General features: G+C 40.7%; 1 protein-coding gene across 1 annotated transcript; it reads right to left on the bottom strand.

The window, feature by feature from the left end:
- Positions 1-5272: 5272 nt before the first annotated feature.
- On the bottom strand, positions 5273-114577 carry DGKK (diacylglycerol kinase kappa). The gene is made up of 28 exons (XM_050776836.1): positions 113858-114577; positions 67695-67805; positions 65898-65978; positions 63859-63963; positions 47763-47898; positions 47213-47319; positions 46782-46904; positions 44770-44872; positions 36844-37027; positions 36037-36145; positions 35129-35268; positions 34016-34097; positions 32221-32312; positions 31241-31340; positions 30036-30264; positions 28383-28487; positions 27831-27927; positions 26156-26263; positions 20260-20356; positions 19905-20012; positions 18857-18970; positions 18377-18511; positions 17041-17201; positions 16308-16449; positions 15248-15334; positions 11666-11776; positions 10347-10470; positions 5273-8906 (listed from the first exon to the last, which is right to left on the bottom strand). Exons 1-28 carry the CDS (start codon positions 114482-114484, stop codon positions 8827-8829), a joined length of 3798 nt encoding a protein of 1265 aa, XP_050632793.1. The 5' UTR covers positions 114485-114577; the 3' UTR covers positions 5273-8826.
- Positions 114578-144179: the final 29602 nt, after the last annotated feature.

Here is a 144179-nt window from a genome sequence, read left to right on the forward strand (position 1 = left end):
TTTTGGCACTCTCTAGCCTCTTGGTTTCTGGGCCATTAGATTTTTCTAGTTCTCTCATCTTTCTGACCTTCCTTTTCTATCTTCTTTGTAGGCTGTTTTTGTACCATCTGCCCTCAAAATTTGGTGTTCTGTTGGTTTCCAGCTTTGGCTCTCTGATTTATCTCCTTGAGTGATCTCAGCTACTCCCATAGTTTCAAGTGCCACCAAGCCATTAACTTTTGAGGCTTAGTCTTCAGCTCAAACCTGTGGTCCTAGGTTCAGGCTTATATTTGTCTTCTGTTGGCCATGTCTACCGGAACGTCACACAGTTACCTCAAACTGAACATGTCCAAAAGTGAATTTTTTCTTTCTGCTAACATGGTTCTATTATATTCTGTATCTTGATCACCATCCACTTAGTCACCCAAACCAGACACTCAGGAGTTCATCTGGGCTCTCTTTTCCCTCCCTAATAATCTCTTATTCAATCATACTGATTTTTTACCTTCAATTCCTAACTTAAAGCCTGACCACTCATGTCTTAGACTTCCATGTTTCAATTATGGCCTTATAAGAGGGTGCCATCATTAAGTCTTGCTGATTTTACCTCCCAAATATTTCTTGGATTGGCATTCTCATCATAGAGAATCTCTCCTACTGCTACCCAGGTTTGAGATCTCATTCTACTGCCTGGATTACTGTGGTAGTTTCCTACGTGATCTCCCTATCTTCAATCTTGTTCCTTTCAAATTCACCTTCCATACAAGCACCAGAAAGATTTATTTAAAATTCAATTTTAGGATTACAGTTCTGGGTAAGATATTTAAGCATCTGTTACCCTTTGTTTCCCACTGAACACTATCATAAAACCCAGAAAGAATGCATGGCACAGCTATTTGAGAATTCTGAAAAGTAAATAGCAGCAAGCAGATTGGAAAACAGCAGAATGTGAAGAAGCAACAAACTCATGGCGAGTTTCCCACGTTTTTTTCTCTGGCAACTTAATCCAGTCAGAAACCTTGAAGGGAGCACTATGGTACAGACAGAAAGCTCCAGAAGAAGCTTTCTAGTTCTGGCTTGAGAAGTGAGAGAAGGAATTCCTAAAGCTTGCGGTTGGGGAGGTGGAAATCCCCATCTTTTTATTTCTCTCTTCCTTCACATCCCAACCCTCAGGCAATCATACAGCAACAGCAACAATGATAGCAATGGGAGCCTTCGACAACCAATACTCTCAGGGAATGGACCCATGATCTCTATTTGAGGTAGAGATGGACCCCAAGAGAGCAAAGCACATTCTGTTGATTTTTTTTCTCTTTCTGTTCTCCCAATGCTTATCTCCAGACGTGGCACAATTGCAGACATGAACAGTTTCTGACTAGTGGACTGAAAGGGAAGTACTAGGAACTGGGGAGTACTGGGGAGAATGTGGAGAAGTAGGAGCTTGGGAAAGTAACCCCATAAAGTTTTTTTTAATGTGCTCTTTGGTGTGTATCCTCAACCTGTACGTGTGTTGATCCAGATCCTAATTAGTATACTAAATAATTTGAGAACTGAGCTGACACCCATCTGGGTTCTAGACTGACCATTTCATGACATACACAGCAGACAGATCCAGATAGCACTGCAAAGGCTTAGAAAACTGAGGTTGAACCCTCAGCCCACGGAAGGCAGATGGAAACCTGTGTCCTGAACCTAATCAAATTGACTGCAAAAGCAAACATACATTTTCCATAAAATTTAAACCAGATCTACAATTTTATAATGTCCATCCAGGATATACTCCAGAATTACTAGGCATACGAAGAACCATTGACATCTCAACTTGCATGGCAAAAGACAACAGCCAAGGACAAAAAGATATAGGTGTTGGAATTATCCAACAAAGTCTTTAAGTCTGCTACCATAAAAACTCAAATGAACAATTGCAAACACTTTTGGAACAAATGTTAAAATATAAATGTTAAGCTATAGAGTCTCATCAAATAGGAATTAGAAGAGCCAAATGGACATTTTAGGATTGAAAAATACAGTAACTGAAATTTAAGAACTCACTGGGTGGACTCAACAGAAGAGAGGGGACAAAGGAAAGAGTAAAGTTGAAGGTAGATAAATAGAAATTATGCAGTGTGACAGAAAAAAGATTGAAAAAAAATGAACAGTGCCTCAGGGATTTGTAGGACAATAACAAAAGGTCTATCAGTCATGCTATTAGAGCCCTAGTAGGAGAGGAGAAAGAGAACAGTGCAGAAAAAATATTTGAAGAAACAATGGCTGAAAAGTTCTCAAGTTTGGTTAAAGACACCAACCTGTAGGTTTAAGAAAACAAGTGAACCTCAAGCAGGATAAATAGATAAATCATAGTCAAACTGCTGGAAAAGACTAAGAAAAACAGAGAAATGATGCATTATGTACTGCATAGGGGAACAACAATTTGAATGACTATAGATTTACCATCAGAAACTCTGTAGACCAGAAGGAAGAAACAAAATTTTTCAAGTGTTGAAAGAATGATCAATCCAGAATTCAGTATCTAGCAAAATATAACTTTAAGGAATGAAGGTAAAACTTAAAACACAATTTCAGATGAAGGAAAACTAAGAAAATTCACAGCAAGCATATCTGCTGTAAAATAATTGCTAAAGAAATTTATTCATATAGAAATGAAATGGACATAGAAAGTGGAATGATAGATAGTGGAGACTCGGAAGGGTGGGTGATGAAAAAATACTTGGGTACAATGTACATTATTTGGTCGATGGATATACTAAAAGCCCCAACTTGACCACTGCACTATCTATGCTTGTAATAAAATTGCACTTGCACCCCATAAATTAATACAAATTAAAAAAAGAAATACCAGAAGGGAAATTGGAACATCCAGAATGAAGGAAGAGCAATAGAACTGGTAAGTATCTGGCTAAATATAATAGACTACTCTTAAGTTTTGTAAAACATATTTGTTGATTGAAAGCAAAAATTACATTTTGATGGGATTTTTGATGTATGTAAATGTAATACATAAGACAGTAATAGCATAAAGTGGAGAGAACAAAGGGCTCAATATGCTGGTAGGGTTTTTACATTGCAATTGAAGTGGTAAAATGTTGATTTTAAGTAGACTGTGAAAAGTATATATTTTGTTATCCCTGGAGCAACTACTAAAAAAATTATACAGAGAGATATCAAAGCCACAATAGATAAATTAAAATGTAATACCAAAAGTTCAAATAATCTAAAAAAAGCAGGAAAAGGGAAACAGAGAAGAAAAAAAAAAACAGATACCAAACAAAATTTTAAAATGGCAAACCCCAATCCGGTCTTATCAGTAATTACATTAAATGGTCTAAACATACAAATGAAAAGACATATTGTCAGGATGGATTAAAAAAGCATGACCCCATGCTGCCTACAAAAACTCATGTCAAATATGATGATATAGGTAAGTTAAAAGTAAAAGCCTGAAAACAAATGCCATTTGAAAACCAAAAGAAGGCTGGAGTGGCTATATTAACATCAGATAAACTTGACTTCACTGCAAAGTGTCAGGAATAAAGAGTGATGTTATATATTGATAGTGTCAATTCACCAAGAAGGCGGCAATCCTAAATGTGTCGTAATAACAGTTTCAAAATACTAGAAGCAAAAACTGATGGAATTGAAACAAGAAATGAACAAATCCATAATTATAGTTTCAGTGATTGATGGAAGCTAGCAGACAGAAAATCAGAAAGGATATTGAAGAAATGAACACCATTAGACAACTGAATCCAACTGATGTTTATAGAACACTTCACCAAACAAACGGCAGAATACACATTCTTCTCAAGTGCACATGGGACATTCTCCAAGATAGACCATATCCTAGGTCATAAAACAAGTTTTAACCAATTAAAAACAATAGAAAACACAGAGTATGTTCTTTGGCCACAATTGAATTAAATTAGAAATCAGTAACAGATGAATAATAGTAAAATCTCCAAACACTTGGAAATAACATACCTTTAATCCATGGGTCAAAGAAACGAAATCACCCAAAGGACCTCCAGTGGATGAATGGATAAACTGGTGGATCCATGTAATTGAATTCTATTCAGCAATTAAAAGGAACAAACTGTTGATTCACATGACATCTTGAAAGAATATGAAAGGCATTTCGCTGAATTAAAGAAGTCTGTCTCAAAAGGTTACATATTCTATGACATTCTTGAAAGCCCAAAACCATAGTGATGTAAAATTGATCAGTGGTTAGAAATAGGGTTAAGGTGTGATTATAAAGAAATAATATAAAGGAGATTTCTGGGGCAGTGGAAACTGTTCTGTATCCTGATAGTGGTGGTGGTTACATGAATGTCTACATGTGTTAAAATTCATGGAACTCTACACCAAAAGAAAAGGGCAATTGTATGATCATTTGAAAAATAGACTTAAAATTTAATTCTGATGGTCCTTCACTAGCCTACAGGGTGCAGTACAGACTTCTTAATGTGGATTACAGGGCCCACCCTGATGGTAGCGCCTCAACAACAAGGCTGTTTCCCCTCATAAAGCCTAAAAATGTAGTTTTTATGGGGGTAGACTGAAATGTGGTCCCGAAGGTCACAGATGTTTTGTCTCTAAGTAAGACACTTTTCAGTTTGGAAAATCAAGGATTTAGAAGACTCAAGTTCTCACTCCAGTGTAGCATGTTGTGGAATCCTGGCCTAGTACAGCCTCAGTTCCCTACGTATTAAACATGACTAAGAACTGGCTCCCCTGGGGTCACTATTAGTGTGACAGAAATTAAACTGTATTTAATGCTGAGCCCAACTGATTTTGCATTTGAACAGAATATGCCTTCCCACCTCAAACCCCTCTGGAGAGGAGAGGAGTATGTGATGTATGCATTGGGGGGAATAGATTATATTGTCAGATTTCAAGGTGCCTTATGCATTTTTTTAACAGTCTGGGCTACACTCTATCCCACTTTGCCTCCCCAGTAACTAATGCATTCCACTGAGATTTGTATCCTGCAGAGAATTAGCTCCTGAAACAATTACAGTGGCATGTATTTCCCCACAGAATCATCCAGAGTCGCAGCTAAGTTTTAGAATTCTTCTTGGCAACCCCTTTAGTATCATGATCATCCCTGATGGAGATTCTTGGTTTGTGCTGCCGCTGTCCTCCCTCACCTGCCATCGTGCCCCGCATGTGGCTTGTTTAGAGCTTGGATGACCACCCAAGCCCACCTGCCCCCCATTTCCACCACCATCCAACTCCCCTTATGCTGAGGTAAATGATGAGGCACTGGCACTGATTATGTTTATCCATTTATTAAAATATTTCAAGAAGCAATACTTTATTAACTTTGAGGACTGGTGTTCCATTTGGCGGGGGGAGAGGAATAGGCACACTTTGTGGACCTTTTTTGTTTTCCTGCTTTTTCCTGTTACCCTGTAACTACCCCAGCTTCCTCCCCCAACCAGCCCCTGGCCCTGCTGCTTATTTGCAGGGGCCTCTGAGGAAATAAAAAGCACAGAGCAGAAAACAACAATGGATTACAGATTAGCTGACAAATAGACAAATGCAATTCCATAAACCATATACCCAAGCAAGGTCTCATATAGGATGGAATGGTGCTAATGGGTTTGGTTGCTTTGGTATTATTTTCCACCTCTCGTGAAACAAAAATTCTTCCATTTGTGTCCTGAGGGAAGATGACGTTGACCCTGACTGTTTCTTCTGGCCCAGTTTTATTAAGGTAAAAAGTCTCTTTCTTATTCTTACCCTGCCCTTATGCACACAGCACAGGGCCTTTCTGGAGAACGGGACCCATAACTGTTTACCTCCTATAGTAATGACACCAGAAGCAGTTGGTGGTAGTTCAAATATATTGGCCTTTTCTTCCCCACTATCCTTCTGGCCAGGAATTGCCTACCCAATCAATTCATCAGAAAGTGCTACCAAAGATACAACCAAACCCTGGAGCTTTGGGTCTTAATGATGTCTAACATAATTGAGATGAATATTTGGTGTTTGGTCCCACCACCCAAGCAACTGTATTAATTACTGCAAGCAGTTAACAAAGTCCTTAAAGGAGCTCAGACTCCCAGGGCTAAGACAACTCCCTTGAGAGAGGGATCACTTCTTGCTTTGTTTCCAAGTGAGCATATGCAATAACAGGTGCTTGGCAAGCTATCTTCCTTTTTGGGAAACTACTGGTAACTTAGCAATTTAGGAGGTAACTGAGGGATTGAGCAAGCCACACCTGCTCCTGGGCCTTGTCATCTATCAACTCTGCTCCATGAGCTGACTCTAGCCCCAAATACGTTTCATTCAATATCATTCTGACTCAGAGTGGGAGGACAGGGTGGGTGAAAGGGAATCCACATGGTACAACAGAGCAACAGCAGCATCACTGTGCACAAAGACCTAACTATTGCAGCAAAGTAAGCACAAGAGATGGAGTCTTATTACAGTTTACTATCATCAGTGATAAAAATAATTACAAGACACTGCCTTGCTTAGTCACTGCCAAGATAAAGCTACCTTCTCCCAGGACTTCCTTCTGTTGTCCTAAATTTTGCTCATTTGGAAATTTTCCCCTTCAGCAAAAGCTCTTCTGAAGAAAATGCAACTTGGTTCCCACTCTGTGAGTGTGTGTGCAGGTGTTAACACATGCAGCCATGGAGGAGCCAAGTCGGGCTACAATGGTGAGTTTGCTGATTTCATCTAATACCTCCTCCTGGGAAGAAAGACTAATAACAGAGAAAGCCAAAGACACAGCAACAGCACACTCACTACTCAAATATGTACAATAAGCTAACACATTCTGATGCTTAAATAAGTTTTAAATGTTTTCTGTCATCTTTTTCCATTGACTTTCTTCTCTAGTTGTAGAGCTAGGACTTAGTTTGGCACAGCAATCAGACATTTGGGGACTATCCCCTTGTTAATATTTTTCTCCTCACCCCTGCGGAGGTGGAGCACAGGTGGCTGGTTTAAGTGGGTTAGGCTGGTGGAGTTCCAGAGTTGAGAACCAGTGCTTGGAATCTGGATTGTGCACCTCAATGAACCAGCCGTTGGACTGAATCAGGTAATTGAGCACACTAAGTTTGAGAAGTAGGGAGAGGCCAGTTTTCTCTTGATAAGTGGGAAGGGACGCTTAACTAAAGGTATGAGTCAAGGGTGGGGTGAAGATGCAAGGCTGACCAGAGAGAACCTCTCTGGGCATTGGGGTTTGATTAGATTTGCCTGACTGGGAGAAGGCTTTTTGAAAAATGTGAATTAGAATTTGGAGCGATTTAGGAATAGTTTGTTTTCGTGAGAAATTTGCAAGAGGAACCACAGGAAAGCAGAGGCTTCTAGCCTTCATTTCTCCAGGCCCATGTTTTTTCTCATCACTTCAATGCCCCTCTGTACTCAAGGGAAAAGGGCAAGATGGGAGATTTGAAGGTGACTTGAGGACTGACCCAACAGCCTGTCCAGAAGATGAGGCCAAGATGGAGCTTGTGGGGAAGGGCCTAGGCTGTGACTTAATTGTCAGGCAGTCCCTAGTTCAGGCATCTAAGTCACAGAGCTCAAGGCCTGGTTGCTCCATACAGTCTTTTTATTGGGGAAGGGCACAGTTGCTGATGAAGAGTCTAGGACAAATAGAGCAAAAAAAGGCAGCATGCCAGCTTAAACCCCTTCTTTAGGGCATTGGTGTTTTTGTTCCCCTTTCCATGGCCTGGCTCAGAATTTTAAGGGGGCATCAGAATCAGCTGGGCCATAGATCCCAGCCACCTCTAAGACGCTGAAAATGCACCAAAAGATTTAGAAGCTCCACCAAGAAGTAGGGCAGTTGGTAGAGGTGTATGTGTTATGTAGAGTAAGGGGGAGTGGGAAGGGATTCCTGGATTAGCACAATAAATTATAGGGTCACTTAGAGGTCGAGTTGTATTTTCAGTTCTTAAAAATATATGTGTGTGTGTGTATATATATATACATCTTTATGTCTCTATACATAATCTATACTGCAGCACAGCGGCAAAACATTTAGTTAAAAATTCCAGCAAGAATGCAGGCAAACACTCCATGGAGGCATGCAGGCTAGGATCAAGGCAGCAGGAAGGGAGCCTGTATGGTTGCCATGAAGGGTGAGTTCCAACCAATGAGCCCACCCAGCCACCAGAGCACCACCTGGACATATGCAGACATAGAAGCACACATGGAAAAACACAAAGGGTTTGCAGAAAGAGAGAGAGAGAGAGAGAGAGAGAGAGAGAGAAGTTACCACATCTACAAGAAGAGATTTCACATGGTCATCTTAACAGGAAAGTGGACAAGCCCCCAGGATCTAGTTCTCATTTTAATGAGCCAGCTAGAAGAGATCTGAAGGTGCAAGTTGCAGTTGGCAGGGATTCGGAGAGACACACAACCAAGCCTGGCTGTCCTGCCTGCCCCCTTCTCTTCATCTCCCTGGGAGTCTGTGTGTCTTTTCATTCATTCCTTAGCATTGATAGTTTCTCTGCTGGTCAGAGAAAACTATTCTAAAACTCCCTGAAGAGGTGAACTCCCTTGAATCCTTTATAGATCCCAGGCCATTCATAAAGCGCTTATCCCAATAAACATTATAGTTGCTCAAGATGCACAAAGAGAAGAAGAACTGAACAAGACAACTCAGAACAAGAACCTTTGGCCAATGAGGAAATGTAAACCTCTAAGGAGACCAGATTAAGTCCAGGAAAATGCATTAGTGAAAAGAATTGGAGGGTCTTTCTTGGTGGTGCTCATGTTTGTTCTGAAATGATTTAGTCTAGCCTGTATTGAGGTTTTGAGAGTTTTTTAAGTAGAATTCTCAATGTTGTGAGTTCTTCCAGCTTTCAAGGGCTACAGTTGAGATCTTGATGGTGTTAGAGGATCATCGCCCTTTGCTTCATCTTCACAATGTCTGCGATGCCACAGACTTCCTTCAGAGGAAAAAAATGGTATAGAAATAATGAGGTTAGCACACTGCCAGATGCCTAAGTATGTGGACCCAAAAGAGAGCAAAAAGTCTGTTAGAAGATAGACTGGTTTGTTCCCATTTTACTAACCATCTCTGAATCATCAGAGAAAACCAGCTAAAACCATGTGAGCTAAAGACAAATGGGATGAATTTTCAGAACCTGATAATCTATGGAACTGATATCGACTCCATCAGCGTCTTTAGAAATATTTGCAAACACCAGTCTCCCAATTGACAGACTCTTAAGGAATCAACCAGTTGGACCATACCTGAGAAAATACAGCTTGATTCAAGAGATTCTCTCTCTTAGCATTCATGCAAACTCTTAGTTCCTTGAAAACAAACTGCTACCCTCTGTCCCTTTCTTTTTTTCTTTTCTTTTTTCTTTCTTTCCTTCTTTCTTTCGTTTCTCTCCCTTTCTTTCTCCTTCCTTCCTTTCCTTATTCTTTCTCTCTTATTCCCCTTCCTTCCTTCCTTCCTTCCGTCCTTCCTTCCTTCCTTCCTTCCTCCCTCCCTCCCTCCCTCCCTCCTTCCTCCCTCCCTCCCTCCCTCCCTCCCTCCTTCCTCTTTCTTTCAAGATGAGGTCTCACTTTGTTGCCCAGGCTGAAGAGCAGCAGCACGATGACAGCTCACTGCAGCCTCAGCCTCCCAGGCTCAAGCAATCCTCCCACCTCAGCCTCCCAAGTAGCTAGGACTACAAACGCACACCACCATGCCCTATTATTTTTTTATTTTTTGTAGAGACGGGGTCCCACCATGTTGCCCAGGCTGGTCTTGAACTCCTGGGCTCAAACGGTCGGCCTGCCTCGGCCTTCCAAAGTGTTGGGATTACAGGCGTGAGCCTGTTCCTTTTTTTCCATGTCCACTATTACTACATCTCTCAAGCTTCCGGGTTGTCTAGGACCAAAATTTAGGAGGGGCCACCATGGACATCAGAATTGGCACAACTGAAAACTCTAAGAGAACCTTTTGAATCCCACTGATATGTCAATAGTCTTTAAGGCCAATTCTGAAGAAAGAAGAAATGGAACCAAAATTCAAACAATAAAACATACAGATATGTTGCTTTTCTACCACTTACTATAACAGGAACAAAAGTGTTTAGATAGGTCACGGAACCTGTTCCTGACTCTTAAGAGTGAATCAGGCAGAAAAATCACTGCCTGTTAGCATTTTTGTTTTCTGTATATGTCATGGAGAGCACACAGGTTCTTCCCTTACCACTTTCTCTCACCTTGTCCAAGATATGGCTTGGTATCACTTACTGCTGACTCCCAGATGGCCTCCCCCTTCATCATCACCATTCCCACAAACATTTCTAATGGGGGCTTTAAGTTCCTGGGAGGTAGCCAGGCTGTTGGGGGAAGTCTTTATGATCCCTCTGCCTGTAGGGGAGACTTACCAATAAAACTCTGGGCACCCTGGCCTGATTTAGGCTTGTGTTCCTCTTCTAGCTTTTTCTTTCCCAATTTGGGGAACTTAATTTTCAGCCTGAGACTTCTACTGTCAGTGTCCGAAGATTTTTCCTGAGAAACCACAAGAGGAAGGTCAAAATGTTAGTTGCCTAATATTCAAAGATAATTGCTAGAGTCCTGGAAAAGTGGTAAACAAGAATGGCTGCAGAAAACAGGGAGATCTGCTCTCTATCCAGGTATGAGAAACACCCCCATCACCGGTCGCATGCCCTAGGAAAGCAATTGATCCTTACTAAGAGGCTACTTGATGCCAGGTGCCTTGCTAGCATTAATAAATGCTCTCATACAACTCTCAAAGCAACCTCGCAAAGTGGTTATTAACATCCCTGTATCAGAGATGAGGAAGCAGAAGCTTGGAGAGGTTAAATATTTCACCTGAGCTCATGTGGCTAGGGATTAGAAGGATGAGATTGCTAGCACCACTGCTAGCTCACATGGAATCTCTGCATGAATTAGGAAAAAACACCTCTTCCTTCAGGCATATAGTTTGGTGAGCCCTTACTTGCCCTTGGCCAAATACCTTCTTATAGGGAAGACCCTTGCCTGCCAGCCCAGCTGCTTCCCTGTCTGGAATGCAAAGAGGGTTCTCTAAACATAACTCTTAATTATGAATGTGGGCTCTCTGCTGTGCACATCATGCAGGCTCCGTAATTCCAGCTCAGGCCTGCTAAAGTGTGCTTGTTTTACTACTGGTCTCAGTAAATTACAATTTTGAGATTAACTTTGTTGCCAGAAAACCCAGAGTGGGAGGGATGGGGGATGGAAAGCAGCAGGGAGAGGTAATATTTGGAAGATTTAACCACCAGTATGGCCTGGGCACCAACCATTTAGAACAGATATTGGCTGTGAACAACTGGCATGGCCATACTAGTATGAACTAGATGAAGTTCAGTCCTGGCAGCAGGTGCTGAGCAGGGAGGGGGAATTTGCAGCCAGGAAAACAACACATGAAAAAACCTATCTTGCTTATTCTTTCTTGATCATCTCTTATTACAGAATGAGTCTTCTTTCTGGTTATTTTTCCACAGCTGCCTAATCTTTCTACATGTTTTCTGCCTTACCCTATCTATTTATGATGAAGAGATTAGGGGGAGGTGGGCAGGGAGGACACTCCAGTAACCTTCAGTTGAAAGCCAGCACTGGACACACTGTACTACAGTCACCATGTCCTGGCCCACACTGGAAGGGAGGGCACTAAGGAAGAATCCCTCTTTCCCTTTATTTCTCAATTTCCAAGATTACGCACCTCTGGAACAAAGATTGAATTCATCCAGTCAATCTCAGATAGTTTTTTGAACTCCTTATTCATGGCATCCAGGGCGCTTTGTAGTGCCGTCTCATCCTCAGCACTTCTCAGCTGGTACAGACAGGAAAAAGAGTGAGTGTCCAATGCCTAGCACTTTTGTAGACTCTTACACTCTCCCCTACTCCCAGTCCCTGCTAGTGACCAAGAGACCACAAGGTGCCAACTTGCATCCCTTTGGCCCATAGCCAGCTCTCTTCTTTCTCAACAGGAATATCCAGAAAACAACCAAATGATGGGGCTTTCCTTGGGGCGGGGCATGCTTACAGTTTTGCAAGCAGAGAGGCCTTTTGATTAGTATCAATTAACAATGAGCTTCACCCCTACAGCTTAGGGTCCAGGACAAGGGTCCTACTGTTGACCTGAAGTCCCTGGAGACATCCCAGTGTTCCCCTAAGTAAAAGCTACCTAGTTTTGAGCATATACTGTGTGCCAAGCACTGTACATACACAATTTTGTCCCATCTTCCTGGTAGCCTTACAATACCTTACAAGGTACTATTGTTCTCATTCCACGGGTGAGAAAACAGATTCCAAGAAGTCTGGTGCTCAAGATCACACAGCTAGACAGAATCCAGGTCTGTTTAACTATATAACCTACCCTCTATACAACACTGTCTTAGCAAAGACATATGGGGAGGCCAGATGCTGAGGGAATCTTTATTACATGCTTACTGTAATTTAAAGGTTGTTTTGTGAAGCAAGGAGAGAGCTACAGAGAGGCTAGCTCAACTTTCTCCTCCTGGAAAAGAGGGTCTGTCTCCCTTGGCCGTGCTTTAGCCCCCAGCTATCACTCTTACTAATTAAGAAATGAGTTCTAGAAGGTTTAGAAAGCAAATTTAAGTGCTCCCTAGTAACCCCCAGTGCCCACAAGATGAACTCTGTACAGTCCATGAAAGACTTAAAATGGATTCTTTTGGGACCACCTTCGACTCAGAAGAATGAAGTTCTAGAACATCAACACAGGTGAGATAGTTCACAATCCAGTAAGTAGTGAGCTGGGAAAACAGGTGGGCACAGATATCTCCAGCCCTCACATGCTTACAGCCCACCTAACCTGGCCTCACCTCTACTCCCTGGCATGCACTTTACTTTCAATCTAGCACTTATGTGGCTTTTTGCTGTGCATGGGCCACTTGCTGCTCCAGCCATAGGTCGAGCCTTGCTGGCTGTCACAAATGGGTGGCATGTGAATGAGAGGAGTACAGGGTAGGAGGTTATGGTCAGTGACGATGGGATACTGAGGGAGGAACAAGTCAGTGCAGACAAATAATGATTTTTGCTTTTCAACTAGTAACTTAAGAAAACAATTTCCAAGATTATGCACCTCTGGAACAAAGATTGCCCTAGATGGACGGGACATGTGTGTGCCAAGTAAGGGAAGTGGGAATTACTGGGAGGGATTCACTTCGTCATCAATTTACTTCCCTTTGCTAACTCTGAGCTCCTTACTGCCCTCCTTCTTCAAGGGGAGGAATAACACCCAAATGAAACAAGCTGTATCTCCATCTCACCTCTAGGACAGCCTTTCTGGAGATACATGGTCATTCTTTTTTTTTTTTTTGAGGCGGAGTCTCGCTCTGCCGCCCAGGCTGGAGTGCAGTGGCCCGATCTCAGCTCACTGCAAGCTCCGCCTCCCGGGTTCACGCCATTCTCCTGCCTCAGCCTCCGGAGTAGTTGGGACTACAGACGCCCGCCACGGCGCCCAGCTAGTTTTTTGTATTTTTTAGTAGAGACGGGGTTTCACCGTGTTAGCCAGGATGGTCTCGATCTCTTGACCTCGTGATCCGCCCGTCTCGGCCTCCCAAAGTGGTGGGATTACAGGCTTGAGTCACCGCGCCCGGCCAATACATGGTCATTCTTAGCTGCTGCCTGCTTCTTGGCCACATTTGGATGTGTGGATGTGTATGTGTGTTGAAGTTCTCACCAGGCCCTATGAGGTGGGAGACTTCTCAAGTGTGGTATGTGCTCAAGTTGGGTTGTTGGTTGGTATGAACCAATTTTCAGGTCATGAGTCTCAGGAAAGTCTGAATGGTGACAAGAGACCAAACTCACCCATTTCCTGCTGCCCAAACAGGCAAGGCCATTGAGCTCTGCCTATATATAGAAGGTACTTCTGTTGATGTTGTCTGAGGCTGAAAGACTAGCTTGGGGCTCAGATGTTGGGACAGCCTGACCTGATTGCCTTAGCCACTCTGCCTCCTGTGCAGTGTGCCAGTTAGATGAGCAAATGAAACGAGGAAATAGATACACTTCTTGCAATATCAACTCAGAAGCCCCTCTTCAAATAAACCTTAATTAGATGAGAGGCAAGCACAGCACCTGCCTCAGGGCCTTACCAGCCAACCCTAAAGTGGGATGATCATAATTAGTCACCTCATCAGAGCACACTCACCAAGTATGCCTATGGGTTTTGCATTCTGAGAAACATGCAACTAGCCTTGTAGCTCAAAAATGGAGCCTCAGTCTGTTCTCCCTGGCAGTAATAAAATGTACCATCTATGAAGCTGCTAGTATGTGCTAGGCGCTGATAGGTACCAATATACAACACCCTGGAGAGGTAAGGATTGTAATTCCTATCTTGTAGATATGGAAACTAGGACCCAGAGAGGTGAAGTCGCACAGCTAGTGTTATAGGTTGAATTGTGTCCCTCCAGGAATGATACGTTGAAGACCTAATCCCCAGTACATCAGAATGTGACCTTGTTTGGAAATAGGGTCATTGCAGATGCAATTAGTTGTTGAGATCATATTGGATAGGGTAGGCCCCAATCCAATGTGACCGTGTCCTTATAAGAAGATGGCCTTGTGAAGACAGAGAAACACAGAGAGAACATCATGTGAAGATAGAGGATTGAAGTGATGCATCTACAATCCAAGGAACACCAAAGCTTGTCAGAAAACCACTGGAAGCTAGAAAGAGGCAAAGGACCCCTTACAGGTTTTAGAGAGAGGATGGCCCTGCTGACACCTTGATTTTGGACTTCTTAGCTTCCAGAATTGTGAGAAATACATTTCTGTTGTTTGAGGACACCTAGTTCTTGATACTTTGTTATGGCAGCCTTAGGAAACTAATATATTAATAGCTAGTAAGTGACAGATTTGAGATTTGAACCCAGGAATCTCCCAATTTTCCCACTATTCCACACCACCTTCTCATAGGGTGAAAGAGGCATATAGAAACTTACGAGGCACAGAGCAGTTCAAAAGAGCTCACTTTTTTCTACTGGAGCTGTATCAAGTATGATAACACTCTACTTTTTATTGGCCTGGTCTGAACCCACAAGACATTTACCAAAGGAGAGGTTGAGGCTTTCTCTCAAGAGTATGGTAGTCCCTATGGATTAGCATAACCCATGAAGTCATATAATCAACAACAATCCTAGGTGACACAGTAGGGAATTCCAGGCAAGCACCTGGCCAAAATGCTCCCACGGGTCTCCAGTGCCCTTGGACCAAGCACAAGACCATGATCATGTTCAGATAGAATACTTTGCCCTCCCATGCTCCAACCCCCTGCACTCACCAGCTTTTCATCCAGGAAAGCTGTGGTGTCATCGTAGAGCCCTTTAAGACTAAATGTAACATCTACAGCATCATTTCTGCTTAGAGTCTGAGAGAAGAACAGAAAAGGAGAGAAAAAGACAAAGACAGGGGAGTTGTTGGTTAGTAAGCATGCAGCTGGCTTCTCCTGGCTTCTCCGTGGGAATGTAGAAGCAAGCTAGTAGGATGTGGCTATAGGTGAAAAAGCATTATTCAAAATATAGCACAACTAGTACAGCATGAGCACCAACCAATCAGAACCAGTGCCAGTTGACAACTGCTGGTACAGTAGTTGTGTAGTACTATGTGAAGTGGCAGAGCATGGTTTGGCTTTGGCATCACTGATTGATTGCAGTGGGTATAGGAAAATAGGAAATATGCAAACCAGAGGGTAAATTTAAGGCCACTTGTTGTCCCTAGGCCAAAACCATCATTCCAGGGCAGGTGGAATTAGGGCCTACCATCTCTCTTCTTGCAACTTCAGGACTTGAGTTGCAGGCCTCCTGCAACTGTAATCAGGCCCTGACACAATTATATCTTTTGCCTAGCACTAAAGTTACTTTTTAAAAGCATCAGTTAACAATTCTGGCAGTGGACAAAGCCATGGGGTGACACATTTAACATTAAGTGTCCTGCCTTATATGGACCTTTCCCTCAAGAGGAAAACCAAGGCACCCAGAAGTTCTAGTTCCAAAAACAGGTATCCCCTTATCAGATTATGCAGAGATCTACTTGGGATAAGGAAGGCCCAAGTACAAGTTTCTCGTCATTCATTGTCCATTTCTCCCTTGAGGCTGGTGGGATGGATGGCAATCAGGGAAGAGGGCTAGCTCTCAGGCTGATGAAATCTGCTGTGGTTTTCAGCAGCCACCTTGGATCTATAACAAGTCAAGGAATGCCTGCCTTCCCGTCCACTCTATCCATCAGTTTCCTGCCATATTTGCCCAGTTTCTCCATCCAGCCTCTGGCTCCGCTTCCTTCCCTTTCATCCTCTTTCCTATCTGGTTTGACGTCTTTCCTTAATTCACTCCTTTTCCACTTACTTCAATGGGAATACAGGAAGCTGCACCCATCTCATTGCCACTGTCTTGGCCATAAAATATATCATTCAGGATGTCAGCGCTGGCATTCACAGAATCCATGAGGACAGACACATGCTGGTGGACCTTGCTCAGGTCATTAAGTCTGTAATAAAGCAAGGACAAATAGATGAGCCGGGATTTCTGAAGGACTTCTGGCCTGGGGCACTGGTGAGGGTTTGGGTAAGGGTAGAAGTAAAAGCCCTGGGTACCTGACTTGGACTCATGACTCCCTCCTGTTATTTCTGCTCTTCTGTAGGTAACCACCTATGCTAGCAAATGTTTCTACTCTTCTCTAGGTATTTACCTTTACCCATCCTTGTCTCACCTGAATTTAGATACTGGGAACTTGGAGAAGGTAGAAGGCTAGAACAGAGGAGGGCAGCCGACTCTAGGAACTCCAAGGCCCTCCTGATATTTAAGGGCAAGGGTAAACAGTCTTAGTTCTGTTGGGTTTGGAGCAGCATCAAAAGATCCAAATTCATCCCTGGTTTAATGACAGATGTCTAAACTGGCTTATTGCTGAGCACAAAGAATATTTCCTGCCTGGATTGTGAGGGTCCTACTCAATTTTTAGAGCTCTAAGCTAAATTCCTCTCCAAGGCCAGGCTCCCTAGTAGCCAACAGACACAAACTGGCTTCTTCTCCCTATACCTTCTCAGGATTCTCAGCCCTGTATCTAGGCCAGTCCACTTACTTGCTGATGAGGTTTTCTGCAAGCCGAGCTAAGTGCTGCATCTGGGCATACTCCTCATCAGAGAGGTTCTCTTGAGAGTCCTGGGAATCCAGTTGGGGTTGAGGGGCAGCTTGAATTTCAGTATGCTTGTACTCCCACATTTTCATTGAGTTCTCAAAGTCCTGGAGATGAATACAGTGGCATATCCTAATGATTGCTGTAGCTACTAGGGCACATGACGGATCTGTCTGTGAGCCTGAAATTTGTGGGCAATGGGTATGTGGGTGCAGTGGGTAAAGGGGAAGGAGGGTCCCCTGTCCATTCCCTCTGTCATACCCATCTATATACCTATACAAGTATCCATCATTTTATTCCATCTCTTCTGGACTATGCCCTTTTAGTTTTTGTTGTTCTGAGTATGCTGGGTTTTGGGACACCAGGCTTGGATCAGACACATGTCTGCTTCCTAGAAGCTCCCATATGAAGGCATCACGACTGACAAGAGAGTGGAGCACCTTTCCTGCTCCCTTCTTTGCCAAATGTAGGCAATATGTGGTGATGCAGTTTAGAGCCAGACATATTTAATTGAATTTTGAATCGTGTTTCTGTCATTTACTGGTTTTGTGACCATTAGCAAATTATTTAACCTCTCTGGTTCTCATTTTCCTCATCTGTAAAATGTGAGTAAGTGTATCCACCTCATAGGATTGTGGAGAGAACCTACGTGAGAGAAACGTAAATGCTTAGCACAGAATAATCAGTTTATAAACTGGACTTCTCTTCCCTTCTCTATTGCTGTTTCTATGGACTTTTCACAGGTTAGAGTGCAAGATAATCTCCAAGCATTGAATATGTGATCAATAATAGCTCCTTTAAAAGCTTTAGAAAGTTTAGCTGAAGTGGATGACATTTATGAATGCAGCATTTTAAGGAACCTTAGAGATACCTAAAGACCATATTCAATGCAGAATCTGTTGCTGAAGGAGATTTTTCCATAATCATCTGACGCCTTTAGCTCTCTTTGCAGTGGAGAGAGGAGGATAACCTTGTCCAAAACCAGAGGAGGAAGCTCCTTGTCTCACTCTCTTGGACAGTGTTTGTAAATGTCGGTATATATCAGAATGTCTTGAGGAGCTTGTTGGCAAATTTGGGTTCCTGGAAACTAGGCACCCCTATGTGGTTCAGTGGGTCTGGTGTGGAGCCCAAGAATGCATTTATAACCAGCACCTCAAGTGACTCTGATGCCAGAGGCACACAGACCTCCCTTTGAGGAATTCTGCTTGAGTGGAAATATTCAGTACTCAAGTGACTATGGATGAGGCAGTATAGGAGCCCAAGACAAGTTTTTCCCCCTTACCCGATCTCTTGTCAGCATCTGAGCAGAATTCTTGTATCTAATCTTGATAAGGCCTGGTCTCTGAATCCAGGCCTCCCCATCCACCTGCACTGGGATACCTTCTTCACCATCAATGGTTATCATCACCTCATGGCACTGCCAGAGAAAATGAGGAAGAATGGGAGATAAAAATGAAGCAACTGCTATAACTCTATCTGATAATCTCATAGTTATGGCCTTGAATGTGTATCTGAAGCAGGACTGGAAAGGATGTGAATCAGATCATCCCAGGAAGAAACACCTGTTTCTTATGGGCTTTTTGCTCCATTGGCTTCTGCCACCTCTGCCTCCAACCTCAGTCAGCACTTTACTGCCCACCAGATAACCTGCTCACTCCACCCTGGCATTCTTATACCCAGTTAATTCCTGGGACTATCTCACATCCTGGGTAGCAGCCAAAAAACTCAGTGCCTTCGTGGTGCCCACCCAGCTCCTGCCTACCTGGGCAATGCGATGATGATGCAGGTTGACGATACGGGACATTGCCATCTGCACAGAGCCAAATATTGCTACCACCTCCAGCTTCCCATCATCGATTGCAGGAGCCTCATATTCCTGAAGTGGAAGAACTGTGTCACATCTCCCACCCTTGGGAAATCCCACCCTGTCTATAACAAGAAGGCATGTTTAAAGGCTCCTGGTGAGAATTTTTCTAGCTCATGAAGAGAGGAAACACTTCATTATTAAAAGGGAAAAATATGAGGTCAGGAAGCCAATCTGGGAAAAGGATACTGAACTCTTAGCCAGTTCCCTCCTTGTCCAATCCAGCATCATAAACCCCCGAGGCCAGTCTTATTGGCCTTATGACCTTCTTGGGTAAACTCAGAGTAAAGTGGTCATGGTCAGCTTCCCAGGAGATTTTACTGACAGAATTCCTTGGAGAAAAGAGCATGGCCTTGGCCGGGTGCAGTGGCTCACACCTGTAATCCTAGCACTTTGGGAGGCCGAGGCAGGTGGATCACCTGAGGCCAAAAGTTCAAGGTCGACCAGCCTGGCCACCATGGCGAAACCCTGTCTCTACTAAAAATACAAAAGTTAGCTGGGCATGGTGGCTGGTGCCGGTAATCCCAGCTACTTGGGAAGCTGAGGCAGGAGAATCACTTGAACCTGGGAGGTGGAGGTTGCAATGAGCTGAGATCATGCCACTCCAGCCTGGATGACAGAGCGAGGCTCCGTGTAAAAAAAAAAAAAAAAAAAAAAAAAAAAGCATGGTCTAGAGAGCCTTTAAAGGATCTGTCAGACCTGAGGAATGGAAAATCCAAAGCTCAGGCAACACCTAAGAGTTGACCTTATCCTGAGGTCTTCAGTTGAATTTTCTGCTCTTGGATGGTAATTGCCTAAAAAACTGATCATACAGCTGCTGCTAATAAAGGTTTTCAGCCTCTTCTCCCATTGTCCATTTTTCACTTCAGTTAGCACAATGCTTCCTTCTGAGAGACCTTAGTGGGATCATGCCTTTCTCCCTCCCAATTCCTTGTTCCATACTAACCGTGGTTGCTGTGTTGCTTCCCCAGAAGTTGATACCTCCGGCATAGCTGGTAATGTTGAGCACTACGATGCCTTGCAGGTTTGGCAAGGAGATGGTTTCTCCATCACACTGAAAGAAAAGAGTAGCTCTCATTAGCTGGATCTTTAGATAGCAACATGAAGGAACATTTATAGAGATGGGGAAAGGGCTCTGTCTTCTCTTCCATTACATGGAAATCTATCTTTATGCACTCCTCCCATGAGCTGTGAGGATCACAGAGTTAAAGCTCAGGAAGAACCAGCATATAGGGTATTCCCAAGGCCGTGAGATTTCCTTTCTCCATACCCAGGAAAGACTACCCCCCTTTTCCACTAACCTCCAAATGCACTCGTTCTTCCAGTTTCCTGTAAGAGCGCTGCAAAAGTTCCTTGGTTCCCAGAAGGCCATACCACATCTTGTTCTTAAGGCGGCTACTACAGAGAGGTAAGCATTAAGAAAGCAGAGGGTGAATGATATATAGATAAAAGGTGGAGAAAGACAGGAAGGAAAACTATCTTATTTCTCAAATGCCTTCTTAGAGAGAGGAGTCATGCTAAATGGTAACTGGACAGCAGTTAATGTAACTGGTATCCCATGCAAACACAGAAATGTGTTCCTGGGCCCCTTTGAAGCCTCAGTATCCTATCAACAGATAAATTTTCCATTTCTCCTTGCTACCAATATTGGTCCAGACTTGGAAGAAACAGGCTATATTCAGACATCAATGCTCATAAAAAGCTATGAGCATAACTGGCTGCTACACACCAGCTACCATAGTTGTGCTACTCCAGGAGATTTCAGCTGCTTGGAAACAATTTCATTTGAAACATGTGACTTTTAGAGTGCAATGTTTTTGAAGTAGCAACTTTTCTGGCAAAGTGAAGTACTTTTCCAAACACCAGATCCATGTACCAAATGCTTAATTCAATGCCATGGAACAGATCTAAGCTTAGTAGGGAGATTTTAGAGGAACAGCCAGTGGAGAAAAATAAGAGACAGGAAAGGATATCAGGTGACTCGAGGTGGAGGTAGGGAGGACAGGATCTTGCTGACTGTGGGATCTCTGATAGAAATAGGTGGGGTGCTTACGATCACTAGAAAGGCTGGATATAGTTTACTTTGAGTTTGTAAAGTAGAGCCACAGAAATGAGCCATCATCACATGGAATGAGTTTTGAAATATCAGAAGGCTAGCACAAAATTATTGAGACACTGTTTAAACCATTCGTTCTCTGGGCACTTTGATGTTCTCATCTACAAAAATAGGAGTTTAGGTATATGAAAATGCACAATACCTAGAACAAACCAACTCTGAAAAAAAGAATAAAGTCGGGGACTTTCATCTCCCAATTTCAAAAATTACTGTAAAGCTACAGTTACCAAGATAGTGTGGTACTTGCAAAGGATAGACACATAAATAAATAGAACAGAAGTGAGAGTCCAAAAATAAACCCTTGCATTTGTGGTCAACTGATTTTTGACAAAGGTGCCAACACGATTCATTGGGGAAAGGAAAGCTGTTTTAAAACATGGTGCTAGGAATGTAAAAGAACAGAAATTATAACAAACTGTCTCTTAGACCACAGTGCAATCAAACTAGAACTCAGGATTAAGAAACTCACTCAAAACCGCTCAACTAAATGGAAACTGAACAACCTGCTCCTGAATGACTACCAGGTACATAACGAAATGAAGGCAGAAATAAAGATGTTGTTTGAAACCAATGAGAACAAAGACACAACATACCACAATCTCTGGGACATATTTACAGCAGTGTGTAGAGGGAAATTTACAGCACTAAACGCCCACAAGAGAAAGCAGGAAAGATCTAAAATTGACACCCTAACATCACAATTAAAAGAACTGGAGAAGCAAGAGCAAACACATTCAAAAGCTAGCAGAAGGCAAGAAATAACTAAGATGAGAGTAGAACTGAAGGAGATAGAGACACAAAAAACCCTTCAAGAAATCAATGAATCCAGGAGCTAGTTTTTTGAAATGATCAACAAAATTGATAGACTGCTAGCAAAACTAATAAAGAAGAAAAGAGAGAAGAATCAAACAGATGCAATACAAAATGATAAAGGGGATATCACCACCGATCCCACAGAAATACAAACTACCATCAGAGAATACTATAAACACCTCTATGCAAATAAACTAGAAAATCTAGAAGAAATGGATAAATTCCTGGACACATACACCCTCCCAAGACTAAACCAGGAAGAAGTTGAATCCCTGAATAGACCAATAACAGGCTCTGAAATTGAGGCAATAATTAATAGTCTAGCAACCAAAAAAAGTCCAGGACCAGACAGATTCACAGCCAAATTCTATGAGAGGTACAAGGAAGAGCTGGTACCATTCCTTCTGAAATCATTCCAATCAATAGAAAAAGAGGAAATCCTCCGTAACTCATTTTATGAGGCCAGCATCATCCTGATACCAAAGCCTGGCAGAGACACAACATAAAAAGATAATTTTAGACCAATATCCCTGATGAACATCGATGCAAAAATCCTCAATAAAATACTGGCAAACCGAATCCAGCAGCACAACAAAAAGCTTATCCACCATGATCAAGTGGGTTTCATCTTTGGGATGCAAGGCTGGTTCAACATACGCAAATCAATAAACGTAATCCAGCATATAAACAGAACCAAAGACAAAACCACATGATCATCTCAATAGATGCAGGAAAGGCCTTTGACAAAATTCAACAGACCTTCATGCTAAAAACTCTCAATAAATTCGGTATTGATGGGACATATCTCAAAATAATAAGAGCTATTTATGACAAAGCCACAGCCAATATCATAGTGAATGCACAAAAACTGGAAGCATTCCCTTTGAAAACTGGCACAAGACAGGGATGCCCTCTCTCACCACTCCTATTCAACATAGTCCTGGAATTTCTGGCCAGGGAAGTCAAGCAGGAGAAAGAAATAAAGAGTATTCGATTAGGAAAAGAGGAAGTCAAATTGTCCCTGTTTGCAGATGACATGATTGTATATTTAGAAAACCCCATCGTCTCAGCCCCAAATCTCCTTAAGTGGATAAGCAACTTCAGCAAAGTCTCAGGATACAAAATCAATGTGCAAAAATCACAAGCATTCTTATACACCAATAACAGACAAACAGAGAGCCAAATCATGAGTGAACTCCCATTCACAACTGCTTCAAAGAGAATAAAATACCTAGGAATCCAACTTACAAAGGATGTAAGGACCTCTTCAGGGAGAACTACAAACCACTGCTCAACAAAATAAAAGAGGACACAAACAAATGGAAGAACATTCCATGCTCATGGATAGGAAGAATCAATATCATGAAAATGACCATACTGCCCAAGGTAATTTATAGATTCAATGCCATCCCCATCAAGCTACCAATGATTTTCTTTACAGAATTGGAAAAACTACCTTAAAGTTCATATGGAACCAAAAAAGAGCCCACATTGCCAAGACAATCCTAAGCCAAAAGAACAAAGCTGGAGGCATCACGCTACCTGACTTCAAACTATACTACAAGGCCACAGTAACCAAAACAGCATGGTACTGGTACCAAAACAGAGATATAGACTAATGGAACAGAACAGAGCCCTCAGAAATAATACCACACATCTACAACCATCTGATCTTTGACAAACCTGACAAAAACAAGAAATGGGGAAAGGATTCCCTATTTAATAAATGGTGCTGGGAAAACTGGCTAGCCATATGTAGAAAGCTGAAACTGGATCCCTTCCTTACACCTTATACAAAAATTAATTCAAGATGGATTAAAGACTTAAATGGTAGACCTAAAACCATAAAAACCCTAGAAGAAAACCTAGGCAATACCATTCAGGACATAGGCATGGGCAAGGACTTCATGTCTAAAACACCAAAAGCAATGGCAACAAAAGCCAAAATTTACTAATGGGATCTAATTAAACTAAAGAGCTTCTGCACAGCAAAAGAAACTACCATCAGAGTGAACAGGCAACCTACAGAATGGGAGAAATTTTTTTCAATCTACTCGTCTGACAAAGGGCTAATATCCAGAATCTACAAAGAACTCAAACAAATTTACAAGAAAAAAGCAACCCCATCAAAAAGTGGGTGAAGGATATGAACAGACACTTCTCAAAAGAAGACATTTATGCAGCCAACAGACACATGAAAAAATGCTCATCATCACTGGCCATCAGAGAAATGCAAATCAAAACCACAATGAGATACCACCTCACACCAGTTAGAATGGCGATCATTAAAAAGTCTGGAAACAACAGGTGCTGGAGAGGATGTAGAGAAATAGGAACACTTTTACACTGTTGGTGGGACTGTAAACTAGTTCAACCATCATGGAAGACAGTGTGGCGATTCCTCAAGGATCTAGAAATAGAAATACCATTTGACCTAGCCATCCCATTACTGGGTATATACCCAGAGGATTATAAATTATGCTGCTATAAAGACACATGCACATGTATGTTTATTGCGGCACTATTCACAATAGCAAAGACTTGGAACCAACCCAAATGTCCATCAATGATAGACTGGATTAAGAAAATGTGGCACATATACACCATGGAATACTATGCAGCCATAAAAAAGGATGAGTTTGTGTCCTTTGTAGGGACATGGATGAAGCCGGAAACCATCATTCTCAGCAAACTATCGCAAGGACAAAAAACCAAACACTGCATATTCTCACTCATAGGTGGGAATTGAACAATGTGAACACTTGGACGCAGGAAGGGGAACATCACACACCAGAGTCTGTCGTGGGCTGAGGGGAGGAAAAAGGGATAACATTAGGAGATACACCTAATGTAAATGACGAGTTAATGGGTGCAGCACACCAGCATGGCACATGTATACATATGTAACAAACCTGCACATTGTGCACATGTACCCTAGAACTTAAAGTATTTTTTTAAAAATGGTGCTAGGTCCGGGTGCGGTGACTCACACCTGTAATCCTAGCACTTTGGGAAGCCGAGGTGGGTGGATTGCCTGACCTCAGGAGTTTGAGACCAGCCTGGACAAAATGGTGAAATCCCCGTCTCTACTAAATTACAAAAACTTAGTCAGGCATGGTATCATGCACCTGTAATCCCAGCTACCTGGGAGGCTGAGGCAGGAGAATTGCTTGAACCCAGGAGGCAGAGGTTGCAGTGAGCCGAGATCATGCCACTGCACTCCAGCCTGGGCGACAGAGCGAGACTCCGTCTCCAGAAAAATAAAAAGATAAAAATAAATAAATAAAAATGGTGGTGAGATAATTAGATATCCACAGGCAAAAAGATAAACTTAGACTCATACCTTAGACCCTCACACTATACATAAAAATGAACTCCAAGTAGATCATACACTTAAATGTATTAATAAGAGTTAAAACAATCCAAACTTTAGAAGAAAACTTTGGAGCAAATTTTTAAGATCTTGGGTTAGGCAAAGATTTCTTACAGATGGCACCAAAAGCATGGTCCATAAAGAAAAAACTGATCAATTGGACTGCCTTAGAATTCAATACTTTTGTACTTCAAAGATACCACTAAGAAAATGAAAAGACCAGCAACAGACTGGGAAAAAATATTTGCAGATCACATATCTGACAAAGTTCTTGTTTCTCAGCCCAGGCCTGCTTTGAGAAAGAGGCTCTAGTGTCAGTGGCAAGGGTGGGGTGGGGTATCATGCTTTTTACTTATAGCTTCAATGTACCACAAGAACTCTGAGACTGACTTAGGTCTTGTCTGAAGTATGAAAGTGCGAGAAGGTGCCATGCAGGCCAACACTGGATAGGGTACAATTAACGGGTCCAGGGGAACCAGGTTAGGAACACCAATAACAAATAGAGGGATATTTGATACTTTGCAACTTTGTCTAGTGAAAACAGATCTGAAGCCACTACTGAAACCTGGTTAAACTCTCACAGACAGAACAAAGATGGGCAATTTGCTAAATTGAGTCAACATAATCTATTCTCAGTAACAGTAACACAGGTAGCTGTGTTTACACAGAAATCCACAGGTCTGGATTTGAAGGCAGCTCCAAGCTTAGGATGCCAGTGCAGTTATCCAACATTTGGCACACACTGTTCTGCTAGACTAGTCTTGGGACAAATGCATTTTACTTCCAATGGGTCCCTTTCTTTCTGTTGCTTGTCTGAGAGGTAGAGAATGTAGGAATACGTATGTATATTGTGATAGTGTGTTTGCATGTAGGGATGGGAGTTTCTTTTCCTTACTTGTATTGCCCCGGGTGTTCATCTCTTCTGGTGTTGAAGTCCAGAGAAATTTTAGCATCCAGTCCAATTCCGAAGTAGTTGTTCATGACACATTTTTCTTTGAAGCGTCTAAAATTAATCAAAGAAGAGGACAGACATTGGTGCAAGAAAGAAGTGCCGCTATCATTGGGCATGAAGATGAATCTGCATGATGGAAAACCATTGAGGGAAGGCCCCCTCCACACTGGGCACTAACTATAACATTTTTGAGAGGCACATGTAGATATCCTTTTGTGTGAACAACTAGCTGATTAGCTGTAAGAGGGAGTGCCTAGCCAGTTGGGAAGCTTCAGTGGGATTGGAACTCATAATAAAGAAGCAGCATTCATGATTTTAGTCATCTTTGGAGGCCTCATATATGAGTGGTCCCTATTTTCTTCATATGCAGTATTAAGGGAAATACAGTCATTGGCTTATTCCTATAAAGAACTTTTGAATATCCTAGACACAAGCATGCCATGACAGTTAAGTCTGCACAACTGCTCTCAGTGATGTCTGACATCAAAGGGCAAAGTGACCACACATTTGGGAGGAAAGACTGATAAAAGAGGGTAGATATGTCCATAACAAAAAGCCAATTGTCAAGTTTCCTGTGTCCATCTAGGGTGCCAACATCAAAACCAGTGGTGTGCCATAGCCAGTTGGCACCAGCTCATGTAAACTGATTATGCATAGCTCTTTCCAACTCCGGATTCAATGGCATTGTATCAGTAATTTAAATAGGCCATGGTGGAAGGGTTTACACCATAAATGAATCAGGGCTTTCTCCCGCAAGAGAGCAGGTTGTTAAACACTTGCCAGTGCACTATTGATCAAAATTCATTAGGTAGATCCATGAGAGCTCAGACATAAATTGGAGCCAATGGTGAAGTGTGGGGGCAAGAATGCGGGTTGGAGACAGGAATAAAAATTGTTTTCTTAAATAAATTATTTAAGAAGACATAAATAATTGCTAACTGTGTCCTTTTGAGAAATTAAAATGGATACAGTTGAGCTGTTTAATCTTAGATTACTTTTTTATTCATTACTATACTGACCCTACATCTCTCACATGAGATTTGCCTCCCTCAGCCACAGTCCAGAGATTGGAGATTCTCTAACTAATGTCCAAGCTGATCTTCTTAATGGAACTCAGAATGAGTAAATGTGGCAGAACTTGGCTGCTGGGGATATTCTAAAGAGGGAGAACTGGTGAGACAGATGTCCTTAGATTTGTTGCCTAGTCCCCTAACTAATGACCATTTAGTTTTTAGTATCTTCAACCTTTTACTGTTAAGGGCAACAGTGAAAAACAGCAAGTCCTCTGTAATAACAACAACTAACATTTATTAATTGTTTATAATAATACCAATAATAACTGCAAATGCATATAACACTTAATTATGGGTGCCAAGCACTACTCAGTGCAAGTACTTTTCACATATAAATGTAATAAATACGGCAAACCCATGATGCAAGTTCTACAATGGTCTTCATTTTACATATGAGAAAACTGAGGCTCACACTGGTTTAGTCACTTGTGTAGGTGACACAGCTAGTAAGTAAGAGAAAGGATTTGATTATGGATATCCTGAGATTGTGCTCTTAACAAGAGAAAGAAAGAAGCCATTAAACAGGGATAGAGTTAAATACTTACATAGATTCAGGTGTAAAATATAAGTGATCCAAGTTAAGGTTGTCTAGGTCCTCACTTTTGAGAGAAGATATAGCAGACAAAGTGCCACGACGAGAACCTAGACACAACAGACATCACTTGGGTGTCGGATACAAACAAAAAAGCCCTTCCCCTCACTTGTATTTCACCCCATTTTCTCTGTGGAGGCAAGGTCAAGCTCAATGACTTTCTCCTAGATAATATTAAGGGTTCTCATTCCAAAGAGGGATCCTCTTGGATGGATAGGGACTTCCACTGAGAAGAGAATAAAGCTGGGCTGCTTGCTTGCTGGCAGTGAAAACAGCTTCAAATCTTGGATTTCATCAGGCCAACCTCTTCAGTGTTCCTAATGAGGTCATTACTCTGGACATTGGCATGGGATCTTATAGTGTGAGTTTCTGGGAAAGAGGGAGGGGTAACTGCTGCAGGAGTATGGCTAAAAGAGGACGCATAAAAAAATACATACTTATTCTTTGGGAACTAAACAACAGTGACGAAGGCTAGAATAAGGGAAGAAGACAGAAAGATCCTTACGGCGTCGTGGGCTTGTCTGGTTAATATCTTCTGGGTCATCTTCCAGGAAGAAAGTTGAACTAAAGTTCTTAACAGATATTGTCTGTCTGCTTTCCTCATCCAGAACTATAGAGAAAAGTGGGAGGAAGGAAAGCAAAAAAGAAAGGAGGAAGGGAGGGAGGAAGGAGGGAGGAAAGAAAGAGGGAGAGAAGATGGAAGGAAAGAAAGATTAATTACACTTATTGAACATTTATTGAGCATCTATTTTGTTTAGTTAATGGGTAGATGATGGAGACTCCCATTTGACCATCACGTCTCCTCCATGATACTGTTTGTAGTCTCAGCTTACTTACAGTGTTGCTGTTTTTTCATATTCATGCCTGAGCTTTCTTTGTTTTACTGGTTACTCCTTTTTTTCTGTCACCCAATACATGTGGTTGTGACTAGAAGTTTGTGGCTGTGGATTGGGGTATCAGCATGGGAAACCCTCTGCTCTTCTACCTCCATTCTATTAGTTGATTCACTTACATGGCTTCTGTCTATAATTGAGCCTCTAGGACTGTGCCACTCTTTCACTCGAATGTCTCACTCCACATCTGGAACATTTGGGAAGTCTCTTTCCTTTCACCAGCCTATATGTTATATAGCTGAGATGCTTAGTCTCAGCCTGTGTCAAAGCTCATAGGCTCAATCTCTACCCCTACCAGGGAGGTCTTTTATTATCTCATAGCCACAAGCTACACCTCTAAATCTAACATATATGCCGATGGAGCAGACTGAGGGTTGGTTGTGACAGTTATGGCTACATCAGTTTAATCTGATCCCCACTGCTTGGAAACTAATTATAGAAATAGAGGCAAATTGACTGTTTAATCCTTCCACTGTGCAGAAGGGAGATTTTCTTTCTTTCTAGGAAACTTGGCTGAGGTTGTACCTGAAGGTACCAAGGCAGGGCAAGGCACCATGACTAAAAGTCAAGGGCCAGCCAAACGGACTTCCTTGCTGCATAGGATTTCTGCTCAGTTCCAATAGCTTAGTTAGAACACACTCAGTCTTATACCACCTTCTGATCTGTTTCTCAAAGTATTGTGGGAAAGAAGTGGTCAGCAAAACATTCAATGAAGAAACTGAGGGAGTTGAAGAGTTTTCATTCTGAGTTGGGAAATTTGCAGACTGTTGTGAGCTCTGGCAATGGCAATTATGCCAGAACTGTCAGGACCACTCTCAGGGCCCTTGTGCCTGATTAATACTGTACAACACATACAGAGATGAACACCATTTTCTTTCTAAAATAGTCATAGGCTCAGTGGTTGGAAAGAAACAGGAGCAGGAGGAAAAAAGTCTTATGGCTGGTGGTGGAAGCTGATAGAGCTTTGAACCAGGCCACTTAGCATCTATTAATATAATTGTATAGGATGAGTGTTGGTTTCCAAAAATGAGTAGCAGGAGTTGACTGTCTGGGAGATAGGAGGAGGCAAAGGGGCAGCTTAGCAGGACTGAGGTTTTTCAAATCAGTAGTCTGAATATTGACTTCGTATGCAATATGAATGCAGAATCTAGACAACTTTTTGTAGCAGAGTCAGATAGCAAACCTGGAGTCAGTGAGACCAGTAAGTCATCCTCTGGAACTTTTTCTTTCCCCTACCTCAGTCACTACAACCCTGGCCACCTTACCTTGTTCAACTTGGAATATGATGAGTTTCAAGGATTTCTGGAGATTCTGGGCCTTTGTGGCCAGCTCCAACTTGCACTTGGCTATGTGGTCTATTTGAAGAACGAAGGGCTTCCTATCTGCCTTGCTGCTGTCTGCATATACTGTAGCACTTTTCTCAGCAGAAGTAGCTGCTGCATCCTCAGCCAGGACATCGATCAGGACACTGAGCTTATCATACATTAAGTCACTCTAGATAGAAAGGAAGGAGACAGGTCTTTGTTATGATGGACCCATGCTTGAGAGGACAGAACGAGGAGTGGTGGTGATATGGGGAAGGGTAGGGAGGGGTAAGAGTTGTCCATAAATGCTGAGCATAGAAAACCACATTTGGGAAGATGAAGTACTTAGAGAAAGAAGTAGGTGGGTAGATGTGATGAGATAACCAAAGTGTGTTAGGAGATCAAACCCATATCATTTGTTTCAGAGTGGCCCCATGCATCAGTGTATATAGCTGAGTCTTTCTTGTGTCAAACTGGCCTATAAAACAATGTGTAACATGCAAACTTGAGGAAAGACAAACATTTCTGGATTTTTATGGGCATGCTCCTCTGGATATGCATGTGCCCCTGCTTAGGTGCTTGGTGGGTGTGTGTCTTTGTATGTGTGTAGGTTTGGGGACCCACATCTGCTGCATGATTTAAGGCCTTGATTCTTAGCTCCATCACTTAATAGTTTGTGATCTGAGGCAAGTTTCTTAACTGCTTTGTGCCTCCATATTCTAGGGTAGTTGTGAGGATTGAATACATTAATACATTAAAAACAGAACAGTCCTCGACACAGAGTAAGTGTTATATATATACATGTTGGCTATTGTTGTTAGAGGGGTGAATGTGAATGTATTTGTAGTGTGTATTCGTATGTACATACTTTCAAGCACGTTCTGGTGTACAGCCATGCACATACCTGCTTGATGTACACTTGTGTCTAGTTGTGGGCAGATGTTTGGCATGTACATGGTATGTGTGTATGCATGTAGAGGGCCATCCTTCATTTAGCAAAAGACGGAAGTTCAATGAGGTTGGACCTTCCTCATCAGGGAGGCTTAATAGCTGCTCCTCCTTTCCTTTCTTTTACTATTCCCAGTGAGAGGCATGTTTGTTTTTTATTAAAAAGGGGCCCCTGGCTGCTCCACAAAGAGGGTAAGACAAAAGGAATGGAAACTTACTTTCAAAATCACAGACACTATTGCTGTATTGTTCTGTTTTATCTGACCCCAGGCCTTTACAATATCAATCACAAAATCTTCCACGGCTGAACACAGGAATCTAGAAAGATAAGATAGATGGCACAATGTTACGTGAACCATGAGGCCTAGAGCCCTTCTCTCTTACGTCATCAGTCCCCATCTTCCTCCTGCTCCTCTCTCTCTCTTTCCTGATCTGTCCTCTCTCTCTCACCCTCTCCTCCCAGCCTTTTTCTCTCTGCTTTTTTTTCTGTACATATTGTGAAATATGTTCCATCCCTACTTTAGTCCAGTTTCATACCACTTCCCAAGTCAAGTACCTAAGAAAGCTTGACCAGCATTTCTTAGTACTAAATTCTGAATTTCCAGAAAAGAGAATTCACTTGGTCCAACTTGGGTCAGGTTTTCACCCAGGGTCAATCAGCTATGTTTCAAGGGCCCAGCTAATTTAGTACAAATGATTATATTGGGAGGACTCTCCCTGTGGGAAGTTTTTCTCAAAGGAGAGTGTAGTCGACTGGGCAGGAGCCCCCTAAGAAGTCCCAGGAAGAACAAATGACCCATATATTTAGAAGGGGGAATGTGTTCCTCAGGTTATGAGAAAGCAGCTATTGGTAGATATTACAGAGACCTTTCTTGATGTAAAAGATGGAAAGCAAGGTGTCTATACTATAGGAAGCTATGCTATGCTCTTAAATGGTCCATAATGTTGTGTTTCCCTACTATAATCCTCTTTCCAAATCTCTGGCTTGCAATTTTGACTTTTTGGAACAGCAGACGACTTTACCTCAATGCCATCTTTCTTTCCTAAACTTTTCATTCAGGGTGCTTGAGTTGGGAGAAATCTGATTTGGGAATATAAACATATATTTTCCTTGGCCTCAACACCCTCAGCTATCAAAATGAGCCCCATGTCTGACCTGGGAACAGCCCCAAACGATGAGAGCCAAAGGAAGACTGACCTGGTTGCGATGATCATCTCTGTGGGGTACTTGGCCTTCAGGATTTTGTTCAACTCGGTGGCTGCAGATTCTAAGTGTTGGATGGCAGCAGCCTAGGGGTAAAAGGAGTTCTTACGCCCTGGAATCTTAGTACAGTAACACAGTGTGCTGCCGATCCTCATCCCCCGCAGCCTCATTGTTGCTTACTGACTCTACCAGCAACTCAACTGCCTCTCTAGAGATGATAATGATCAAATAATTCTTGTTGAAGGTCAACAGAGATGATCTTAGATCTATGGTCATTCGAAAAATTTAGATGTATTTCATTTTCTCTTAATAATCACAACCTCCTATGAAGGAGGTACTATTTCTTTCATGTTTCAAATGAACAAACAATCTCATATTACATAGCTAGTAAGGAATAAAGATGGATTCAAATCTACATCTTTCCAATTCCAGAATGTAACGTCTTTAATAATATTACTACCAATAACAACAGCACCCACTTATATAGTACTGACTATGTGCCAGGCTCTGTTCTAAGCTACATGTATATTTCTTCATATAATCCTCATAACAACCTTATGAGATAAAGACTATTATTATCTCCATTTCACAGGCTGAGGCCCAGAGAAGGGAAAGACGATAAGTTTAGAGTCAGGATTCAATTCCAGGTAGTCTGGCTCTTGAGTCTGTGTTCTTAATTACAACTTCTACTCCTTCCTCTCTGTCACCCTTGACATTCAAACATCTACCAAGACCTGATAATTCTATTTTTTCAGTATGTCTCAAATGTATCCACTGCTATGCATCCCTGCTACCACTTTACCAGTCCAAATCATCATCATCTCTTGCCTAGACAATTACAAAATCTCCTAGCTTTTCTCTTTGCCTTTAGTCTTTTATTCCTTCAATTGTTTCTCCACATTCCATGGCACTCCTCTGCTTAAACCCCTTCTCTTAGATAGCAGACTGGATAGATGACTGGATATGTGATAAAGCATGCATAGGAAAATGTTAGTAGTAGACCTACCATTTCAACTTTCATCAATGTAGAAATATTCATAATAAGATAAGAAAAAAAATCCTTCTATAATTCTTATTGCTCTTGGGATAAAATCCAAACTTCCTACTGTGGTTTATCAGGCCCTTCCTGGCCTGGCCCCTGATTACTTCTCTAGCCTCATCTTTAGTCAGTCTCCCTGAATGCCCCCTCCCTGGCCCCTATGCATCAGCCATTATGAATGTACTTCAGTTTCGTGAATATTCCATGCTCTCTCTTGCCTTTGGAACAATACACGCTGTTCCATCTGTGTGGAAAAACCCTCCCCTTTCTTATTCTCCTGGTTAACTCTCTCTGGATCTCAAGTCTCTTCTGAAATGGCACTCCTCCTGAGAAGCTTTCCCTGAGTTCCCCAGACTCAGATAGATCTTCCTGCTATGTGTTCCCAACCCCCTCTACTTCCTTATGTACTAACACTCATACTACTTGACTAAAACAATTTATTTTTCCATCTCTTCAAGTAGACTATGTCATTCTTCTTTACCCACTAGCATATAAGAACATCTCCTAGAATAATATCTCACATAAAGTAGTTACTCTGTAAATATTTTGAGTGAATAATAAATGGGTGAATGAATTATATCCCCAATGCCTAACATAGTTCTTGGTAAACAGCTGCTGACTGACATGTCACCAACCCTCAATGATCTCATCCTCATCCATGGACAATGCAAACGCTTCTCTCTGGGTTTTGCCAATTATTTCACTGTGTAATAAAGATATCGGTTTGAATTACAGCTGGACAGTAGTTACCTCAAATCGTGGTACATCCATTTCAACCTGTCCTTTTAGCAGTGGGGTTTGTCTGGGAGTCTCACGAATCATCACACTCCATCTGAAATGAATTTCAAAGATGGGTATTTAAGGGTCTGTTTCATCACTGGTAAAAATTAATGCTTCAAAGGTGAAGATAGAAGTAAAAATGTTTATGTGGTGGGGGGAAGTGGGTTGTAGGGGGTGCCCAAGAAATCTCTGGTCACCTGATCTCAAGGTATACCATAAGAGGAACCTCTGTCTCATGACTTCTATAGGCCAGTGTGATGGAAGGAATTCCCTTCCCTTTACAGGGTTCTCAGAGAGCAGTGCTTCTTAACCAGAGGTAACCATCAAGATCATCTGAGGTTCTTTTGTACAATACACATTCCAGGGCCCTGCCATGACCTACTGAATCTTTGTGGTGGGGCCCAGGTTGATGTTTCTAAAAGGCTCCCCAGGAGATCCTTATGGGCAGCAATAAATCAAATGTTCATATATGCACCAGCATAGAAAGTCTTTTTATCCTCAGGAAATAGGATGGTAGTACTCGCTCTTCTCTAGAGCAGTGACAATGTAAGCAAGTTATTTCTAAACTCAACCTTCATCCCTTTTTTAGTTTCTTTGAAAATCTGATGAAATGATAGACTTTTCCCCAAGAGAGAATATGCTTAAACAGATCATTGGCTCTGCAATTTGAAGAAGGTTCACAGAACACTTGAACTTTATCCATGGGGCCCTGCTCTAGAATCCTTTAGTTTTTTTTGGCGTTTTTGTTTTTGTTGTTGTTGCTTTGTTTTGTTTTGTTTTTTTGAGGCGGGGTCTCACTGTGTTGCCCAGGCTGGAATGCAGTGGCGTGATCATGGCCCACTGCAGCCTTGACTTCCCAGTAGGATCCTTTAGTTTTGAAGAGGGGCTTCAATAATGTTTGAAGGATACATGGTAGACCCTGGCTTCCCAAGAGACAAGCCCAACCCAACCCACAAATGGCTCTGCACTGAAGCCAGAAAGGAAATGAGGCTCTATCAGAGAAGTTAAAGTATTCCTGATTGAGGTGATGTAACTGATGTGGGACAGGAAGAGGCACAAGGGCCTGGTCTTTCGGCCACTTACCTGTCTAGGATCCTCACACTAGCCTGCTCCACTCTGTTGAGGATGTCCAGAGGTGACTTGCTTTTGTTCCAGAATGCACCCCAGCCCAGGACACGAGCCAGATCATTGCCGGTTCCAAGTGGGATGACTGCCAGCTGACACTGCAAGAACAAAAGGAGACACCCTTTTCAGACAGTCTTTCTACCAAGCTTCACCCGTGGAAGAACCTAGAGGGTACTCTTTGGGAAGAATTATGGTCTTAAAGTCAGTGGATTTATGGGACTTCAGATTCTGGGGAAGGTAATGAGAAGATGTTTGCAATTGGGTGAAATTTTCCCTAAGGAGTTGGACCCCAGTGTTAACAACACAGAATCTACTAAGTAAAGGGAAAACTTGCTGGAATATGACAATATTCATGGCCATGCTTATAAAAGAGGAATATAGCTGTGAATTTCTATCTGGGCTGGGCCAAGGAGGTGAAGTACGTCAGGAGACAAAGCTATTGGAGTGAGAAGAGCAAGGGGCTGCCTAGGGACAGCAAGGAGACATAGAGGAAAGTTTCTGCCACTCTTGAGACTCAAGGAAGAAAATCAGTGGGCTCAGGAGGGGAAGGAAATTCAGGACTGAGTTCTGTCTAAGACCACTTCTGTTTTGTTTGCTCTCCTCTACTTCAACTCAACTCTTCACTTTGAAGCCTAGGAAACAGAGCACTGCTCATTCTTTCTGTCAATGTCACACAGATAGACAACCAGAAAATAGTCTAGATGAGCAGGCTTAGATTGGGAATCTACCAGTCAGGCTGAATATGAAACCTGGGGGAAACATATTTTACAGACAGGGAGGGCAAAGACTTGGGACTTCTTGGGATGGGCAGTTACACACCCCTACTCTTTCTAGCAATGGCTAAACTGAGTCACCCAGGGACTTACCTTGTCATGTAATCCAAAGGCATCAATCAGAGATAAGACCCAGCTCACGCTGCCATCTCCACCACAAACCAGAATGCGAAAGCGAGCAAAGTTCTTGAACATAGACAGCCTAGAAGGACAAAAAGGAAAGGGGGTCATTTCATGAACAGCTGAGTTTTGTAACTTTTCCCACAATATAAGATTGCTGCTTTGGCACTCTGCTAACAGACTACCTGCCTTCTTTCCCTTAACCCTTATCTCTCTGTGTATCTAAGACCATAGACAATCCCAGAGATCAGGCTTTGCCTCAACTCATTTTCTTTCTGTGCCCAGCTTTGCTCTGGAAAACACTAGTAACCTAACCAGACCCATTTGCTGAGGCCCAGGAAGATGCCTTGCATGGTGGCCAGTGGGCTCACAGGAACCAGGACCGAGCAGCCAGATGATCCCAAAATAAAACAGGTCTGTAGAGGAGATATATCTATTTGGTCCTGGGAAAGAGAGTGGCAGGAAAAGTAGACAGCAGTGTCCATTTGTCTCTTTCTCTGAGGTTAGGAGGCGTAGTTTTACGTTTTCCAACCAAAAAAGATAAAGCAAATCTGAGAGGGGCTTGGACCTGGGCTTGAAGGGATTTCTGGGAGAGGGCTAAGAGCCTTCCTACCAGCCAACCCAAAAGGCTCTGGAGTTATGCATTTGTGTCCTGACTTGAGAAAATAGATCTTTCCTGCCCAAATACAGAACTGATTCCAAGAAACCTATCCTAGTTTAGAATGTATAGAGGGAAGACTCCCTTACGTACCCAATCATACTCATGGGGTACATGCTTACCCTGCTTCAGGTCCACCCTTCAATAGGTCGAACACTTGAGATGGGTTAAGGTATTGCTTGAATTTTCGGAGGAAGATGATCCCCTGATGATCGCCACTTTTGGAGTTGATGAAGATGAGCAAGGGACATGAACAGGCTGATGACCAATCAAGATTCCAGAAGTCCGAAGATACTACTAATTGGCCTGACACAACGAAAAGAAAAAGAAGAAAAAAAAGAACAGACCCGTTGAGATGGAAACGAGACATAACTTAACATCACATTTTGCAATAACTTTTTGAGTATGAGTCTCAGTTTTTTGCGAATGAGGAGCAGAGTCAAGATACCACCCAGAAGGGCTTAAAAGTATTTGTCCAGCTGTTGTCAGACAAATGACATTTGCTGAGCCACTACTACATGCCAAGCATCATGCCAGATACTGCTAGGGGTATAGTCCCTGCCTTCAAGCTCAGGAGAGAAACTCATACACAACAGTATGTTGGAACATAAGGAATAAAGAAATTGGTGCCACAACCAAGGATTAGTAAAACTGTGAGGAAACTGAGGAAGGAGAGGATTGAGAACCCAGGAAGAAGACCAGCACACAACTAGTCCTTTTTCTGCCCAGGATACCTCAGTTCTTATAGTGAGAAGATACTAGGTCAGGAGAAGGGAGAAGGAAAGGCTGTCATTTAGCCAGGAGCTAAATAACAGAACATATCGATGTGGGATGAAGCAAAGAACTGTAATCACTTCTCTAAGGCTGTTGCAGAGCAATCTGTATTATCTCATCAACTTCCCCGGGGTAAACAAGACTATAGGAAAATTATCTGAACAAGAGAGAGGCTTTTAATAATCCCCAATATTTTAGTTACCCATGGAGAAGTGAGGTTATAGCAGTCTAAATAACCAAGGCCTGCCAACTCATGCTGAGTCTCAGAGCCTGTTGGCAGGGAGACAGGCAGTGTGCAATGGCCCCCTAAGAGATGCTAGACAAATAGTGAGCCCCTAGACCTCGGAGCTGTGGCTTGACAGGGATGCCTCCGCAAAAATAAATACACAGGGCAAAAAGCATGTGGCTCACTCCTCAGCAGGGGTGGGAGGAGGTGGGTTGAGAAGACCCATTTGTTTTAGCTTGGGTGGAAGGGAACCTGAAGGAAATCTACTTGAGTAGATTTCATGACTGGTTTGCCTGGAAAAATCAAAGGCAGGTTTCCTCTATGGGCCAATTCCCACTCACTGGCCGGTGGAGCTTGAAGGCATCCTAAGCCAGCTAGCCAGTCATGCACCAAATTTTTAGGACTTGACAGGCCTGACAGCTACAAGGGAGTCTTACAGAAGCTGGGTCCCCTCATTAGCATAGCTCAGAAGTAGTTACTTTCCCTGAACACGTTATCCAAAAGTAGTACCCCTTCCAACTTATTTTTACTAAAGTAATATGTTGACACAATGGTAGTTAAGACGCATTAATCCCTTCATTCAATAAATATGTATGGAGGGCATTCTCTGTGCCTGCTTTATGTCCTGAGAATATAGTGGTGGACAAGATAGAAATAGTCCCTACCCTTGTGGAACTTATATTTTAATGGAGGAGACAGACCATAACAAATAATTATAAAAAAGAATTTGTCATGAAGAAAAATAAAGTAGGGAAAGTGGGTAGAGATTGTGTTATTTTAGACAGAGTGGTCAGGGATGGCTTCTCTCAGGAGGTGACATTTGAGATGAAACTTGAATGAATGCAGGAGTGAGCAATGCAGATATCTGGGGGAAGAGTTTTTTGGGGGGTAGGAAGAAGAATAAGTGCCAGGACCCTGAAAAGGGAGACTGTCTAGACTGTCTGAGGATCAGTGAAGAGAATAGTATGGTTGTTGTGAAGTGAGTGAGGGGGGAGTGGCAGAAGATGAGGTCAGAGAGGTGACATGGGACAGATTCAATGGCAACAAGATGTTAGAGGAAGTAGTGCAAAAATAAGCGGAAGACTGTTCAGCATGGACTTGAAACATTACGAGTCAGGTCTTAAGATATTTAAATAAAATAGTCAAAAGGTGTTAACTTTTTATGTGCTTGCTCCCCTACCAACCAACAATGCAGGCCCCAATTCATGGCCTAGCCCAAAGCTTACCTCTCCCTTGTTTTAGAACCTGTCTGTGCTCTGTGCTTCCCTTCCTCACTCTGCAACCCTCTATCAACACCCTCTAGGTGAGCATGTGACTTTGGGTATGCACCCTAATTAAAGGACTCATGGAAGCAACTTCTTGCCAACATCTAGTGGCTCTCTGAGGTGTGCTTGGAAGCAAGCACTTTCCCTGCCAGAGGTCCTGGAATAAACCTATCTATGCCCCCAGTGTTTTTGTTTTGTTTAGTGTCAAAGGCCCTTTGGGGGCAGTTCCTTTCTAACGGTGAGACAGCAGTGGCAGTGAGACCAACCACTGTGTACTATTTGGGCCTCAGTTTCCTTATCTTCAAAATGAATCATTCAAAAACTTAGTTTCCCAGTGTTTAGATGAAAATGAACCTTTAAAAGCCAATCATCATGCTCATGAGAAATAGAAATATAACTTGGCTCCTAAAGATGAGAAGATGGTCAAACTTACTCATAACAAGAAATATGCAAATTAAAACTAGACCACGTTACCATTTTTTTTTCTTGTCTAGAACATTGGCAAAAAAAAAATACAAAAACAAACTAACAAACACACTTGATTGGGGAGGCCATGGGGGAATAGGCACTCTCATAGACTAAGAATGGAAGTGCTGAGTGACACAAGCCCTATGGAGGTGAATTTGACAGTATCTATGAAAACTACAGAGGCATATGCATTTTGACCTAGTAATTCTATTTCTCGGAATTTTTCATATAGACGTGTATGTAAAAGGATATGTATGAGGTTATTCATTGTGGCATTATTTGTAATAGCAAAAGACTGAAAACTACTAAATTATTCATCATAGTGGACTGGTTAAATACATTATGGTATATCCATATAGTGGAATATCTTGCAACTGTAAAAAAGAGCAAGGAAGCAATTTGTTGATATGGAAAAAATCTCCAAAATATACTGTGAAGGAGAAAAAGAGCAAGGTGCAGAACAATATGCATAGTATTAAAAGGGGTTGATAAGAATATCTATTTATATTTACTAGTATATACATGAAGAACTACTGGAAGGTATTTAAGAAAGTAATGGCAGTATTGAACTGTGAGTGAGGATATGGGGGCTGTAGGAGATTGAGAAGATCAGAGAAAAGATAAAAGATAGCAGCAAGAGTTTTCATTAAGTATTATGTGTATATATATATTTCTTTTTTAAAAAACTGAACCATGTGAATATATTAACTAGACAAGAATTAAATTAAGAAGTAGGAAAAAAGAATTACACTAACGCTGTCCATAAATGAAATAGCCATGAGGGTATAAACTAGAGTGAGCATAGGAAGCTTAGAGAGAAAATTCTGTAATTAAGGCGATTTGAACTTTAGCATCAAACCTCATTTGGTCACAGGTGGGAAGACAGTGGGAAGTAGCCCCGGCAGGAAGGCAGTCCCAGGAGACTACAGGGGCAGCCCCATCTAGCATTTCCCCCTGAGGCAGAGAATATCTGAATTTGAGCAAGGCCAAGTTTGTCAAGAGAATCTTGTGAACCAGGTGACAAAGATGGGTGCCACTGAGGGCAGGAATATAATAATGTTAAGAAGATTTATAACCAGTAAACAATCCTTTCCACAAGGTTGCTTTTGAATAGAATGATGTTAATCATAAGGGAGTGTCCAGTATTATTCCACAATTTTAACTGACAATTCACATGGAAACATAGAAGGCTGACTTATGAACTTTGAAGTACTCAAAGCTGGAGGAAGAGATACTGCATGACAGAATCAAGATTGAAAAATGACCTTGACAGGCTGACAGGTCAAAGTCCAGGGATGAAATGTAAAGGGAATAAATGTGAAGCTTGCCCTTTAGGCTCAAGGACATAAATTGTACCAGAACAGGACAATATGAACTTGACTTGGCAGCATCAAGTGTGAAAAGAGCTTAGGGGATTTAGTTGACTTTAAGCTCCTGATGAGTCAACGGCCTGAAAGAACCTTTCGAAAAAAGCTCATGTTTCTTTGAGCTGCATTAATACAACCACAGCACCCTAAACAGGGAGCCAACTGTCCCACTCAAATTTATTCTGTTCACTCCACAGAAAGACGCGAAATTGGCATAGGTTGGCTTACCATTCTCTTCCTGTACTTTAAAAATCCTCCTTTACTAATGTCAACTAATTTAACCTTCATGACACACCTGAGTACAATTATTATTCCTTATTGGCAGAAAACAAATGACAGATTAATCACAGAGAGGTTAAGTAACTTGTCCAGGGGCATACAGTAAATGATAGAATGTGTTTCTAGGACTAGTAGTATCAGCAGCATCTGGGACTTGTTAGAGATGCAAAATCCTGGGCCCCACCCAGATCTACTGAATCAAATGCTCTGGGGGTAGTGTTTCAAACTGTCTGAAACACAGAAATCTGTGTTTTAACACGCCTTTCAGATGCTTCTGATACAACAACCACTGCACTTCACTATTTTTTCTCCATATGAGCCAGTGCTGCTATGTTAGTCATCGCTCAGCACTGAGCCTTACATACAGTAATACATTCATTCAGTAAATGTAAATTTATTAATGGATTCATGTAACAAATCTTGGCTGTGCGTATACCACATACCCAGGTCTGAGTCAAGTGCTAAGGATACAGAGAGTTCACAGGCTGGGGTGGAAGATGGACACCATTATAACGTCATGTGTTAGGTGCTTTGAGATATGTGTTCTTGGTTTATAGTCAAAGAAGTAATTGATTTGTTTGGGAGAGTGGGAAGAGGCCATTACAGAAGCTGTTAAACAGAGAAGACAATGTTTGATTTTGAGCTGGACCCTAAAAGATAAGAGAAGGAATTTACCAAGCAGACTGAATAGGAAAAAGGGATAATTTGAAGGAATTCTCAGAAATTAGAGTCTATTGACTGAATAAATACATGTGCGAACAGATGGGTGTGACTCAACGCTAGCAAGGCCTTTCTCAGAAAGTCATGAGCTAGATGCCTTCATGACTTCAGCTGGGTGCTGAAGAAAGGATTCTCTAGCTCAGCCAGGGGGCATTGAACCAGACCATCTTTAAGGACCTTACATCGCTAAGATTCTATGACTGGAAGATGCAAAAGATTCCTCTGGGAAGGGACCTTCCAGTAGGAAACTTACCCATTAAAGGGCACAAGGCCACAGCCAAGAAGCCAGAAAGAAAGAGTCAAGAAGATAGGGAAGCCTTGAAAGACACTTCTAAGAAGTTCCAGGACAAGTAGCGCATGACAGAAAGAAGTGTTGGCAGAGAGGGAGATTCAATTGGATCAGGAATGCAGATCACTAGGAGGAAAAGTTAAAAGCTAACTCATGGGATGTTAAATAAGACACCAAACAAAAAGAATAGATTAGCCCAGGTGCTCCTAAGCAATAATATCGTACTACTGGTGGAAAGAAAAAGAAAGTAACAGTGCCATCATTTGAGAAGCTACAACAAGCATAAGAAGTGATATAGGATAGAAAGAAATAAATTTTAAAAACACCAATGCAAAGACAGGAAACACAGAACACGTTTGGCCCAGTTACAAAGGAGAGGCGGCAACCCTCTTAACAAGTATTTAGGGTCATTTGTGGCATGCTGAGGTGGGCCATCTGCTTAAAGACATCTTTGTCAGGTCCCTGTGGGGGTGGACAAAATGTCTCAGATTCAAAACTAGGTTGATTTCACTACCAGCCTGATTTTGCTTAGCTGACCAGTTTGCTACTTTTCCTCTTGTATCAATTGCATCTTCCCTAGTCCCTCATTCTCCTATCTAGGCAAGTATCTCTTATTTACTAAGTCATGAATCTCATCACCTCTTTGGTCAACTACCTGGTGGGTGACTCCATGTGGATAACTATTTGAGTAGATCTGATAATAATATATGCATGTATACCTGAGTGAATTCAGTTTTGTGTCTTTACATGTTATTATGGGGACATATGAGTATACTTGCCTTCAGAAACCTGTATGAATGGCTCATTCCATGTACTAAGGTCTAGCTATATCTGTGTTAGGGTTGGAAAAATAACTGGAAGGATCTAGAGTGGCTGTGTGTGTGTGCATGAGCATATATATGAGCATGCACATACACATGTGGTATGTCTAGTTCTAAAACTATGTTGTAACGGCTACAGGAATCTTTGCCCCCTTCTGTTCTCTAAGGAAACCATCTACTCTTCTTTCTTTTCCTTTCTCTGCTTCCAGCTAATGCTGGCTCTTCCCTGGCAATGAAGTGAGCAACTAGCATCGATATGGGGATAATTTTTAAGTCAGTGAAATGAGGATTCACTAATCACTCTTGGATCAGTGGATATCCCATATGTCAGAGGTGGACAAATTAGCAAATTAGAGAAATATAGATTAAAACATTCCAGGAAGAATTTGAACTTTCCTCCAGTAAGTGAAATTGACCATATATAGGGTGAAACTAACCATACACAAACTGAAATTTATGAGCAGTGTATCTCTTCTCTGGCTTAGTGAAATAGTAGCATGTCAGTGGTAAGTATATTAGATTTCTAAATTTCTTAGTGTTAGTAAAATAGGTTAGGTCTTTTAAGCTGTGATATGTGATTTTGATCTTGACAGCTCCCACTCTTTAATAATGAGTAATGGGAGAAGCAAATGAACAAGTCAATGGCAAAAAGGAGAGTCTCTCAGAAAAAGCGAAGAAAAAGTAGGCAAGGAGAGGTGAATTCAAAAGGCAAGTGCCAAAGAGTGAATCATCCCTGTGGGGCCTGCACTTTTTATTAGGCTAGGAGACTAGGTATTTAGTTGCCCAAGAAGTCAAGGGATTTAATTTTGTGGTCCATTGAGGTTATGTTTTTAGATACTTAGGCCCTTCACATATTATCATCTATCCTCACAATAGATAGCTTCATTCCCATTTACAGTTGGGGAAAGCAAAGCTCAGAGAATGTAAGTGACTAACCCAACATCACATATCTAGTAAGTAACTAAAGCTCATAATTGCCTGGCTCTTGTTTTTTTCCTTACATCATGATACCTCCATGTATTACTTATTCTTAAACAAACACAAAAACTGTACAAAATACCCTTCCTCTTGGCTCCCGCTTTTTTTGTTCTAACATTGCTAGACCTCTTGATAGAAGACTTTATACAAAGTTTATTCTTGCTGCATTGATTTCATTACTACCTCCTTTCTGCTCAACCTCCTCTAAATGGTTAACATTCCTAAGGTTTTCTCATTTCCAAATGTCTCTACCATTCCCTTGGCACTTAGCATATGACACATTAAATTGTTAATTGTTGTATTATATCAATAGCCCGAATCCACAATAATCAATAGCTCTGGCAATGCCCATGTCTTAGATCTTTCTGTAGCCTTCAGACACCTTGAGAATAGAGTTCTTAATAAATTACTAGTGTCCAGGAATTGACAAAGCATCAATGAAGAGTGTTGGGGTAATGATCATGTTAGTTTCATATTTAGGAACAACATTGGTGTTAGTTTCCATTTTAAAAGTAAAATAACCTGGCCTTCATGAAGTTCTTCCTTGACCACCTGGACACGAACTTATTTCATGACTTATCCAGTGTTTGGAAATCATGAAAAAGCTGAATCAATTCTGATCAGAAACAATTGTGACCGAGCTACAGAGAACGTGCCCACATACATATACATCAGAAAGAACAACATTCACAACCCCAAAGGTAAGAGAATCAGGAGCTATCTATATACACAAGCACATTCCTACTTCCCAAAAATGTTTGACGGTTTGAGGAGAATAATTTAATTGCAGTCCTTCTTCCCAGCCTTTGCACCTTCCCTCCATCCCCAATGTGCTTCTGAGGCTAAGATTTAACTACTCACCATCGCCTTTGGGGTCGCTTAGAGCCGTGGGAGGAATGACTGATGAGCGATGGCTTCCGAAGCAACATTCCTTGGAAAACCGTCTCCTACAGTCATCATGCACCTGAAACGACAAGAGAAGAGCAGAGAAAAAAAAGGAGGGGGAGAGAAAGGATACCATTGATCAGTCTTGAGTTCCAATACCAAGATTTAGATCCTTAGTATTTAATCTCCCTTACTGAGATTTGGTGCCATACATATATCCCTAACTCACCTGAACACCCCCATTCTACTCTGAGCCTACACTGTCCCTCAGTGTGGCCTCAGAACTCTGATCCTTTCAAAGGTAGCTTTCAGAAGATACCCACCTACAGGCACTGAGAAATCACCAGTCCTAAGGTACAACCTTAGTGGCCTACAGAATGGGGAATTTACATGCAGTATAAAAGAGTTAACACTAATAATCTAATATTACACTTCAATCCTTATAACAACAGGTGTGTGAGGTAGAAAAGACATTATTGAATTCATTTTAAAAATGAGGATACCAAAGCTCAGAGAGGTCAAGGGTTTTGCCTAAGGTCAAACAGCTGGGAAGTGACAGCTGAGACTTTGCTGTCTTTTCCACAAGTGGCCATTCTTTCCAGATTTCTGACATCTTCAAGTGCCACTTCCTGGAAAATTACACAGTTTCTAGGGGGCATGAACCTGGCCTGGTTATTCAAAAGCCATTGAAAAAAAAAAAAAAAAAAAAAAAAAAAAAAACAGAGGACAACCGGAGTCTTCTAAGAAGAAGCTCATACTTCAATTTCTTCTTGTCTAGAAAACTCAGTTTTAGAGAAGCATCTAAAATGCTAGAAATCGAGATCAGTGTCTCTCAACTTCAGCATTACTGATATTTTGAGCCAGGTAGTTCTTTGTTATGAGAGGCTGACCTGTGCACTGTAGGAGGTTCAGCAGAATCCCACGCCTCTACCCACTACATGTCAGTAGCACTTCCCTCCACCCTGAGTTGCAAAAATAAAAAATGTCTCCACGCATTGACAAATGTCTCCTGGGGAGCTAAATTACCCCCAGTTGAGGACAGGACCACTGGTTTAGAGGCATGGTAGTGTTGTAGTTAAGAGTGTGGTCAGCTGGGAATGGTGGCTTATGCTTGTAAGCCCAGCACTTTGGGAGGCAAAGGTGGGAGGATCGCTTGAGTCCAGGAGTTTGAGACCAGCCTGGGCAACATAGCAAGACTTAAAAATTAAAAATTTAGCTGGGCATGGTGGCATGTGCCTGTAGTACCGGCTACTCTGAGGAGGCTGAGGTGAGAGGAGCCCACCTCACATGAGCCCAGGAGTTTGAGGCTGCAGTGAACTGTGATTGTGCTACTGCACTCCAGCCTGGGCAACATAGTGAGACCCTGCCTCAAAAACAAAAAACAAAACAAAACAAAAACAGCATAGTCTTTGCAGCATTATGTATGAATCAAGACTCTTGCTTACTGGCTGAATGACCTTGGACAAATCACTTCACGTTTCTGACCCTCACTTTCCTCATCTGTAAAATGGGAACAAATGAGGCCCGGTTTAGGCTTATTGGAAGGACTAAATGAGATCATGTATATTAAGCACTCAGTATATAGTGGCAATAATAATGTGTTAATATTATCAACTATTTTTAATTAATAAAGGTTACAAGTTCCTAGGAAATAGTGAATGAGAAAGGGAGAAGGTTTCTCAAAGGCAGACTCAGAACTTATTTTTTAATTGCCCATACTGCCATTAGAGAGTTCAGCTTTTCCCATTTGTTAGTAGGCCTCACCAACTAAGAAGCAACAAAGATGATCTTAAATCTTTCTCCCAAAGGCTCCATAGCCAGATCTGGAAAGGCAGGATACTAAGCTTTATACTATGGAATCTGTTTAACCTGTTTTGAGATAAGGGTTTCTTAGGTTTCTATCTATGTGTATACATGGTCGAGCTCTAATCCACCCCTTCGCCAGGAGTTAAGTTCTCTAAATATCAAGAAGATGAGAAGAGTCTTACCGTAGAATTACACCACAGGCAGCGGAAGTCTTGAAGTCTTTGATAACTGCCACAGCTCTCATGACATACTGCACACTGAGAGCTAACAGGCATGTTTCCTTCTACCCACTGATGGGGCATGTTCTGCAGAAAGGTAAAAAGACACAGGAGGTAGAAGTTAGAGATATAAGGAGAGGAAGGGCCAATTGGAATAATTGTACTACTCCATGGAGGACATTAGGTAAATGACCCAGGCTCTTCATAGTCCTGCCCTCCCTACTCCAATGCTAGTGAACAATGACAAGAGGGAAGTTCATTCTTCCAGATAAGTTGGATTGTGAGCCTGGGACTTTGCTTATCTGGAGTTAGGAAGAAGTCTTCCTTCCCCTGTGTATCCTGGTTGAAGGGGAGATGGGAGAGGCAGACTGTGGGAAGACATGGCTGGTACTTACTACTTCATCTGCAGGCAGGAGGAGGTCATCAGTGATAGACAATGTATTCCACTTGCAGTCTTTGCTTGCTCTCAAAGCACATAATCTGTGAGATTTCACTTTGCACACTGTGAGAAGAAGAAGAAAAAAGATGGGTGTGAATCTGGTAACAGTGAGGACTCTAATTCCCTTCCCTAAGCTGCTGTGAAAGTTAGAACACAGATGCATTCTATATAGTTCTAACGTACCTCCAAAAACCTATTTCCAATAGAATCCAGTTCCTTTTTATTCTTACTGGCTAATCTTTTTACTATCTAGCTTGAATGAAAATTGATGGTAAGAATGAGGTGATTTCTGTCTTTTTAACACTTGTGATAATATAGTCCTATTCCCCCATACTCATCCCTCTATTTTCATCCCCCTCATGATAGTTTCCTCCCTTTTTCTTTCCTCAGTCAGGGTTAACCTCACACCAGAGTCAGTGACCTAATGTGAGTTAATGATACTAAAGCCACATGAGTTCCTATATCTACCCACTGAGCTTCACTTCCTAAAGGAATCAGAAAGGTACCTTCACAGATGATGGCATCTCTGGATAAGGCAGGAATGCTCTCTCGACAAACATTGCAGTGCTGAGTCCGGTGGCTGTAGCTGGAGTACCAATAGTGCATTCCAACAAGAAAAGGGTTATTTTCTGCTGCAGGTATCTAAAATAAACAAAAGAGAAGAGAGAATAGAGGATGAATCACAGAGAAGGATTAAAGAGGGCCTGAAAATCTGCTGCTAAGTCTAAAATGGCCTACTGTATAGGTGTCAGAGCGTGTGAAGAGGAAGACTGAAAGCTGGAGCCAATACCAGGGACCTGGGATTTTTTGTGTGTGTTTTTGTTTGTTTTGCCAGTCATTTTCAAAAAGAAAATAATAGAGGGGCAGATCCTGGAATAGAAGCTGAAGTGCAGTGGCTCACTGCAACTTCTGCCTCCTGGATTCAAGTGATTCTCCTGCCTCAGCCTCCCGAGTAGCTGGGACTACAGGCGTGCACCACCATGCCCAGCTAATTTTTGTATTTTTGGTAGAGACAGGGTTTCACCATATTGGCCAGGATGGTCTCCATCTCTTGACCTCATGATCCGCCTGCCTCGGCCTCCCAAAGTGCTGGGATTACAAGCGCAAGCCACCGTGCCCGGCCAGGAGTAATGATCTTTATATTGCTTGGCCATTCACTCTATTGGCTTAGTTCAAGCAAAAATGTGTTCTGTTAGCCTTGGCCTTGGTTCTCTTTAAGTAGTAAGCAAAAGGAGGCATTAAGTTGGAAATTCAGTGATATCCAAATGTTCTAGCCAGGGAATAAAGACAGGAGATAAGGCTCTGACTCTGGGCTAAGGAATATTCTATAAGGCTTTAACTACCTTCTGGAGGTATACACTTCCCTTCCTGGCTGCCAGGTGAGCAGAGCATTGCTTTACCTGGACAACAGTTTCATCTCAGGGGATTCTTTTAGGAATCCCTTGAGTATTCTTTTAGGAATACCACGCTCTGACTGCCTATAGCAGTTTCCTGATTAATCAGCTTAATTCATTCAATAATCCATTAAACAAATATTTACTGAGTAAATACTTTGTGTTCGGCACTTTTCAAAGCATTTGAGATATAGTGAACAAGACACAACCCCTGCCCACATGGAGTGGCATCCTTTTTGGTGTCCTCTTTCATGGTACTGAGTTTGACATTTTTTGTTAACATGCCTTAACATTTTTTGTTAAATGCTGCATTTGTATATCACAGTCTGACTTTCATGACTGTAGGGAAGGCACAGGGTATACCAGCAACAGTTCTGAGATTGAAAGAAGGGAAGGGTGAGCACCAAAAAAAAAAAAAAACAAAAAAAAAAAACTCCAAGGACTCTTACACCTTTTCACTAATTCCTGTTAATGTCTGATTTTCTCCTTCTCTGCCTTCCCCTGAAGTTTAGACATAGGCGTACAAAGAGCTTTTCATTCTTGACATTATAATGAGTTGGGTGTATAAAGGCATGACAAGACTTTAAAAAGAACTATATTTTCTTCCTGACATCAGTTGACAGTGGGGAGAGAGAGAGAGAGAGAGAGAGAGAGAGAGAAAGCTATTGAGGGCTCTAGCACATTAAGTATTCATTCTTGATCAATTTATAGGAATTAGTTATCCAAGACATAGCCTACACATAGCCCTCTCTGATCACTCCTTCCCACTTCTGGCATGCTGGTTATGTGCTAAGCTACTGTTGATTTGACCTGGAACCTTCTGGAAGGGAAAGCTATTTTGATGAACTAAAGGCTCACATGTTCTGGGATTGCTTTGTGATTCTAATGTTTATTGTATATTAAGGCACTGGAAAGCTCTAGGGTGATTAGAATAGAAGATGGAGAGTCCTGAGGAAGTGACATACTCTTGGCTTTGGCACTTTGAGCTCCTAGAACCTTTCTACTCCCCAAGTCACTAGATTGTAATTCTACAAGCATCTTCTTTTTTTTTCTCCCAGTCTCCTCTCCTTCAATAATTACTAAGAACCTATTATGTATCATCTACCATGGTAGGCACTGGAGATGCAGAGATGAATAAACCGTAGCTGTTTCCATCAAGGAATTTATAGTCTACTGGAGGAAACAAATTCTAAAATCATTCCTGTCTAGAGTGACAAGTGAGCTCTTCCAGAATGTGCAAGCTTTCACAGGACTGCGTGGAAGAAATTCAGAGCTCTGCCTGGGTATAATATTAAATTTCATGGTCCGAATTGCCTACAGAATACATAGGAATATGTAAAATGGACATTGCTTAGGTTCAGCAATTGAGGTAATGGAATTCATATTCCTTGTGTACATCCTATTCTGTAAGGAAACGTTGATGCTTCCCACCCTGGATGAGTATGTGCGGTGATTGAACTGTGTCCCCTCAGAAATGTGTTCAATTCCTAACCCTTGGCATCTATGAATGTGACCTTACTTGGAAATAGAGGTTTAACAGATATAATCAAGTTAAGATGAGGCCATATTGGATTAGAATGGGCCCTAATCCAATGACTGGTATCCTTATAAAAAAAAGAGGAATTTGGACACAGACACACACACACAAAGAGGAGAACACCTTGTGAAGATACAGAGCACACAGACACAGGGGAGAACACCAGGTGACAATGAAGGCAGAGATTGGAGTGATGCATCTGCAAGCCAAAAAATGCCAAAGTTTGCCTGCTATCACCAGAAGCTAGGAGGAGGCAAAGAAGGATCCTCCCCTAGGGTCACTGGAAAAAGCATGGCTCTGCAGATACCTTAATTTGGGACTTCTAGACTCTAAAACTGTGAGACAGTAAATTACTGTTAGTTTTAAGTCATCCAGTTTGTAGTTATTTTATTATGGCAGCCCTAGGAAACTAATACAGATTTTGGTACTGGGAAGTGGGGTGCTGCTGTAACAAATACCTAAAAATGTGCAAGTGGCTTTGGAACTGGGTAATGGGTAAAGCCTAGAAGAATTTTGAGACACATGCTAGAAAAAGCCTAGATTGCCTTGAACCAAGTGTTTCTAAAAATATGAACATTAAAGGTGTTTCTGGTGAGGCCTTATGTGAATATGTGGAATGTATTGGAAACTAAAGGAAAGGTAATACTTTTATAAGGTAGCAGAGAACATGACTGATTTTGTCCTACTGTTGGGTGGAAAGTAGACTTTATGAGCAATAAACTTGAATATTTGACTGAGGAGATTTCCAAGCAAAGTATAAGAGGTGCATCTTGGTTTCTCTTTGCTGTTTATAGTAGTATGTGACAGGGAAGTGATGCATTGAGGAAAGAAATTGTGTTAGTCTACTCAGGCTGTCATAAAAAAATACCATAGACTGAATGGCTTAAAAACAGAAATCTATTTTCTCACAGTTTACAGCTGGAAAGTCCAAGATCAAGGTATCAATCAGTTCAGTTTTTGGTGAGGGCTTCCTTTCTGGCTTGTAGAAGGCCACCTTCTCACTGTGTACTCTTGTGGTTTTTCCTCAATGTGTGCATGTAGGGAAAGAGAGAGAGAGAAGAAAGAGAGAGAGAGAAAGAGAGAGAGAATATCTATTTCTTTTCCTCTTATTATAAGGCCACCAATCCTATCAGATTAGGTCTCCACCCTATGGCCACATTTAACCTTATTTGCCTCCTAAATGTCCTATCTCCAAAGTCACATTAGGGGTTAGGGCATCAACATGTTAATTCGGGTGGAGGGCACACAATGGAGTCCATAACAGAACTATCAAGCAAAAAGTCACCAGAACTAGAAGATTTAGAAAATTCTCAGCTTATCTATATTGCAAAACACAAGAAAGTGTGCCCTGCAGAGAACACCAAGGGTGTGTCTGGACAAACTTTTGCTGGAGAGATGAGATGTGGGACACCTGGCTCTGATTAACCATTTCAGCAGAACACTGTCAGATTGGACTGAACTTGGACTGAAGGGGACAGATATGGGATAAAATGAAGGAAGGTTGTCAGACTTTATAGGCATGAAACACACTGATAAAGCGACTCAGCTGTAAACATGTGTTATCCTTCAAGAAAATGGAAGAATGACTTCCAGGGGTAGCTCAGAGGCCAGCAAGGTTGCCGAGAGAGGCTCAGAGGCCAGAGACGCTGCTATTGCCCTTATAGGCCCAAAGCATGTGGGCCCAAGGGGCAGGGGCACTGTCTCCTCAGTTCCAGAGGGTGGAGTTGTCTCCTGGGTTCCAGAAGGTGGGGCTACCTCCTTGGTTATGCAGGGGATTGTGGGGGGATTGACACTCCAGTGAGCTAAGTGGGTAGGGTCAAAGAACAGAACACCTAGCCACAGAGAATTATTCTCAGGCCTGGAAAACCTGATGGAATTTGCCCTGGTGAGTTGCCAATTTTTTTAGACCTGCAACCATTTTATTCCTTCCATTTTATCCCTTTCAAAATGGGAATATCTGTCCTACGCCTGCCCCAACATTGTATTTTGGAAGCATATAGCTTGCTTTCTTGGTTTCACAGGTCCACAGATGGAGAGGAATATTGCCCAGGATGGACCATACACAGAGTCTCACTCATACCTGATTTAGATTATTTACAAAATGATATTTTGGACTTAGATTTAATGCTGGAATGTGCTACGGCTTTTGAGGATGTTGAGATGACAGTGAATGTATTTTGCACATTGGAAGGACATGAATTTGGGGGGAATAGGGGGTGAATCTTGTGGATTGAATTGTGTCCCCCCAAGGGATATGTTCAAGTCCTAATGTCCACTATCTGTGACTGTGATTCTATATGGAAGTAGGGTCTTTGAGGATATAACAAATTTAAGATGAGATCATACTATATTATGGTGGCCTCAATCCAATGACTACTATCTTCATAAAAAGTGAAATTTGAACATAGATACATACAGAGAGGAGAACACCATGTGAAGATACAGAGGGAACAGGCACAGGGGAGAATACTAGGTGATGACGAAGGCAGAGATTGGAGTGATGTGGCAGAAAACTAAAGAACACCAAGAATTACCAGCAACCACCAGAAGCTAGGAAGACACCAAAAAAAAAAAAAAAAAAAAAAAAAAAAAAAAAAGCTCCCCTAAATCTTACAGAGAGATCATGGCCCTGTTGACGTGTTGATTTCAGACTTCTAGGCTCTAGGACTCTGAGAAAATAAATTTCTGTTGCTTTCAGCTACAAAATTTGCAGTAATTTGTTACAGCAGCCTTAGGAAACTAATACAGTATGTCATTATAGGTCTTCTTACTTGTTGACACAGATTAAAAATCCATTTTGAAGACAGATTTAAAACTGTGGCATGTACACAAACCACGGATCTCTAAATGCTAAAGAAAGAGTCTTCTTTAAAGTTTTCAGTGTGTGGTTCTTGGGTTTTTGTGTTTGATTTTTACCCTCTCTAAAATACTTAGGTGAATACATTCATGCAGTCCATTGCTCCGATCAGATTCTTCATTTGCAATGGACTGAATGCTTGTGTACCCCCTTCATATCATATGTTGAAATCCTAACCCTCAAGGTGATGGTATTAGGAGATGGGGCCTTTGGGAGGTGATTAGGTCATGAGATTGGCATCTTCATGAATCAGATTAGCACCCTTATAAAAGAGGCCCCAGAAACCCACCTCACTCCTCTTTCCACCATATGAAGACACAAGAAGACAATTGTCTATGAACCAGGAAGTGGGTCTTCACCAGACACTGAGTCTGCCAGTGGGTTGATCTTGGACTCTCTGGCTTCCAGAATTGTAAGAAATAATGTTTGCTATTTGAAGTCACCTGGTCTGTGGAATTTTTTATAGCAGCCCAAACTGACCAAGACAGGAATTGGTACTGAGAAGTGAGGAGTACTGCTATAACAAATACTTAAAAATATAGAAACAACTTTGAAACTGGGTAATGGGTAGAGGCTAGAAGAGTTTTGAGGTACATGCCAAGAAAGCCTAGATTGTTCGGAATAGAATTTTAAAGGAGATTTTGGTGAGAGCTCAGAAAGGGAAAAGGAGAACTGTAGAGAAAGCTTCTATCTTCTTAGAGTATACCTCAGTAATCATGAACAGAATTTTGGTAAAAATATGGACCGGCCAAGAACATGTTACTGGACAATAAAGAAAAAGTGATTGTTGTTATAAAGTGGCAAAGAACTTGACTGAATTGTGTTTGTATGCTAGTGTTTGATGGAAAGTAGAACTTGTGGATGATGAAATTCAATATTTAGCTGAGGGTATTTGGTTCCTCCTGACTGCTTATAGTAAAATGTAAGATAGAGAGTGACATCAGCAAGATGGCGGAATAGGAGTTCTCCAGCTTCTCTCCCTGCACTACAGAAATCCATATGGCAACTATCCACAGGCCAGAATACCATTGTGAATATCCCAGAACTTGGGAGTGAGGCTGAGGCTCCCCCCTTGGACTACAGAACTGAGAAAAGCCAGGGTCAAATGGTAAGAGGAATGGTTCTCTTTTACTGTGCCACTTCCCCCTCAAGCTGGTGCAGTGCCACAGAGAATTTCCCTGAAGTTATGGTTTCTAAGTGGGAAAAGAGAGTTGAAGGCAGATATTCAACTTCCTCACATTTTGGAACCCTTCACAGGAAATCCACTCCTGTCTTGTCCCACGGGAAACATTGGTAGTACCAGCAGGGCTAGGTCACCTGGGGTCAGTTAGAAGCAAAAAATGGGGTGGGGCTCACAGTAATCAATGTATAGATCTTAGTGGCTGCTCTGTGTTCCTGCCAATGGAAGTACCACATCAGAGGAGCTAGCCAATAGCACCATGCTGCAGGAAACATGGTCCACGGGTCTTCTGGGCTTGAATTCCTAGCTAGCTTCTTCAGACAACCTGGGTGCTCTAACTCTTCCCCAGGCCAAGGGATAACTGTTAGGCCAGCAATTACCCAGAACACCTGGCCCCATCCAACCGTAGTGTCAGGGAGGTGATCCAATAATTCTGATGCTCATTGACAACAAAGCCAGACAAGGACACAACAAAAAGAGAAAACTACAGGCTAACATCCCTGACAAACACAGATGCAAAAATCCTCAATAAAATATTAGCAAACTGAATTTAAGAATACATTGAAAGAATCATTTACCATGATCAAGTGGGATTTATTCCTGAGATAAAAAGATGATGCAACATACATAAATCAATAAACGTGATTCACCATATCAACAAATGAAGAATTAAAATCACATGATAATCTCAGTGATGCAGAAAAAGCATTTGACAAAATTCAAGACCCTTTCATGATTTAAAAAAGAAAAAAACCTCTCAACAGATTAGGTATAGAGGGAATGCACCTCAGCATAATAAAAGTCACATGACAAACTGATAGCTAGTATCATTCTAAGTAGTAAAATGTTGAAAGCTTTCCTCTAAAATCAGGGACAAGGATGCCCACTCTCATCACTTCTTTTCAAATTCTGATAATTCTGATAATTATTACATGTAAAGACCAGAGCAATTAGGCAGGAGAAATAAATAAAAGATATGCTAATAGGAAAGAAACAAGTGAAATTGCCTCTAGTTGCTGATGACATGACCTTATGTACTTTTTTAAAAACCTAAAGACTCCACCAAAAAACTGTTAGAACTGATAAACAAATTCAGTAAAGTTGCAGGATATAAAGTCAACATACAAAAATCAGTAGCATTTTATATGCAGGTTGAGTCTCTCTTATCCAAAATGCTTGGGACCAAAAAGTGTTTCAGATTTCAGATTTTTTTGGATTTTGAAGTATTTGCATTATACTTTCTTGTTGAGCACCCCAAATCCAAAAATCTGACATCTGAAATGCCCCAGTGAGCATTTCTTTTAAGCATCATCTTGATGCTAAAAACGTTTTGGATTTTGGAGCATTTCGGGTTTGGGATTTTGAAATTTGCAATGCTCAACCTGTACCAATAATGAACTATGTGAAAGGAAAATTAAGAAAACAATCCCACTTACAATAGCAACAACAACAAAAAAATACTTAAGCGTAAATTTAATCAAGGAAGTAAAAGACCTGCATACTGAAAACTTTAAAAGATCAATTAAAAAATGGAAGAAAAAAACAAATAAATGGAAAAATATGCTGTGTTCATGGACTGGAAGAATTAATTTTGTAAAAAATATTCATACTACCCAAAGCAATCTAGAGATTCAATGCAATCCCTATCAAAATTTCTATGACATTTTTGAACACCTTTCCTCTAAGATCATCCAATGTAATTTTTCACACAAATGGAAAAAAATCCTTAAATTTGTATGGAACCACAAAAGACCCTGAATAGCCACAACAATCTTGAGCAAAAAGAACAAAGCTGGAAGTATCACACTTGCTGATTTCAAAACATATGTAAAGTGATTATAAATAAAACAGCATGGTACTGGCATAAAAACAGACACAGCAAATGAAACAGGGTGGGAAACCCAGAAATAAATCCATGCATTTACAGTCAACTGACAAAAGTTGACAGCTTTTTACAAAGTTGCCAGGAACACAAAATGGAGAAAGGACAGTCTTTTCAATAAATGGTGTTGGCCGGATAGCCACATACAGGAGAACAAAATTAGACCCTTATATGAGGGGTCCTGAACCCCTGAACCACAGATGGGTACCAGTCCATGGCCTATTAGGAACCAGGCTGCACAGTAGGAAGTGACCAGTGGGCGAGTGAGCATTACTGCCTGAGCTCTGCTTCCTGTCAAATGAGCAGTGGCATTAGATTCTCATAGGAGTGCGAACCCTATTGTGAATTGCACATGTGAGGGCTCTAGATTACACACTCCTTATGAGAATCTAACTAATGCCTGATGATCTGAGGTGGAACAGTTTCATCCCGAAGTCCTCCTACCAACCCCCAATCACAGTCCATGGAAAAATTGTCTTCCATGGAAACTAATCCCTGGTGCCAAAAAGTTTGGAGACTGCTGCCTTATACCATATTAAAAAATCAATTCAAAATGGGTTAAAGACTTAAATGTAAGATCTGAAACTGTAGAACTACTGTGATAACACGAGGGCAAAAGCTCCCCAACATTGGTCTGGGCAAGGATGTTTTGGCTTTGACCCCCAAAGCACAGGCGACAAATGCAAAACTGGACAAATGAGATTACATCAAATTAAAAATCTTCTATACAGGAAAGGAAATAATTAACAAAGTGAAAAGACAACCCAGAGAGTGGAAGAAAATATTTGTAAACCATACATCTGATAAGGGGATAATATCCAAAATATATAAGGAACTGTAACAACTCAATAGCAAGAAAACAACCCAATTAAAAATGGCAAGGGACCTGAACAGATATTTCTCAAAAGAAGATATACAAATGGCCAATAGGTACATGAAAAAAATGCTCAATATCACTAATCATTAAGGAAGTGAAAAATTAAAATCACATTGAGATATCACACCACACCTGTTAGAATGGCTTTTTAACAAAAAAAAGATGAAAGATAATAAGTGTTGGAGAGGATGTGGAGAATAGGGAACTCTTAAGCATTGCTTGTAGGAGTGTAAAGTAATATAGCCATTATGGAAAATAGTATAGGGGTTCCTCAGAAAACCTAAAAATAGAACAACCATATGATCCAGTAGTTCCATTTCTGGGTATATGTGGAAAGAAACTGAAATCAATATGTCAAAGGGATATTTGCACTCCCAAGTTCATTGCAGCATTATTCACAATAGTCAAGATATGGAAACAGCTTAAGTGTCCATCAACAAATGAATGAATAAATAAAATGTGGTATATATACACAATGGAATGCTATTCAGCATTAAAGAAGAGGGGAATTCTATCATTGGTGACAACATGGGTGAATCTGGAGGGCATTACACTAAGTGAAATAAGCTAGCACAGAAAAACAAATACTGCGTGATCTCATTTATATATGGAATCTGATAAAGTTGAACTCATAGAAGTAGAGAATAGAACGGTGGTTGAGGGAGAGGAAGAGGGAATGCGGAGATGTTGATCAAAGGATACAAAGTTTCAGATAGACAGAAGGAATGAATTTTGCGATCTATTGTGCAGCAGGGTAACTATGGTCAATAACAATGAATTATATAGAGTATATTTAAATAATTAAGAGAGTAAATTTCAAATATCTCACCATAAAAAATGATAGGTAATCGGGGTGATGGATATGTTAATTAGCTTGATTTAATCATGCCACTTTGTATACATATATGAAAACATCACATTTTACTCCATAAATCTGTAATTATGATTTGTCAATCAAAATTAATATTAACAATGTTTAAAAATGAAACATAAATAAATAGCTCATTAATCAGTTTTATTTTGATTATAGTTAAAATTATAATATTGTGCATATATTTGGTTAATAAAATGTTATTAAAATAAAAAATGTGAGAGGAGATAAATGAATTGAGGATGGAATTGTTAAGCAAAAAACCCATAGAATTTAGAGATTTTGGAAAATTCTCAGTCTGTCCACGTTACAAAAAATGAGAAAATATCTTTGAAAAGGTGTGAAAGACCCACTATTTGATAAGGAGATTAGTGTGGATGTCAATCACAGACTTAATTAACCATCTCTACAAAAGCCAGGAATAGAGATGGGATTATAGTAGCAGAACCACTGTCAGCTGAGACTAAAGGAAATTGAGAAAATGGGACGAAGCAAAGGAAGACCCTACAGGACTGGACCGTAGAACTATTCGGATGCGAACTTCTTCAAGACAAGTAAAGAATGATCCCAAAGGTGATTCAGAGATCAGTAGGGCTGCCACTCCCACCACAGGCCCAAAGTGCACAGTTCTAGGTGGCAAGGCTGTCTCCACCTCAATTTCAAAGAGTGGAACCAATGCCCAGCAGAGCTGTGGGGATGGAACAGTCCAGCAGAGCCCTGCGGGCTTGCACCTGTTCCAACAGAGAATCATGCCATGAATAGGGTCACTGTAGAGAGCCACAGCATTGGCACTGCCCTGCTGATCTGTGGGGGTGATGTTGCCACCCGAATAGGTCTGGAAGGCAGAGCATCGAGCTAGAGGATTACAGATGCTCCCAGTTTACTATGGGGTTACATCCTGATGAACCCAGTAAGTTTGAAATATTGTTAAGTCAAAAATGGATGTTTTGTAGACATGATGGGATGCAAAAACGCAAAGTACAATATCCCCCAAAACTTTGGCAACACAGTATACTGTAGGATATGGGTTGTTTACCCTCAAGATTGAGTGGCTCACTGGGAACTGTGGCTTGTGGCTGCTGCCCAGCATGGTACTGTCTATCACTACCTCAGGAAAAGATCAAAATTCAAAATTTTGAAGTACTATTTCTACTAAATGGGTATTGCTTTTGCACCATTGTAAAGTCAAAAAGTTGTGAGTCCAACTATCGTAAGTTGGAGACCATCTTTATTCTCCAACTTTAAGATCTCATGGAGCTTGCCTTGCCAGGTTTTGGACTTGCCTGGGACCTGTCATTCCTTCCTTGTTTCCTATTTCTCCCTTTTAGAATGAGAATGTCTATCCCATGCCTAGTTCACCATTTCTATTTTGGAAGGACATAACTTGTTTGACATCACAGGTTCATAGCTGGAAAGAAATTTTGTCCAAGGCTGTCTCACCCATACCTGATGTAAATGATATTTAGATGATACTTTAGACTTTAGAATTCATGTTGGAATGAGTTAAGACTTTTGGAATTTATAGGTGAAATGAGTGTATTTTACATGTGAGAAGGCCATTAATTTGGAGGTGTGCAGGGGCAGATTGCAATGCACTGAATGCATGCTCCCCACACATTATAGGAGGTGATGGATCCCTCATGAATGAGATTAGCGCTCTTATAAAAGGGACCCCAGAGAGTTTTCTTGCTCCTTTTTCTGCCATATGAGGATACAACGAGAAGACTCCCATCTATGAACCAAGAAGCAGCCCCTCACCAGACACTGAACCTGCCAGCACCTTGATCTTGGACTCTACAGCCTCCAGAAGTGTGAGAAATAAATGTTTGTTGTTTAAGCCACCTAGTCTATGGTATTTTTATTATAGCAGCCTGAACTAAGACATCACTGATGTAGGGCAGCTAAGGGTACTTTCCCCACCTCCTGAATTCCTTTCAGTATAATCCAGAAGTCAGCTATGTATATTAATTATTTGTCTATTAGTTAAATGAAACCGTATTGACTCTAAAGCACTTTCCAAATGTGAAGATTTAGTAATATTAAGTGTTTGCAAAGTACGTAAAAGTATCAGGTGAAATATCCCACAAGGCACAGTTGGCTACAGATATAATTCCATAAAGGAGCCTTTTTGGGGATGGCTTATATGATAAAAGGTTGAGTTTAGATAAAACGAAGTCAGTGGTTTGTGCTTTAATGTGAACTCAACTGCTCAGTTCTATCAAAGTTTGGGGAATTATAGAATAGTGTTAGGGCCTCCCAGGTTGGCCATTGGTAGGGTGACCATGTTGCCCACATTGGGCCACTTTCCACAGTGAAAGGGGAGCTATTAATACTTATGTTGGGACAAGGGCAAACTGGGCTCAGCTTGAGCAAACCACTAGCCATGGACACACTATGCATGAGCTAGTCATTTTGCCACTTTGAATTTACTTGCTGATCTATACAATTCAGTTGTCTACCTTAGTATTCCTGCCCCATAATCACAAAGGGTGGAAATTAAAGGACAGAAAGAAGATAATTAGGCAGAATTTACGATATCCTCCTGAGAACTTGGATTAAAAATTAAAAGAATTAAGATATTAATTTTGCCAGAATCAACTTAAGATTTTAGGCAAGGCAAATGAAACTTTCTGAGGCTCAGTTTTCTCATCTGCTAAATGAAATCTCAGAATCATAAGCTTTTCAAGTTGAAAGGAATTTTGAAGTTCATCTAGTTTGCCCACTTGAAAAAATCAGTTTTCTGTACAACATCTGACAAGCAGTTGTTCAGTTTGTTTGTTTGTATTACTTCCAATGATAGGGAGTTCTCCACCTCAAGAGCCAGCTGATGCCATTCCTGCAGCTTACAGTGAATGTTAGAAAGTTCTTTCTTCAACTAGGCCAAAGTTTCAGAAAAAAATTTCCAAAATTTAGAGCTTTAGGAACATTAGATGGACTCTTTGGTAAGAAACTTAGTTCCCTACCTTTGGAAGAGTTCAAATAAAGGCCACATGACTTACATCTCCAGATGCTCTAGAACCTAGTATCTGGAGTCCAGATAACTTTTAAGGTCTATTTCTGTTTCCACAGTCAATGATTCCATGACAATTCATTAGGAAGAGCAAACTTTTTAATCTAGTCTTCCAAGCAGCTCCTTATTTCTAACTTTCTCCTTTTATTCTTTCTTTAAATCCCCCAGCCTCACACCTTTCATCTGTCTGTGACTTTTCTACTTCATTTGCCTCTTTCTTATATTTAGGTTATCCCCCACCCCTAACTCAGTATCCACACTTGTCCTCCCTTTCTATCCTCATTTTGGGGCTTGACACTGTCTCGCCATAATTAATCATAGCCTCTTCTCTGAACTTCTGGCCTTCAGTTTTTCCCTTGTCTAATCCATCCTGTATTTATAAAATATCCCTCTTATCAATTCTCTTCTCTTTTGAATCCATCCTTAAGCTTAACTTTGTATACATTGCAAATCTTCCCCACTCTTTATCCAGGCATTGAAAAATCTCCATAGTCAGGCCCCATCTTCCTCTCAAGACATACTTCTTGGACACAATTTCCTAAACTTTTCTGGTGAAATGGATTCTCCCTTTCACTGTATTCCAAAATGGTTCTGTTTTCCTGTTATTCAGCTTTTGCTTATACCAGTTCCATAGCCCAGGACCTCCCACTGCCCCTAATTCCCTGCCACCAATAAAATACAATCTATCTTTCAAGGTCAGTCTTAAATCTCTCCTCTGTTAACTCTAGCCAGAGGACTCCAGCCCATACTTATCTCTTCCTCCTCGGAACTCCAATACCACTTTATTGTCTGTTTCCTTCATCTGGCAATCAATCATGCATTGCCTTGTAACATCTCTGAAAACTGTCATTTATCTTGGGTACTGTCCTTTAACTGTTTCTTTTGTGTATATAGTGTCTCCGTATTACCTACAAAGCTCATTGAGGCTGGGAGCAAGTATTGCATCTTTTTTTTTTCCTACTCTCTATGAAACAGAATTGGGTAACTAGTATGGGATGGCTTATTAATGTGTACTGACTAGTTTCCAATAGATTATCCAATTACTTTGTCACCACTTTAATAGACCACTAAATCCATGATTAATCTTCCCTTGCCCTATTTGTCAGGCATTGGTGGTGACGGAAGATAGAAGGGACCATTAGAGATAAGGCACATATGGGAGAAAGCATATTTGACTATTTAAGCCTCAAGTAAGACAAATTGCTAAGATGCTGGTGCTGAGACGTTTCACTATCAGCTAAAAGTATTCCTTAATAGATTTAGGTCCCTGGAGAAGCTCCACAGAGGTTGTGATTACAACCTGATATAACTCTTCCAAGAGAGTAAACAGGGATTTTTTTTTCCTTTCTAGTTTGTGGTGGGTAATCAATACCTAGGTGTTTAATTCAATGAATTCAGGGATGGTGCACCAATTCTCTAGTAGTCATCAGAATTTCTCTAGCAGTTTTTGCGTTCCTAGAACAATAATTAAAATTCAAAATATCCTATGTGACCTTTTATGCCAAACTGAAAATGCTATAAGATTCATGAGAAACCCTCCAGTTTGAATAGAGGTTAAGTCACAGGAAGGAAAGATATTGGTCCACAGGGATGAAGATAGGAAAGGAGCATGGAATTCACAACTTTTTATGACTGCCTCTAATGTTGTACTGTAGTGGCCTTATTGGTCGGGGCAGGAGGCGAAAAGGGGATGTGCTTCTCCATTAGGAAAGGAAGAAGAAAATAACAAAGAGGTAAAATTCTGAGTGCTAAATCGTATAAAGATCACCAGCAAATGCTAAGCAAAGGATCTCTCAATTTAAGCATATATAATGTGGGACTGGGGGAGGCCTTAATGATATTGGAGAGGCCTCAAGTCAGCCATCTTGTCATGTTCCCCATCATTGCTATAGGGAGCAGAATGTATAGTTATGAGACTAAGTGGTCAAAAGCTTGAGAAGTACTTGGGGAGTAGGGATGGATGGCTCTTCTCTATGGCATTAGTTTTATTTCTAAACCACATTATCCAAACCACTTCACATACTGCTCCATTCAAATTGCCTAGAACAATCATCTACGCATTGCTAGTTATTTAAGACATTAGGTTATTTTAAAATCTGGATTCACCTTCCCCTTTATCTCTAAGACTTTTACAGCAGAATTTTGCTTCAAGATGAACCATGTATCATTCTCTGTCCAAATCCTGGTTCCAAGATTTCCTGCAGATTCATTTATTCATTCAAAAGATATTTATTGTGCCTTTACTATGTGCCAGAGACTGCTCTAAGTAAATAACTGACACAGATCTCTCTCCTCTTGGAACTTACATAAATTCTAACTGTGGTAGATGTATAGAAGGGCAGGCAGAGTGTATCTCCTGAAGTTTGATTGAACCAGTTACTGCCGGGAGCAGTGGCCAGATATTTGGTACTGCCAGGTTAAAAAGAACCCTGCTAAGCTTTGGAGAGGATACTTCTTGCTCTTCCCTTTGCATTACTTTTGTAGTAGACAGAAAACAGAAAGGCAAAGAGTATAGTGGTCAAGGACATAGGCTTTGGAGTCACATAGCCTGCATTGGAATCCTAGTTTCACTACTGAATAGTGATTCCACCTTGGACTGGTTCCTACCTCTTTCTGAGTCTCAGTTGCCTTAGCTGTTACTATTGTCATTCAGCAGACCCAAGTTAAGACTGCTGATTCCTGTTTTCCTAACCTAAGGGCATCTACATTAGCTGCTCACACACATCTTGAGTGACTCATCCATTGGGCATACATTTACATCTACATATTAAGTGGATATGTATAAAAGTATCTGCACCACATACTTACAAAGGTCTGAGTCCAAGTGAATTACTCCTATTTATGAATAATTCTAAAGAGGTTTTCTGTCTTTAATTCCTAACCAGGTGGTCTCGGCTTCCATCTCATTATTTCCCTGCTGTAAAGGTGGCTTAACTAATGCAATTAATTATTTACCTATTAAGAATTGTGTGGCTTCTCTACTAGTTTCCTTACCTTATAAATTTCTCCCTGTTGGACGGTTTTTATGATGTTAATCCATTCTTCCATGTCTTTCCGGTTGGGTGCAGCCAGAGTGATTTTTCGTTGTGGTGTGATAACCTAAACAAAAAGTCACATTATTAGCTGGTTCTCACTCCATAACTTTGCCTTCAAACAGAGTCTGTGAACTCTCTAAGAAACTACACAGTTGTACCAAGCACAACATAAGGCACTTCTTGAATATAAAACAGACGTTCCCAGAGCCACTGGTAGCTCCTTAGATACCCATCCAAAATAATAATAATGCTAATAGCAATAATTAACATTTTAATGCCACTCACTATGTGCCAGGAACTACTCTAAAGCACTTTATGCATATGATTTCATTCAATCTTCATTACAACCCTGTGAGATGGGCATTGTTATTTTTCCCATTTCATAGCCCAGAAAACCAAGACAAAAAGAGTTAAATGATTTGCCCAGGGTCACCCAGCAGGTAAAAAACTAAACCAGAATTGAAATTCAGATTCTTTGGCTTCAGAATTCATTCTTTTAAATACTAAACCACATACCATCTATTACTCAAGTTAGTTTGCCTGAAAACCCTACTTGCTTACTGCTACTCTGTCTACTTGAAGTGGTAAAATTGTATGTGGTTCATTAGGGTGTCCCTGTTTCTGTTTAGTGGGAGAGTGAGATGTCTAAAAATCCAGTTTCTTTCTTTCTTATGGTTAGGGACAACCTGAAGAGAATTTTACGGTTGTCTTTCTTAATCCTGCTTGGCACAAGAACCCAGGCAGGAATAATAAGAATGCCACACTGAGAGTCTAGCAGACATAGACCATGAGCAGGACTTGATCTTTTCCCAGAGGGAAGGAGGGATCATGGATAGCTACAGCATCAGTCACTGCTTCCATTGCCCTACTGCCTTTACTATAAGCTCCCCAAGTCTTGAAGCTAGAGCTCACCACACCAACAAGGAATTTGTTTCTTCTTTTGCATGTAGCACAGTGAAATTACGTGGTAGATGGAAATAAGAGCTAGTCGGGATTGTGATAACAGCCACTCCTTTGGTCCAAACCCATTCTTGAGTGGGGCTGATGTTCACTGCTTCTGTGCTTTAATTAGGTTAAGGGGCAGCCTAGCCCTTATGATTTATTTCTTTGTAAAATGGAGACCAAAAACATTAGCCTATAGGCTCATCACCCAAAGGCTCAGCTTTTTGGGATTGGTCAACACAGCCCTCAGCTTTACCCTGTGTCAAGGTGATGTAATGAGAGAGTAACAAAAGCAAAGTCTTCTTCTTAGACCCAGTCACTCTCCTTTCAAGGGAGGATGGAACATGAACCAACCATGGAAGCAGGATATTGGGTCTGCAGCTCTTTAGTCTGTTCGGTACTATCCCCTACCTGCCTAAACAGGAACTCCAGTCTCCATATTCCACCATTGAGGCTGGGAGAGGACAGTTCTGGAAGGAGGTGGGTAGAATTCCTGGACCACCAAGCTTTCTATTTTTCAGTGAGTTTTCTGGTCTGGATTCACTTGAATGACCAAAGCCATGTGACATTTCAGTCACACCAAGCCCTAGATGCTTCCCTAGAAAATCCTCTGCTTTCTCTGAGGCACTTTCATCAGTAATCTCAACATGGGGTAGATTTCACTTTGAATTAGGGCTCTTATCTACTTCATCAGAGGAGAGGATGTCATGTAACTCAATTATCCTGCCATTTTCTATAACATATTAGCAGTGTCTTGAAAGACTCCCAGTGATACGCTTCTAAATCACCTTCACTGGAAGGACTGATTTTTATAAGTCACATACTCCCTTCCCCTTGAAATCAGCTTAGCTTTATACTGGTAATAAGGAAAAAGACCATCACTTTTTTCTTCCCTATCAATGGGCTGCTAGAAAATGTTTGCATGAATGATAACACTTTGGGATCAAAGGAAATTTTGGAAACCTGAAGTTCAAAGAAGTAAGAAGTGGTTATGGAAAGCTATCTTCCCAGCTAGCCCCTACCCCTGCCCATTCAGTCATTCCCAATCTTACTTACACAAAAACTGTGGCAAAGGTTTCTACAGCTGGTTTCTGCCACAGCGGCTTGAGACAGATCAATCGTTTCAAAGTGTGCAAACTGGAAGGATATAAGAGAGAGAGGGACAAGGAACCGTCTGGTTAATGATGCAAAGAGACATTAAAAGGTATACACACACACACACACACACGCACACACAGACTTGCTGACAGGCATTTGTGGCAGTCATGATCCAATCATTTCTTTGGCTTGAGGGCTAACATTTATTTAGCAACATGATTTTTGTTAATATATCATGCAACAAAAAAAATGAAATCAAAATAAACTTTTTACAGATATTTATGTGGAATTATAGGAAGGCTTGAGTTGGTCAGTTCAGAATTATTTAAACATAAAGGCTTATGCTGGAAAAGATAATGGGATGTGGTTTAACTAGAGTCCTAGAGAAACAGATTGTGATTAACTCCTATTTTATTGGGTGGCAGCCTTTGCAGTGTTGCTAGTCCCATCCAGTTTGAGGTCTGTGTCTCCTTATTAATTGGCCATAGTAGATACCATCTAGCCAGCAGCAGGAAATCAGTATCATGGATACAAGCAAGGCCGGTTTCACCGGTATACAAACTGTGCAGTCACACAGGGCCCCGTGTTCAGAAGGGCCCCACACTTAGTTTAATGCTTTGCTGTTGTCATCTTAAAATTACTTCATAATTTTGTCTTTGTGCATGTGTTTCGTAAGTGAAGTCCAATGGGACAACAGATCATGCATATGAGCAGAGTAGATAGGCGCAATATACATTTCCACCCCATGTCTTGTCACTCCATTTGCATTTGTGATGCCCATGAACATAGAATTCTAGTGGACCCATGAAGAGTGGGAGTTTAGCAAGACTCAAAGCAAGTACAAGATAAGTGTGTTACATCTATGACTGAGTAAGCAGTAGGGGAGCTGACAGCCCTGAGAGGTCATACTTTCTGTTGGAACCAGAACTTGCTTCAGACGTAGAAAAAAGACAATGGTTTCTAAGAAATATGAAAAACCAAGAAGCCCTATTGTATTCTTCTTTGCTCGTTACACCCCTGGGTTAGCCAACCATTTCTGCTAAAAATGATGACATGGAAGGAAATGGAAAGATAAGGTAATCCATAGTACTTTCAGTTAGAAAAGTGTTGGTGGAATGTGCAAGTATCGAGAAATAAAATATGAACAGTTGAGCTAGTTTTGTGCAGTTTTTTATACTGCTGAGAACAAAATACATACACTTGTATGAGCTACTAAACACAAATTGTATAATTTTAGTGATTCTTTATATGAATTAAATGCTCTTACATTTGCATTTAAAACTGGTGTTGTATAGTGTTCAGATGAATAGTGAAATTCATGCTAATTGTTTAAAATTTTATTTTTCTTTACTTAGAATTACATTAGCAAGTAAAAACACCATGACAAGTCTTTGCTTTATATTAATATTGTAGTATAAACATAAAGCGTTATATGTTAGTAGCTTTAATACAACTTCCCCCTGCTTTTTGAGTAAAGGGCACTACATTTTCATTTTGCACTGGATCCCCAAAATTATAGTTGGTTCTGGGTGCAGAAGCTAGCTGGGAAAAATACGAAAGGAAAGGGATACAGAAAAGAGAAAGGAGAGAAAAGTATCCCCATTTGACTCAAAAGGGCAAGTTAAAAAAAGCGTAGAGGGCTTCAACTTCCACCCTAATGTTTGCTGACATATCTTTACTTATTAGTCCATCTTCCCGCACAAACGTTTCCTGGCACCCACCCATTAATCTAGTTGACAATATGCTATACATTACCGCGGGATGGTGTGCAAAGTAGAGCTTCTGTCCTTGAACCAGAAAATATCTAAGCTTCCATCTCTTGAAGGAGTTACAGTTCTTCAGCATAGGTCCTTCCTTCAATATTTTCTGAAAGATAGAAGCATGGTGTTGAGCAATTAGATCAATTCATAAGGTCATATCACTTGTTTTCTCAGATGGAAAGAGCAGACATCTAGAAGGCTCTATCTTGTCACATATCTGAGAAATGGCCTGAAGGCCAGGTGAGAACACAGTGAAGCTTGTTCAATCAGAGGAGACATTGGTTACCCTTGGATTACTCATTCAGGATGATATAGGCTTCACGTTTATCAGGCTACATGGCCCAAAAACCATGAAGAATATCTCTATTTGCAGTAGAGGGCAGGAACATGAACACACAAGAACACCATTCCTAGGAAAGAACGCGTGGTAGAGGAAAAGGCTGTAAAGGCAGATTTTCTGGAAGTCTCCTGATTGTAGCTCTAGACAGGGCTCGCCTGTCAGCTCTTTAAGAGTGTTCCTTTTAGAATATTAAGTTGGATCGTGTTCCTTCCTTGTTCGCAAGCCTCCAATAGCTTCTCAACACTTTTAGAGCCAAATCCAAAGTCTTTACCATGGTTTGTCTTCAGCAGACTCATGATCTCATGAAGGAGCAAGCACATAAAAAGGAACCACAAGAAAACTACCTTCTGATTACTTTCGTTACATCCCATAGTCTAACTACTGATTTTTCAGTTACCTGCTGAACAGACTGATCCTAACCAAGCATAGAGTCTACTTACTATTTTCATCATTGAGGAAGTTCTCACTTAAGTTACAGGATACAAACCAACATGCAAGACTGCCATTTGGGAGAAGTACTCAACCCCGCCAAGCTGGAATCAAACTCATACTTAATGGACGAAGGGCCAGATTGAGTTTAAAATCACCAGATCAAGGCCCTACCATGAATTCTATCTATCATCTAAAGTAGCATTCACCATTGGGTGGCTGGAGAAGTGTTTTGTTTGGCCTACCTAGTGTTTTTCAAAGTTTTAAATTAGTTGGTAATATTTAAAAGGTAGAAGATTTCATATAAAAATTCAGGTTTCCTGTTCCTTAAAAAAAAAAAAAAAATAGAACATCTGGTAACATTGAATTTATATTCTCACATGGCAACAATCTGCAGAAACTGAGTACCAGCTGCCCCCTTCAGATGAGGTGCCTGACTCCAGCAGGAATTTGAGTTTAGGATCCTGATCCAAATAATTATTTGTCATTCCTGTTCTCCCAAATACACACACACATACACATACACACATACACACACACACGTACTCATACACACACATTTATACACTCTTCAATTTTCTAAACAATTGGATAGTACTAGTGGATAGAGCCTCTGTATCTCAACTGAAAAGTCAGTTCATAAGCAGTCATGATTTACCTGAACCCTCTTCATAGCTTATGGGAGTTTCAAGGTTATCGTAACACCCTTGGGATGCAAAAGAATGGTGCTGAGGAGTCAGAACAAAGAGAACAATACGATCTTGTGGGAAGGAGGGAGGTTGCAGAGAGAGAGAGTAAGAAATTATATTTAAATTGTTGAAATTGAGTCATCCAAGAGAAAACAACTGCTGTAAGCATTAAGAATATATTGTTCCTTTCCTCTCTCTGGCCAGGTGGCCTAAAGTACAATTCTCAATAATGGCATTTGGTTTTTTGTATCCTAACCCTCTCACCTCTATCCATATACTTCTCCACACTAAGTCTTCGTATTACCTAGGCAGTCCTATTTACTTCTCTCTGCTAAAGACTTAAATTCCAAAATTTAACGACTCCAATTCTGTACAACTGAATCTACACCCATTATCTCTGCCCTTTTCCCAACTTGTTCTGCTCTGTTAAAATTATTAAATGCTTCCTTTACTCTTCTTATTTTGTCGTATATAATGTCCCCGTACAAGCTCATTTTACAGTTTTTGGTTGGCTACTTTCTCCTTCCCTCCACTTGCAGTTTAAAGTTTTGCAGTTCTGACTGTCAGATATTTACACTACTACATTCTCTTGGCCTGTTCTGAGAAGCACTTACCCTTAAAGAACCATTTTTCAGGCATTGCAAGTCGTGGGCTAGTAAACTAAAATCTCTCAATTTATAACTTGTGAATATGATAGCCCAAGAGGACTCAGATTTTAGCTTATGCATTTGATAAGCTCTTTAATGATAATACTATGAGCAAGAAGGAGAAATGCTATCTTTGTTCAAGTTCCTATTTTATCTGCCTGTAGATCACATCCCCTTCCTCAGCAAGTCATCCTGCTTGGTTATTCAGAGCCTACTCCCAACAAACCAGTAGCCACCCTCAACTCAGGGGACCCCAATTAAGCTCTACCACTCAGGGGACCCTTATAGACAATAGAGCTATATAGGAATAAGTTTTCTATATCTCTCCATAACTAAATTAATACAAATCTGAAATAGATTCTGATAAGATGTATAAGCCCCAGAGTAACAACTAGAAAAATAACTTTTAAAAATTATTAATACATCATAAAGCAACAATTAAATACCACTACACGTGGATTAGAATAGCTAAACCCCAATACAGTGATGATACCAAATGCTGGCAAGAATATGGAGCAACAGGAACTCTCCTTCATTGCTAGTAGGAATGCAAAATGGTACAACTAGTTTGGAAGACAGTTTGGCGGTTTCTTACAAAATCAAACATACTTTTACCACGTGATCTAGCAATTGAAATCTTTGCTATGTACCCAAATGCATTAAAAAATTATGTCCACACAAAAACCTGCACATGAATGTTTATAGCAGTTTTATCCACAATTGCCAAAACTTGGAAGCAACCAAGATGTCCTTCAATAGGTGAATGGGTAAACAGACTATGGTACATCCAAACAATGGAATGTTATCCAGTAATAAAAATAAATGTGCTGTAAAGCCACAGAAAGACATGGAGGAACTTTAAATGTATATTGCCAAGTAAAAGAAGTCAATCCAAAAAGGCTACATACTGTATCAATCCAACTACACGACATTCTGGAAAAGGCAAGACTATAGGGACAGTGAAAAAAACTCAGTGGTTGCCAGAAGCTCAAGGGCAGTTGGGAAGAGATGAATAGGTGGAGCACAGGAGACTTTTAGGGCAGTGATACTACTCTGTATGATACTGTCATGGTGGCTACATGTCATTATACATTTGTCAAAACCCACAGAATGCACAACACCCAGAATGAACCCTGATGTAAACAATGGATTTTAGTTAAGAATAAAACATCAATATTGGCTCACCAAGTGTAACAAATGCACTGCACTAATGTAAGATGTTAATAATAATAATAATAATAATAATAATAGTCTCAGGACCTTGTTCAGTTTAGTAGCCCCAAGCAGGTAATAGGGGAAACTGGGAGGCGGTGGGTATATGGGTACATTCTTTACTTTCCACTCAATTTTTCTATATACCTAAAACTGCTAAAAATGGTCTATTAATTTTTTTTTAATAAGCAAGCAAAAACAGACTGGGAATTCTGAAAAAGAAGAGTAATTAAGAGGGAACTACCTCCTATTTAGGTTTTAAAACCTAGTATAAAGCTATAGTAATAAAAAAATAATTAAAGGGACTAAAATGTTAAAATTATTAAAGGAACATAAACATATACCCATGTGATATGGCAGGGGCATAAGTATGTAGAATATTCATTGAAAAATACAACAAAAGCTCTGTCTACACCCTGGCTGTTTCCGGGAGTGGTTGTTTGAGTTCTTTAAGGGAAAAAGAGATGGCACAAATGAAGTAATCTCTTTTATACCTGATACCTAAGGTCTGAGGATATGAGAAGGGGAGAGTTTCAATGTGTGTCTACCAGTGGAGATGAGGAAGATTTATTTCTGAAGTGGATGATGAGATTGTGGAGCTACTTTCCAATAATAAATTATTATTATTATTATTATGAACACATTTTAGATTAAGTCTGGAATTACTCTCATAGATACTATGGCTTGTCAACACAAAGTTTATAATCCTTTGGCACCAGAACACGGTTGGTAGCTTGTGGAAACTGTCCTTCTTTTGCCTATCAAGTTACTTTGTTTCTGTCAAAAGCCAAATCACCATCTGGAAACTGGAAACAGGAGGACACAGTCAACCATGACAAGAACAGAATGTCAAGGCTAGGGAGTAGGTAAGCTCTGTGGTTCTAAAATTGTTTAGTGAGATAAACCTCTTCACCAAGTTAAAAGACCCAAGAGGGCATTGTTGGAAGGAACCAAACGAAGTTGTATTGCTTTGAATAAGATAAAATGAAGTTAAAACCTAGTTTTTGTTAATTAAGTTAGAATGCAAATCTTCTTAGGGGATAGGCAAGGGCTCTCCCTTCAATGCCTCCCTTCTCAGGGTGCACAAGAAGAGCTCCTTAAGTTCTAAACAGAGGCTCTTCGTCATCAGCTCTGAACTTCTACAAATGCTCAAACCTGGATCTTGGAAAAGATAAAGGGCCTGTAGTCCTTTCCCTTCTGAATTCTGTCCTCCTTCAGGGAAACTTCCCTACTCACCCAATTACTGTTTCTAAATAAACCATTGTTTATTTTGTTAAAATCCCAAAACCAATAGGCAGCCCTAGGAAGCCAGTTTGAGCAGGTAGAAGCTAAAAATCCCTTGTTTGATTGCCCCAAGTCGATAAAATATGCGCATGCAAAACAATCTTTACCTACTTGGGGCTACTAAACTGAACAAGGTCCTGAGGCAAAAATTGGAAGAAGCAAGGTAACAAGCAAATGCATCCTGCCAAGGGGGGCAGTTGAAGGGAGAGACCTTGCCTATCCCCTAAGAAGATATGCATAGTGCTTCCTGGTCCCTGGCCTCTGGCAGATAATATTATCTCATTGCCTCCTCACCACAACTATGCAGTATCACGTCTGACTTCCAGAAAGTAAATCTGAGGCTTGGTTTCCCTTACTTTGTTCAAGTACCCATAATTACAAAATGCTAGTGGACTCTGTGCTTCCTCTACCCATGATGAGAAAACTGGGAGGGCCTGGTTAATTAGTATGTACACAACAGGGTGAACACAGACCACACAGACCCCACCCCATCCCACTGCCAAACTTTATCCTGAATGACAAGATCATAGATTGCTAAGAATTAAAAAGCATTCTAGGCCGGGCGCGGTGGCTCATGCCTGTAATCCCAGCACTTTGGGAGGCTGAGGCGGGCAGATCACGAGGTCAGGAGATCGAGACCATCCTGGCTAACACAGTGAAACCCTGTCTCTACTAAAAATAAAAAATGGAAAAAATTAACCGGGCGTGATGGCGGGCGCCTGTAGTCCCAGCTACTCAGGAGGCTGAGGCAGGAGAATGGTGTAAACCCGGGAGGCGGAGCTTGCAGTGAGCCGAGATCACACCACAGCACTCCAGCCTGGGCGACAGAGCAAGACTCCGTCCCCTCCTCTCAAAAAAAAAAAAAAGTATTCTATGAACAGCTCTGACTATTCCATAATAGAACTCTTAATGAGCTTCCCTCAAAGTGGCAAATGGTATTCCTTGTTTTTCTAAACACCTAACATTCGTTGGCGGGCGAGAAGGGAGTTCTCCAGTTTTTTTAAAGTGATACTCCACGATTGACTGGAAGAGTAATTAGAATTCACATATCGACAACACTTTGTAATTGATAAAGTGCTTTTGCTTCTCATCAGCCCTCTGAAGCAGGTAGTGAAAGGCGTTTTCTAACGCAATTCTGTCCTATGAAAGACACCCTGAAATTAGTATCTTCAAGTGGCTTGCCCGAGGAAATAGTTGAAAGTTTTCCTCTCAAAAAAGATTGCCCATGTTTGTTTTGCAGTTTTGAGACTTTGCAACATCTTGGAGTTAAAATATTTGTCAGAAGAACATCTCTGATATTATTACAAAAGGCAATGATGAATGGGACTCCATATGGGAAGTTTTGCCTTGGTGGACACATTTATAAGCACACAGCTATTTCATAAGAAGGGACACACATGTAGTCCTCTTGGTCCAAGCTGCCACATTTCTGTGGCAATATCTGTGATGCTGCAGATAGAAATAATTTAGGAAGGGCTGTAGAATCCTTGTACATATTAAAATGTCATGTTACCACTTGATGCTTCTTAAACCACAGCACACTGCAGGCAGGCTTCCTAATCCTTCCTGCCAGCTCTATTAGACATTAAAACCCAAATAACATTATGGTTTCTACTATTAAACCCTCAAGGCTGATTGTTTTGTGGTGAGAGTGAGTATGGTGCTAATTAGTCTATTGTCCTGAATTCAATCACCACAGAGATCAATTGGCTTCATTCAAATTCAAGAATGTAGGACTCCAAGGCATACGTAATTCAGGTCCTGTGTACAGTGTTCACACAAAATGGTCTTTGTCAAAACCATGGCAGCCCCTGCAGAGAAGGCTAAAGCTTTGGAAAACTCTGCTTCAGTTTCATTTTGAATCCTCTTTGAAAAGCCAATACCCAAATCCATTGCTCCCAGAAACTCCCACACCCTGGCACAGGTAGTATCTCTCTCTGGTGCTCTCTACAACTCAGCATGTGTAAATTAATAAATTAATGAGGATAAACATTTCCCTCACTCCATATTTATAAAATATCTTCTATAATATATCTCAACAGAGTTTGTAAAGCAGCCCAATTTCCTGTATATAATTAACACCCGCCTGCTGCTTAATTGGGAAAGGGCAAGTACAGCTGCTGCTGTGACCTTTTCCTATGCTTCTCCCAAGTCCCTAAAGCTTCTACTATCTGCTACATCTGTTTTTCTGTCGCTTGGTGGATTTTTTTTAAGAGACAGGGTCTTGTTCTGTCACCCAGGCGGAAGTGCAGTGGCGCAATCATGACTCACTGTAACCTCAAACTCCTGGCTCAAGTAATCCCCTTGCTTCAGCCTCCTGAGTAGTCAAGACTACAGGTGCCCACCGCCATGTCTGACTAATTTTTTCATCTTTTGGTAAAGACAGTCTCGCTATGTTGCCCAGGCTGGTCTTGAACTCCTGGGCTCAAGCAATCCTCCCACCTCTGTAATCCCATTACAGAAATGAGCCACCATGTCCAGCCTGCTTGGTTCGTTTTTGATGCATAAGGCTTTGGAGAATTCTTTACCTTTTCCTAGCAGAAGGGTCCCCTGTTATATAGCCAAGTTGAATTCCACCCCCACCCACTCCAAAAGTAGACAAGCATCATGATACGCACCACTACCTGTTATTAGTTGGCTGCTCTTCTGTTTTAATTTCTCTTGTTGCTGTTGTGTAGGAGGCTGGATCAAGTTAGGGGATGAGTAGGCTACACTCCCCAAGTGAGAACTGAACTATTCTGGGAACAACTGAGAAGGCCAGCTTTCTGTCTATGACTCCTTCAGTCCAAAGACCTGGAACATCTATTCTCTTTGCTTGGGTTAGAGTGCTGGGAAGAAAGCCGTTTCCTAACACTGGCTTGCCAAAGTTGATTCAAAGCAACAGTGTTTGATTTGGTTAAAATGCAACTCCGGGTGCTTTAGGCTTTAAGAAAGGTCAGATCCACTGCTCCACTGAAAGCTTTACACTCCCCAGGGTCCTGTTGACATGGCAGGAGTCAGACAGACTGGCTCCAACACTTACTAGCTGTGTGACCTTGGGCAAATCACTTAACCTCTCTGAGCCTCAATTTCCTTGTCTGTTAGATGAAGATACCTTACAGAGCATGTGCCTGCCACTCTGTGAGTCCCTTGTCCCTTGTGGATTGTGGAGGCAAGGGCTGCTGCCATTGCTCCGCTCATGCCACTACTGGAATCTTCCCTCCTGGCTAAGGGCTGCAGCAGCAGGATGAGGAATAGGACGACCGACTGTCCTGGTTTTCCCAGGAGTTTCAGCACTACAATCAGGAGGTTTTTGGGCAAACTGGGACCTCGTGGTCACCCTAACACTGAAAAGCCAGATCTTTCTACCACACAGGTCTGCAAGGACTATATCTGCAAATCTCCTCCCACTGCTTCCCGTGCTAAGGAAGAGCTATAGATGAACATCTATGTCCCTGCTCTCTATCAGTGAAATAAAAGAAAGTTGAGCTGCTATACATATTTATTTTTATGAATAGGCAAAAACTTTAACCAGTTCCTTGCATATCACTATAAAGGTATTTTACACACGTGAACAAACATATATACACATATATTCTTTTTTCTTCCTGTAAATAATAGTATTCTATGTGCAATGTTTTGTTTCTTGCTTTCTACACTTAATATACAATGAACCCTTTTAGATATTGATACATATTAAGTGGTTTCCTTTCTTTCTACAATTGCATAGCATTCTACTAAATGAATGTAATGTGATTTATTTAAACAGTTCCCTATTGAAAGACAGTGCTTTCAAATCTTATTTTATTACAAATGACACTGCAGAAACTCTGTATATACATGTCATTTTGCACTGGTCTGAGTACATTGATAAAATAAATATCAAGGGTTGATGACTTTAAAACTGGTCCACTGGGACCATAAAGCCTAAACACCGATAAGTTTTGGGGGAGCCAAAAACATAGAAACAGGAAACCCAGTGAAAGGAACAATATAAATGGAAGTTTAGCCTTTAAGCCTGTGTCTTCTCAAATCTCTCTGCCCCTTCCCCCTTCTTCTTTTCTATTACTGGAATTCCTAGGGAGGGTAAGGATCACTGATTGTTTGGGGTATGGGGAGGAGGTGAGCAATCTGAGCCCAGGCTGACAAAGTTCTGAAAGCAGTAACCTGGCTCTTGGTAATTGACCTGGGACTAGCTGCATCCAGGAAGGAGGAAGAGCTTTGCTGAGCCCTCCCAGAACCGCTTATAGGTTTGCATGTTGGCTTTGCTGCCTACTAGCTGTGCAGCCTTGAACAAGCTATTTCACTGCGAAGAGGGGCCACCGTTAAGTTGGTAGGATGGAGATACAAGCTCTGATCTATGTTAGTTCAAAATCTGTGCTCATGCCACAAAACTGGCCTTTTAACTTTCTGAGCCAATCTTGACCTTAGTAACAAGTAATCTTAGATCTCCCCGCCCTGTTAGAGATTATGAAAATAATGCTCCAAGAGGGGCTGTGCTTACTCAAGTCAAAGAGCAAATTAGTGGTAGAGCATTGGGCCTCAGGCCACCGTATTTCAGTTGTGTTGGGACTCCTCACCGACCTCCCTAAGGTGAGTGAAGGTGCCCTGTAACTGCAGCCGTTGAGTTTTCTCTGTATTGGGAATGCCTTCTGGAATATGTGCACAGTTACAGGGCTAGGGGAATGGCATGGAATGGCATGTGAGGAAACCAGCAGGAAGATGGCTTGACTCTAAGAGTAGGATCAAAAGGAAGGGCTGGGTAAGAGCTTTAGGAGTTTGAGGAGAAAAGTGGCTTATGATAAACCTTCCTGCAGAGGGTTGCCTTTGCTCCACAAATCCAGGGAAGACTCAAGATTCTGAGTAGGAGAAAGAGGATTGTTTCTGACCACTGGGGAGCCAAAAACCTAGAAACAGGAAATCCAGTGAAAGGAATAGTATAAGTGGAAGCTTCGTGGGAGACCCCTATGGCTACAGCAGTAGTTGCTGCTTGCCTAGAAAAGAAGGTTTTTGGTCACACGAATTTACCCCCAAAAGATACCAGGGTATCTTGGACCCTAGTCCTCAACCTAAGCAAGATCACAGAGGTCAGGACATCAATTAGCTTATCTGGTGCCACCATCTTATAAAAAGTGACAGTGCAATGCCTGCTTCCAATTGCCTTCTTTTCCATTCTTTTACCTGACCATAAGTTACCAGAGACTATGGTTCTTCTAACATTCTGTGGATGTTTATTCTCTCAGGGACACTTCCCTCACTGCTTCTAACTAACCCTGGGCTCCCAACACCAAGCAACATGCCCTGTTGATCCTAACCATCTACTATGAGAGCAGTGGCTCCTGTTGTGACTCTGGTGATGGCCCTCATTAGAAGCAGCAGGAATAGCAATTTCTTCTCTAAGTTTCTCTTCAACCCTCCTTCTCCAAAGGAAGAGAGCTGCTTCTGGCTGACAAATGCCTGCTATTTGCCCTTGCTTTACATGCATTATCTTATTTAATGCCCACAGCAACAGTCCTGTGAGGGAAGTGAAGAAGTTGGGGCTTAGAGAGGTTAAGTGTCTAGTTCTAAGTCACAATGAATAGCAGAACTGGGGTTCGAACCCCGATCTCTTTTACTTTACTGTCTCTCCCCACCCTACTCCCATATCAAATAACTACATGATGACAGTTATCATGATCTGACTTGGGTGTCAGATCTAACTTGGGGATCACTTCAGTTCACTTCTTTTTTCCCCCAGGGGCCACTATTTCACCCAGCAGGAAAAGCCATGGACCAGTGATATCTGCAGATTTCCCACTAGTTTAGCTGAATTTCTTGAAGGGGACTATGTACTGCAAACGATTTCACAATAGGGAGGAAAAAAAAAACACAGTCCTTTAGAGAGGTACCTGAAATGTCATAATCCCAAATTTTGCATATATACAACTTTGTAACAATATGCTGGACCATGCTTGGGAGCTTCTAAATCTGGAGACTTCAGCCCCCAGAGGTATTTAAAAGTGCTTGCAACCTAAGGCCAAAAAGGAAGCTTGTAAATATGCAAATAGAGACATGCCTCACTTAAAGACAGAGATATGTTCTGAGAAATGCGTCATTAGGCCATTTCATCACTGTGCAAACATCAGAGTATGCTTACGCAAGCCTAGATGGTATAGCCTACTACACAACTAGGCTATATGGCGTAGACTATTGCTCCTAGGCTACAAACCTGTACAGCATGTTACTGTACTGTAGGCAATTGTAACACAATGGTATTTGTGTATGTAAACATAGAAAAGGTACAGTAAATATACAATATTATAATATTATGGGACCACCATAGTATATGAGGTCCATCATTGACTGAGACATTGTTATGCAGTGCATAACAATTGTTATGTTAGACATTGTTATGCATGCCTGTATGTAGCTTATTTGGTTACAACTCACTCAGAACAGCAAAGCAGAGAAACTCAATTTTGGTGATTTCTGTGCTCTGGTTTTTAAAAGTACCCATCTCTTTCCTATCATGGCTTTAAATGCCTCTTAGAAGCGGGGATGGTGAGCCCACATCACCTAATCACATGTACTTGGGAAGCACATGTTTACTCCTGAGCTGGAGAGATTGTTTTATTACCAAACTGGACCCATGTAAACAGCTATCTGACGGCCTGAATAATACTTACGAATACATTCACTAAAAAGTTCTCTGGGGAATAAGTGGTTTGATTATAAAGAGGGGATGTGTGGGTTTGGTTTTTACTTTTTCTCAGTTTTATGAAGTGGCATTACCAAGAATCATGAGGAAGGTAGACAGAAATTAATGCTAGACCAGTTGGTTCTGCTTGCTTCTTGCAGCAGTGGTGGTCTAGGCAAGATGAAATTCATTAATTCATTAGGAGTTGTGTATGAGTGGTGGGAAAAGAAGGTGTGTGTGAGAGAGAGAGAGAGAGACTGAGAGAGAGAGAGAGAGAGAGACTGAGAGAGAGAAAGAGAGAGAGAGAGAATGCCTCTGTCCCACCAGTGGTAGGTGAGAGCAGGAGCAAAGTGTCAGGTAAGGGCACCTCAGGGGTTGGATTGGCTTGGGGGTAGAATGGGTGATGACAGAATAATGGGAGCCCTCACTCAATTCCTAAAGCTGTGGGTAGCCTTGCTGCCTCTGAGCAGAGGATTGTCCCTGGCTGAACACAATTGCCTCACATGGAGTCAGGAGATATGGCAGTTTGACAGCCTATCACACTTGGAGGGAAGAGAGAGGGAAGAGAAGTGACTGCATGAGACACTACTCTGTCAAAGAAGAGACTATGTTGTGGGCCTTGGATCCAGAGAATTACTGGCCAGGTGACAAAGCTGAAAAGTTGTGCCAATGTGAATGTATTCTTGGTAACAGGAGGCTATCAGGGACAAGCCTCCTAGAGTAATAATAGTGAAATGAAGTGCTAACAGTTGGTGAGTCCTTACTATGTGGGAAAGACTATGCTAATCATGTTACATTGGTTATCTCATTTGATTTTAGCAACTCTGAAAGGTAGATGCCATGCTAATCTGAGTCTTGGAGAGATGAAGTAGTTTCCCTAATGAGTTAATAAATGGCAGAGCTAAAATCTCTCTTGAGGTTTCACAAGGACATGAATAACTAGTTATCCCTTCAGTGGAAGGAAAACAGGAAGGTTTAAACCACTGGTCCTATTGGAAATTATATCCTATTCTAAGTCAATCGACAGAAGAAGGCAGATTTGGCAGGAGTTTGGTGGTGTGAATCACAGCTTGTTGGTTCAGTTTTGTTTTTGTTTTTAATTTTAAATGCTAAAGTAATTAAAGTAATAATTGTTTAATTTACACAGCACTTTGTAGGTTATAAAGATATTGAAGATTCTCACTTGACTCTGAACATATCCCTGAGGGGTAGGCCAGGTAGGTAATGCTATTGGCCTTTCTTTTTCAGGTAATAATACTGTGACTCAAAAAAGCACAGTGACTTGCCCAAGGTCAGTGACTTGCCCAAGTAGTAAACTTGTTCTGGCCTTCTGACTTCCAGTACAAGGCTCTTTTCACTGTTGTCTCCACACTTTATATGTTCTGTGTTATTTGATATCATTTTGATTAGTAGTCCATATTTCAAAGCCTAGTTTTACCTTTCCTGTTATCCTGCAATAAAACTCTCTGCCATCATCACTGGTAAAGAGTTATGACAAAATCAAGTGTGCCAGTGGCAGGCGTTCTCTTGGTTAACGAAAGTAATACCACGCTGGACCCAAAGGGAAATTCTCCTCTGACCTGGATAGTTCCTGGTAATAAAAAAATTAACTTGGTCATACAACTACTACACAAAAGCATCACACAAGGATCTTACTGAGAAAGACTGAGAGTGCGGCTCTCAGTATTGCCTTCCCTCCCAGGGGGCAACTTCCCACAGCTTGTTCAGATGTTTTACCCTAGAACCTACTGCTACCTTTTTCACAGTGTTTCACCTCCATTTATTTCCCTGTTGAAACACCATCCAGATCTGCATCATTTTCCAACTTCTCCCTGCAGGCAAAAACAGCATCCAGATCTGCATCCTTTTCTAACTTCTCCCTGCAGGCAAACACCTGGTAAAATTACCACCCCCCCTCCACTCCTCTCTAGCCAGGCTCTGTTTAAAGGATTAAGGTTGCTCAAATCCTAAATGGCCACTAACTACAGTAATCAAATTCTAACACCTACCAGCCAGGGCTTAGAGCAAGGCTGACTGTTACCATCTGGATTTTGTGCTGCTCAATTCTTGATAACGTATCCAGAAGGGCTGACCATAAACGTACAAATGCAATTAGAGAGAAAGAGAGAGGGGTGGGAGGGAAGGAAGAGATCAGTGGTATTATAACTCAATCTGATAGGCCTGGAAAGGGAGGAGGAAGAGGAGTAGATAATAAATAAGAATAGGATGAGCATGTGGCATTGGAGGGCTAGGGGTGGCAGCAAACACTCGTAGACTTGTAGGTGACAAGGGATGCTTATTTTCCCACAATGACACATGAGATTCCCACTGGTCCTGGAAAGATCTCTGAGCCACCATTTCATCAACTCTGAGATTGTGCCCTAATCCATATGTGCTGCTCCCTGTTTAAAATTTCTGGGAAGAGGCAGTAGTGGCTACTGGGAAGAGAAGGGTTATCAGCTGCAATCTGGGGGACAGCCAGTCTTGAATCGCACACACACACACAAAAAAACCAAAACAGTGGGCAAAATTGTCTTGTGGGGGAGGGGACTGTCTTTTAATTGGAAACAGGGCCTAAACAACAAAGCTTAATAAAGGGAAGGAGCAAGGGAGATGGCAGGGGAGAGTCCAGTTTGAAACAAACTCACTAACAGCAATGTTCACACCCAAAATTGAAACACAAATACCATGACACAGCTATCCTTCTCTTGCCCCTTCCACCCCTCCATGCATATAATTAAAAAGTAATGTTCTAATTAGACTGGCATCTGATATCTACACCTTTTCTGAAATATTGTGCTAGGCACTTTGTATACATTAGTGCTAATAGTCACAACAATATGCAAGGTAATTATTGTCCTCGTATTACAGATAAGACACTGAAGCTTAGAATATTCAATAGACTTCTCCAAGACCACACACAGTTACAAAGAGGGATGACTTTGAACTCAAGTCTGTCTGATTCCAAAGCCTAGACACATTTCTACTCATTATATCACACACACTGCCTCTCTTTCCTGGAAAGTGGGGGTGGTTTGAGGTGAGAGAGGGTGAATAGTTTGCAAAACCACGAGACACCTGAATAATACCACTTCACAGAAACATCTGCACACAGGTACAATATGGGCACCAACATGGCACCTGGGAAAGACAGTGGACTTAATGTATTCTGAACTCCATGGAGTTTAGCCACCAGCAGTAACCAGATGTGTGAGCAAATCTTATCGCTTCTCCAAGCTGCCATCTCCTTGCTAGGAACTATGGTTAAAGATATGAAAATTTGGCACTTGATTCATCAAGGGAAGCCAAGGCATAACAGAAAAAACAAGCTATTAATATCGCTTAGGTCTGTTGCCATAACGTAGCCTCCTACCTAATTTAACACTGCAGGGATAGACCCTGGGCCCGGGAATAGAGATTATTTCAAAACTGAGCAGGCCAGGAAGGCAAACCTCAGCATAAAACTCTCTTGGTAAATCACAAATATGTGTCATAGCCAAGTTATATCTGTCAGGCACAGTGCCCAAAGTGCCACAACTTACCCATAATTAGCACTTGATGAATATTTATAAAGTGAAATTGAATGGGGGAAAACATATCTGGAGAGGACAATGAAAAAGGTGTTCTCAAATGTTCCCGGATTCATTTTTCTATCAACTGGCTTCTAAAAGTCAGTCACTATTGGAAGAAATACACTGAAGATTCTTATATTAATATATCCAAGCACATATATTTATGCAAAACCAATATAGTACAGCAAAAAGGAGTGTAGATTTGGACTCAGATAAACCTGAATTTGAAACACAGCTTCATCACTTATTAGGTGTGTGTCTTTGGGCAAGTCATTTAACTTAAAAACCTTAGCAATTTTATCTGTAAAAATACACATAATGACATTCAACTCTCAGTAGGGATCAAGATAATGCATTAAAGTGCCTAGTGTAAGGTAGAAATGCAATACATATTTCTTCTTTCTTTCTGTGAACATGGTGGCTATATTTTTGACCCTTAAATTAGAACACAAGTCTTGTCAAGTATGAGTGTATATGTGGTTGCAACAGGGTAGTGGGGGCTCGATTTGCCCCAAATTTGGAAGCATAATTTACATAAAAATAGTCCAAGCCCAGAAGGACTTTACTACCAGAGGTTAGGGTGCTTTTGATTTGTGTGGATTAGTCCAGGCAAGCACAGACTCTTTCCTTCCCATGAGTAACAGAGCAAAGATCACTGGGAAAAAGAAACAAAGACAATAAATAGAAAATCAAATTTATGTCTGTGCAAGAATTTGTACTTACTGTCCCTATAAAGACACTCATAGTACTAGGACTCATGAGGTCGCCAGAGAAAAAAACAGAACCTATTACATCAGAAGGGCTTCTGATGATAGGTATGAAGACAAGGTACGTTGAAAGAAATGCTCTATTGAAGCCTGGAAGAGAAACCAGTGTTAGAATAAGAGGGGATAAGAACAATTAGTATTAGTGAACCCAAGTGTTTGTATCTCTTTAAATTTAGCACATAGACATTTTGAATCTAATGCTCTCTAATATTTATTATTAAAACGTCGAGCCAATTTTTGAAAGCCCCAAAAAAGGGCTGAGTTGAAAATATCCTCTTCTGTTGTATGCCATCAGCCACGGTTATGGGAAACGTAGTTTCAAGAGCTGCTATAATCTGCCATAACTGAGGCATCACCATTTACCTGGTGTCAATGTATTCTAGTCATCGTATATCGTAATTCCGGGCCAATAACCTAGGAGGAAAGCAATAGCTTTTAGAGTCTAACCTTGCAAACCCCAAATTAGTTACATGACATAAAAGTAAATATCACAAGGCCATTTTTCCACGAAACCAACAATGACGAGCAGGGTTTTATCATACCAATGAGTAACATCTATGACTTTACTGGACAGGACCTGGAAGTCTACAATTATATACTACGTAACGGCTTCTGCCATGCACTTAGCCTAAAATAAAAATCCAACCCTTTCTTATTATACTTTGTCATTCATGTGCTTTGGGCTCTCAAGGAAAGTCTAAATGTAGAGTTATAAAATGAAAAATGGCAAATGCATCTTCCTATTTACTGCATGCCTTTGGGAAGCTAAGAGAATTGGAATAGGTGTCACAGTAAAAAAATCCATCTCCTTGCTCGTGGCTATATGGGATGACTACATAGTTGAGCTATCCCCTCCAAATGGCTGTTCTTACCTTTCTTAGAAGTTCCTCCTCTTCCTTTTATCTTTTATGCAGAGGCAGGAAATGCTAATTCTACTTAGCTCTCAATTCTGTCAGGAGCAGTTAAAGATTTGCTATACCAACATGAGGCCAGTGGAAAACCAAGATAACTTTTAATGTGGGGAAGTGAGTATAGAGTAGGTGGACATAGCTTAAACTCTCTCTGGTTATTATAGAGTAATTAGCTATAAGGGAACTCCCCATTTGCCTTCAATCCTCATGGCTTCCTGGTGAGCAGAACTTCCACTGTAGTGTTCCCAACTTGATGAGCTTTTTGACTTCTCCATGTCTTTCTCACCTGGAGACACAGTGAAACCCTTTTCCAGGCTCATGATTCACTCAACTATTTTTACCCAGGAGTAGCAAGTTGCATAATGAGAAATAACAGGGAAACATAAACTGAAAACCTCATAAACCTTAAGTAAATATGAAAGGGAACAGTCTCTCTGACCTCAAAATGTATAAAGTGTATACACATACTATCTCCTCATTCAAGGACTCAGATGTGCCTTGGAACCCCTGTGGTCAATCGTGGTTACTAATTGATTCCCACATATGAATGTTCTCCAAATAGCATGTTTGGAGGTAAGAGGACATTCTAACTGATGGCCTGAAACTAAGGTGGGTACACAAATATTTGGATGAGAGAAGATAGTTCTGGAGTGAGCGAATAATAGAATCAAAGAGAGAAGTGGTAAAGGAAAAGCTGTCAGTGAAGGATTTCAGGAAGGCAAAATTCCGTGTATAAAACCTTTTACTGTATGGAAAAAAAGCATCAAGAACACGTTTTCCACGATGTTTAAAATGTTTTCTGCATTCTGCCTGATTTGTCCTTTCAACATCCCACAAAGGTAATGAGAAAGTAGGTTATCATTTTCATAACTCATTGCCTCAGTAGATACACTTACAGAGTGCTTTCTCTTCCCCAAGTTTAAAGTGCAGTAAAATGTCATATTTTCTTAATAGTATCTATTTCTAAGAATGTCAAAGTGTGTTACAGACCGTATTCATTTTGTGTTATTGCCATTTAGACAGTTTTTAACAGAATGTGTGTATAGCTATATATTAGCTCAAGTATAAACCTTTTAATACATTGATATAAATAAATAAAAATGATGTCATCTTATGTCATTTTCCTGGGCCAAAATGCTTTCAGGGTCTCATTGACACACTTCAACAATGGATCTTGAGAAATTTCGTAGATAACATTCCTTGTTCTCTTGTTGAGTTCTGTGCTCTAATGCAACCTACAGCCCCAAAAGAGGCTTCTTGAATCAGAATGCTCAATTAATTTCCTCAAGGTAAATCTCACAAGGCCATTTCTTCACATAACAAACAACCTAGAGCAAGTAAGAGCTAAAAAATATGTGAAATGCAAATTTTCAAGTCTCATAACAGGCAATCTGCTTAAGTTGGGTACTTTGCTTGAGTCTAAGATATAATGCCATCTATTTTCTGAATAGAATATGAAGTCACTCAGGTTTATGTAACTATATTTAAATGAAAGCATAAAACACATTTCAAAAGCCAAATATAAATGTGTTTTGATTAGTCATGCCACAACTGAGAACTGATGATTACAAAATTCTAAACAAACAAACCTATTAAACTTCTTGATTACAGTTTAACAATGGGGCTGTAAAACCCTGGGCTCAGCTGTGTCAAGGTACCCCCTTGACAAATAAGGAGAAGAAACAACACTATTTCAGGACATGGTCACCAGAAACAAAATGTGTGAAGCTACTCTCTTTTTGACCTCTCTCTGTCTCAGGATGATGAGACAGATTACGGGAAGTAGATCTGTGTAGGTTGTGGCCTCAACTGTAAGTGGGACCTTGCAGGGGATTCATGTATGTATTACGTTTCTATTGTTGAGTAACAAATTACCAAAAACTTAGTGGCTTAAAAAGTAAACCATTTATTATCTCACAGTTTCTGTAGGTTAGAGGTCCAGGCACAGCTTAGATGAGTCCTCTGCTTCAGTGTGTCACCAGACTGAGATCTAGCTATCTTCCAGGACTCTGTTCTCATCAGAAGCTTGGCTGTGGAAAGGTATGCTCCCAATCTCCCTTAGGTTGTTGGCAGAATTCAATTCCTTATGGTTACAAGATTGAGGTCTCAGTTTTTTGCTGCAGGCCATGCTTAGCTCCTACAGGCCACCCACAGTTCCTTGCTACATGGGCTTCTCCAACATGGCCACTTATTTCACGGCTGCTTCTTTCTACAAAGCCAGTGAAAGAGAGTCTGACTAGCTCATCTGCTAGCAACACAGAGTTTATATAGATATATATAGTAACATTATCACAGGAGTAACATCTCATAACTTCTGTCATATTCTGTTGGTGAGAAACAAGTCACAGAAATTTACAGATCCTGCCTACATTCTAGGGAAGGGTGCTATACAAAAGGGTGAACACCAGGAGGCAGGGATCATTTGAGGTCACTTCAGGGTTTGTTTGCCACAACACACCAAAAATTCTACCCTAGGAAACTTCAAGTCCAGTGGCATAAGTCCTCCCATTTCCACTGTGACATCCCTATGCCAGAGAACTAACATCTTTTACATCAGATGCTGTACTTTTAAATATATTGCACTATATAGTTAAGCACAAAATGACACAGACAGAACCAAAATGTCCTACATATAAAGCAAAAATATTTAGCATCCAAAAGATGTTATCACTGGGGTTTTAAAAAAACACTATTTAAAAAAAATAATTATAGACTCACAGGAAAGAAATGTGCAACGAAATGCAGAGGGCGGTCCTGTGCACCCTTCACCTAGCTCCCCCAATGTTAGCATCCTATATAACTATAATATGACAGCAAAAGCAAGAGAATGACATTGGTACAATCCATAGAGCTTATTTAGATTTCACCAGTTATACGTGCACTCACTTTGTGTGTGTGTGTGTGTGTGTGTGTATGTGTGTGTATGTGTGTGTGGGGGTGGGTGGATGTGTGTAGCTCTATGCAATTTTGTCACATGTGTAGCCTTGGGTAACCATCACCACAATCAAAATACTGAACTGTACCATCAACACAAAACTCTCTCCTGCTACCCTTCTATAGCCACACCTACTCCTTCTGGCCCCTCCCATCCCTAATCCCTGGCAACCACAAATCTGTTCTCCTTTTCTGTAATTTGTTAATTCACAATGGTTACATAAATGAAATCATTCAGTCTGTATCCCTTTGAGATTGGCTTTTTACACTCAGTATATTTCCTTTGGGTTCATCAAAGTTGTGTTGCTGAGTAGTATTCCATGATAAGAATGTCCATGCTTTGTATAGCCTATGGGTAGTTTCCAGTATTTGGCTATTATAAATAAAGCTGCTATGAATATTTGTGTGTACATTTCTGCATGAAAATAAGTTCTCATTTCTCTGGAATATATGCCCAAGAATGTAATTTCTGGGTCATATGGTACATCCATGTTTAATGTTAAAAAAACTGCCAAATTATTTTTCAAAGTGACTGTATCATTTTACATTTCCACCAGCAATTTATTTTTTAACTTTTATTTTAGGTTCAGGGGTACATGGGCAGGTTTGTTATATAAGTAAGCTCATTTCACAGGGGTTTGTTGTACAGACTATTTCGTCACCCAGGTATTAAGCCTAGTACTCAATAGTTACTTTTTTTCTGATCCTCTCCCTCATCTCACCCTCCATCCTCAAGTAGGCCCCAGTGTCTGTTGTTCCCCTCTTTGTGTCCGTGAGTTCTCATCATTTAGCTCCCACTTATAAGTGAGAACATGCAGTGTTTGGTTTTCTGTTCCTGCATTAGTTTGTTAAGGATAATGGCCTCCAGCTCCAACCATGTTCCTGCAAAAAACAATGATCTCATTCTTTTTATGGCTGCATAGTATCATAGTATTCCATGGTGTGCATGTGCTACATTTTCTTTACCAATTTCTCATTGATGGGTATTTAGGTTGATTCTATGTCTTTGCTATTGTGAATAGTGCTGCAATGAACATTTGCATGCATGTGTCTTTATGGTAGAATGATTTATATTCCTTTGGGTATATACCCAGTAATGGGATTGCTGGGTCAAATGGTAGTTCTGTTTTTACCTCTTTGAGGAATTGCCACACTGCTTCCCACAACAGTTGAACTAATGACACTCCCACCAACAATGTATAAGTGTTCCCTTTTCTCCACAACCTCACCAACATCTGTAATTTTTTTACTTTTTAATAGCCATTCTGACTGATGTGAGATGGTACCTAATTGTGGTTTTGATTTACATTACTCCAATTATTAGTAATGTTAAGCATTTTTTCATATGCTTGTTGGTTGCGTATATGTCTTCTTTTGAAAAGTGTCTGTTCCTATCCTTTGCCCACCTTTTTTTTTTGTAAATCTGTTTAAATTCCTTGTAGATGCTGGATATTAGACCTTTTTCAGATGCATAGTTTGCAAATATTTTTCCCATTCTGTAGGTTGTGTGTTTACTCTGTTGATAGTTTCCTTTGTTGTGCAGAAGCTCTTAGGTTTAATTAGATCCCATTTGTCAAATGTTGCTTTTGTTGCAATTGTGTTTGGTGTCTTTGTCATGAAATCTTTGCCAAGTCGTATGTCCAGAATGGTATTGCCTAGTTTGTCTTCCAGGGATTTTATAGTTTTGGGTTCTACATTCAAGTCTTTAATCCATCTTGAGTTAATTTTTGTATATGGTGTAAGGAAGGGGTCCAGTTTCAGTCTTCTGCATATAGCTAGCCAGTTATCCCAGCACCACTTATTTAATAGGGAGTCTTTTCCCTATTGCTTGTTTTTGTCAGCTTTGTGGACGATCTGATGGTTATAGGTGTGCAACCTTATTTCTAGGCTTTCTATTCTGCTCCATTGGTTTATGTGTCTGTTTTCGTATCTGTACTATGCTGTTTTGGTTACTGTGGCCCTGTAGTAAAATTTGAAGTCGGGTAACGTGATGTCTCCAGCTTTGCTCTTTTTACTTAGGATTGCCTTGGCTATTCGGGCTCCTTTTTGGTTCAATATGAATTTTTACATAGTTTTTTCTAGTTCTATGTATAATGTCATTGGTACTTTGATAGGAACAGTGTTGAATCTCTAAATTTCTTTGGGCAGTATGGTCATTTTAATGATATTGATTATTCCTATCCATGAGCACAGGATGTTTTTCCATGTGCTTGTGTCATCTCTGATTTCTTTGACGAGTGTTTTGTAACTCTCATTGTAAAGATTTTTCACCTCCTTGGTTAGCTGTATTCATAGGTATTTTATTCCTTTTACGGCAATTGTGAATGGAATTGCGTTCCTGATTTGCTCTTGGCTTGGCTGTTGTTGGTGTATAGGAATGCTAGTGGTTTTTCTACATTGATTTTGTATCTTGAGAGTTTGCTGAAGTTGTTTATCAGCTGAAGGAGCTTTGGGGCCAAGACTATGGGGTCTTCTAGCTATAGAATCATGTTGTCTGCAAACAGGATGGTCTAACTTCCTCTCTTCCTATTTGGATGCCCTTTATTTCTTTCTCTTGCCTGATTGCTCTGGCCAGGACTTCCAATACTATGTTGAATAGGAGTTCCACCAACAATTTATAAGTGATACAGTTTCTCTACATCCTCTGTAGCATTTGGTGTTGTCATTACTTTTTTATTTTGGCCATTCTAATAGGTGTATAGTGATATCTCATTGTGGTCTTAATTTGTATTTCTCTAATGACTAATAATGTTGAACATCTTTGCATGTGCTTATTTTCTATTGTATATGCTCTTGGATGAAATGTCTGTGTGTGCCTTTTGTCTCTTTTTTAATTAGATTTTTTGTTTTTTAAATGTTGAGTTTTTAGAGTCATTTATAGAGTCTAGATACAAGTCCTTTGTTGGATATGTGATTTGAAAATACTTTCTCCTAATCTGCAATTTGTCTTTTTATCCTCTTAACAAGTTCTTTTACAGAGTAAAGGTTGTAAATTTTGATGAGGTATAACTGATCAATTCTTACTTTTGTGGTTCATGCTTTTGATAGCATATTGTTATATATTGCCTTTGGAGAAACATTCTTCATGACATTCTTTCTGCTGTCTTTCATACTTTTGGAAGCTTTTACATGTATGTGCATGCATGTGTGTATATGTATATGTGCATGTGTAGGTGCATGCATGTGTGCGTGTGCATGTATGCTGACTGGTCTAACTAGAAAAGCTTGAGCTTATTGCTCATGCATAATTGCTAATGCATACGTACTACGATGGAATTCATAGAACCATAGCTCCTAGAGCTGAATATAATACTGTAAAAGATATTATCTAGTGAGAGTTTATTTACCATGCCTGATGTGCATGGGGAGGAAATAGCTCATAAAATTACAATTCCTCTTCAAATTATACTGCTCCATTTATAAAAATTAAACAGGGAGGCATGACTATAGTGTATATATATATGATATATATTTATATTTATATAAATCTGTGAAATGTCTTGAAAAGTATGTGGTCATACATAAGTAAAAAATCTAAAATTCATTAATGTCTAGGAGAAGTAGTGTGTGTGTGTATACATATATGTATATACTTTCACAGAAGTTGAGATCCAAGGCCACTGTACAACAAATGCATGACACACCTACTTAATAAGGCACCAACATGAATCAAAATTCATTAAACTGGAACTCACTGCAGAACACTGGTTTTAGGTGTTTCATACAAAGACAGTCAGATTCTATGAGCCTACATTGTCAAACACTGACTAGCTATCATTATCAGCCAACTCTTAAAACCCAACTTGGCTTAAGGTAGGGCTAGATTTCTGACACTTTACCTTGGGTTGTACCAATATTTAACCAATTTCTGTTATTTGCATGAGAATCCTTTGTGTTCAGGGCAGAGTCCAAGTGACTGCTTGGATTTCCAGTGAGAAATTCCCTTGGGAAGGAGGGGGAGCAGTAACCCAGATCTTCTGTATTCTTTTCAGAAATCTTTCAGGACATAAATGTTGCTTTTTAATTATTTTTTTTTTAAAAAAGGAGTGACTTAAAGGTGATATAAAAATAGCAAGTACTGAACAAACTGCCCCCACCCCAGTCCACCTCCAGATAAATGTGGTGGACACAGTTTATTTGGGACCCTTAAGCAAAAACATCTGCAAAGATCCTTTGACCCTTTGTTAAATGTCAAATAAATACATCTCCAGCCACCTGGACAACTCAAATGCAAGAGCTATTTGTGTGGTATTTCTAAACACCGAAAGAGAAATTAGGCATCTGGCAGAGGTTACATCCTTTTTTGTGAGGGAATATTTTTAACCTTTTATTAAAGCTCCTTTCTCTCTCTCTCTCTCTCTCTTTTTTTTTTCCATCCCATACCCAGTACTTCCATCTTGCAGGCTCTAGCCCCAATACCATTTCCTGGATCCCAAATGGCTGATCTGAAATAAGGCTATTTGATCTTCTGGGAGCTCCCCAGATAGTTCTTATTTATTTATTTATTTATTTATTTATTTATTTATTGTGATCAGCCCAGTCTGCTTAGGGACATCTGGGGGTGGGAAGTGCTTTCTAAACAAATTGCTGTATTAATTATCTGAGAACACCCCTCACAGGACTTGACTAAAAGACATAATGCTAGACTCCCACACAGAAACACGTAGGAAGAGAAACACACATACATCAGCAGAGGCCAATCCATATGAGTGTGCATAAGTATATACACAGCCACAAATGGACTCAATAATGCATGGAGGGGGTGAGGTAGGGAGTGGTGAGCTTCAAAATAGATTCTCCTGTTCTTCCAAGAGTCTCTAAAGTCTGCATAGCTATCAAGAGCTCACAATGAGCACTGGATGACCAGTATGCCTTAATAGTGGTGACTCAGAATATCAGACACCTACTATGAGTCACAGTTGAAGGTGTCCCAACAGTCAGCCAGGTTAAGGGCTTCTATCTGCTTCCTGACCTAGAACTCCCCCTGCAGGATGCCCTAGGAATAATGGTCTTCACTGCCCCAGCGGGACTGCAGGAACCTGTGAAGCAGGGAGGAATGGGGAAGTGCCTCTGTATTCACCCTGATAAAATAATTGTCAGGATATTAGAATGAATTGAGTGGCATCTTTACCTGTGGCAAGTATTGGGGCCTTTTATCCCGGAGCAGGGGCAGGGTAAAGTAGAAGTCATTGTTGTTAGCTTACAGCCTCAACAGCCTGCCCACACTAGCTTGCACACATAAGTTTCCTTCTTTGTTGAGATCACCACTACATTGCAGGAAGACCAAGCTCTGGAATGAGAATTGCATGCTAAATCACATGGTGACACTCCAAAACAAGAACCGTGTGTCCCTTAGGGTGGCAGCCCAGGGAGTAGTCAGACGGGAGATAGTGGAAGTAACAGCATTTGAGATATTACCCACTTGGAGCCTCCTCTTCTCCCTCACTCCTCCTGTTTTTCCCCTCCTTAAGTGGAACCTGGGAAAGACCCACCCAAAGATGATGAAATGTTCAAATACCTCATCAATAGCCATCCCACAGAGGAAGTGTCACACTGCTGTAGTGGAAGCCTTGATCGAAACAGCTAAGACAGAGTTCAATGGTATTGGGACTAGAAGACACTGAGGAGTGAGAAGGCAGACTACTTTGATTGTTTATTTTTCCTCCTTCTGAGCAGAGATAGAAGCCACATGCCAGAGAACAGAAACTTTATGCTGCCTCTGAGCAAATAATGTAATGGGTCATACAAAGACTCTAGTGACCAGGCTCCCTAGAGAGAAAAGGCAATGATAAAGCACAATGGCCTCAAGAGGTGAGCTGGCTCACAACCACCCCTGTGCTACTGTTTACACCACTAGTACCATGACCTTGCTCAGACACACATGGGGTATAGAGGGCCCCAATAGCTACTAGGACTGAGTTGAAGCTTTCTTGACTGACTTCTCCGGCTACGGTACTTTAACTTTTCCCACAAAATTCCCCCTGGCAACTAAGAGTCAGTCCCTCGGATTGACTTTAGCCTAGAAAGGATGACTAACTGTACGTGGTGTTTTTAAATATTTTCTGTCTTCTAAATCATAGAAAATGTGTACATTAGCCTTCTGCGAGACAGACTTGAGAAACAACGCACACATTGTTGTCCTTTATGCTGAAATGTAGTACAGGTGAGAGTGATGACTTGTCATGTATACACATGGCTGCAAATAATTGTGAGTGCTCTCTTCCATGCTCTACACACAAACCCTATCCTTGAGGCCAGCCTTATCCACTACTCATGCTAGATATTTTTCATACTTTTGCAACTAAGATTCATATTTGGCTCCATATGTAAAAAGACATTCTGTTTCTGAGAGTTCCTGACTAGAATGGTCTGCACATACACTCTCATTTGCTGGAAGTCCAAGGCCAAGCCATACTGTATTTCAGTGTGTCCTAGAAAGCTTTTCTTCATCCTCTAGGCTTCTGATTACCTCACCACATCATACACTGGCTGTTTAGTCTCCAATTGCCATTTATAAAACACAGAGCACCAACTCAGATGAGTGGAACTGTGATGGGAACTTGGATGTTGCTGCCCTGCCTTTTTTATCTGGCTGACCTTGTTCCGTTGGTGGGCTTCAAGTGGCAGCTTTCCACTGTATACAGAACTTGATCCTGTTACAGGATGACACATAAGCTAGCTTTGCCTCACACTTCCCAGAAGGTCAGTGCTGTCTCTTCACAACCATTTATAATCATTTGTCTGTCTTCTAAGGTGTGTGCTTAGCAAACAGTCATTTGACCACAGCAGTGTCTACATGACTATCCCTGGCATTCATGTTATTTTTAGACTACTGAGTCAAAGTACTTCCCAGAGGACAAGAGGCATGCTCTGCCATGAGCCTCCTCTATGAAATCTCAAGGCTACTTGAGACCATGGATTAAATACCTAAATCTGTCTTAATTTCACCTAGAGATGGAGAGTTGATTATAGATTATATCAACTGTGAGGAGCCTTAGGATCTTGGAGACCTTCTCAGGGTAGCCAAACTTGACATTAGAGCTCAGGCCTCTTAATAGTAGCAGATGTTGCAATGTCAGTGCATAAACAGAATTGCCTTGTTCCCTCCAATTCGTCTCATGGATACAAATTCACCCATCAGAAATTGTGTCTGCCATGTTTGTTATGCTGCAATCTCAAGTTACAAGCCCATCCTAGGAAAATATAGCTGTCAGTGTTCTCAGATCCAGAACAACTCTAATCAAGAGGGGTGGCAGGGAGGAAGGCAACACAAAATAGTTTTCTTTTTTTTTCTTTCTTTCTTTTTTTTCTTTTTCTTTTCTTTTTTTTTTTTTTTTTTTTTTTTTGAGACAGAGTCTCACTCTGTGGCCCAGGCTGAAGTGCAGTGGCGATCTCAGCTCACTGCAAGCTCCGCCTCCCAGGTTCACGCCATTCTCCTGCCTCAGCCTCCTGAGTAGCTGGGACTACAGGCACCCGCCACCATGCCTGGCTATTTTTTCTGTATTTTGTTTAGTAGAGACGGGGTTTCACCATGTTAGCCAGGATGGTCTCAATCTGCTGACCTTGTGATCTGCCTGCCTCAGCCTCCCAAAGTGCTGGGATTACAGGCGTGAGCCACCACGCCAGGCCACAATAGTTTTCTTTTCTAAGTGAAAAAATAAAAAAATGGGGCTTTGAAATTTTATGGCATTTCTCTGGTACTCTATGAATGGGAAAAAACTCTATGTAGATACTGAATTAATGCCTCTATCTGCTTGAAAAATCTACGTAGGAGAGACTCCAAGTGAGAAGAGTTTCTTTCAGGACTTAGGTTTCTCCAGTAATTTCTTTAGCGGCTAGAATAAAGTTAATACAAAACTTTGTGAACTCTCATACATTGATCATGAAAGTTCACCGTTATCTTTGCTGAAGGAAGTTTATCATTTTCCAGAATGATGAAAGTTCATCATCATCCTCAATGATTGAAGGCAAGTCACCCAAGTGTTACTAATATTCTTGCTAGAGACAAGTGTAAATGAAATTGATGCCAATGCTATGCATCCTGGAAATTATATATTTATATACAATTTTTAAGTTTAATATATATATGAGATAGTGATTAGTCAGATATTGGTAGCTCAGATGTCAGGAAAGATTAAAATAATTATTGACTGAAAACTTAGGAAATCCTACAATTACTAATATCAATGAAATATCTGTCACTTTTCTGTGAAAAATTATGGAAAGAGGCAAGAACTTATTATGAAAAAAGTCAGAGAGTCACATACTAAATACTCAGAAATACTTGTTGAATTGAATTGTGGATCTTTCTCTTAACATGCCCCTTTAACCAGAAGAGAAAGAAACAGCAGTAATTAAAGAGGATCTATGACTCTGATGTAAAGATGCATTGTTAAGATAGCCATCTTTGTTGTTCTGACTTTTTCCTTACTCTGCATAGGGCACTCATCCTTTTGAAAGGAAAAGGGACCAGAGGTCATGAGGAGTATAGCATTTGTTTGAAACGAAATCAGTGTTCTCCACATTGTAGGGGCTTCCATAGTTTTAAAGAATCAGTTAGGCACAAGGCACTGAACTAAGAACTTGATATGTCATTTGATCCTTAGAACAACCTTACAGGGTGGGAATTATTAGACTGATATCATAAATGAGGAAAATGAGACTCAGAAAGGTGAGCAAGGGTCTTTGCCCAAGGTCACAGAGCTAGGAAATGACAGAGCTGGGATTGCGACCCAAATGTGTCTGACTCTGAAGCCTGCTATATTATACTCTCTCATTTAGCCTCACACCATACTCTCTGTAGGTAGAAGCAAATCTTAACTCCATTTTATAGACAAGGACATTAAGGCATAGGACAGAGAAGTATTATTCCAAAGAGTCTAAAACATTTCTTCTTTCATATAATCTAGGCTCCAAAGCGGGGAAGTGAAGTAAAAAATTCGCCTTCTTCACTAGGCTTCTACCTTAGAAAAATCTCTACCCAGCAATCAGTCTTAGTGACGTACTGCTCTACAGGAGGCAGTATACAAAATAATCCAACTTGCTGTGACAACACCACATTGTGGCGGAGATGGAAGCAGAACATAGTCCTGAGATGCACTTGTTAAAAAACAGTAGTAGGCAGGCAGAAATCTGGGCTTTAACCCCGTTCCCATGCTCTTTACTGTTATTTGGTGAATGAATTCCACCATGTATTGGTGTCACATTCACTTTAAGGCTATGCAAAGTGCTTTATAGAATTCATAAGGCTTTAAAATACCTTTGAGCCTAGAATTTTAAAGTGCTTCCCAGATATTCTATGGTGGGAAATATGCTTGTTTGCAAATGAATATATAAGAAGTGAGAGGTTAAAAGATGCATCTCAAATCACAAAGGCACAGCTAGGAATAGAGTCAGCCTGTTAAATTTCAATTCTGGGCCCAAAGCACTAGACTGGTGTGTTTTTAATCTCTTAGGAATTGTAGAACCTTTTGAGAATTCTGATCTCAGGAAGTCTCAAACAGTTTAAATGATGAGTCATCATTATAAGCATTTTAAAAGTTTTAAGCCTTTTAAAAAATCAATCATTACAACCACCTTAAAATGGTATCTCATCTTAAGTCTATGGATTTGTTTAGCCCTAAATAAGGTAATTAGTCCTAAAAGGCTGGCAAGTGGCCCCCATTATCCCACTTTGTTTAGAGGAACCTAGATCATTTCTGGGCTCAAAGAGGCTGCTTTGAAAACCTTGTATTAATTATCTTGAGGTGGACTAGGAAGTGGTTTTGTAGTCCGGAACCTTGGGCTTCAATCTTGACTCTGATCCTTAGTTAAGTTTCCTTTAGCTTTAGTTTTCTCATCTGCACAATGGGAATTAAATGAATATCGCTAACTACACAGGATTGGGGTGAGAATACAAGGACATAGGACTTAGGAAATGTATGTGTATAAGGCAGTAGAGTATGATACAAAAATCAAGTGGTAGTCTAGAAAGACAACTACATTTTTTTGGCCATAACATGCCTGATTGGGAAGGTCTCTGAAGGCTCATTCTGCAATATTATAAGCCTACAGAGAAAGATGTAGTATTCCTTACATGCATGACAAGGCCTTCCAAAAGTATGACAAACAGACATATACAGGCAACAAAACTGAGACTGAAAGATTCTCTTGAATACCAAAGACTGAATATAGATGTTACTTCATGTAGAAATTGGCCCTGTATAAAATGCAAGGGGGAATTAGCTCCCTTCTCAGACATGGACATCTCTGAAAGTCAATCAAGATTTGATGCTCTCATGGCAGAGAAAGATGATACATGGAAATGGGCAACAGAGGGGAAACAAAAACATTGCAGACCCTTGGATGGCAGCCACAAAGAATCCAGATAGCCTGAGAAAAGGGTGAGTTGTAGAGTGGAGAGAAAATGAGACATTATCAACATCCTATGCTACCTCCCCTGACAGTTTCTTTCTCCTTCCACTATTCACTTGTTCTCCCCCACTTCTCTCACATCCTCTGGCTTCCAAAAACAAACAAATGAACAAACAAATGGTTTTCCCATCTCTGTTCCTTTTCTCACACCGTTTTGCTTGCCTAGAATTCCCTTCTCATCACTCCTCTCAGCACCTCCGCCAAAATAAGAAAAATTCTGGAATGTCCTTTTACTCATCGCTGAACCCAAGTCTACCCCATCTTGCTAGGCCCCAGTGAATTCTTATCTCCTTTAAATTTGAGTTTCTCTTGTGGCCACATTCATTTTCTATTTGAGATTACAATTATTTGTATACTTGGTCTTATTTCCTTTACTTGACTGTAATTTCCTTCCTTCAGACAAATTACAGTTATTGGCACAGCACTCAACACAGAGTAGGCGTTAAATGAATGATTTTAGATTATCATTGCTTGAGGTAAGCAGGCCACCATCATCTCTCACCTTGATTTCTGCAACAGCCCAAGTAATCTTTCTGCATTCTGTATTGTTTCCTTCCAATCTATCCTTTATGCAATCACAATATATATCTTAAGAACAGTACTTTCATTACATTACTCTCCTACTCAAGAACTTTAATTAATGTCCTGCTGTACATAATAAGGTCCAAATCCCTCTGCCTTTCTCTCAGAGCTCTTTGATATCAGCTGAATAGGATTCTTGCTGCTTCCAGGTATTTGTGTACGTTGCTTGCTCCCTTGTAGTGGAATGCTTTCTCCTCTCCACAGATCCAAATTCAATTGATCTCAACTCCATCAGGAAGCCTTCCCAAACTCGAATTTGGAGCTAAATTGTCAGTAGGACTATTCCAAGACTCTCTTTGTGTGAGGACTGAGAAGCAACAGCTAAGCTCTGATGTTCCTTTGGCAGTTCAAGTTTTATCTAAAATAGCTTTCTACTAATTACAAGAAAAGTCTCCTCCATCCTTCATTGGTCCTCTTTTATAATTCTACAGCATTATTCTCTGTACCGCATATCCTGTAACAAAATCATATCTTTCCTCATATTGTTATGTACCTGTCTCCAATGTATATGCTTTGTCTTTCAAATGAGATTGCAAAATTTGCATCTATTTTGCTCTTTCCACAAACTGGGGACCTACTAGGTCTTCAGTTCACACTTTTAAACAATTACTGATTTATTCCTTGATTATTCTGTCTGGCCTTCCCTTTGTCTGCAGCCATTTTAAGGAGCTTATTATTCAGTTGATACCTGAAAGACGATGTTGACTTGGTGAGACCAGTTTTTTTTAAGAAAGTCCTCACTTTCCCTCAACATTTTCAGAGCAAATCTTATAATGCTCTAAGCATATTTTAGCTTGCTGTCTTTGGAGATCTTTTAATATCTGTATCTATCTATGTATCTATTTATCTGTCTATCACTGCTTTGTTGTTCATGTTAATTCAGCAGTTATTAAGTATAGGTACTTAATACTTCACACTATGTGTGAAGGACATTAAAATAGAATTTTTATATAGAGAACAATAAATTCTCATTATTTTAATAAAAGAGAAGTATTTTCATGGTCCTCCTATTAATAACTGAATAAATATTAACCTTCATTACTAGTTTCTCTAAACACAGTATATTCCAAGGCTTATAAATAAGCAGTTGTGTAATGAGAGAAAAGGCACTTGCATTCCATCCAATGACAACACATTAACAATATTCCCTCTCCTTTCAAAGCCATTTGGAGAATTTTCATCAACAAAGAGAAAATAGCCAAAGGAAAAATAGAAAAGTTATTGAAAAAATTACTCAGGATCAATCAACCCTTTAAATGAAAATGTTCCTTAAAAAATTACACATTCTTTTCTTTCCTGATTTACTTTCAATACTTCAATCTCGAATTCAGTATTTTTCCCTCCCCTTTTCCCTAAACATTATTTGCCCACATTTGTCTACACTCCCTTGTTGTCACAATATACCAATTTTGTCAAAGCGAGGCACTTAATTGCCATCTGCTAGAAAATTGTCAAAATGAATATATACATCTATGGTGTCTACAATGTGAAAGGTGTCCCCTAAGACATGACACCCTCATGTGGTGCACAACCTGTACAACTTTATGTGGTCATCTTTCCCTGCAGCTATTCTAGAAAAGGCAGAAGTTTTCCTTTTCATTTAAAAGGAAAAGTTGTTCCTTCTGATTGGAAACAAGGTGGCTGTTAGGGTTTCCTGCTCTCTGATTGGAGACTTCATATTCTCTTCCCTGACCAGACCATTTCAAGCTCAGGGTGCTAATCTGATCAGAGGCACTGGTAAAACAAGTTAAGGCTTTTCCTGTAATTAGTAGAAAGCTATTTTAGATAAAACTTGGACTGCCAAAGGAACATCAGAGCTTAGCTGTTGCTTCTCAGTCCTCACAAAAAAAGAGAGAGCCTTGGAATTGTCCTACTGACACCTAGCTCCAAATTCAAGTGCCAGGTACAGGAGAAATTTGACACTAAGGTAATGAGTCAAGAGCTTTTCAGTCAAAGTGAAAAGCCGACCAGAAATAGATTAAATTCTGATTAACAGTTAAGATTAGTGAAAAGGTTACCAAATGGTACTTAGTTATTTGTTTAAACCTGCTCTCCATATAGTACATTTAAATGCAATATTCTTTAGTGTTATTATGCTGGAGTATTTTAATAAATGCGCATTTTGGATTTTTTTAAGAACTGGGTAGATAACTCATCATTCTCACTTTTATTAAAATTAACTATGTTCATGACCGAAGACTAGTAATTCAAGACCACACAATCAATATGGGCCTCCTCCTAGTACATATGATGCCTCTGTGTGAGTTAGAAAAATCTATAATCCTCTGGGAAGATATGAGGCAGTCCTGCTTACACTGCCTACTGGTAATGCAAAAGTTTGCACAGGGTGCTATGGGAACCCTAGGGGAAGGGTGTCTAGCCCAGATGGGATAGCAGTGAAGGCCTTCTGGATGAGACTGCTGAGCTGAGTTAATGGCACATCACTGGCTTCATTTAAGAGACATAAAAGCTAAGTCACAGAAAGATTAAGCAATTTACCCCATATTGCACCACCATCTTTGGAGTCCACCAAAGTAAAGTGACTCCCAATCTAAGAAAGAGTCCAAACTCTTCAACTTCTTGCTACAAGTTACCAAGGAGCAAAGATTTTTGTGAGAAAATTCCATACTGACATGCCTCACAGACACGAACATTGGCATATTAAAATGCAGGCACACCAAAATAACCCAATCCTGTAGCCTTTTAGGACAGCTCATTAACACCTATACCACAATCCTGGCAACCTTTAGTTCTTCATTTTGTGGTTGCTGCAGCTTGCTACAGGAAGATGCATTGTGTCCGCTCAAACTTCCTTGGACACCAACTTTAAGAGGCCTGAGTCATTCAAATCATTCCCCAAAGTCCTTCGACCACCAAAGGCAGCAAACAAAAGTACTGCTAATTAAAAATGTAATTAGAGTTTATTATAACTAGCATACATTTGTTCTAGGTCTGATTCACTCCTGCTTTGAACTGGCTTTGTCCTGTTTTTATTTGTGCTTAATTGTACTGTTTTATGTGCACTTAATTTTGTAAGATACTTCATATCTTTTCTGGATGCAGGCAGAGTGTAATTTCTAAATAAACAACAAACAATGGATTAAAGTTATGTAGAATTATCTCTTTTATGTGCTTCATGTACAGTTTATAGTACACTGAGGCCCCTTACAAATTCAGTGTGGATGGTATGTTTATGCCTGTTTTATAGGACTTGGAACAATTTTGCTGCTTTAAATGATTACAGAGGCTTACAGTTATATACTAGCCTTTACCACATATTTTTAGTTATATCTACAGTTTATTTGGTGTAGTGTCCTTGGTCAGGAACACAATCCCCAATAATAATAACGCCCTATAAGCAAAGACAGTGTACATTATGACAACCCACTTTATGAGATAGTTGTAACACATTCCAGGTTAGGAGGAGGGAAGAAAGAAACTTGAAAGAATGGCCATGTTTCCAAGAAAGTATGATCTACCTTCTGGAATATTACAGGCCAAATTTTAAACCCTGACTTTCTTTCTTTCTTTTTCTTTCTTTCTTTCTTTCTTTCTTTCTTTCTTTCTTTCTTTCTTTCTTTCTTTCTTTCTTTCTTTCTTTCTTTCTTTCTTTCTTTCTTTCTTTCTTTCTTTCTTTCTTTCTTTCTTTCTTTCTTTTCTTTCTTTCTTTTTCTTTCTCTCTCTCTCTCTCTCTCTCTCTCTCTCTCCCTCTCTTCTCTCTCTCTCTCTCTCTCCCTCTCTCTCTCTCTCTCTCTCTCTCTCTCTTTCTTTCTTTCTTTTTTTTTTTGTCCCATGTGCTCCTGCATCACCAGCCTCCTAGGAGCTAGTAATAAACAGGGAGCACAAACTCACTCTCCTATTAGCCTACAATAAGCAATTGGGAAGCTAAGTTATTTACAAACCCATTTTAGCATAGAAGAGGACTAATAAAATACTGCATGTTTTATGTTAAATGTCTGACTTTCATTTATTATTTCATTGAGAAAAACATGAGATTCTACTGCTAAAAAGGTTTTAAAACCACCTGACTACCTGATCCCCAAAGGCTCTTTCCAGGACATTCTATGGTCTATAATAGTGAAGATAAAAGGCTTCACTGGATTTTCATCATGGTTTCTTACTTCCACTATAGAAAACACTGAAATGAAATAGGAAAAATGTCATGGAGAAAGCAGATGAGACTTTTGTAACTGTGTAATGTGGATAAAAGAGGGCCCAAAACAGTAGAAAAAGGACACTAGATAATATATTTATTTTCTCTCATTTTAGCTTTTGTAGTTTACATTGGAATTTGGCATACAAAGAAATTGAAAGCTGGATAGTTTTTAATTATATGCCCATCAGCCAACCCTGCACTTCAGCCATGTTATACTAATCAACAGCTCTTCAATGATTGCACAACATTAATCAGGTGATATACAAAATTCTGTCGGTTGCTTTTATTCATTTATTTTTCTGAGTCTACTTGCCAGGGAATCTGTTGCCTTTAAAATTTCAATAGGACTTGCCTCATCTACTTTACTTTTTTACAATATTTCAATCAGTACCCTATGATTCCCTGGCCCTGGCCTCACCTGCCCAATTCAAGTATAACCTCACTTCTGATACTTTTCACTGTCACTGCTTAATTTAATACCAGTTTTCTCTCTAGGTTTGAGGGGGATATATTGTTTCTACTTTCCTCAAACAATTTCTTCATTTTTTCCCCTAAACTTCTTACATCAAAGTGAATTTGCTATCAGGCAGTCTCTCATATCTGCACGTAATCCATCTCTGAAAATTTGCTGGATGATGAATTTTGAATTGTAGGAACCTTTGTTCCATTATTTAGGTTGGAAAAGCGATAATGCATTCCCACCACATCTAAAAGTCCCAATATTTCTTCAGATATTGTAAAACACTGTTAAATGCCCAAGTAACAATCCTCCAAATATGTATCATATTATAAAGCATTTAAAACACTAAGTACCTAATTATTGAACACTTAACAGACGAGCAGATACTTTGTGAGATAATACCCTGCTATCCTGGGTACAAAGTACTTCCCACACAAAAAACAACCTTTCAAGCTGTTTGAAATGTTACGTTTGTGTCCCATCATTAGAAAAAAAGGCAGAGAAATTCAAAAAGTTCAGTGCCAGTGAGGAATTGTGGAAAGGCAAAGGAAGGCTTTTTCAGGAATTTCTAGAAAGAGGACTCACAAGTACGAAGGAATATAATAAGAAAACCACGAAGAGAACCACTAATGGGTGTTTTGATTCCATGTGAAACCAAAGTGAAGCTCTCACATACAAACAAACAAACAAAAAACATGTCACCAAGTTAAGTAAATTAAAGCAGAGGAGACCATAACAATGTCAAAATTATCATTTTAATTAGTCTTAACAGTCAAAGAGAGTTAAGTAGAGGTGAGGTAGGGAAGAAAGGGACAGCAATATCCGAATTCTGGGTAAGAGAAAAGTTGTTTTACTCAAGCTCGGCAGGAGGGAAATTGTCACAGTAAGCATTAATTGAGGTTAGTGAGAAGGGTACCAACTTGTTAATTTTCTGAAATCAAGAATCTTGTTCTGCAGCTTCATTTACTGTCCTCTTTATTGTTTACGCTTAGCTGTTTTAATAAAGCTACATCATATTTTCCTCTATAGTGCAAGAGACATGCACAGTGATGTGAATAAACCATGAAATAATATGTTAAAGGTACATAATAAATGCAAGTGACACTTATCAAGGGAAAATTTAAAATCAAGTTTATTATAAAATGGAACTGAGAAACTGCTCTTAGAGTTGGGGTTCAGAGGACAGCACCACGACGCTGGAGCTGACTTGAGGACAGTGAGGACTCAACTGACAGAGCCCAGAGTTAACGAAAACTTTCTGGGTTTCAAGTCTCTTTACTGACAGCCAAAAGGAGCTTAACAATTTTTGCTCATCAGGTACCTTTCATTTCCTGCGTCAAGCTGCAAAATCCCAGAAGAGAACAGGTAGAGACATTTGCTGGGGGAGGAGGCAAATGAATGAACATCCAGGATTTAGTTCTGCAAGCCGTACTTTCATTCCCCTCTACTCCTGGAGGCAGGGAAAAGGCTCAGTCCTCAGACCCACTGCCTCTTGTTTCAGAAGAACACTGCAAAGCTCTGGGTGTGCGAGTGGGTGGGGAGCATTAAGCATATCCCTCAGTATCCTACAGGTGCTTGAGGGAAACAAGGGGTAAGAATCCCTGTCCACAGGGGCCAATATTTCCTTTACAGGCTCTTTAAAGCAAGAGGCTTAAACAATAAATGCCTATAATGCTTTGGAAGATGAAAATCTCTAAAGTGCTAGTGACCAGGCAAGATTCTGATCTTACTCAATAATGCATTACACTTCCCTTTTAAATTACTGATTCAACCTTGGTTGAGTTGTACACAGTTTATTAATTCTCTCAATTTTTGATCACACTTGGTTAATGAAAGCTGGATGAATTGAATATTCTATTTCCTTATAATTGTGGATAATGTTCTCATATATTCTTATTTCCCTTCTGGGTATGGCATACCCAGTTTAGCATAATGCTGTAACTTCTTGTTAAAGACACAAAGCCATCACTAATATTTTTTTGGCATATAGTTAAAAGTGACTGAGAGATTTAGATTTTTTCCTTTTGGGAATTTAACAGTGGGAAGATAAGGTTGGTTTTGTTCTGGATCTCCTTCTCCAAGGCCAAGTCACAAAAGCTAGCTGGACAAATAACATCTAAGTGTCCAAAAAAATGCAGTAAGTAAATGTGAGATCAAACTGCATTTGCATATGGGAGCAACTGCAACAATTGTGTCTACATAAAATCTATACACTTATTGCTTCACACAGCAAATATGTCCCTGAAGGGTTGTGATTCAAGCATATATTTATCAACCAGATCATATAGGAGTTTGACTAGATGAACTTTAAGCTAAAATCAACAAGTGTTTCCTAAATCCAAGGTAGAATAATGAACACGATCTAATAATTAAGCATGTGGGGCTGTGACTGGGGCAGGGTGAAGCCCGAGACACAATTGTGCATTCCCCAAAATCTTACTACAGAAGACAATCAGCAAATACTCAGAGAAAATAAATAAGAAATACAGCAAAATATTAGCAGTGACTATCTCTGAGTGGTGGGGTACTAGATGATTTTTATTTACTTTTTAGAAGCTTTCTCGATTTTCTACATTCTCTGAAATCAGCATGCATTCCTTTATTTTATTACATTGAATTTTAATTTAAGTAGAGGAATGCTGAGAGAATTGACTATTAATAGTGAATACCTTGGCAAAGCATCTGGTAAAACAAATAACCACCATCTGTATATTTGTTTTGGTAATTGAGTCTCTCATTTACCAGTTTTGCTTAAAGGAAGTCTCATCCATGTGATTTTGTTCACTGTAGAATCCTCAGTGCTTAGCACAATGCTAAACACATAGCACATAGAGAGCAGGTATCAGTTTACGTTTTTAAAGAAATAAATGAATTTTAAAATTTGGAAAACATTAATTGAGTCTTAGTCTCTGTTTATAAATATGACTTGCAAATTTTATGGATTTGTGAAAATCAAGCCCTTTTATCACCCTGCAGGAATAGACATCAAAGCCAGCACATAATGAGACATAATGGAGGATGGATCACCTCCATTATTGAGTTGGCTAAGAGTCCTTCCCTGTTAGGTAGGGGTGTCTGACTAATTGGTAGTTAATAGCAAGAGTGTCACTGCTTTTGAGTTTATCATCAATTCTTAATTCTCTGTAGTGTTAGATGGGAACAGTGACGCAGCTAATTCCCAAATCATTTGTTTGGTTTGGAAAAGAGGTATGATTTTTTTCCCCAGCAGGGTTGCCTCCTAATTCTTTTTCCCTTGGACAGTGCCTTTCTTGGGAGTGTCACCTACCTGGATGATGGGGAAGGTAACCAGAAAAAGACTGGGGCAGCGGGAAGCCAGCCTGGGATTAAAATGTATCATCCTTTAGCCTTAGTGCTGAATGTTAGGTTCACTAGTGCCATTTGAGAGGGATAGTACCTTTTCTTTGTACAACACTTCAGAGTCTGTGGAGCTGGTGGGAGAAGTGAGTGGTTTTTTGTTTGTTTGTTTGTTTGTTTTAGAGGTTTTTTTCTGTGTTTGCTTTTTCTTTTAAAAAATCTCAGGAAGAAAGTTCAATGGTGTTGGAGGGATTATGGCCAACTTGCCTTAGATTAGGAGGATTTCTTCCCTTTTCCTCAAATATTTTTTTCTCCTCTTGGATGTGGAGAGGAATAAAGTTCATTGATTTTAATAAAGTTGAAGGTATCTCCTCTTACAATGGAAGATTTTTTTCTTTAAAAATCTCCAGGGGAAAAGATTCATTGCTTTTGGTAGAGCATCTCTCTTTAGGTCTGAAGGATTTCCATTAAAAAATAGGTTTTGTGAAGAGGACCTACAAGGGCAACTTGTTTTAATGAGGCTCGGGAGCCCTCCCTAGTAGGATTTTTCTTTCTTTCCTTTTCTTTAAAAGAAACAGTTTATTGGGAAAAATTAGAATGGGGGACATCTCTCCTGGAAAGATTTTCTTTTCCTTTCCTTGTTTCCTTTTTTTGTTTTTTGTTTTGTTTTTGTTTTTGTTTGTTTGTTTGTTTGCTTTTTTTTTTTTTTTTAATAAAACAGTGAAGGCTGAAAGATAAATAAGGTCTCTGGGATAGGGTGACATTGGACACATCCCCACACCCCCCCATTTCCCCCCCCACACACACATTCCCCACCTTGAAGAAGCTTGAGAAAGAGATTTTGTGGGTTTTTTTTTTTTCCTTATTGTGGGGGATGGAGAGGATAGTCATCAGGAATAATATGCAATGTCTGCAGTAAGGTGGTGGTGCATTTTCCTGGAGAGAATTTCTTCCTTTGATCCTTTAAAAAATAATCCCTTTGTTAATTTTCTTCTTCCTATTTTTCTCACCCCACCTTCTCTACCTCCTTCACTCTATCCTAGCTAGCCCTTTTCCCCTTCCCTTCAAATTTCCCCATCCTCCTTCTTTCTCTCTATCCCTCTCCTTTCCTCCCTCTCCCCTCTTTCTTTTTCCCTCTATCCCTCTCCTCCCTTCTCTCCCCCTCTTTCTTTTTCCCTCTCCCTCTCCCCTTTGTCTCTCTCTCTCTGGCTCCCTCCCTTCCTCTCTCTCTCTCTCCCTCTTTTTTCCTCTCCCTATCTCAGTCTCTCCCTACCCGCTCCTACCTTCCTCTCCCTTCTCCCTGTCCGGCTTTCTCCCTCCCTCCCTTCTTCCCTCCTCCCTCCCTTCTTCCCTCCTCCCTCCCTCCTTCCCTCCCTCTGTTTCTCTCTCTCATTCTCCCTTCTCTTCCTTCTTTCTCCCTCTCTCCTTTTCTTTGTTTCTTTTTTGTTTTCAGAAAAAATATTCCAGGACTTTGGTGAGTTTGGGGGCATCTTCATTCCCTTAAGAAAAATATTTCTGTTTAAAATATACTGTTCATGATCTTCTCTCCCCCGCCCCCCATAATTCTAAACGTATTTGCTTGTTTTGAGAAAAAAAGGGGTTTTGTTGAGGCTGAGAATACTTTTGTTTAAGAGGACTTTCTTGGCTTTGTGTTTCTCCCCTACCTATCTTTTCTATTTATTCTCAAATTACAAAAATTCTATATTAAGAATAAAGCTTTTGGTAAATTATACAAACATATTAAATTATCACATGTACCCTGAAAATATGTATGTCTAGTATGCATCAGTTAAAAATTAATTAAAAATAAATAAATAAAATAAAAAGAATGAAGTTTTTCGGTGAATTTTTGTCAACTCCCATTAGAAGGATTTTATTTTTTTCTTCTTTTAAAAAAATCGTTTTTTTTTTTCTTGGTTGTGTTTTGACAGAAAAATTCATGGGTCTTTGTAACACTGAAGTACTTCCTCTCTTTAAGAGGATTTTGTTTTTGTTTCATTAATAATATCCTCTTCACCAACACATATAACTTTCCATTCTTAATTTTATTTTAAATCTTAAAAAAACTGTATTTTAAGAATAAGGTTAATGTTCTTTAGTCATGGAGGAGTGGTATTTCTCTTGTCCCTCCCCTCCCCGTCCCCCACCCTTCTTGGAATTAAAAATTCAGGAGATTTGGTATAATCAGGGACCTATCCTTTAATATTTATTTCTTTTTTTAAAATTAAAATGTGTGTATCTAGAGGGGAGGATTCATAAATTTCATTAACTTTTATGATTTTTGAGAATATCTGCACTTAAAAGGATTTCCTGTTTTGCTTGTTTTCCTTAATTTTTTTTTTTAATTGAAGGGGTGGCAAATAAAGGTTATTATCCTTGGTGAGGTTAAAGATCCTTTAAGAGGATCTCCCTTTCTTTTAGTTCATTTTTTCAATTTTGTTTGTTTTTTGTTTTGGGGAGAATACTAGGTCTCTTATCTTGTGGTTAGAGGGATGGTATCTTTCTTTTAATTATTTTTTAAAATTGAGATGTAATTTACATACCATAAAATTCATCATCTTAACATACAATTCTGTGGGTTTTAGTGTATCCACAAGGTTGTGCACTCAACACCATTCTCTGATTCTAGAACATTTTAATCACCCTCAAAAGAAGCCCTGTACTCTTTAGCCATCATTCCCTTTTACACCTCCCATATTGCCCCACTCATTTCCTTTCCATCTCTAAGGATTTGCCTGTTCTGCACATTTTATGTAATTGGGAAAAATAATGTCAGGAAGCTTTGATGAGGTTGGTGGACCTTCCCTCTATTTTTGCCCCCTTAATTTTCTCAAGAGATTGAGCATGAGCCAGAAGTCAAATAAAGTTTATAAATTTCATGAATATTTTGAGGTTAGAAATACTGTTTAACTTACGATGATTTCTCGTTTTTCATTTTAAAATTTTTCTTTGGGGGATATCAGTTTCATGGGCTTTGATGAGGGTGAGGAGAATTTCCTTTTAGAAGCTCTTTCTTTTTTTTTTTTTTTTAAAATAATTTTCAGAGGAGGGGTAAGTTTCATTATCTGGGGTCACTGTCCCTTTCTTTTCCTTTTTAAAATTCATAAATTTGTTTTTATTATTTTGAGAATAAGATCTATTTGCTTTGGTGAGGGTGGGGCATCTCCCTTTAGAATGGCTGCTTGCTTGCTTGCTTTTTTTTTTCCTTTAAAATTATTTTTTTTCCACTGAAAGAGTTACAGTGGGTGGGCTTTGGAAAGGTCGGGCACCCTATCCTTAGCAGGATTTCAATTTATTTCCTTTACAAAACACACACACACAAACAAAAAAGGTCTTTGTGAGTAATCGGTTCAGGGTCTCTGCCTCTTCTCCTGTCTTCTCAGGCTCCCCTTCTATGCTGGCCCCCTCTGGGAGCATCAGAAGAGGAGCAGCAACCACTGCTTTGGAAAAAATATCAGAGCTGATGAAATGTCAGCTAAAAGACTGTTCTTAGACAAATGAGGATCCTATGTATCACAAAAGGCCATATGTTAGATTTTGTAAAAAAAACTACAATAGAAAATTCAGTCATTACATCCTATAAGCTGTCAAATTTTATTTTTGTCCTCCCCCACCTGCTGCCTTGTTCAAGGAAATAAAAGGGTTAATAATGCAGAGGAAAGCACTCTGCAAACTGTAAAGTGCCATAGGAGCAGAAGGAATTATAGAATCCTTATTAGAATACCTCTGAATGGTTTCCTGGTTTCTATGGATTTTTTTTTTTTTTTTTTTTTTTTTTTTTTTTGCCTTTCCTTGGAGGCACTTTCCCTTTGGGCTGCAGATCTGCAGAATCCCTAGTTGGAGATTTTAATAAATGCATAAGAATTGTACTCTGAGAAACTAAAGACCACTGACCAATACTTCATTATCTTTTCTAGAACATCCTGTAGTGACTGCTTAGGAACTATTAGAATATACCAAATAAATCAGATGGTATCATCAAAACTTGGCAAGGAGGGGGCAAAAACTGAAGAGAAAAGAAAATAATTTCATTCTGACCTTCAACAGGTTAAACATTTGAATCTATAATCCCAAAGCTGTTTACAGTCACTGCAGATACTCTGTTCACTTAGGAAAAAATTTATTATCCCCTGAAGCTAACAATATCATTATTAGTCTGCTGCTGGTGGGACTGCATGGGATAAGGGCACTTTCCAAGCCATTAAAAAAATTGTTAGTAATTTGCTTCTTAATTATAGTTCCAATAACCACTCTGAAAATGGAAAGATTGACTGTATTTCCTTAAGGGCTATATATTCCATGCCATTTAAATAAGCACTTACTTCTCACTCTGAAACCAATGAGAATAATTTTTATTCATTCACAGCAGCAGCCAACACATTGCTGGAAATAGATAGGTTTCAAGCTTCAGCAAGTGTTTATTAAGCAAAACCAAGGAGGGCTGCATTGAACTAGGCACTGAGAAAGGCCACCCCTATTTTTGAGAAGCTCAGAAATCACTAAAATATTCTGATAGGAATCACCAGATATCATATAAACAAATGCTTGCTATTTTGCAAGAAAATGTACAAAAATACCAGTTTTGTACATAAAAACTGTCCTGATATGGTTTGAGGATAATGGTTATTACTGTGCAGTCATCAGGAGGGATACACAGACCCCTTTTATCTCCCCCAAAAGCCATAAAAGTGTATTTCCCCCCAGATTTTCATCAATCACTTGTATGATGTGATTTTAATTTCATAGACGGTCGAAACCCAATGAATAAACAAAATTTTGTCTTTCTTCAAGCATAGCTGATGTGAGAGAAAGAAACATGGTCTACTTCATATAAGCCCCATCCCTCCCGGGAAGAAAGTTATAGCGTTGCTAAAGAACCAATTCACACATCCTTACTTACACTTGCTGCCACCAGGTGGGAGACCATGGCTCATTTCCTGGGAATTGAAACATTTTAGAAAGAAAAGAAATAGACATGTTTGGTTCACAGACTGACTGTGTTATGCTATTTGGAAAGAAAACATGAGCCACCTTTTCTCAGTCTCTACCCTCATGCTTGGCATAGAATTGCAGGTTCTGAAACGTTCCTGAAATCCCAAAAGAGGGCAGACTACAAGGCTGGAAAATGTTTTTTTGCTACAATACCAGTCAACAAAATTATCTGGGAGAAACTTGTAGTCACATTCAAACACTTGGTTTTGCTCATTTCATCCTTTGAGTTATCAGGATAGCTTCATGCTTGCTACGGAGGATTTCATGGCATGATGAAACCTGTATTTTGTTTTGTTCCCTGACATTTTGTGCACGTATGTATAGTATGTGCGTGTGTGTGTCAGGGGTGTGTGCACGCCTATGCATGTTGCATAGCTGTTTCCCCCCAAGCTTGCCTTGAGGAGGCAGTGTTTGAAAACAACATCACCCCAGCTAAGATGACAACTTGTTTGCCTTGAATGTTAAGGTACAAGCCAGCTGGTTGCAGGTGCCATTTGTCTGAGGAAGATGCAGGAGAGAATGATCCTATCACTGAAGATCAGATGTTTCCAGCTGCACCAGAGAGCAACTGCATAGCAACATTGAGGGTGTTGTAAAAGGGTTTGGCTCCAAGCAATTTAATTTGAGCACGTACCCAGATCCTTTGCATCCTTCAAAATTCTCCAGAGCCACTGATCAGTTAATCTGCATGGCCTTCTTAACGGATGGTCGTGGCTTTTAACCCCATTCTACAGATAAGTGATTCAAACAATATCTGGCTCTACTAAGGGCAAAGTCAAACCCCTGGGATCCTGGTCTCCTGCCAGTGTTGCCAAATGTCCGTGAGTCAGCTAGCCAGCACGTCTGAGTGGGCACTATGTAGAGGAAACTAATCTGATTCCCCTTACCTTAATCCTCCTCATCTGTCTGGCAACAACATTTTCCTGTCAAACAGGTAGGAGATGCTTTCGCATAGGAGCAGGGGATGCTTTTCACTGGCGGAAGGGTCCTGGTCTCCAGTCAGCCTTCCAGAGGCCAAAGAGGAGATGCATTCGCTGGGTATTACGTCCCCACGTGTCAGTTTCACAGCCATGTTCCCAAAATTTCGCTTAAGATGGCCACAGGTCAGGTGATTCCTGCTTGTCTTTTTCCCACCAGCTTAATGCAAACTCTTCCAAAAAAGACGAGAGCAATCACCCGGTGGGGGTGAGCTCCCAAATCTAGCCACCCCAACTTTGCCCTTCTTAAGATCACTTCAGGAAAGGGTATTTTCAGGAAAGGGAGGGATACACCCCCTGGTGTGAGAGCTAGGGTGTTGGACTTTTAAAAAAATTGTCAGTCTCCCACCGTCCTGTTTCATTTATTTATTTTTAAACCTCTGCACTTTCTTTTCTCTGTGAAACTTTTCATTTTAGCCGTCTTTTTCAGTCGTTCGTCATTGCAGATATTTTGCAAACTCAAGCCTCCCTACTAAGAACTCAGGAAGCAACGAGCGCTTCTATTTCGTGATGCCAACCTCTGCCCCCTCCCCTCCTGCATTCTACATTCTATAAGTATGCGGTCCACAGCAGAAGGGTTCCTTATGGTCTGCTAGGCAGCAGGATGGACCGGTATTGTTCGTGTGTTGTGTTATTCGTTTGTGTGTGCGCGCGCGTGTGTGTGTGTGTGTGTGTGTGTGAATGCGCGCGTGTGTGTATGTTTTCCTGCAGGGGAAGCTAAATTGAGGTGTGTGTGTGCATTATCATGGTTTTCACAGTTTTGTGGAACGAAGTTTAGGGGAACGGAAGAGTAGGGAGAGTGCAGAGAAAGCAGGAAAGACAGGCATACTCGCGCTGAAGAGCAGACGGGGTTTCAGGGTCCAAGGCAAACACGAAAACCTTTTTCCTCCCTACTCCCCCTGGGCGAGTGCCGGAGGATTCTCCACTCATCTTTTCCTGGCCAAGTGTAACGATTTAGAAGGCGTCGCGGTAGACTGGTAGAGATGAAGGTTCCCCTTCACACGTTCTGCAATCCCATCTCCTATTTTCGTGTCTCTAAACGAGGACTCCTGTACCATTCCAGCTGGCCCTGGTGCGGGATGCCAGTTGCCCCGTTTGTGACGCTGCGCATCATTGTATCACTGCGTTTGCACCTACCTGCTGGGAAATCCTGCAGACAGATGGAATGGTGGCTTCGACACACGCATGCTCTCCCCCTCCTCCCGGAGAACCCTGCCCTTCCCCTGCAGTGCGCGTGGGCGCCGCCCATCCCCTAGTCCCCACCAGGAGTACCGGCTCACAGCAGCCGGCAGAGGCGCCGGGCACCTCCCTGGAGCGCCGCCAGTTGCGCCCAGCTGAGGAGCCCCCTCCCCAGTGGAAGGGAGGGGGGCCAAGCAGGCGGCGGCTCCGCAGCTTGGGCCTCTGCGGCAGTGACCGCGGCTAAGAGGTGTGTCCCACCGCCCCCACTCAATCCCTCCGCTATGTACTTGGGGCCAGCCTTAAACACTTCTCCAGGTCTCTTGCGCTCCTCGAGGGTATCTTCATCTTCTCTTTCAAGACTCACCGCACTGTCGCTTCTCCTCACGGGGAAAACTGCTCCCACCTCCCTGCTGTCACCCCCGTTTCTAGCCCCAAACAGCCCATTCTCGATTCCCACATGTTGCTTCCCGCCTCCCAACCCCTTCCCATTCCCTCGGGTTCCCCAATCCCTGCATCTTTCTCAGCATCTTGGCCAGCCAGTGGCAGACAAGCGGGATGCAAGGGGTACCCGGAGTCCCGCGGGCTCCATAGCCATCTGACTTCGCCTTGCTTCTTTTCCGCGCTCCAGGGGGTCTTTTGCTTACCTTTATTCTGGACCACGACATTGGCGTTCTGGGCGATGGCAATGGCGATGGCGAGGTCTTTAGACCCCTCTCTCGAATGTCCACCGGACATTGCAATAGACATGGTGCTGGACTCGGACGGGACTCTGGAGGCGCCTCAGGGCAGAACTCTGGGGCCAGCTCTGTCACAGGTTCTGGGGTCGGCTCTGGGGCCGCCTCTGGGGCAACTTCTGGAGTCAGCTCTGGGGCCTGCTCTGGGACCGACTCTGGGGCAGGTTCTGGAGTCGGCTCTGGGGCAGGCTCTATGGCAGGTTCTGGGGCCGGTTCTGGGGCCGGCTCTGTGGCAGGTTCTGGGGCCGGCTCTGTGGCAGGTTCTGGCGCCGGCTCTGTGGCTGGTTCTGGGGTCGGTTCTGTGTACAGTTCTGTGGCTGGTTCTGAGGTCGCCTCCGGACAGGGTCCTGGAGCAGGCTCTGGACAGGGCTCTGGTACGGGTTCTGGCGAAGGCTCGGAGAGCAGTGGTGGAGCCGGCGGCGGAGCCGGTGGTGGTGGCGGCGGCGGCCAAGGCGGCGGAGGCTCTGAAGACTCAGCGGGCTGCTCTCCATCCTGAGGCGGGGCAGTGCCCTGGGCCGCGGCAGCTCCGCGGTCCATGTCCGCACACCGCCTCAGGTCTGGGCAGCCTGCGTCCCTAAGCCTGGAGGGCTAAAGTACCCTCGGGCGCCCCGCCCACTTCAGTCTGGCAGCCCCTCGCAGGGTGCCAAACTTTCCCCCATCCCACTCCATGGCTGGCTGGGCTCTGAGGTCTAACCCGTAGGCGCTCAGCGTCTCCCTGTGCTGGAACACGCCCCTCAGTGAGCGCACACCTCTTCGTAAGCAGCCACGGGTCCGATGGGCGGGAAGCAGAGGGGCTTGCGAACGCGGACTGGGCAGAGTGCTTGATGACTTCCTAGCGACGCGCGGGAGGGGAGGGGAGAGACAAAAAGGGGAGGGGGAGTGGAGCGGCGTGGAGGTTGGGGGGCAGGTTGGAGCCTGGCCGTGTTTAACCCTTTAGTAACACGAATGAAGAGAGAAAAAAAAAAAAAAAAAAAAAAAGCCAGAGGCGAAGTTGAGGGTCTTTGCAATTCCCCAACCACTTAGCCATGAGCTGCTGCTCAGAACAGCTTCCATCCTGTGTCTGCTCTCTCCCTCAGCAGCAGGTGAGCTTAGCCTCGGACCAACCTCTTGCCCCCCATCTCCAAGCCTCGATGGGCAAGTAATACTTTTTATCTAAGCCTGGAAAAGAAATTAAGCGGCATGGTGTGTGTGTGTGTGTGTGTGTGTGTGTGTGTGTGGCGGCGGGGGTGGGGGTGTTCAGCCTCCTTTGAAGTACAATTTGCCCCCCTTCGGTTTTTGCGTTTCTGAGCTTTGCCAGATCCAAGCGGTTTGCTGTTGGGTACAGAGTTTGAGGTGATTCAGGAAAGGAGTGTGATGAGGGAGGCTGGAGCCCCGGCGTTCCGCAGCCTACAGCCTCCCCGAGAGCAAGGCGAGAGTGCCCCGGCAGCAGCAGCTGTGCTAGCGCTCGGGAGCTGAGGCTACTCTGGTCTCCGCAGCTATCTGGGCATCTGTCTGACTCGCCTATGCCACAGGAGCCTGCCTTGTGCTTTTAGCTGGATTTCCCAGCCACCGGCAGGAGTTGTTTTTTTTTCCCCCCCAAACTTGTTAACGCGCGCGCGCGCGCGTGTGTGCGTGTGCGTGTGCGTGTGTGTGTGTGTGTCTTGGGCTGGGGAAATTCACTGCAACACCCACACCTTTTTCACCTCCTGAAGCAGTCTGACATTAGAGATGGGAGATTCTGTTGCGAAGAGAACGGCTGATGCCTAGCGCAGCACCTTTCCCACCACATCGGGAGACTTTAGAAGCTCTTTCTGTTATAGTCACCTACACATGCATACAAACCATCATCTTAGTCAGACCTAGACTTGAGACGCCAATATCTTACCAATTGTAATTAAAATTTGAGAAGACTACCCGTTAAGCCACAGCTGGGTGGGGGGATCGGACGGGGGAGAAACACCTGTAAGCCTGATTTGAAATATGAGAAGTGAGTTTATCTCCCATACACATAATGCTGCAGTTGTGGGTAGCAGCCCTCTTTCTGCAGCCCCTTCTCTAGCCATCTACTCCCAGACCATATCCTCCACCATTCCCTCTTCTTTTGCCAATGGACTCTGACCTAGCCAGAATTTTCTGGAATCTGCAGCATCTTTCTGTTACCTACACTATGTCTCAGCAATAAATAATACCACAAGAGCACAGTCTCACCTAACTCCCTCCAAAAACCAGAATCTCTGGTGAGGTCTGCATTTCCCAGATCCTTGCTGCAGCATCACAGCCTAAGCCTACCTTTGCAGAGATATGTTACACTGCTTGGCAGCTACTAAGCTAGTGCAGGGACGGTCCTTAAACTCTGGGGATGGGAAGACCAGGAGAGATGAGCCCTATCCATTCCCTCATATGGTAGTCCTCCTTCCAGTAAGTTCACCTTAGGGGCCCACTCTCTTCACCCTCTTTGGGCTTGTTCTCCTTTCCCCTATCCCACACCTCAAGTAGCCAAGCTGCCTTTAACCTTAAGAGTTCAGGACTGAAATATACAGGTGCCAGATCTCATTATCGGATCTGGCTCATAAAAGTGCCAGAACTGATCAACCAGTAAGCCCAGGATTGGAGATCACTTCTCTGGCTCTCACACCTTAATGAAATCCCTGTCCTTAGAAGGAGCAGATATCCCACATTTAAATTTTGCTTTTTACTAAACCTGACATGTAGCTAGATGGGCTGAAGGCTGAGCAGTCACAGAGTAAGATGGCCTGTTTGGTTACAGATGGCCTCTTGGGGTTTGGCATAGACAGTGTATTGTCAAGCGGGATATCATCAGGGGATAACTTGGAGTTACTGTTTTATATATGTTTATTGAAACTCTTGTCTATAATTCTACACTGAATTATAATGAGGCCAACATTTATGATGTAGACTCTTGCTACAAGGTCATTTTGAGGTTGAATGCTAAAATAGTTGTTTGTACATGGCTTTTGCTCCATTAGGGTAGGTTACTGGAGATATGCTGCCTGAACTACATTATGATTAGTTTTGAAGGTTTTAGAAAATTATTTTTCAGCACATCATTAGCTATCTTATTGCTTCATATCATAGTAAGGGTTTTTGTGTGTGGGGAGGGGGCAGGGGAGTTCCTTAGCCCAGTATTGAATACCATGCTTTACATTGGAGGTAGGGTAGAGGGATGGCCAAAATGGTTTATTGGTACCTGGTTTGGGGAGGCACCTTTGCTGTAACTAAGCTACACCTTCCTCTTTCCCATAACCTGATGGTTTCTTAATAAAGTTTTGCTTAGATGCTTCTGTATTTTCCTCACAACCTAACCCAGGGCTTGAGGTCATAGTCAGGATTCAGGAAATGTCTGTTAAGTGGATGATTCATTGTAGGTTACTGGTTAGGATGTATTTTTCTGCATGGTTTTTTAGCAGTATTTGATATTTCAAATGATTAATGATCTCCTAAGAGGCTCTCTTTTAATTAAACAATACTGATTTTTAAAAAGGCCAAGAGGTACATAAGAATTTATTTAACCAGACATTTATGGAATGATGACCATATCCACAAAGGCTTGGATGAACATGGTTCTGGACGTCCCAGGGCAGAAATGGTCCTTAGCCTGGGACTTTTGGGCATGTTATATAAGTTACCTGATTGGACTGGATGAAGGATCAATCAGTACAGTAGACTCATATCTTTTGAATATGCGATGCACTACCTCACCCAACTGCCAGCATTTACTCTGATTCTACCCAAAATAAAGTTTATCCAAGCCAGCATGGAGCTCCTTCAGTTTCAGCCATGCTCAGAGTTCTGGAGAGGCAAAGGAGAGAAAAGCTGAGAAATGTGACAAAATTAAAGCTCTTCTCCCTTCTTGTTTTCATTTCATTTTCATTATTGAATGAGTGGCACTGTACTGCTAGAGTGGAGACCTTTCCCCCCTTGATCAGTAGCTTTAAATTCCCTAAGTCCTCCCTTTTAGAGCAATTTGGGAAGAAATCAGTGTCTCTCCCGAGTCTTAGCAGCTGCCAACCTCTCCTACTGTACTACCTCGGGATGTGCCAAGCCAAAATAGCAACCTTTATAATAATCTACTAAATAAAATGAGATGGGATGAAGAACAGACAGCATTTATGGAGAATGTAGAGGATTCAGACAAATAATTTAGCTGGGATTAAAATGCAAACTTGTTAACCTTTACTCACTGTAGTCTCCTAGGATTAATTGATATAGGATTGGAGAGTTAAAAAGTTAATACCTTGCATTTGTATAATGCCTTTTGATTTCTAAAGTAGTTTCACATACATTATCTCACTTCAGCCTCACAACAAATGTGTGAGGCAAGCAAATTCGGACTTCCATCACATACCCCTGCCCTTTACCCTTTAACAGATGAGAAAACACAAGTCCAGTGAGATTAAGTGCCATGTCTTAGGTCACAGAGGTAATTAGTGGTGAAACAGACATTTAGAACTTGTGTCACTCAATTCCCAGCTGAGGGAGACCAGAGCACAATACTGAGGGCTGTGAGCTGGGTGCTGTGAGACAGGGTTTGTGTAAATCCTCTCCATAGTAGAGTGGGAAGGCTGCCTTAATGCCTGTTTCTTTCTTGGGCCTGTCAAAGAAGTGGAGACTCTTCCATTTTTACCTTGATGTTTCTCAGCTCTCACTCTTTCTGGATAGCAGTTAATGATCTGTAACCAAGCTCACTATAGAAGGTCCCTGTTTAGAGGAACATTTGTGAATATGTATGTAATATAATAATTCAACCGGGGTATACTCATTTTATTGGTTCTGTTTTTATGTTTTCTTGAAGTGAAGCACTCCACAGTTAAGACATATTTACTGCCAGTCTGTGGTGTATACAGCCCTATTAGGTGTCCTGGGGAAGGAGAAAGGGCAGAAATATTAGACATCATCCTTCCCACAACAATTATTCGAGCTTGGTGGTCAAGATAAGCCAAATACAGGCGAAAAGCAATCCGAACACAGACACCAGTTTATGATCATGACACCATACTTTGTACCTTTCTGGGGGGCTGGGGGTGGGTGGGGACTAAGTGTGACAGAGCGGAAAGGAAATTGCAAGGGGAGTCAGGAAATCCGGCTTCATATTAAGGTTCTACCACTAAACTCTCAACATGACCTTATACAGATCATTTAATATCTTTGGGACTTAAGTTTTCTCCTATGAAAAATGGAGGTGGGAATAAAGTTGAACTTGATCATCTAGCTCTAAAGTCTGTTTTAGCACAAAATATCAGGAATCCTGTGAGTGAATCACGGACAGCTTTTTGTAAGGGGACAGATCTTGAAATGGGTCTTGAATGATGCAATTAATATAGATTAGCAAAGAGGAAGTGGAAAGGCATTGCAGACAAGGAGAGAAGCAAAGATAGAAACCTGGTGGCGAGAATGAGCCAGGCTGGTTGAGATAGAGGGACCATACCAATGACTGATGAGAGATGAGATTAGAGTGAAGCGGTGTTTGGTTTTCTGTTCTTGTGATAGTTTGCTGAGAATGATGGTTTCCAACTGCAGCCATGTCCCTACAAAGGACACAAATTCATCCTTTTTTATGGCTGCATAGTATTCCATGGTGTATATGTGCCACATTTTCTTAATCCAGTCTGTCACTGATGGACATTTGGGTTGATTCCAAGTCCGCATGTTCTCACTCATAGGTGGGAACTGAACAATGAGATCACTTGGACTCGGGAAGGGGAACATCACACACTGGGGCCTATCATGGGGAGGGGGGAGGGGGGAGGGATTGCATTGGGAGTTATACCTGATGTAAATGACGAGTTGATGGGTGCTGACAAGTTGATGGGTGCAGCACGCCAACATGGCACAAGTATACATATGTAACAAACCTGCACGTTATCCACATGTACCCTAGAACTTAAAGTATAATAAAAAATAAATAAATAAAAATAAAAAATAAATAAAGAACTCAGGCTCTGGATTTAAAATGACCTGGATTCAAATCCTACACAATTTGCTAGCTCTGTGACCTTGAACAAATTACTTATCTTCTCTCAGCCTCAATTTCTTACAACAGTTAGCTAACAGAGAAATTATGTAGAGTAACTAACATTGTGTTACATAACACACAGTCAAAACTGTAAACAATGAAGAGTAATGGTACAAATATCTAAACAAATCTGACACGTTTTTAGGTAAAAATATAAATTCTGAAAGTAAAAAAGCCTCATAATCTCATTAATTTAAAATATATGTGGGAAGGCCGGGCGCGGTGGCTCACGCCTGTAATCCCAGCGCTTTGGGAGGCCGAGACGGGCGGATCACGAGGTCAGGAGATCGAGACCATCCTGGCTAACACGGTGAAACCCCGTCTCTACTAAAAAAATACAAAAAACTAGCCGGGCGAGGTGGCGGGCGCCTGTAGTCCCAGCTACTCGGGAGGCTGAGGCAGGAGAATGGCGTGAACCCGGGAGGCGGAGCTTGCAGTGAGCTGAGATCCGGCCACCGCACTCCAGCCTGGGTGACAGAGCGAGACTCCGTCTCAAAAAAAAAAAAAATAAATAAAATAAAATAAAATAAAATATATGTGGGGCCAATAAACACATAAAAAGATGTTCCACATCATTAGTTATCAGGGAAATGCAAATCAAAACCACGAGATATTACCTCACATCTACTAGGATGGCTACAATCAAAGAAATAGATAATAACAGTGTTGATGAAGGTGTGGAGAAACTGAACGCCATACACTGCTGGTGAGAATGTGAAATGGAGCAGCTGCTTCAGAAAACAGTTTGGCATTTCCTCAAATGCTTAAACACAGAGTTACCATATAATCCACCAGTTCTACTCCTAGCTATATATGCATGAGAATTAAAAACAGTTATTCAAAAATTTGTATGCAAATGTTCATAAAAGCATTATTCATAATAGGCAAAGGTGGAAACAATCTAAACGTTCATCAACTGATGACTGGACACATAAAATGGGGTCTATCCATACAGTGAATATCATTAAGACATAAAAGGGAATAAAAAGTAGTGATACATAGAACATGATGAACCTTGAAGACATCATGCTAAGTGAAAGAAGTCAGTCACAAAGAACCACATATTGTGTAATTCAATTTATATGAAATGTTCAGAATAGGAAAATCTATAGAGACAGAAAGCACATTAGTGGTTGCTAGGGACAAAGTGAATGGAGATGGTATGGTGGTGACAGCTAAGGGATGTGGGGTTTCCTTTGAGGGTAACACAAATGTTCTAAAATTATTCTGATGAATGTACAACTCTGTGAATATACTAAAAGTCACTGAATTGTATACTTCAAATGGGTGAATCACAAGGTACATGAATTAAATTTCAGTAAAGGTGTTTTTAAAATAAATACATGTAATATATATTTGCATAATAAAAAATATAGTATAAAAAAAGAGATTAGAGTGAAGCAAGTGGTAGGGAGAAAGGGGGATGTAAAAGGTTTTCAACATCAGATTGAAGAGTTGGAAGATTTGGTTTTAAAGGTAATGGGAACAATGCAGGCTGTTTGAATATAGGTGTACGTGGTAAAACTAACCAGTGAGAAAAAAATTGTCCTTGACTGTGTATTTGGTTCTGGAAGCATCTACAAATCTATTTTGTTCCCCTTGAGCTGATATCCAATTAATTTGAGGTAATTTGTAAAATCATGATTCTTTCTTTATTTTTACTGCAACCTCTAGTTTTGGGTCTGCATTGCCAAGGCTGCTGGCCCAACTGGCTTAACCACCTGCCTATACATTTGGATTTAGTCCATAATGGGTAGTTTGGCTTCCATGGACTCAACATGCTAATAGGATTTCTAATTTAAAATTCTAACTGATGATGAATGACCAGGGGATGAGAGAAAGGTCTTTGTAGGCAGGCAGGAGTGGGATGGTTGTGGACCTGAAAGCAGATTCGAAGATTGAAAATAGTTTGAAGGAAGATAAGAAAAAAATGAATCTTTGCAGAATCTTTAACTCACTGTGGCTTAGATATGGGGGAAAGCTGATGAGAAACAGCCATCCAGTCTAACCTGCCAAGGATCTAAACTCAGCTTGTATTAATAAGAGAAAACAGATTGCTCTAATGGCATAGAGAAAAACGTGGTGGAAATTGGTGTGGCAGATCACAGGTGTGTGTGGGGGGAGCTGAGGGAGAGAATATAGAGCTGATAGTGTCCCTTAGGTGATGGTGTTTAGAAAGAGTGAAAAAGATTATTAGAACCCTCCTGGTGTGGTGTCAGTAATGGAGGCAGGCAGACATTTGTAATACTCATTCTCAATATTTGAATATGTGTATGTGTGTGTATCTTTATCCAAAAAGGAAAAAAGATGATGTTAGTAAGAATTGTCTCTGCACAAAATTACTTTGCTACCTCACCACCCTCTACAAATGCTTTATGACTGACTTTAGGAGGGAAAGTGATGGATATAGGAGGGAGGAACAGATAGAGAAAGGAATTTAGGAAAAAGAGGTGTTGATAGGCAGAACTGCTGTGATGAAAAAGGTTGGGGAAGAAGGTGGCTTTCTTTTCCTCCAAAGAACTGCCAGCAGCCTTTCTGGCTGCCCCTTTTTCTCTTTCTTGTAATTTCCCTTTACTGAGAGTTAGCTCAAAATGCAGAATTAATCAGTTCTGTCATAAGAAGGAATCTCAGGGGAGGGGCTTGACACAATTGAAGCGACTTACAAGGACAAGATATCACATAACTTGGTTGTCTTAGACGGAGATTAAAGCATTCAATAGTCATTTCCAGGACCTCCCTTCTATCATTCACCTTTTGGTTTTAAGTCCCCATGCTCTAGTTATGACCTTTGGGCACAGCCATTTCTGGAAGGGCCTATTCCCTTTAACTACACTTCATATGACAAAACTAGGCTCAGTTTTACCCTTTCTCTTTCTCAGCTTCACTGGTCTCTGCAATAACAAGGCCCTTTCCCAACTGGGCCTCAGAACTTTAACGTGACCCTGGGGCAAAACTGCAGCTTCCTGACCCCCAGGGTTTCTAGGGATTGCATCATTCAATCATCAATTCCACAAATAATTATTGAACATCTACTACATGCTTGGCACTCATTTGAATGCTGAGGAATCACCAAAAAACAAGACAGATATCATCCATGCTCAAACAGCATTTATTGGCTAAGGGATGGGGAAATACAAACATTAAACAGGCATACATACATGAAGACGTTGTTTCAGAAAATAAGTGCAATAAAGAAAACAAAACAGGATGATGTGATAGAAAGTGCCTGGAGGGCTACTTTGGTCAGTCAATTTATTTACTCATTTGCTTAATCCTATAGGACATCCAAAATAGTTTGGAATTACTTCACCAACGCTACTACCAACAACAAACCTACTAAATAAACTTCAAGATTTTTTTCCACCAACTTCTGATTTGAAAAATTTTCAATCCTACAGAAAAGTTGCAAGGATAATACAGTGATCACTTACATATTCTTTACCAATTGCTAACACTTTATCACATTTACTTAATATCTATAACTCCATCTATTTATCTGCATATCTATCTATTTTTGGCTGAGCCACTTGAACCTTTGTTGCAGACATCATGATATGTCACACGTAAGTATTCAGCATATACATTCAGCATGTATCTCATAAAGAGCAAGGACATTCTCCTTCACACACAATACGATGATCACACTTATGAAATTTAACAATGATACATTAATATTATCTAGAATACAATGCATATGTGAATTTCTCAAATTGTCCAAATAATGTTCTGTATAGCTTTTTTTCTTTCTTTTTTTTTTTTTTTGTAAATATGGGGTCAAATCATAGATTGCATTTAGTTCTGTCTCTTTAGTCTCCTTTAATCTAGATTAGTCCTAGCTTTCATTTGTCTTTCATGACATTGACACTTTTGAAGAGTACAGACCAGTTGACTTTAGACTGGATTTCAATTTCAATTTGGGTTTGCCTAATTGTTTGAGATTGGATTGTCATGGAAGGCTTCTGTGAAGAGGCAACTTTCAGTTGAGTCCTGTGAACACAAGGAGGCAGCTGTGAAAATATCTGGGGAAAGGAATTCCAGGCAGAGGGAATGGCAAGTACAAACTCCTGGAGATGGAGACAGGCTTGTGTTTGAGAGAGAAAAAGCAGACCAGAATGACTGGAGCCTAGAGATCAAGGGGGAGAGTCGTATGAAATGAAATAAGATAGGCGGGATTCAGATCATGATGTAGCATATAAGTCAAGGGAAATAGAATATTTTGTTCTAATTGCACTGGTAGGCCACTAAGGGTTTTATGTAATTTGGTGACATGATCTGATTTGAATTTGCTTTTAAAAATAGTTTTTACACCGCATGTTCTCACTCATAAGTGGGAGGTGAACAATGAGAACACATGGACACAGGGACGGTAACAACACACACTGGGTCCTGGGGTTAGGTGGGGGTAGGGAGAGCATCAGGATAAATAGCTAATGCATGCAGGGCTTAATACCTAGGTGATAGGTTGATCTGTGCAGCAAACCACCATGGCACACGTTTACCTATGTAACAAACCTGCACATCCTGCACATGTATCCTGGAACTTAAAATAAATACAATAAAGTTGAAAAGAAAAAAGAAAAAAATATAATAAAAAAAATTTAAAAAATAAAAATAGTTTTTATTTTCTAAAGAATTTTGCTTTGTATGCAGTTTAAAGAAACAAATAGGTACATGTCACAGCTGTCAGTCTGCCCCCCTCTCCCATTATCTACTCCCTAGAGGGAACTACTTGGAGCTCCTTTAGCTAAATAGCATGCTTGTAAAGCTAATTCATAATTTTTCAGATTAAAGCACTCTATGGAAGAGGAGAGTTTAGCTCATTATCATCATAAGCCCCCGTGCATGCACAAACACAGACTTCCCATTCCACCACTCTACCAGTACAGTTATGTCATAATTTTGACTAGCTCAATATTCAGTGTTTACATTATTTTGACTCTGGAAATGCTATTCACAGCTGAGTTACATAGCACACTAGGATTACTTTTCCTTTCTTGCACATCTGCTTGTTTTTAATGGAGCTGATAATTGTCTTGTTTATTCTCTTGCTTATTTTTCTACACACTTAACATTAGCTCATCCACAACCTGTTCCCCAGTTGACTAAATATTCTCCCAATATGTGAAGATGCATTGGCTCTTCTGTCAGTTTCATCTTCTGTGAGACATCTTTGAATTGCTCCAATCCGGCCCAATTGCTCTCTAGATCTGTAGAACGCTGTCATCCTGTGATATCCCTAATAATTTTGAAGATATTTCTTCATTGTTTTCTAGCTTCTAACTTTTGAGAAGCCTGAGGCCATTTGGAATCCTGATCTCTTGTAATTTTTCTTTTCTGGAAGCCACTGGGTTCTTTGTTTTGTCTTAGGGTGCAACATCACATTGATATCCCCTGGTGTGTGTCCATTTTCTTTCACTGTGTTGGGTATTCTGTGGACCCTTTCAATCTTAAAACTGTCTTTCAACTCTGGGAACTTTTCTTGAATTATTTATTTAATTTTGTTTTCTCCAGTTTTTCTGACCTTCTCCTTCCTGGAACAAATGTTATTCTTATGTTGGACTACCTGAATAATGTAATTTGCTTACATTTTTCTTATATTTTCTATCTTTCCATATGTTTGTCTGTTTGCTCTACTTCTGGGCTGTTCCCTTAGCTTTATCTTTCATACCTTCTGCATTACTGCAATGCAATTCTGACACTAACAGAGTTAGCAGAGACTCTGTTGGTTAAGGGCACAGTCTCCAACGAACTGTTCTCACTTCAGATGCCAGCTACAAGTTCAGGGTTACCTGCACTTCTGACCAACTGGCTACCAACTTGGGTATTCCAATGAGCACTCAGGTTTGATGATTCTCTAGAATAACTCACAGAACTCAGAAAAGTACCATGTTTATGATTAGTTTTATTACAAAAGATTCAAATCAGGACTAGCTAAATGAAGAGACCTAGAGGATGAGGTCTGGGAGTGCCCTAATTGTGGAGCTTCCATGTCCTTCCCTTGTGGAATCAGGATATGTCACTCCTGGCATATCAATATGTTTACTAACTAGGAAATTCACCTGAGCCTTGGTGTCCAGGGTTTTCACAGGAGTTTCATTATACAGGCATGACTGATTGAATCACTGACCATGTGATTGAATTCAGTCTCCAGCCCTCCTTATTCCCTCCCCAGAGGTCATCTTCGGCTGATATCATCTGGCACAAAGCCTTAACTCTCTAGTAACACTGTTGGTCTTTACAGCCTCACCAACCCCCATCCTGAAACTACCCAAGAGCCCACCCTAAGCCACCTCATTAGCATAAATTCAGTCATGGGTCCAAAGGCCCATCATGAATAACAAAGACATTCTTATCACTCAAGAAATTTTAAGAGTTTAGAAGCTCTTTCCCAGGAAACTGAGACAAAGATCCTGCAACAAAGACCAGACAAATGTTTCGTTCTACAACATTTTCTAATAAGTTCAAAGCAGGATTTAAAAAAAAATTCAACTTTTATTTTAGATTCAGGAGGTACATGTGCAAGTTTGTTACATGGGTATATTGTGTGATGCCAAGGCTTGGGGTACAAGTGATCCTGTCATCCAGGTAGTGAGCATAGTACCCAATAGTTTTTCAACCCTTGACTCCCTCCCTACCTCCTGCTAAGTAGTCCCCACTATCTATTGTTGCCATCTTTATGTCCATGAGGACTCAGCATTTAGTTCCAACTTATAAGTGAGAACATGTGGTATTTGGTTTTCTGTTCCTGTGTTAATTTGCTTAGGATAATGGCCTCCAGCTAAAGCAGGAATTTTTCAGAGCAATTTTTTGCCCTCTGAGTATCATTTTAAATATAATCTTGCTCTTGTTTGATAGATACAATATCTTACCTCTTTGAGCACAATAATGGTTATTAATTTTCATTTCTGTTTCTTTTAAGTTTTTGGTTTATTGGTTGGTTTAGGTCTCCATCTTTGATATTGCAGGCTTTCCTCAGATAGTTTGTCATCCTTGGCTGTTTGCTCATATTTATGAGTAGGTTCCTAAAAAGCTAATTAAAAGGTCAGAGTATTTAGTGAGACTCGTGTGAGTATATCAGTTTTCTACTGTGGCATAACAAGTTGCCACAAATATAGTGGCTTAAAACAATACACATTAATAATCTCATGGTTTCTGTGCATTAGCAGTTCAGGTCTGGGGTAGCTGAGTTCTCTGTCAAGAGTCTTCCCAGATTGTAATCAAGGTGTTGGTCAGGATGTAAATTCATCTGGAGTTTTGACTGGGGAAGAATTTTCTTCCAAGTTTAATCAGGCTGTTGTTGGCAGAATTTATTTTCTAATGACCACATGACTGGGGCCTCAGCTTTTTGCTAAGTGTTGGCTGGAGGCTACTCTCAGGTCTTAGAGGCCATCCACAGCTCCTTAAAGAGATTGGCAGTTACTTGCCATATAGGCTTCTGCAACATAGCCTCCCATTTCATCAAGCCCAGAGAAAGAGACATTAGCTTCTGTCCGCTAAAGCAGAGCCTTTTATAATGTAGCTTAATTATGAGAGTGACATCCCATCACCTTTGCCATATTCTGTTAGGTTAGAAACAAGTCACAGTTCCCATTTCCATTCAAGAAGAGAGAAGTACACAAAGGCATGAGTACGAGGAGGTGGTATCCACTGGTGACTACTGTGGGTCTGTCTACCACAATGGGTTTCACTGCAAGGTGATCTGGCTGGGTCATTTCACTGGACAACCCTTTATATCAACATCTTTAGTTTTTTTTTTTTCTTTTTATTATTATTATTTTTTTCTGAGGTTGTTCACATTTCCAAAGAAGAATATTCAAGCCTGGAGGTTGTAAGCCTGACTGTCAGCATTCTAAGAACTAAGTGGGGCCAGGCACGGTGGCTCAGGCCTGTAATCCTAGCACTTTGGGAGGCAGAGGCAGGCAGATCATGGGGTCAGGAGTTCGAGGCCACCCTGACCAACATAGTGAAACCCCGTCTCTACTAAATATACAAAAAATAAAAATAAAAATTAGCCAGACATGGTGGTGTGCACCTGTAATCCCAGCCACTCGAGAGGCTGAGGCAGGAGAATCATGTGAACCCAGGAGGTGGAGGTTTCAGTGAGCCGAGATGGCGCCATTGCACTCCAGCCCAGGTAACAGTGTAAGACAACACCTCAAAAAAAAAAAAAAAAAAAAAAAAAAAGAAAAGAAAAAAAAGCACTAAGTGGGATAAGAGGCTAAGAATCTCAAAAATCAATATGTAAACTTCTGAATGTCCTTGTTTTCCATATGGTACTTCTTCCTCAACTGTGCTTCCCCAGTCCAGAGACCCTCTGTTTTACTCTCTCTAGAGAATAAACCTCACATCTGATGGGAGTTGGGGCAGAGACAATCACACAGCTGTGAGGAGTTGTGGAGGAGATCTTAGGATGCAACTGGTTAATAAGAATTTCAACCAATACTCTTGATTTTAGGCTTACTTTCACCTCCACTTCCAGAAGTACTGGTCCTGCCAATTTTTGAGCCTTTTGGAGGTTCTTTGTTGTGAATTGTATTGGTTGTCAGTTTTCCCCAATGCCAGTTTTGGATTCATTTTCTGCAGGTCAGCTGTCAGTTACCCTTGTATATCTATTTTTCTAGCTTTAAATATTGCATTGTTATCTTCTCTCCCCAAATTCCTGTCATTTTAATGAGGGTTGGCAGTGAAGTGGAGGTAAATACATGTGTTCAGATTGTCATGGTCAATGGGATGTCCTAATTTACATGTTAAAAAGATTATGGTGACCTTTTTTGTGAAGAAGACTATGAGGGAGGGATAACAGTGGAAGTTGGGAGAACAATTAGGTAGCTAGTTCTAAGAGATGTTTAAGGGAAGAAATGGATAGCACTTGGTAGTAGATTGAGAGTGGGGAGAAGAGAGAGAGAGGGAGGTGTCACCGATGACTCCTAAGCTTGTGTAGTAGGATGGATGGTGGATTTCACCCATTTCGTGATTCATTGTTTTCATGTCATTTTCCAGGGCTGCTATCAACACACTTGTCTCCTTCACTACTACAATTGATGTCACCACAAAACCAGCTCAGAGCAAATCTAACATTGCCAGGAACACAGTTACCATGATAAGAAAGCCCTAATGTAATGACCACCACCAACAACAACTACTACTACACCAGCTCCCAGTTACGAAGTGATCACTGTAAGCCTGGTTCCATATTAAGTACTTTCCATATACTATTTTAATTAACTTCCCCAATAGCCCCGTGAGGTAGATACCCATCTGTAGTTTATTACCATTGAATTCTCCAAGTGAATTCTTTCTGAATCAATCAAGTTCTGGGGAGTATAGTTTCACAAGAAAATATGACAGGGACTCTAGAAGTGGTGGGAGGGCTCATCACATAAGCTGTTGCCATTCCTACTCATTTGCTGTCTACTCCACACCCGTGGTAGGATGCATCCACTGTTTACTCATACCGCCTTGTCCCTCTGGTTAACCACCTCCTCCTATTCTTGTCTCAGAATTTTGCTTCTTTTGAAAATCCTCTCTTATAGTTTGTATTATTGCCCAAAGTGGCAAGAACGTCCCCTTTGCCTCAACTGTAGCATGGAACTACAGCCTTATTCTACTCCACAAGCTCTTCATAGGAGAAATGGAGGCTTGGAGTGGAGATGAGAACTTTGCCCAATCTTCAAACTTATGTGGAATTTCAGGAATAAAACACATAAGGATGGAAATGTCTTGAATTGTTCAAATGAACGTAGCCTAGAAGAGGACAAAAAAGGGGAACAGGAAGAAGTAATTTTAATGCAATTTGAGACTTTCCCCAAGTTTCTTGAGAAATGGAAGACTTAGGGGGACTGGGAACAGACGGTATAAATTACGTTAACTTATTATTAATTACTTGGGATTGTTACCCCTAGGAGAAATCCTGGAACGATGTCTTAGTCGGCTTGGGTTGCCATAACACAATACCATTAGACTGGGGAGCTTAAGCAACAGAAATTTATTTCTCACAGTTCTGGAGGTTGGAAGTCTGAGATCAGGGTGCCCCCATGGTTGGGCTCTAGGAAGGGCCCTCTTTCTGGCTTGCAGATAGCTGCCTTCTCACTGTGTCCTCACATGGTGGAGAGAGAGAAAGAGAACAAATTCTCTGGTGTCTCTTCTAATATGGACACTAATCCTATTGAATTAAGGCCCCACCCTTATGGATTCATTTAACCTTAATTACCTCCTTATAAGCTCTATCTTCAAGTCACATTTGGGGTTAGGGCTTTAACATACAAATATGGGGGGACACAATTCAGTCTATAGCAGAGATTATGCTCTGCTTTGCCAAGTCCTCTAGTGTTAATCAATACAATTGAGAACATAGGACACTGACAACCAAGTCAATCAGCAAACCTAGGTGAGATTTGCCTAGGACCCTGTGTTTCTGTTGTAACATTAGCTCTGACAGTTTCTGTAGAGCTGACACTCTTTGTCTCTAACCATTTATGTTCTGCTGAGTTCTGGCTGGATTTTTACTCTTCTGTAAATTTCTTTCTACTGTGTTATATTAAGCTTCATCAAGACATACTTCTATGATGATAAATGAGGTGGCTAGATTGACTGACTACGTACTAAAATATCATTGACTTTCCTTCCTTGAAAAATGTTCTTTTTGTATGTGTGACTAGTGAAGGGGGTGATGGTAATTCAGAGGATAGAGTTTGTAAAAGATATTTGACTTCTTTGGAGACAAGAGTGATGAGAGAAGATTTTGTAGTCTTGACGACATCACATGTGTGCTCTTTCTCCTCCATGGAAACAAAAATGTGTGAGTGAGACTGATGAGTCAGCTAATTCTCACTCCCCTCCTCCACTCCCACCTCCACCACTAGCCTAAGGACTAGTGTTTTTCTTCTTCAAGGCCAAGAATGAACATACTAAAGAATAGAAGGGGATATCACAGTGCCATAAGTAACTAAGTAACTTAGTTTCTCAGTTATTATAGTTCTGATTCCTGCTAGAGAGCCTTCTGTTATTGCTCTAAGTACCTTCAGAACAGTGCATTTAGCCACTCACTGTGAACCCAGATGTTTGAGTTTATTATTGTTTTTTCTAAGATATCTTGATATAGCAAGAGGTTTGAACTTTAAATATTCCATGGTTCTCAATGCATGAAAGTCTGTTTCTGCGGATTTTTTTTTTTTGAGGATATATTATATTGGGGTTAGTGTCTTTTTATGCAGCCAATCATATTCGTTCTTTCACCAAGCATTTATTGAGCACTTATTGTGTGCCAGGCACTGTGGTACATACTGGAGATTTAAAGACATGCAAGATACAATTTCCTGCTTTTGATGCACTTATAGCTCCACATACAGATCTCTCTTCCAGAGACAGTCCCACATGAATCACCGAAATACAGAATAATAAGTGTGATGATTAGATGCCTGGACAAAGTATGGCTTTTTTTTTTTTTCTTCTTTGGGGAACCAGGGAATGTTCACAAAGGAGGTGACATTTGAGCTACGTTTCTAAGATGGAGAAGAAGGAAAAAGTTATTTTCAGGCATTAGGAAAAGCATATGAAAAGACGCAGAAATGTAAAGGGGTACAGAGTATTCAAAGGTCTGCAGGAAGTTCATTTTGATTGAGGCAATGTCAGGTGATCTTGCTAAAAAGGAGAGTTAGAGTGATTGTGAAGAACCTCCTTATGCCATGCTAAAGTACTTGGATTTAGCATTGAACATTTTTAGGCAGAGGCATGGCATACTATTATTGGCAATGTATAAAGTTCACTCCAACAACTACATGGAGGACAGTTTGAAAGGAGGCAAGAATGAATGTACAGAGACAGATTAAAAAGCTGTCGCAAAAATCCCAGTGTGAGGACGATAAGGGTCCAAACAAAGGCAGTGACAGTGGAAACGATAAGGAGGGAATATGGTTAAGGGGCGATTCCAAAGAAGATAAAATAGGACTTTGTAGCCAATTGAACATAGTTATTGGAGAGAGGAAAATGTTTTGTATGACTCCCAGGTTTCTAATTTAGGTAACTTGATAGATGACAGTGCCATTAATAGAGATCAGTTGGAGACATCCAGGAGACAGTTGCATTTATGGGTCTGGAGTAGGGGAGAGATATGAAAGTCAGAGATAAAAATTTACATATCATCAATGGAGTAGTTGAAGGCATGGGAAAGGAGAAGATTTCCCTGGGCAAGTTTCCAGAATGATATGAAAAGGGCCTTATGAAAAGGGTCTCTGAAAATAGTAACCTTTAAGGGGTAGACACAGGAAGAGAATTTTATGAAGAAGGAGAATGAATAATCAGAGAGATAGGAGGAAAACCTGAGAAGAAGGAAGATATGGTCCACAGTGTCAGATACAGCATAGAGGTCAAGAAAGATGATGGCAGAAGCAGGGCCCACTTGATTTAGCACTCAGGGGTGTTAGTGATCTTAAAGAGGGCATATTCAGTAGAATGGTGCCAGGAGAGCTCAGCCCAAGTAGGCTGAGACACAAATGACACAAATGGGAGGGAAGGAATTGGAGACTGAGAGTACAGACTACTTTCTTTTTCTTTTTTTTTTTTTTTTTTTACTTTGACATATGGATTCATAAACATTCTAATAACAATGAACCTCATCCTGAGGGTCTCTTGTGCACTGAAGTATACAGCCAGGATGATCAGCAACAGATACTTTTTAGTTGTATCTAATATTAGTATTTATTTGTGTATATTGTGCTGTGGTTTATATACAATATGTATGAATAAGTATACATGTATGAGGGTATCTTTTGGTTCTGATAGGGTAATGAATCAATCACAGTTTTGGAGATCCCTTCTGGAGAGTAAGGTCTGCAGACCTACTGACCCCTTTGGTTCTGGAAAAGCTCCTAACTGCCTCAAAGCAGCCTCATTCCCAGTGCAGGGGAAATGTTATGTAGGGAATGCAACTCTCCTGGAAGCATTTTAATTTACCCATGCCGGGAACATTCCTCTCTCCATATGCCTTTACTGGGCATAAAGATTTGTGTGCAAATGGATCTGGTAAGCACTCCTGAGTCCATCAGGATTCCTCAAGGCAGTTTCAAAGACTAAATTCTGAAATCCACAGAGGTGCCATCTTGCTATCTCAGGCAGTGACGGTCAACACTTTTTTCACTTTAACACACCTGAGGAGGCTTGACTCTCACTATCAGTAACAGTAATTTCTTGACAGTGAGCCAGGAGGTGAGATAATAAAGATGGACCACTTTTGTTAAACAGTCAGATACTGTCATCAGCGTTTTACATCAATTAAGTAAACTACTATGTCCCCAGGATACAGGTGTGGAAACTGGTTAAGAAGTGTGGTGGTGAAGCAAGAGAGAAAGTAAAAGAAACACATATGGAGAAGGCAGGTGTGGTTTGCCACTCAACTGAATTCTCATCTGAACTCTGTCCTCTTCTCTGAAGATGTAGACTGTGTATCTGGCCTTGTGTTGGAGCAACTAGGAATGGGTTAGGAGATGAAAATGGCAATGTTCCTAACTTTAAGATGCTTATGTACTGTTTGGCTAGATTTGTTATTTCTTAAGAAAGAAATATATGGAACAATAAAGAATAGGTGGTGTTTTTAAAGCTGGGTTGTAAGGCAGCTGCTTGGAACTTTGAGTTCATTTTACTTTGGGAACTTACTAAAGATATGTACCTTTTATAGATGGATCCATAAATCCAATTTATCCATGATATAGCTGGAATGCTATACATTTATTAGGAAAATTAATATGAAATAATGTTGTTGTGGTACTAATAATTAAGCAAAATGAACTATCAAGTTGAACAAGAATGAGTTTTAAATGACAGTACTTGAAGAAAAGCTGATTTAATTATGAGTGCTGTAAAGTAGATGAAGAAATATACATGTGGAGATTCTGAATAGGACTTTTGGCACTTTCAAGGACTTTAGAGGATACTAAAGTTTTAGAGGATACAAAGTTTCTTTATCATGGTTAATTTTATTTTAAAGCGTATGACTCTTCGTTCTTTAATTTGATTGAATCAGCACTGCTCTTATACTTGTCAACCATAATTACAGCTTTTGGTTGAATCATGAATGGAACAAAGAAGAAAACGTTAAGGCCACCATAGGTTCATGGCTACCTAGGAGTGGTCACCTTTTCATCTCTTAAACACTTGCCCCTTAATTTCTGTCCATCTTGTTTTCTCCGTATGAGTTAGGATAAGCAATCATAGCTGTCATAATAAACAATCTTAAAATCTGTGACTTAACACAATGAGGATACATTGCTTGCTCATATGACTGTCCAATGTGGTCAGGGAGGAGAGAGATTTTCTGGTCCTCATAGTCATTCTGAAATCAAGTTTCTCCCATCTTGTAATTTGGCCATCTTCCACATATGGCCTCTATGGTCGCTATAGAAGGGAAAGAAAGGGAGCAGAGGGATTTGTTGTAGATTTTAGTGCCCAGACCTAGAAGTAGAATGTGTCACTTTTATTCACATTCCATTGGCCAGAACTAGTCATATTGTCCACCTGTGACTTCTTGTGTGCCCAGGAGAAAAATAGAGTAGTTTGCTGAACATATAGCAATGTCTCTGCCACAATGTCCATCAATACAAAATGGCTAAATGAACTGTGTACGTCTTTTCTATGGAACATTATTCAGCACTTTCAAAAGAAAGAAACGTCTCTATGTGGACTGGTATGGAAAGGTCTGCAGAATATTTTGATGATCAGAAAAAATAATTTGGGAATGATATGTTACAATATAGTAACACTGGAATTAAAAAAACAAACAAACAATGCCCTATGTAAAAGTACATATTCTGTATATGAATGAACATGTGTAGAAAAAGATTTAGAAGGATACCAAAATTTAAACTGTCAACAATGGTTATTTCTAGGGAGGAGAGGAGTGGATCTTGGTTGTTGATGATATGCAAAATGGACCTTATCTGTAACTTTCAAAATATTTATGAGGAAAATGAATTCATGTGTTATGTGAATAAGTAAAATTTATATAGGAGAGATATATTCGAAAATATGCATATTTGTTATCTGTTCCCAAAACAGATTTCAACTGTGAGCTTAGCTTTTGACTTGTTGAGTTTAAAGAGCTAATGAAATATCTAGGTTGTTGTCAGTGGTGACTGGTCTGGCAGACAGCCACAGATGCACATTTGGAGCTCTGGGGAAAGCTGGAGTTACAGAGTTAATTTGAGTGTGTTTTCTTTGCATAGGGTTGAGTACTGAAGCTAAAAGAGTGTAAGGGACCTCAAAGGTGTTGCTCCTCAAAGCATCAGGCCATGTCAAGAGGAGACACTTGTGGCAGAATGTAATTCATTGCACCGCTTCCTTCACTGAGAAAGTTTTGTTACCAAAAACTACCAGCTGAACTAATCTATGTGTTTAGTGATGTGAGTGATTTACATTCTGGACAAGCTCTTTATCTTGTCATGAACCAATAACTGACAGTTTGCTGATGGGCACTGGTACATGGACTACAGTTTGAGTAGCAGCTCTCTGTGGAAGGAAGAATCTAGCAAGAGAAGAGATTTCAGTTGTGAGCCTTTGGATGTGACCACAGTTGGAGGGGATAGAGGAGAAAGAATTGTCAAAAGAAAAAGAAGCAATAAGATACTGAACTAATGTACAGTGTTCCCGAGTCAGGTGAGAGAAATTTTTGAGTGGTCAGCAGTGTCAAATGCCATGAATAGGTAGTGGATGAGAGAGGGAAAGCCACTGGAGTTAGCTCTGTGTGCGTGTGTGCACATGTGTGTGCTTGCTTATATTTAGAAAGACCTACAATGTTATTGAGTTCTTATTCTGTGTCAGGAACTGTGTCATGTGCTCTACAAGTATGACCTCATTTCTTGGTTTGACTGATGAAAAATAAAAGAGTGTATGACAGTGGTAGGGATAGAACCACAGTGCTGGAGGCTAAGGGAAGGGGTGGGTGGGTGGATATAGGCAGTCATTGCAGAGAAGAAAGGTGATGCAAAGAAGGAAACTGAATGTTAGGTAGAAATGTAAGAGGAAGGAAAGTCTAGGGAGCTCACCTAGGATGACTTTGATTTCAGTAAGGTGGAAGGCAAGATTGAGTAGAAGGAGCTTGAAAGAGCAAAGAAAGTATGTGACAGACATTGTGGGGAATGTGATGGGGGAGCCAAAAGCTACATGTGTAAAATGATATAATGGAGACCTCTTCTATCAAGGCTCAGAAGGGTAGAAAACACAAATACAGATGGCAGGGGTTTCTTGTGTATTCGCAAATGTTTAAGGTGGTTGAGAAACTGGTGCTCCCAATCCCCTATTCACTTTTTCTTAATCTTGAATTTACAATAGCTTCATTTCTTTCAAGATCCTATTTCAAAAAGACAATTGTGACAGCTAAAAATCCCTCATCTAGATTGGGATGTCATTGATGTGTTGTCAGAGAAAGCTTTGGAGGCTTCCAGCTCCCCTCTGCCTTCAAGAAATCTGAAAAGAGCCGGGCGCGATGGCTCACTCCTGTAGTCCCAGCACTTTGGGAGGCTGAGGAGGGTGGATCATGAGGTCAGTAGTTAGAGACCAGCCTGCATGGTAAAACCCTGTCTCTACTAAAAATGCAAAAAATTAGCCAGGCATCGTGGCGCACGCCTGTAGTCCCAGCTACTGGGAGGCTGAGGCAGGAGAATTGCTTGAACCCGGCAGGCAAAAGTTGCAGTGAGCTGAGATCGCACCACTGCACTCCAGCCTGGGCAACAGAGCAAGACTCTGTCTCAAAAAAAAAAAAAAGAAAGAAATCTGAAAAGAAAACTAACTCATGTAAATAGGTCTATAGGGCCATTGTCTCTGCCCCTCCCTAAGTGGCTTTAATACAGAAAAGATAACAGGGAGTGTGTCTGACCTACAAAGAGATAGAAGATTGGTATAGGGTGATGCTGTCACATGACATAGTCTGGGGCTAGGGACAATTGAAGAGATTATACTGTGGAATGAAGACCAAGCCTGGCTGATTAACAGCAATATGAAGATGACAGCCACTGAGCTCAGGGATCATAAAATTCCCAGTAGTGTTTGCAGTGTGATTCTCAAATCATTTCTGTGCAGATTCTGTCTGGCTAGTGAGTACTGGAAATTTCAGATATTCACAGGTTCTTATCCCCATCTAAGTCTTCGAATAGTTTGAAATCCACTGTGCTTTCTTTTCCCCTCTCCTTGTTTTTCCTTTATCCCTTCCCTTGAGTTCTTTTATAGATTTTTCTGGGTACATTTAAGTTTGTAAGCTACACTGAGAAAGAGCAGTTCTGAACAGAGTCATGAGTAAAGGCAATGAATTGGCTATTTCAAGGTTGAACTGGGGAGTCAGCTTTGCTATTAACTGGCCATGTAAGCTTGGACAAGTCATTTCCCTCTCTGGAATTTAGTTTCCACATTTTTTAACTGAAGGGCTTAAACTAGATGAACTAAGGGTGTGTATTAGAAGTGAAAGGCAGTATGTTTTTGAAAATCTGGATATCCAGGCCCCCTTGTTGGAGCCTCATTAGATATGGAGTAGGTCCCAGATATCTGTGGTTTTATAAAGTGACTTAATTCCCCCTTTAACTTCTGCCATGATTGAGGGCTTCCTGAGGCCTTCAGCAGAAGAAGATGCTGGCATTATGCTTCTTGTACAGTCTATAGAACCATAAGCCAAATAAACCTCTTTTCATTATAAATTACCCAGCATTTGGCATTCTTTTATAGCAATGCAAAACAGACTCACAAAAGGGATCTCCAGTTCTAACATAATATGAGGGGAGGGTCAGGGGAGGGGTAGGTAAAGAAAGAGAAAGCACATACACATTTTACTCTCTGGAAAGGAGGATATCTATTATTTACACAATTAAAAACTGGGGAGCCAAGACAATAATGTATACAAGACAATAATGTAGTATTTTCACATTATTAATATATAGATGTGTTTCGAAAGACTTAGCAGTTAATGCATATGGACACTCACCTACCTTTCCCAAAGAAATAACAAAACTGGAAAAGAAACAGGGCAGAATAAAAGCAGGGCCTTCTTGGGGGAATGAATATAGAGATGCACCAGTCATGGGCTCAACCCTCAAGAAGCTTGAATTTTGTGCCCCACCTTTTCCTAACTTTCTGACACTTGGCAAGAACTCCCAGACTCACTGACACATAGGTATTCAGACTTACTGTGTTTTGAAGTGTTATTCTGCCAGAGAAATTTGCATTTTGAGGAACCTATGCCAAAGAACTGCATTTTGAACCAGTGTTCATGGGAGAAATGTGGGGAAAGTTTGCCTACCAGGAAGTTGAAATCTGGTTTTTGGATGCCCATGATGATGTGGGGGGAACTAAATTGAAAGTCTATAGTGGACATGGATGCCTGCAGTGGGCATCAGGAATAGGGCAGGCAGGAGGCTTTAAGAAGCAGTGGGGAGTGGGCCTTTGTATATACCCTACATGGTGCATTGTTCACTCCAGTAGTAGCTGGACTAGAGATAGGAGGTTAGGGAAATCAATATGGATGCTTCAGGGTGAAGAATTCCTAAGCACAAAATTTGACTTGTGGGACAATTGAGAGGGCATACATATCCAAGTTCCATCCTTTTTGAAATGGATTGTTGATAAGGCAGTATTTCATAGTCGTTCCACTGAAAGGAAAAGTCTATCTCAGCCAAGTGGACTGTAAAATCAGACCTACAGGTTCCTTATCTCCCAGTAACTCCCAAATCTCTAAGGTGTGAGCTCAGGCCTGACCCAGTGCCAACAATGTGGCTTGGATGTGGCTAGAAAAGCCCAAAGCACTCCCCAGGGCTGGCTATTTGCCATGTGGCTCCATTAGCAGTCAAGAGGAGATTCTCCTCTAGGGCCTTCTTGTTGCACAGAGTAGTTGCACAGTCTTGGGATAAAGAGCTGGCTTATAGCTGTTTGTGATTGGAGGGGCAAGTTCTTTACTCTAAAAAAGCGACCCTACTCATTGCCCCTCTCTAGGCAGAAGTGCACTATCTCAGCTTCCATAATTCTCTATTTAAAATGCAGTTGCTCTGCAAGAATTCACACCTTATTATCATCTAAAATCTCTTGAGGTGCTTCTAGATGCTTTTTGAGAGTGAAGCTATGGGTTAACAGTTTAATGCAGTGGTATTTAGCATGGTCTGCAGACCAGCAGAAGCAGTAGCAGCATCACCTGGGTACTTGTTAGGAATGTAAACTCTCAAGCTCTACCCAGACCTAAAACTCTAGAGGTGAAGCACAGTAACTTGTGTTTTAACAAGTGCTCTAGGTCATTCTGATGCATGCTAAGGTTTGAGAACCCCTGCTAAAATGAGAGGAATTCAGGCTTTGGAGCCAGACACACCTGGGTTTGAATCTGATCTCCATACTACCTAGGTAACCTAGGATAATGACAAGAGCTAATATTTATTGAACAAACGTGCCATTTATCAGATAATGTGCTAAGCACATTTAAGGACTTATCATGTACATATGTATAGGGATGTGTGTGTGTGTGTGTGTGTGTGTGTGTGTGTGTGTGCATGTGTAGAATTCCTATGGATTAAGATATTATTTTTATCCTCAATTTAGAGGTGAAGAAGCTGAGGCTCTGTAGGTGAGTTGCCTGAGATCCCATAGTGGTGGCGCTCAGCTCAGGTAATCTTGCTCTAGAGGCTGAGCTTTTAAATTTCTACTCAACATGAGCCTCAGTTTCCTAATTGGTAAAATGGGGCTAGTATTACCCTACTTTGGAGTTTTGAAGAATAGAAATAATATATCTTGAGACCAGTTCTCACTAGATAGTCTAGAGCAAGTGCTTTTAGAAAGAACCCCTTCTGTAGAATCTACAGCATAGATGGTGCTTTTTCATGAAGATGTCACACATAGTGTAACTAGGGCAGCAGGAAAGAGACACAGTTGTAGGAAGAGCCACACAAGCTTCAGCTTTAATCCAGGCTAGGCCCCTTCCTGCTTACCATCCCCACCTTTCACCCAGGCCTAGTGGAGTTAAGGGAAGCAGCCTTCTCTATGGAAACTCCTCCTCTGCAGTGATTCAGGTAGACCCCAAGGGATCACCTTACTGCAAAACTGGAGCTGTGCTGCACTCCTCTGTCAGTGATCTCTGGTGAGAACAAGATTAAGATTGACAGAGAGGCTTCTCTCCCGAGACCTACCCTGCAAGCCGTTTAGAGATCCACACCCTGTTAGTGAAAATGAAAAGTGATGTGGGTCTCAGAAAAATGCCTCTTCTTTTCTCATCTTCCTGATAGCTCCTAATTGGCCTGGGGAATAGGTGTAAGAGAGATTCCTTCCTATGCTTCCTATTGAAGGGTTGCCATGGAGACCAGGCCCAGCCTTTGCCTCTGCCCTATTGGCAGTCAACAAATGGTTCCTGGACTGTTATCCTCATTATTGCAAGCCCCCTTTCCAGTGGCTCTCCCTATCTCAATGTTGCATACAGTAGAATGAAAGTAATTCATTCATTTACACTTTGTTAGTTGAGCATCTACTATGTGCCGGGCACTGTTCTAGTTCTGGAGAGTCAGAGGTGAATAAAACAAATAAATGCCTCTTGAACTAAATTAAATTGAATCAGATTGAACGGCTCATCCCTGGGCAAGACACTGAACTAACTCAGTAGTGCAGAGGATCCCAATTGATTTCACAATAATTCATTTCATAAATATTTATTAAGCACTTACTCTGGACAAAGCACTATTCTAGCTGCTGAGGATACAGCAGTGTCTAAAGCCTTTGCTTTAAGAGAATGTACTTTCTTAAAGAGAAAGACATACAATAAGTAAATATATAAATAGGATAATGATATTAGATGATGATAAGTGCTACGAAGGTAATAATTGAGAAAATGACTAATGGAATATAAGGCTACTTTAAACAAAGAGGTCAGATCTCCTAATGCATCTGATTTGAGATCAGAAAGATGGAAAGCAACTGGCCATGGGAAGATTTAAGGGAAGAGCACTCCAGGCAGGGTAACAGTATTTGCAAAGTCTCTAAGCTGGAAAGACCTTGACTTATTCAAGGGACTGAAAGAAAACTGGAGCAAGGTAAATAGTAAAAAGAGGTAGGCAGAGGTTGCATCATCCAAGGTCTGCTAGATCAAGGTAGTTTAGATTTTGATCTCATGTGATGTGAAGCCATTGGAGAGTTCTAAAGAGTGGACATACATGATATGATTTATGTTTTATAAGAATGCTCTGGAAAGCTGTGTGGAAAATGGACTGTGTGAGGAAATGAGTGGAAGCTGGGAGATCAGTTGAGTAGAGATGGCAATGTTCCGTTTAATTCTTTAAAGTTGTGACCAAGCAAGTATATGATATAAGCAACAAATTACAAAGACTGAATATGCATGCCTTGAGTTTAAATTAGTGACTTACAAAGGTGTCAGGCTATATTCATTATGCTGCCTCTCATCTCAATTAACTAGGACCCTTTCAGTTTAGAGCTGAGACCTAAGAGGTCTCTCTAATTTACAACCCATTTTCCATTTGTAGGTACGTGTGTGTGCGTTTGCATATGCACGTGTGGCATCTCAGTGTCTTCTCATGTAGTTCTCTAAAATTAATTCTGACGCCACCTAATTAATATATACCCTGAAGAACAAAATAAGAAAAATTGCAAAATTTAAAGTGATCACAGGGCTATTCTTATACTTGCAGAAAAAATCCCAAAACCCAGTTTATGAAATCTTGGACTTACAAACTAGATAAACTAGAAGATAATTATTCACATTACTCATTATTCTTTCTTATTGTTTGCTTTCCCCAGTCACTAACTTATTCCTTTAAACAGCAATTTCTCTAGCACAGTTAAGTTTTTCATTTACAAATCATGAACCAATTATTACTGATCATTAACTGTGTGACAGTGGGGCTAGAGGGCAGGGAAATTCAATTAAATTCAACGAACATTCGTTGAGGTCTGCTTTGTACATGTAAGAAAGAAGGTAGGTCCTGGGGAAAATACAAAGATAAATAAGGTTAATTCCTTGCCTCCTGGAAGCATGAAACTGTGTGAGGGAAGACAGCCAGCACACAACTAGTTATAACATGAGGCAGCCTAGAATAGAAGTCTGTTTTAAAAAAAAAAGTGCTACGAAACATGGAAAGAGCAATTTGTTCTGACTGGAAGAATGGGGAAGGCTTCATAGAAAGGAATTTTTTTCATTTATTCATTCAACAGCCTTCATCAAACACCCACTATATGCCAGAAACTGTGATAGATACTGGGACTACCATGGTAAACAAGAGCCTAGGCAAGCAATTACAATCTAGTGTGATCACATAGGCTATGTGAGGGAGAGTGCAGGGTGCTATGGGAATACAAATGAATGGCATCAAGGCTAGCCTTGGACAGGCTTGGATAGGCTTCTTGGAGGGGTTATCACCTAAGCTGAGATAGAAGAGTACAGGTTGGCTAGTTAAGAGCTGTGGTGGGAATTGGGGACAGTGTTCTAGGCAGAAGAAGCAGCATCTGGTAAGGTTTAGTGGTATGCATAGGGAGAGGAAGAAGGGGACAGATAATAGTAATTTTGAATTACTGAATGAATGAAAATAGTAATTTCCTGATATTTATTTGAATAAGCCATAGCTTGAATCTACTGCAGGAGATTTTTGTAGACCTGCTCCTTAGAAATCAGATTCTTTTCCACTAGCCACTCTTAATGAATTGTCTTTGATTAAGACAGAGAAATACCCAATAATTAATAGTGCAATAGCTCTACCACCCTTCTATATTCCTGACTAGTCCTGAGTAGATCGAGGAAGAAGAGTGAGACACCCATTCTTGGGTATTTGTTTCTTCTGCAGCAGGATTGTATCTTGTCATTAGGCTTCAGATAATGTTCACAGGATCATAGAAGACAGCAACACAAAACTTTTTTTCCCCAGAGATTTGCACCCCAAACCAATCTTTGTGGATCTGCTAGAGGTAACTGCCTTCATTTGGTAGCCCCTTTTATGGGTCTTTTAGATGTTAATGAAGGTCTTAACACTTACTGACATGTTGTTGCAGAGATAATCAAGACAACCAATTGAACAAATTTCAAAAACACTGTCTGGTAATCATTTATTATATTTAACTACTTAAACAGTCTCCACAAGTACACAACTCATTTCAAAAACTGAAAACAACAGAACTTTAAAAAACTTTTGGCCGGGCGCAGTGGCTCACGCCTGTAATGCCAGCACTTTGGGAGGCCGAGACGGGCGGATCACGAGGTCAGGAGATCGAGACCATCCTGGCTAACACGGTGAAACCCCGTCTCTACTAAAAAATACAAAAAACTAACCGGGCGAGGTGGCGGGCGCCTATAGTCCCAGCTACTCGGGAGGCTGAGGCAGGAGAATGGCGTGAACCTGGGAGGCGGAGCTTGCAGTGAGCCGAGATCCGGCCACTGCACTCCAGCCTGGGTGACAGAGCGAGACTCCGTCTCAAAAAAAAAAAAAAAAAAAAAAAAAAAAAAAAACTTTTTAAAATAAAATATAACAGATATACAGAAAATACATGAAATATAAATGTACAGCTAGCAAATTATTTTAAAGTGAACAACTGGCTAACCCCCACCCTGGTCCAGAAATAGAATGTTGCCAGTATATCAGAAGCCTTTTGTATGTCCCTGACCAATCATAATCTCTCTGCCCACTAAATATAATTGCTATCCTTTTAATGTAATTATTTCACTGTATTTCTTTATAGTTTTACCACCCAACTATGTATTCCAAAACTATATACAATAGTGGATACATAAACAATAAATATATATTGTATATATATAAATAATATACAATTCTGTTTTCTTTTTGAATTTATAATGTAATATACTCTTTTGGCTTATTTCACTCAGCATTGTGCTGATGAAAGTCATCCATGTTGTTGCATGTAGCTGTACAAGTATGCCATTGTGGGCATATACCACAATTTATTTATTCATTCCATTGTTTCCAGGCATGTGGGTACCTTCTGGTCCTCAGTTATTGTGAATAATAGTGCTTTGAAGATTCTTGTACCTGTCTTTTGATGTATATATGCACACGTTGCTTTTGGGTATGTATCTAAGACTGAATTTGCTGGGTTATAGGATGTACGTAGGTTCACATAATGCCAGTTTTCCAGAGTGGTTGAACCTATTTACATTCCCTTCAGTGGCATATGAGAGTTCTTATTGCTCCACACCTTCACGAACACTTCATACTGCCAGTCTCTTTAATTATAGATATTCTGGTAGATATG

The sequence above is a fragment of the Macaca thibetana genome, chromosome X, assembly GCF_024542745.1.
Source record: "Macaca thibetana thibetana isolate TM-01 chromosome X, ASM2454274v1, whole genome shotgun sequence".
In the NCBI taxonomy this organism is placed as follows: Eukaryota; Metazoa; Chordata; class Mammalia; order Primates; family Cercopithecidae; genus Macaca; species Macaca thibetana.

Coding starts and splice junctions, on each gene's coding strand:
- DGKK (XM_050776836.1), bottom strand. CDS start 114,484: ATGGACCGCGGAGCTGCCGCGGCCCAGGGCACTGCCCCGCCTCAGGAT. Junction 47,899..63,858: donor AACAGGGAGAAATTTATAAG/GTAAGGAAACTA, acceptor TGTTTATTTTAG/ATACCTGCAGCAGAAAATAA. Junction 30,265..31,240: donor TAGTGTCTGTGATTTTGAAA/GTAAGTTTCCAT, acceptor CTTTCTATCTAG/AGTGACTTAATGTATGATAA.